This window comes from Dendrobates tinctorius, unplaced genomic scaffold, assembly GCF_039654945.1.
Source record: "Dendrobates tinctorius isolate UK_male_01 unplaced genomic scaffold, ASM3965494v1 ptg000098l, whole genome shotgun sequence".
NCBI lineage: Eukaryota > Metazoa > Chordata > Amphibia > Anura > Dendrobatidae > Dendrobates > Dendrobates tinctorius.
This window is the reverse complement of record NW_027361766.1, coordinates 25,789,070-25,933,248: the sequence shown is the minus strand read 5'-3', so window position 1 is coordinate 25,933,248 and position 144,179 is coordinate 25,789,070. Positions and strand designations below refer to the sequence as shown.

The 144,179-nt window shown below is 43.9% G+C and overlaps 1 protein-coding gene across 1 annotated transcript; it reads right to left on the bottom strand.

Annotated features, from left to right (window-relative positions):
• Positions 1 to 73,629: 73,629 nt before the first annotated feature.
• DYRK3 (dual specificity tyrosine phosphorylation regulated kinase 3) lies at positions 73,630 to 129,787 on the bottom strand. Its single transcript, XM_073587260.1, has 3 exons — positions 129,372 to 129,787; positions 113,819 to 113,934; positions 73,630 to 87,921 (listed from the first exon to the last, which is right to left on the bottom strand). The coding sequence occupies exons 1-3, from the start codon at positions 129,412 to 129,414 to the stop codon at positions 86,374 to 86,376; spliced, it is 1,707 nt and encodes a 568-aa protein (XP_073443361.1). The 5' UTR covers positions 129,415 to 129,787; the 3' UTR covers positions 73,630 to 86,373.
• Positions 129,788 to 144,179: the final 14,392 nt, after the last annotated feature.

Below are 144,179 nucleotides of genomic sequence, written 5' to 3'. Positions count from 1 at the left end.
ATTGTATGCCTAATTCCCCGAAGCCATCGATCTGGTGCAAAAAAAACTGAAAATAATAAACCAATAGTTTACTCCCTGGTCCGACGTAATCCATGTAACGAGTGTCCCACAACGATCTCACGTGGAGAACAGTCACATGGTTAGATGTGACTGCTCTCCATGGCTCTGGTCACACACTGACAGGAGCTAAAGCTCCTGCAGTGTATCACTGCACATACGAGAAAGTTTACCACAGTTCATTAGCTCCGGTACTCTCACTTTACAGCACAGTTGCGTGGAAAAATTCTCACGCAGCTCTAGTGCCGTGACAGCACGGAGCTGCAAAACTCTGGAGAACTCCAGTGGCACAGTGATACACAGACAGGAGCATAGCTCCTGGCAGTGTATCGCCGTCGGACGTGGGAAATCGGCATGGGACATTTGTTATTATTGGATTACGGCAGACCAGGGAGTATACTATTGGTTTATTATTTTTTTATTTTTTTACAGGAGATCGATGGCTTCGGGGAATTAGGTGTATATGGTGAGTATCTACTCTATATTGTATGTTGTATGTACTGTATATGATTACATGTACTATATGTGTATTGTATGTGATTAAGTGTTTTGTTAACAATTGTACTCAGTTGCCGGGCGATGGGACTACTCTCCCATCATCATAGCTGGATGGGAGCAGTAGTCCCATCCGACGACTGAGTACAATCCCTTTCACACTGTCGTCGCATGGGAACAGATAGACACACACAGACAGACACACACACAAATTACCAGATCAGACGCCTGACATCCATCCCCATGCAACGATAGGACTCCATGCTCATTCCAAGATGGTGACTCCTTCCTCCATGACAACAGACATACAAACTCCGCCCACACACTTCCTCCTGACATTCTGTCTGCATCGTTTTTGACACCCAAGTCCGCAGATCTTTTTACATCTGCAGTTTTGCCTGACTCAATGGAAGTCAATGCGTGCGGAAACGCTGCAGATCCACAAAAAGAATTAACATGCTGCGGAAAAAAAAACACTCCGGTTCCGCAGAGATTTTTCCACAGCATATGCACAGCAATTCTCAATTTCACAGTGAATAACATTGGCTGTGCACTACACTGCAGATTTGATGCAATTCCACGTGTCCAAAAACGCTGCGGAAAGGCATCTAAATCCAAAACGTGTGCACACAGCCTAAAGATCTTCAAATTCGACTTGGTCAATAGAAGCAGGAAATGTAACATTAGAGTAAGAGGAGTCCCTGAATCAAATGAACAGGAAAACACTAAACTAATCCTACAGGAAATCTTCACCTCCATACTAGGGGACCCAGTCTCTACGCCCCTTAAGTTTGATCGAGCTCACCGGGCCTTACAACTTAAGGGAACTACACTATTCCCAAGCGACATTATTTGCTGCTTACATGACTTTGAAACCAAAGAAAGAATTATGGTGAAAGCCAGGTCCTTGGAGGAGATCAAATTTCAGGATGCTGCCATTCAGTTATTCCCGGACTTGTCCCGCATAACCTTGCAAAAAAGGAGGCTCCACAGGCCCTTGCTTATCTGTCCTCAAAATCCCTTATAGGTGGGGGTTCCCCTTCGCCCTGATGGCCCGGAGAGATGGTGTTTCGGCGACCCTGCGCTCCCTTGAGGATCTTCCAGCCCTGTGTGAAAAATTGGAGCTCCAGGTCCCTAAGATTACAAATTGGGACATCACTATCCTCGTGGATCCACCATCACTCCTGGTTTGGACCCAGAAATAAAGAAAGGAACATTCGAGTGGCAGGGGCGGACAGAGAGGAGCAACGGGTCTTCGCTGACACCCCAAATTGAACTCGATATAATGTTGACCTTTTTCTCTCTAGTTTATATTGCAAGTCTTAATTTTTGAAAAGTTGTATTAGTATACAGATGAGTATTAGCCGCTGTGGGCTGATCTTTATAATATTTCACAATTGCTTAGAAACCGTTTCTTTTTTCTTTTTATAAAAACGGTAAATTCCACAAAATAATAATGTTATGTGCCTGGGTGAGCCCTGACTTGTCTTGTGACAGGGGATACTTTTTCTTTTTTGCTTTCCCTCTGTGTCGGATGGAGACTGGGCTTCGCCCCCTGAAAATCTTTTCTGTGGCTACGGACGGTAATTTTTTCTTCTTTTTTTTGTGTCTTTTTCCTGTTGGGATTGATATATTCCACAGGTTTTTGACACAGACCAGGCTCTCTATTCCTGGGAATTATGGAGCTTAATTAATTAAAGTTATATATTTAAAGTTATATATTTGTTCACTTTATATTGTTTGTTGTCCTTGTCTCTCCCTATTCTTAATGTTTATTTCCCTTCCATTTACCCGGGTGAATCCACAAGATCAACAAATACAGATTATCCCAGAAGAGATAACTCGTTGCTCTATCCTAGAGGAACTGTGGAGGGAAATAGCTTTTGGGTGTCATATGTGTGTAAGTAAACTACATAATGCAAAATGACGCATATAATATCTTTGAATGTTAAGGGGCTTAATTAATTCCCCTGGAAAACCGAGCCTCACCGTTCTGGAACTGAAATCCCAGAGGGCCGACATTACCTTCCTTCAGGAGACACATTACAATGGGACAGGCATTTTTAAGTTTGCACTCAGTTCCTTTCATGTCTCTTATTCTGCTTTTACCAACCATAAGAGAGGGGGAGTGGCCATTCTGATTGCATCTGGGCCGCCCTCACACCCAGGGCTGTGGGGTACTCGGCCTGATGAGCTTCAATGGGAGATGTCACGGCAGCTGGGACCCGGCCCGTGGCCCTGGGCGCCCATTGTAAAAGGGGTTGATTCAGTGTGCTGATGGTAGTGAACGTTTATAAGCGATTCGTGATGCCACCTGTGGTATTCGGCAATAGAGATGTAAGCCGACGCTGCAGACAGATCCTCTGGGACAGATGGTGTGGTGCAGCAGTGATGTTATGGCCCTCCACAGGCAGGGCTGTAGTCCCAGGACAGTGTAGGTGAAGTGACACTTAGATGGTGTAGTGTCAGGCGCAAGGGATGTAGCGGTACTGGGCAGGTTGGCACCGGAATAATTGGAGGACACCAGGGCATGTAGTTCCAAAGCTTTACTCACAGTCTGTTGTGCAAACAGGTGCCCGCTTCCGTGCCGCATCCTCCGGGTCAGGACTCAGTCAACTTCCAGGCCAGATGGAATATTCCCTTCCAACGCTCCGCCAACATATGTGCCTTTTCTGAACGTCTCCTCTTGTAGTGCCTTTGAGTGAAGTACTCCTAGTACTGAGTTACACTGGAGTTCCTCCTGTCAGATGTTCCTATGAACTCTACAACTCTACTTGTACGGCAGACAGCTGTAGCCTGCTTCAGGGACTCCTTGCTATTAAGTCCCGGCTCATTAATATGTTGCTGTTGTGCCCCCAAGTCTTGTGTGGGAATAAAGTGGTCACTACTTCTATTCCTCCTGTGTCTGCTGCAGGACCATTAGTATCCGTACAACCTCGGGAACCGGACCCCGGCCTTGCGCTGAGAACTTGAAAAGGGTTCTCCTCTAACCCTGGTCCTTGTTCAATTATTCTCTTCACGTTCCGTGCTAATCCTTCTTTCCAATGGAGAATCAAGCTTCCTTCCTCTGTCTCTTTCCTGTGCCAGCAAACTCAGATCACTGTGGCCTGCTGCAGCACTTCCCTCTTCCATCCCTCTCCCGGGGATCTTCTCTGTCTCACACTCTGTCCTTCTACATCTTCCCTCACTGACTGAATGAAAGACTGACTGCTGACTCAACTCTTCCCGCTCTTTTGGTGCGAACTAAACTCCACCCACCTCCCAGCACGTTTCGTGTTCCAAGCAGGGAGCCACCTAGTGGTGCCTTGCTATACTCCAAGCAGGAAGCTGCCGAAGGTGCTTTGATACACTACTTTGTGGTGTGGGGTGCAGGTGTTGGAGTGTGGTCAGGTGTTTCCACCTTACCTGGATAGTGGGGTACCACACCTCAGGAGGAGGTGCAGTACCTCTGTGGCGACTGAGCCTCAGGGGCGCCACGCATCAAGTTGCCCTTTACACGTAAATAATGTTGGCATATGCAACAGATCAGGACTTATTATAAGTGAAAGGAGGACTTTACACTAGCCTGACAGCAGATGGCGATAGTGTGAAGTTAAATGTTTGCTGTATTGTGGGGAGGGAAGCTCTCTTGTTATTGTTAGATTTACTTTCACTTTTGACTGTATTTTACCAACAGCACAGCTGTGTGCTTCTAAATTCTTATCTCATGTTTACCCATAAGAAGTAAATGCTGTTTACCGAAGATAAGTTGATCCGTGAAGGTCTTATGTGTACCAGTGGATTCTCAAAAGATACACTCTGCTACAGGTTATGGGCCCACAACAGGAGATAGTCCCAGACACCCAGAACAGAGACACCCAGGAGATAACCTCAGACACCGGAGAAGCAGATAATCTCTGTTAATAGAAGGAGATAAAACCCAGTGAACCGAGGCCGAAAAGAAAAAAAAATCCAGATACAGAGGGACAAACGAATTTATGACCCAGGAACTGGAGGACCGCACATTGGAGATAATTACAGAGAATCACCACACACAGGTAATACAGGAACTCTAAAGAAGAAAGAAGAATATCTTCATAAATCAAGAAAGATTATATAAAAATGATGTGCAGCACTGAGCTGAAACCCACAGTAGCTAAGCTGAACAGTGAAAATTATCAGTTATGGAAATTCAAAGTAGAGATGTTGTTATCTAAAGATGATTTATGGGAAGTAATCATTACAGATAGACCTGATGGAGATCATCAGACATGGGATAGAAAGAATAGAGAAGCTAGAGCCACCTTTAGCTTATTAGTGGAAGATGCTCAATTAATACACATAAGGAATGAGGATACAGTGTGGGAGACATTGAAAAAGCTATATGAAAGACTCAGTTTAAATCACAAGTTATTTCTATTAAGAAAGCTTTACAGTATGAGATTGAGTGCAAATGACGATATGCAGAAGCACATATTCTCAATGATGGAAGTAATATCACAGCTAAGGTCTATTGGTGAAGACATTAAAGAAAGTCATGTAGCAGCAATATTATTGTGCAGTTTACCAGAATCATATACGACCTTGATAAATGCCCTAGAGACAAGACCAGAAAAAGACATCTCATTAGATTTTGTGAAAACCAGACTAATAGATGAATATCAGTGAAGAAAAGAACAGACAAATGATTCTTCTACTGAAAAAGACAGTGGAAATGCTCTTAAAGCTACAGAATTTTAAAAACCCTATAATAAAGAGACAAGAGAATGTTTCAGATGTAAGAAAAAAGGTCATTTAAAGAAAGACTGTACCATATGGAAAGCAGAACAACAAAAATTACAACATAGAGAGCATACACAGAAAATGAAAAACACAATTTCCGATTCATGTGAGAATAATTGGAATGGCACATTTAAAGTAACAGACAAGAAATCATCACTTGGTTGGTTTATTGATTCAGGAGCAACAAGTCATATGACAAGTGACAAGAATTTCTTCACTGACCTTGATTTAGATAAGAAAGAAGCCATTTATCTTGCAGATAGAAGCAAAATAACAGCAGAAGGTATAGGACAATGTATGCTAAACTGTTCAAACAAGTTCAGACAAGATTCAAAGATACTTGTACAGGATGTGTTGTATGTTCCAAAATTGAAAGGTGGATTGTTATCTGTGAAGCGTTTAACACCTAAAGGACTCACTGTAAAATTCAAAGACAATGAGTGTGCAATTCTAGCAGGAAACAAGGTGATAACCAATGTCAAGGCAGATGAACAATTATATCATCTTGACACACCAAAGGAACAGATGAAGGTATGTACACATGATCACAAGAACTGTATTCATGTGTGGCATAGACGTCTAGGACACAGATGTAGATATATGGTGATGGAGGGGTGCTGATCCAACAGGAATGGGGGGTGACCCACTTCTTGGCACCGACAGACACGAGACAGAGACAAGAGTTATATTCAACAGGTTCTGCTTTTATTGGCCGCCTTTCTGACGACCAGCACAATTCTTGACTGGAATTTTTCACTGTTCTCTTGCTCGCAGGCCCGAGTACCTTCACTTCTTAGTTTGTCACCATCGTGGTGTCCTTCGTGGCTCTTCCCACCGTGACTGCCCTATGCACATCCACCACGGCGTTTCACCCTTCAAAGTACACCGAACACTTGGTACTCACAGACCATCTCTGTCCACGACTACTGTCCTTTTGGGTCACCCCCCGTGACCGTCTCCACTGTCAGTTACTCTTTGTAGGTTTTTTCCACCTTCCTCCCTACAGCAGGTCCTCCTCTCTAGTGAGCTCCCTTGGCTGACTGGACTTTCCAGAACCCTCCCTGACCTCTTATACTCCCAGTCCTAGTAGCCCTGCCCACTATCACCTGACAGTTACCTTTGACCAATGGCAGTTACCTTGACCCAGGGCAGTTACACAATCACCCCCTCCTATGCTCCCCACTGCCCTCTAATGGTCAAACTGCCACATGACACCCTTTTCACTATCTCTCTGTCTCTTACTACAGACAGACCTATCCATCAGCTCAACCTCCCCACATTGACACCCTGACAGTATAAGGGAACTACAAAGAAAAGAATTGACAAAAGATCTAAAGATATCAGATTGCTCAATTACCATAAGATGTGAATGTTGTATAAAATCTAAATCCACAAGAATATCTATTCCAAAAGAAAGTGAGATGAAAAGCAAAAGACACTTGATTTGGTGCATACTAACGTATGTGGACCCATGAAAGTGACTACATCAGGAGGAAATAGATACATGGTGACTTTCATAGATGACTACTCAAGATACACAGTCACATACTTAATTAAAAACAAAAGTGAAGTTTTTGATAAACTTGTAAACTGCGTAACAAGGTCGAGTAACAAATTTCAAAGGAAGCCAATCATCATCAGAAGTGATAATGGAGGTGAATTTACAGGTCACAAAATAGAAAACTACATAAGACAAAATGGTATAGAACATCAAAAGACTGTTCCGTACACACCTGAACAAAATGGAGTAACAGAAAGGAAAAACAGAACTGACAGAAATGATAAGATGTATGCTGACAGATTCCAAACTACCAGAGAAATATTGGGGTGAGGCAGCAATGACAGCTACATATCTACAGAACAAACTTTTTTCCAGAAAACTGAAGAAAACTCCATATGAACTGTGGCAAGGTATGAAACCAAGTGTCAATCATTTAAAAGTTTTTGGATGTAAAGTTTTTATATTCATTCCAACATAAAAATGTTCCAAACTTCAAAACAGATCCATGGAGGGAATATTTGTTGGATATAGTGAAAATTGCAAAGGATACAGAATCCTAGATCCCAAAACAGACAGTCACGGTGAGTAACAGTGTTACATTCATTGAGGATGTAAATGAAGACACTATGATTTCAATTGACTCAAAAAATGAGAAAAACAGCAGTGACATAGCTGAAGAAGTATCTGATGAGAAAGTAGTTGGAATTGATGAAGAAGAGAATACTGAAAATGAAGAAATACAACTACAAATAGACACAGAACCAAGATGTTCAATGAGAGAGAGCAAAGGAAAACCATCAAAACATTTCTCATACAAGACAAGCAAAAGTAAAGTTTATTAACCTACCTGTTGGGAAGACATATCTAAACTCCCTACAGAAGAAGCTAATAAATGGATAGAAGCAACAGAAACAGAAATGAAATCCATGCATGACTCAAATACATGGACACTGACAGATTTACCAGAAGGAAGATAAGCCATAGAATGTAATTGTAAAATAAAATACCAAACAGATGGCACACCTGAAAGATACCGAGCAAGACTCATAGCTAAAGGGTATTCTCAAAAATATGAAGAAGACTATTATGAGACATTTGCTCAAGTTGTCAAACATACTACAATAAGAACTTTAATTACAGTTGCAGCAATGAAACAGATGGAACTGATACATCTGGATGTAAAAACAGCATTTTTGAATGGAGATTTAACAGAAGACATTTACATGGAACAACCTCCAGGATTCAAAGATGAAAGAAGCCCAAACAAAGTTTGCAAACTACAGAAAAGCATGTATGGTTTAAAGCAAGCAGCTAAAGCGTGGAATGACAAAATCACGGAAGTGCTTACAAATGAAAAATTTCAAAGATGCAAAGCTGATCCATGCTTGTACACAAAAAGGCTGATGAATAGATGGATTTATGTACTCCTATATGTAGACGACATTTTGATTTGTTTTGAACAAGAAAGGGATAAAGAAAACATTCTAAAAACCTTGAAACAAAATTTCAAAATCAAAGACTTGGGAAATGTGAAATAGTACCTAGGAATACAGACAGAAAGAGAAGACGGAAGTTTCCTACTGAATCAAAATCACATGATTCAAGACATAACAGAAAAATTTGGATTGAAGGATGCAAAAACAATAAAGTCTCCAATGGAAACTAATTATCTTAAAGAGATGAATAGTGAGAAAAATGTATTACCAAATAATGAAGAGTACAGGACAGTAATAGGAAAACTACTGTATCTAGCGACTAACAAGGCCAGACATCACAGCAGCAGTAGGAATCCTGACTAGAAAGGTGTCAAAACCAAATAAAGCTGACTGGAATGCTGTGAAGAGAGTAATGCGTTATTTGAAAGGAACCAGCAACATTAAGCTCAAACTACCCACAAGTTATAATTGCATTTTAACAGGATACGTTGATGCAGATTGGGCTGGAGATCCAACTGACAGAAGATCTACCAGTGGACATATTTCTTTCCTCTCAGGTGGACCAATAAGTTGGACAAGTAAGAAACAGTCAATTGTGACACTGTCTTAAACAGAAGCAGAGTATGTTGCCGCAGCACATGCAAGTCAAGAAGTTCTGTGGTTAAGACAATTTTTGACAGACTTAGGACAACCACACTTGGAACTGACAAAATTGAAAGACGACAATCAAGGATGTCTTGTTCTTGCTCAGATGGAAAGAGTCAATCCAAGAACCAAGCATATTGATGTGAAGTATCATTTTTTGAGAGATCATCAGGAACAAGGAGTCTTGAAGTTAGAATATTGTCCTACTGAAGAAATGATAGCAGACATGTTCACGAAGGCATTGAATCCTGATAAACACCAGAGACTAATAAAAAAGTTGGGTTTGACTGAATAAGTCCTTACTGTTGAGAAAGGGTGTTGGCATATGCAACAGATCAGGACTTATTATAAGTGAAAGGAGTACTTTACACTAGCCTGACAGCAGATGGCGATAGTGTGAAGTTAAATGTTTGCTGTATTGTGGGGAGGGAAGCTCTCTTGTTATTGTTAGTTTTACTTTCGCTTTTGACTGTATTATGTCAGCAGCAAGGCTGTGTGCTTCTGAAATCTTATCTCACGTTTACCCATAAGAAGTAAATGCTGTTTACTGATGTGTATCAGTGGATTCTCAAAAGATACACTCTGCTACATAATATCTTTGAATGTTAAGGGGCTTAATTAATTCCCCTAGAAATCCGAGGCTCACCCTTCTGGAACTGAAATCCCAGAGGGCCGACATTGCCTTCCTTCAGGAGACACATTACAATGGGACAGGCATTTTTAAGTTTGCACTCAGTTCCTTTCTTGTCTCTTATTCTGCTTTTACTAACCATAAGAGAGGGGGAGTGGCCATTCTGATTGCATCAAGTTGCCCTTTACATGTAAATAAATCATACATTGTTCCTGGGGATCGATACGTCACTTTGGAGGCTTCTCTGAGCCTTCATCTTATGCAATTTATATGCCCCAAATTCTGGTCAGATTAAGTTTTGAGAAAAGTTATTTCCCTGATTCATAAACTTCCTTTGTCGGCTTTACTGGTGGTTGGTGATTTTAACATTCCCTCCTCATAAATAGCTGATAGACACTATTAATAATAAACCCCCATCACAAAATCTGATTAGATTAATGAGGGATTTTAGAAAACTAATTAGGGCTAACTTCCTATTTGATTTGTGGATCATAGATCACCCTGGGGACAGAACCTTCTCGTTCTATTTTCCCCTAATCATACTCATTCTAGGATTGATTACTTTTTTGCAAATATATTGACCCTTAAGATGATGGTGAAGGCTGAGATGGGTCACATCACCTGGTCTGACCACGCTCTGGTGGTGTTGGACCTTAGATCCACCCAGCCGTTTACCTGGGAATGTCAGTGGTGGTGGAATGAGTTCCTAATTTAGGACCCAACTATTCAGAAGACCCTACTGAACCATCTCACCTACTTCTTCCATTTGAATGAGGGCTCAGTTTCCTCCCCTTCAGTTCTGTGGTAGGCCTATAAGGCCCCCATGAGAGGGTACTGTATCAAAGAAGGTTCCAGATTTTAAAAAAAATGCTAAACTTGAATTTAATAAATTAACTTCTCAATTAGCTAAGGAGGAAAATAGATTGATAGCATCGCCATCTGTAAGGACTCTAAAAAAAGTTGTGGCAATTAGGAATAAACTGAAACACCTCTCAATGCGTAAAGTGGAAAAACTTCTACTTTATACTAAACAAAAATATTATGAAAATGGTAACAAAGCTCATACACTCCTAGCTAAATTATTGAGAGATAGAACTATGAGCGCCCACTCCGAGGCTCTGAGAGGGGCCGACTTTACGATCCACTATAATCCAACGGTAATTTCGGAAATATTCTATAATTTCAATAGCAAATTGTATAATTTACAAGGTTCATCCCCTATAAATAAGGCTGACAAGAATGAGACAATGAAGCACTTTTTATCAAAACTGAATTTTCCAGTTCTCCCTTCTGAGGCCTTGCCATTCCTTAATCAACAGGTGACGCAAGAGGAAGTGATGGATATTTTGAAGGACCGTCCCTTGGGTTAATCAGCGGGGGAAGACGGGTTAACGTATTTATATTATAAATCCTATGCAGAGGCGCTTTCTCCCCATATGGTTAAGTTATTTAACTAATTTCTGGAGGGTTCTCCCATACCAGATATGCTAATTGATTCTTACCTAACTCTCATTCCAAAAGCGGGAAAGGACCCATTGGATTGCTCAAACTATCATCCAATTGCGTTATTAAATTCTGATCTAAAAATATTCACTCGTATGTTGGCTAATAAATTAAACTACAGGCTTCCTTAACTTATCAATAAGGAACCACTTGGGATTCGTTCCTTATCGTCAGGGGGGGATAACACTAGAAAGGCAATAGACTTAATAGAGGTTGTCAATAGAAATAATTTGCAGTCTTTCATACTGAGCCTGGACACAGAAAAGGTATTGGACCATCTCAATTGGTTTTTCCTATTTGAGACACTGAAGGTTTTATAGCTTCATGGGCCCCTTTCTGACAGCTATAGGAGCCCTGCATAGTTCCCCTTCAACCTCAATTAAACTTCATTTTTTTACTTCTTCCTCATTTAAAATAATAAATGGTACCCATCAGGGTTGCCCTTTATCCCTCCTATTTTATGTCTTATGTATTGAACCTCTAGCGGCAATGATAAGACAAAATCCAAACATATCGGGAATGGAGGTGCAGAATAAAATGTTTAAGATCTCCCTATTCGCAGACAATGTGCTTCTAACCTTAACCAACCTCCATATTACTCTCCCTAACCTGATGGAAGATATTAAAAAGTATGGGGAACTATCGGGAAATACTTCAGAAACAGAAGACCTCCCATTGAATGTCCCTCCTGATGTAATAGATAACTTAAAACTAAATTTTAAATTCAGATGGAGGTTGGAGGTAATTATATACCGAGGGGTTAACCTGTCTTCCTCTTATGGTAACCTATATACCAATAACTTCCCACCTCTTTAGAGAGACGTAAGGAGATTGGCCATATTGCTTCAGATAAGATGTCCCTCCTTCCTAAGTGGCTTTATTTTTTGAGACCTTACCGGTCAGAGTCCCCATGAGCGATATCAAATCCCTCCAAGTAGCTATGCTGAGTTTTTTTTGGAAAGACAAGCATCATCGGATATCTAAACGTGTCCTCGCTTCCCTTAAAGCACAAGAGGGTTTATCTGTCATTATATTAAGTACATTACATTATATTATTAAGTACTACTGAGCCGTTCACCTATGTAGAATTCCCTCTTAGGTTTCATTATGGGCAAACAACAAGTGGACAGAGATAGAAAAATTGTGGTTGTGTCCAACTCACCCAAATTCACTATTATGGTTAAATAAGTCCATTAGAACCCCGGAGGATTTATTGGGTACAATACGGTGTACGAGGGAGATTTGGCTTTCTTGTATGAGGAGGTTTAATTTGGCCTCCCCTAACTCGCCGATGATCTCATTCATATTTCAACCCTTGTTGCCAAACAGTTTGAAACATGCGATGTCCCACTCCTGGTCTTCTGCAGGCTTGTTTAGGTTTGCGGACATTATAGACAGGGATACACCGGAGCTCTTGTCATTTGATGAAGTCCAAGTATGCTATTACTAATAAAGAATTTTTCCAGTATGTACAGATCAAACATTTTGCCTTCTCGCTTTATGGATCTACTGGGGTTTGAGAGGATCTGTGGAAGAGGGTCGTCAACTAAAGGATTGATATCGGACATATATAAAATATTGAGTTCTCCCCAGAATGGGCAACAATTAAAACATTCTTACATGTGCAAATGGTAGTCTATTTTGGGAAGGGGACTATCACCTCAAAACTGGAATATTATTTGGGTTAAAGCGGCCAAGTCCTCTATCTGCACACTTTACAAGAAAAATCAATATAAAATTCTAATGTTCTGATATCATACTCCTGACCTCCTCCACAGATTGAACCCCTCAATTTCAAATATGTGTTGGCAGTGTGGCTCTGATGTGGGCATACAGTATCATATTTTATTGTCTTGTCCAGGGATTATGGGTTTTGGGGAGAAGTGAAACAGTTGATTTTCAGGGTTCTCTATATGGAGGTGGGACTGGAGCTCATTAAATATCTGTTAAATATTACTCCCAAGGGAATGGGGAAGAACTCAGCCAAGATGCTATTACACATTCTCACAGCAGCTAGGTGCCTGATTGCTCTTAACTGGAAGCAAATCTCCCCTCCCTCATATCAACACCTATTATACAGAATTATTGACATCAGGAGAATGGAATATATGACGGCTCCTTTGAATGCGAGAGTGGATCACTTTAATTCTGTTTGGGCTCCATTGGATTACTTTTGGACTCAGAGTAATGAATAGGTCATCTAAATGCTTGGTTCATTCTCTTCTTGGATTACCTATTCCCCTCTTCTCCTCCCCTCCTGGATGTGTATGTCTTGTCTTTTGTCTGTCATAAGAGACTGCATTCATGACTCTACAGTTTTGGGAATGTTGGGATTTATGTTGTGGTGGCGGATTAAAAATTCTTTTGGCTAGAACAAAAGCTGCTGGTTATGAATGTGCTCTGGTGTTTGATGGAAAATGTTAATATCTGATTGGTGAGGACATGGTGGAGAAGTTGAGTTTTTCCAAGAGCGGGCAGTGGGACTGTGGAAGGTTCGAAGGGTGGAGGCAGAGCTGGGGTGAAGCCTGGGTGGAGTCTTACAGGGGCCTGAAAATTTTGCCAGTATGGGTCCCCAAAATTAATAGTGGCAGCACTGCCTATACTCACCTTGCTCCCGTTCCTCTGGCACTCTGCTCCAGTCCCCAAGGCTTCACTTCTACTGGCCAGTATGTATATACTAGTGCTATGTAACAATCTGCTTTCATTCTACATATTATACATGGAAAAATATATCCTAATATACTGGACCTAGATAAGTGGCACTTCCCACATTACACTGACATCCAATAAGATATCGGAAGCTCATCCGCCATAAAATTACAAAGTCTTTATTTAAATACCACATTGAAAAAATAGATTAAAAATGAGATACCTATCTAATATGCTATTGAAAGGAACATATGTCTCTCATATGAAGTAGTAATCCAAAAGGAATTTAGAAAGTATGATGCACTACGTATGCAAAATTCTTAATATGCACACAAAGGTCCAAAAGAGAGTAAACACTAGGACTGTCCATATAAAAAAATTTTCATGTGGCATAAATTGTAGTGTGGCCACCATATACTGTACATGAATTGCACAGTGCCTATATACTTTAGTTCTAGGAATTTACAAACATGCTGCCCCTATATCTCATATACAGTAATATCAGTGTACAATAGTAAATCCACATATAGAGTGGTCAGCAAAATATATAACATGCAACAATGCAAAAATACCCAGGTCCCAAGACCTATGAGAATTGCTGACCCCTCAAAATGTAGTAAAAGGGCTTATCAAAATAGCTTGGATCCCCATAGCACCGGTTAAAGTGTGGTCAGCATGCAGCAGTGCATGTATACCCAGGTCATAAGACCTACAAGAATTGATGCCCCCACAAAACAAATGTGTCCATATCAAAGTGCAGTAAGAGTTAAAAAGAACATATGACCTTATACAGATAGCTTGAATCCCCGACGCACGTTTCGCGTTAGCTTCGTCCCTGGATGCCTGTGCAACAAACTCTTTCAGTCTGTCTTTGGCTACTGAGTCACCAGGTCCTATCCTGCTATTTATCTTGTTCCGCCTTCCAGGGGGCTGCATATCCTGGCCCGTACCTGTATGCTGTGTCTTGTTTTCCGCCTCCCTGAGGGTTGCATACTTAGGCCTGAATACTCTGTCCTGTACTTGTCCCGTGTCCATCCTCGTCAGTACTTAGTCCTATACCTGTACCCGTACCTGACCCTGTCTGTACTAAGTCCTATACCTGTGTCCATTTGTATTCCTGTCTGTAGCCTTCCCTACTTCACTGTGTTTCCTTGTGTTCACTCCTGCTCTTTGCTCCGCATCCTGCGGTTCTGCTCTTTGCTCCGCATCCTGCGGTTCTGCTCTTTGCTCCGCATCCTGCGGTTCTGCTCTTTGCTCCGCATCCTGCGGTTCTGCTCTTTGCTCCGCATCCTGCGGTTCTGCTCTGCACCTTGCAGTTCTGCTTTGCTCTTGCTCCGCACCTCATGGTTCTGCTTTGCTCCTGCTCCACGCCCTGCGGGGTTGCTCTGCTCTGAACCCTGTGGTTTCTCACTGTTCCGCACCTTGCGGTTCTGCTCTACTCCCGCTCCATACCCTGCCGATTCCTGTCCCTCCATTCTGAACTGGTTCCTACCTGATCCCACACACAACTCATACCTGTCTGTGTACCTGTGTAGGTAAGGTGGGGGGGCAACCGACCGGGGGGGTGGTCTGTTACTGGCCGCAGACAGACTTGAGACAGAGACAGGATCGTGTCCAACAGATCTTCTTTATTAATAAGTCAACAGCTGCGTGACAAACTTCACAGCCTCCCTCAGCGGCTGCTCGACAACTTCCGCAGCCTCACACAGCAGCTGCTCGACAATCCCTACAGCCGCACACAGCAGCTGCTCGTCACTCTCCACAGCCGCACACAGGAGCTGCTCGACGATTCTCTCAGCTACACACAGTAGCAGCTTGACTTCGTACACAGGCCCGGGTACCTTCACTTTCTTTCATTGACAAAAGGACGTCCCTCACGGCTCTGTCACTGTGGCTGCCCTAGGCCTACCACCACAGTGCTTCACCAGTCCGAGTCCATTCGGTTTAGTGGTACCCCAGGCTGTCGGTCTGCGGCCTCTCTTTGCTCTCTGTCTGTGGCCTCTGCTGTCTCTGTCTGCGGCTAATCCTGTCAGGGCCACCCCCCATAACTGGCACAACTGTCAGTCCTCTCAGGAACTTCCTTTTTCCTCAGCCGTGCTTCTTGTTTCCTGTGCTCGCTTCACTGACTGACTCTTCCAGAACCTTCCATCTGCCTTTTATCACCTTCTGCTCTGGTATCTCTGCCCCCCATGACTCAACGGTTTTTCTTAGCCAATGGTTGGTGTTCAGTCCTAACCTACAACCCTACAACTCTCCACTGCCCTCTAATGGTCAAACCCCTACACTACGCTTCGTTCTCTTTATCTACAGCTCTTTTCCATCTCTCACTCCTACACTGCTTTACACCCTTTGCCTTCCTATTACAGACAGGTTCGTCCGTCAGTCCACCTTCCCTACACCTGTCCTTCCTGAATCAATTCCAGCTTTTTCAGTCTGAACAGGTCCCTACCTGCTCCCATACACCACACATACCTGCCCGTGTTCCTGTCCCCTCCGAGTCAGTTCCTGTCCTTTCTGTCCGAGCCATGCCCACCTGCCTGCCAAAGTGCCAGCCGTGCCCACCTGCCTGCCAGAGTGCCAGCCATGCCTGGCTGCCTGCCAGAGTGCCAACCGTGCCCGTCGACACTTGCCCGCACCTATCATAGTGTTCTGTTCCCTCAGTGGGATCAGCTGCCACAGCCAGACACCGCCCTGGAGTGGAACCTGGCATCTACCTGCCGCACAAGCCTGACCTCACCATCAGAAGCTCCAGTGAACACCAAGGTAGCTGCTTAGCTATGCCCCTTCCAGGGTGGTCTGGTTTGTGGCACAGTGGGGTCACAATCCCACGCTCGTGCCCACCAGTCAGGGCTCGAGAGTTACAACAATTTCCAATATTGAAATTGTTTTGGGTTCAGAGTTTCGTTATAATTCTTCTAACTTCAGTTTTTGATGGGGAAGTTGTTATGGGAGATTAGAGCAGTACAAAGAAACCATAAGCATTTAGTACATTGTGAAAAGATATTCCATATTATATTAGGAAAAAGATCTAGAAGGTAAATGATAGCTTTACTTCTTAGCAATCACTCCTGTTTACAGGGCCGTTAAGCATTTCCTGTAAAAAGGAAATAATTATAAAGACTTCTGGGATTCTGTGTCAGTGGGGTCCTATTTTGTATTTAGATGTAACAGGCTATAGCATGGAGTTCTTGTAAGTACTAGACAAGCAGCACTAGTGGTCATGTTTTATGTTGTTTGTTTTATGCTTCTTTCAGCCACAGTCATTACATGAAAAAAACTTTTAAGCATCAAAGACATTATGTAAGAGCAACTGCAGCTTTTTAAAGGGAACCTGTTACTTGAGTCGAGGTGCCCATACCGCAGACAACATAAATCAAAGTCTGGCTACGTGACTGCAAACAGGTATATACTTCTCTGAAACACTTAGTCATATCAGAGAAAATATAGTTAGAATATCCAGCCGGGAACCATAGACTAGTCTGGCATCAACCCCAGCCTTCTTTTTCCCACCACATATCTAGTTGACTGATATGTGGTGGGGGAAAAATGACATTTCAGAAGAGGGGACATATCACCCTTACATTGAACATATGGGATTAGTTATAACTGAGGAAGTGAGAAAGAGCTGACACTTCAACTTCCATTAAAGTAGGACCTCCTGCTGTGAACAGGTAATTACCACAGGGGATTTGATGAGAACCAGCCAACAAGACTAGGATTCGTGTACTCAAAGGCAGAGAAGTACAAAGCCTTCTTCTATTCAAAGGAATTAGCTTCATCTGTTCAGAGGAGTAATCTTAGGCGCTCTGGAGCCAGTGGTCAGTGATGAATATTGGGGTTTGCATCAATCCAATATTCATGGGAGCTATATTTTCATCATCGGAGCAAAGGGACGAACATAACGCATTCACTCACATCACTGTAAGACCGGCCAATGGATCATTAGATGCATGATGCTATCCATGTCGTGTTTCTATATAGAAAGGTAGCATCATGAATTCGTGATAGGAAACATGACAACGATATCTCCAGCCTGGGAACTCAGGGGAGAAGATATACTGATAGTTGGGGATCTTATAAACTTCTAAAAGACCTAGCACATCCCACAGTCAGCCCCCATATGAGCTCAACAAGTGGAAATATGCGAGCATATGTGAGTGCATATTTGTATGATAGGTATTTTTATTTATCCTTATACATTCTCACTTGTTAGTCTGGTTTGTGTATATACATACACTATGGCTCAACACTTACCTGGTTAGGGGAGGGGGACAGATATAAGGCTGATTCAGGAAATCAATAAGGTATGTGGCCCCAGCATTTTCACCAATAGACGTAATCCGGGAGCAAGGATAGAAGGGGCGCCCCTAGCGTTAGGGACAGGGAAGGAACAGAGTTGTAACACAGGTATCCAATCGGCCTGTATTAACAATTGGTGGTGGCAGCTAGTAGTTCCTTTTGTTATTGTTGAGTTAGTAGGTAGTGATCCTATTGGAGTATATATATATTATATATATATACAGTGGCATGTAAAAATTCAGGCATCCTTCCTCAAAATTACTGTTATTGTGAACAAAAAGGAAAAATGGGCAGATGCTAAATTTTGGGCACCCTGCATGGCTAGTATCTAGTAGCACCCCATTTTGAAAGTATCACAGCTTGTAAATTTTTTTTGTAGCCAGACAAGAGTTTTTCAATTCTTGTTTGAGGGATTTTCATCCGTTCTTCCTTGGAAAATGTTTCCAGTTCTCTGAGTTTCCTGAGTCGTCTTGCATGCACTGCTATTTTGAGGGCTAGCCACAGATTTTCAATGATGCTCAAATCAGGGCACTCTGAGGGCCATTGTAAAACCTTCAGTTTGTGCTTTTTGAGATAGTCTGTTGGAAATTTTGACGCATGTATGGATCATTATCCATTTGTAGGAGACATCCACTTTTCAACTTTAGATTTTTTACAGATGGTGTTATGTTTGTATTAAGAATTTGTTGATATTTCATTGAATATATTTTCCCTCTACCCATGAAATATTCCTCATGCCATTAGCTGCAACAGAGCCCCAAAGCACAATTCATCCATCCCCATGCTTAATGGTTAGCGAGATGTTCATCTCTTGAAATTCTGTGACCTTTTTTACTCCACACATACCTTTGGTCATTGTGGCCAAAGAGTTCAATTCTAACCATCATTGGTCCACAGGACTTGTTTTCAAACTGCATCAGGCTTGTTTAGATGTTCTTTTGCATACTTCTAACACTGAGTTTTATGGTGAGGATGCAGGAGAAGTATTCTTATGGTGACTCTTCCGTGAAGGTCATATTTGTGCAGGTGTCTCTGAACAGTTGAACAATGTACCACAACTAATTTTTTCTGAAGGTCTTTTGCAGTCAAGTGTGGGTTCTGAGTTGCCTCTCTAGCAATCCTAGGAGAAACCCTTGGTGAAATTTTGCTCAGTATGACAAACCATATCTTGACCTCCACTGTTCCTGTTAATTGCCATTTCTTGATTACATTTTAAACTGAGGAAAGGGCAACTTGAAAATACTTTGCTATCTTCTTGTAGCCTTCTCCTGATTTGTGGGCCTCTACCATTTTCATTTTCAAGAGTGCTAGTGTGGCGCCCCTGAGGCTCAGTCGCCACAGAGGTACTGCACCTTCTCCTTAGGTGTAGTGCCCCACCATCCGGGTAAGGTGGGAACTCCTTTCCACATTCCAACGCTCGCACCCCACACAACAGGGTAGTTCTGCATAACCACATTGCGGCTCCTTGCTCAGAGGGTAGCAGAGCACCTTTGGTGGTTCCCTGCTTGGAACATTGGACGTGCTGGGAGGTGGGTGGAGTTAAGATACATAAAAGAGTGGGAAAGTGTAGGAGGACAGGTCAGTCTGACAGAAGGTCAGCCGGATAGGAAGTCACTCAGACAGGAGTGAGGATCCCTGGAAGAAGGGATGGAGGAAGGAGTGCTGCAGCTGCCTCAGTGATCTGAGCCAACTGGCACGAGAAAGGAAAAGAAGGAGAAAGACGTAGAACTGAAATCTAAACTTCCATAAGAAAGAAAGACAAGTACGGAATGAAGGAGTAGAGAGAACAGAGAGGAAGTGGGTTAGAAGAGGAACTGTGCCTATAGGTTCACAGCGCAAGGCCGGGGCCCGATCCCCGAGGTTGTATGGACACTTATGGTTCTGCAGCAGACACCGGTGGAGTAGTTGGCTGTAAATGCACTACTCCCATCTAAGACTTGGGGCACAACAGCAACTGGATAGAGAGCCGGGACTCAGGAGAAGGGAGTCCTCGAAGCAGGCTACAGCTGTCTGCCGTACAAGGAGAGTTCTTGGGAACATCTGACAGGAGGAACTCCAGTGTAACCCAGTACTAGGAGATCTTCACACTTTAAGGCGCTATAGAGGAGTCGTTCAGAAAGGTACATGTTGGTGGAGTGTTGGAGGGGAGAATCCTAACTTGCCCGGAGGTTGATTGAGTCTCTGACCCGCAGGACACGGCCCGGAGGCAGGCACCTGTGTGTGTACAACAGTCTGAGTAAAGCTTTGGAACTACAAGCCCCGGTGTCCTACATTCATTTGTGCGCTAACACATTCAGCACCGCTATAGCTGGGTACCATTCTCCACACCGCCTGCACCTCTCCTCTTCCATTGCATTCACGCTGCCCTGGGGCTACAGCTTCACCTGTGGGGAGCTACACCATCTAGGCTGCAACACCCCACCAGCCAGAGGATCTGCATGCAGCGTCGGCCTAACATCCTACTTGCCGAACACCACAGGTGGCGTCACGAACTATTCATTTAATTCACATTTCCGCCATTGCTTGGGCGCCCGGGGCCACGGACCGGGTCATCGCTGCTGTGACACATCCCGCTGACACCAGCCCGGTACCGAGTACCCCACGGCCCCAGGAGGGCGACCCGCTAGGAAGTTGCTTAGTAGAACCCATGACTGCTGTTTTTTGACACAAGGGTTTTTATAAAGGTGGGAAGTTTGCATCACCTGGCCTTTCCTAAAGATGATAGTGAACAAACCATAACACTAACAGGCTAATTAAGGTCTGAAACCTTGGTCAAAGTTATCTGAGCACACAAATCTTCAAGGGCCAAACTTTTGCATTTTTATATACTGTATACAGTGGGGAAAAAAAAGTATTTAGTCAGTCAGCAATAGTGCAAGTTCCACCACTTAAAAAGATGAGAGGCGTCTGTAATTTACATCATAGGTAGACCTCAACTATGGGAGACAAACTGAGGAAAAAAAAATCCAGAAAATCACATTGTCTGGTTTTTTTTTCATTTTATTTGCATATTATGGTGGAAAATAAGTATTTGGTCAGAAACAAAATTTCATCTCAATACTTTGTGATATATCCTTTGTTGGCAATGACAGAGGTCAAACGTTTTCTGTAAGTCTTCACAAGGTTGCCACACACTGTTGTTGGTATGTTGGCCCATTCCTCCATGCAGATCTCCTCTAGAGCAGTGATGTTTTTGGCTTTTCGCTTGGCAACACGGACTTTCAACTCCCTCCAAAGGTTTTCTATAGGGTTGAGATCTGGAGACTGGCTAGGCCACTCCAGGACCTTGAAATGCTTCTTACGAAGCCACTCCTTCGTTGCCCTGGTGGTGTGCTTTGGATCATTGTCATGTTGAAAGACCCAGCCACGTTTCATCTTCAATGCCCTTGCTGATGGAAGGAGGTTTGCACTCAAAATCTCACGATACATGGCCCCATTCATTCTTTCATGTACCCGGATCAGTCGTCCTGGCCCCTTTGCAGAGAAACAGCCCCAAAGCATGATGTTTCCACCACCATGCTTTACAGTAGGTATGGTGTTTGATGGATGCAACTCAGTATTCTTTTTCCTCCAAACACAACAAGTTGTGTTTCTACCAAACAGTTCCAGTTTGGTTTCATCAGACCATAGGACATTCTCCCAAAACTCCTCTGGATCATCCAAATGCTCTCTAGCAAACTTCAGACGGGCCCGGACATGTACAGGCTTAAGCAGTGGGACACGTCTGGCACTGCAGGATCTGAGTCCATGGTGGCGTAGTGTGTTACTTATGGTAGGCCTTGTTACATTGGTCCCAGCTCTCTGCAGTTCATTCACTAGGTCCCCCCGCGTGGTTCTGGGATTTTTGCTCACCGTTCTTGTGATCATTCTGACCCCACGGGGTGGGATTTTGCGTGGAGCACCAGATCGAGGGAGATTATCAGTGGTCTTGTATGTCTTCCATTTTCTAATTATTGCTCCCACAGTTGATTTCTTCACTCCAAGCTGGTTGGCTATTGCAGATTCAGTCTTCCCAGCCTGGTGCAGGGCTACAATTTTGTTTCTGGTGTCCTTTGACAGCTCTTTGGTCTTCACCATAGTGGAGTTTGGAGTCAGACTGTTTGAGAGTGTGCACAGGTGTCTTTTTATACTGATAACAAGTTTAAACAGGTGCCATTACTACAGGTAATGAGTGGAGGAAAGAGGAGACTCTTAAAGAAGAAGTTACAGGTCTGTGAGAGCCAGAAATCTTGATTGCTTGTTTCTGACCAAATACTTATTTTCCACCATAATATGCAAATAGAATGAAAAAAAAAAACAGACAATGTGATTTTCTGGATTTTTTTTTCTCAGTTTGTCTCCCATAGTTGAGGTCTACCTATGATGTAAATTACAGACGCCTCTCATCTTTTTAAGTGGTGGAACTTGCACTATTGCTGACTGACTAAATACTTTTTTTCCCCACTGTATATACTAGAAATACTATCGCATCGGGAGTGCAGTGAAATTACTTGGGCTGGAAAGCCTGCCCCCATCGTGACATTACCGCCCTCCCGCATCAGACCTATTTCTAGTTATAATCATGATAGATGTGGGCCCAATGCTATCGCATTAGGAGGGCAATGACATCACGATGGGGGCAGCTCTGTGGCGCTGTGATGTGTCATGTGGCCACCATCTTTGTATACCTGAATGTCCAAAGATGGCTTCCGTGTGTGTATGCGTATGTGTGCATGTATGCTTGTATGTATGCCGCATGTGTGTATGCACATGTATGTATGTGCATGTGTATGTATGCATGTGTGCATGTATGTGTCTGTATGTTTGTGCATACTTGTGTATGTGCATGTGTGTATGTGTGAATGTATGTGGGTGTGTATGTGCATGTGTGTATGTGCGTGTGTGAATGTGTGTTTGTGTTTGTATGTGTGTGCATACTTCTGCGATTGTTTGCACGTGCGTGTGTTTGTGTGTATGTTTGTGTATGTGAGTATCTGCGTGTGTGGGGACATTATACTGTGTGTGTTTGTGTGTATGCGTGTTTGTGTATGTGCGTGTATGTGTGCGGATATCTGCGTGAATATATGCACGAGTATCTGCGTGAATATATGCGCATTTGTGTGTATGTGCACGTTTGTGTGTATGTTCATGCTTGCGTGTTTGTGTGTGCATGTATCTGCGTGTTTGTGTGTATGTGCACATGTGTTTGTGCGGACATTATACTGTGTGTATGTGTCTGTCTATGCGCATGCTTACGTGTTTATGTGCGTCTGTATCTGCATGTGTGGGGACATTATACTGTGTGTATGTGTTTGTATGTTCGTGCTTGCATGTGTGTATGTGCGTGAATGTGTACATGCAGACACTATACTGTGTGTAAACGCGTGCGTATGCGTGTTTGTGAGTGCGTGTGTATCTGTGTGTGTATGCATGGGCATGTGTGTTTGTGTGTATGGGGATATTTAAGTATACTGTGTGTATGCGTATGCATGTGTATGTGCGTATCTGCGTGTGGGTATGCACAGGCATGTATGCCCTTGCTTGTGTGTATGTGCGTGATTGTGTGTATATGTGCGTGTGTGGACATTATACTGTGTGTATGTGTGCGTGTGTGTATCTACATGTGTGTGGTTTCATTATACTGTGTGTATGTATGTGCGTATGTGTGTTTGTGCGTGCTTGCATGTGTGCACATGAATGTGTGTGTGGGGACATTACACTGTGTGTGCGTATGTGTATATCTGCATGTATATATATGCGTGTGTGTATGCACTTAAATGTATGTGCGTTCTTGTGTGTATGTGGGGACATTGTACTCTGTGTATGTATGTGTCTGGGTATGCATGTGTTTGAGTGTAAGTGTGTGCATGTGTAAGTGCATGTGGGGACATTATACAGTGTGTATATGTATGCATGTATGTGTATATATGTGAGTACATGTATGTATGTGTGTACATTCATGTCTGTAGTGTATGTGTGTGTCCTGCAGCTGCCTGCCCACCCACCTCTGTGCAGTCACAGCCGGCAGGAAAGACTGTGGTTTGCGGCCTGTGCTGGAGATGGGGTCCGGTGCCACCAGAGAGCGCCCGCACCCCATCTCTAGCACAGGCCACAAGCCGCGGTCTTTCCTGCCAGCTGTGACTGCACGGAGGTGGGTGGGCAGGTAGCTGCGGGATGCAGCGGCGTGCGTCCGGCGGCGGCGGGGGTCCTGCTGGTGGTACTGCGCAAGGGCCTGGTACTACCAGCAGGTGCCATATCGGAATACCCATCACTTGGGTATTCCAATATGGCGGTCGGCATATTTCCGGTGCGGCGCGGTGGATTGTGGGAAAGCGACACAATCACCGGAAGCAGTGACAGAGCCGATTGGCAATTATGTAAGTAGATATAATCTTCTTTTTTGCCTAAAATACAAAGGAAATGTGTGATATTCAACATTTGGCCTTTTGGAGATCATTTCATCTTCAACTTGCTTAACTGTTCCCAATAACAGTAATTTTGAGCAGGGCTGTCCAAACTTTACATACCACTGTATTCCATGCGTTGGAATCGGAGGTGCATATACCATACACTCACTGTGAGTTCCCCAATAACCCGCCTAGTAGTGGAAGCAGCTGTGACCTCGTCCATCCCTCATCAGTCAATTGCGTAATTGTTCTGAGGATTGGAGGCGTTGAAGTTGTGATTCCCCTGACAAATTTGACAGCGGTGGGATCTCTGTGACCTCCCCTGGCATTAAAGTATATGCGACAAACAGGTGGCAGTGATGAGCTCTGTCATCTCTCTAGCGTTCTCCCTGACAAAGACCTCTTGGAGTATGTGACGGATCTCACAGGGGAAGGGGTGTGTCGACTTCGCTCAGCTCTGGGGAGGGGAGAGGAGAGAAGGACCCAGCAGGGATCGGCTCTCTGGCGCCACCACTTGCCCCAGATCAGTCAGGGAACTGCACTGAGGGCAAATAGTCACCAGAAAGGTTTCCCTTATGAGTACAAGTTATTGAGGCACTCCCAATGAGGGGGATATATATCACCAGTCCAGGCTGGGTGTATATATATATATATATATATATATATATATATATATATATATATATATATATATATATATATATATAAACCCTCCTGGCCGTTACTGTCAGAGTTCCTCACTAACACAGTGCGGTATGCTGCCACCAGTTCCTCTTTTGATATACAAGTCCCGTTCGACAACATTCTAATATCGGTTCAGAAACCAACCCAAGGGGTAGCGTATAATATAACCAACAGAGAGTGCGGATCTGGGGATTCGTGAATCGAGATAAAAGAGCAGCCCAAGATTCATTTTATATTTAAACGCCGAATAGGTGCACTAGATAAGTATATGTATATATATATATATATATATATATACACACACACACACATACATATACACACACACACACACAGGACAATATATAAGTATACAGTCAAGAGTGTAGTACAAAGGTAGGGTACAGATAGGTTACAATTACCGTGTTATGTAGCATGTGACCACAGGGAGGCGCTGATGGATCACAGGTCCAAATCTTAGTTACGTGATTCCCTCTGGTTGCATCAGGTAACAGTCCTCCTGCCAGTAGAAAAACTAAGTCCAAAATGAGGGGCTGCCTAGTATCTCCTAGGCTGCTCCCTCCAACACTCTGTGCCCACCCCTGGGCTGGGCCGCCTCCCTTCTCCCATATATGAGAGTATGATTTTCCAGGCAAAACTGTGGATGGCCCTTAACTTTCCACCCACCAATGGGTTCTGCTGGATTTCATCTGTGCAGGGAGACGAAACACGACTACTGTACCCCATTCCCAGCAACCATGCTTTATAACTCCATAACGAAGGGTTCTGGAGGTCGCTAAATGGTATGGGGTGTGGGGAAAGGAATGCCAATTCCGATTATGTGCTTGGCTAGGTCAAGAGATATTGCATTCCTTGATTATAGATCATTTTCTAGATTCCATATTTCAGAGCCTTGTACTGGTTAGCCTGGGATCTGTAGTGCCATGATGTAAGCCTGAATGAATAAAGGGAGCCAGTTGGCTGTAGCTGCACAAGAGTTCACACCAATGTGATAGTTGCTGGGGACACATTGTCTATGCCTTTTGGGCCCTCCTGGAGAGAGGCTTCAAAGGCCTTGTTGCTTGACATAATTAAAGAAAAACATTGATCTTGTGGAATCCCAAGGGTGGGGGCTGAGTTTGGGAGCATGCGTTCTGGGTCAAAATGTATCTGACAGGGTCTTCCATCAGATATCAAAATGATGTCAATTAGATATCATTTTCCCATATCTCACAGAGTGGTGCTGGAAAAAGCCAAAGTGTTTCAGAGAAAAATATACTTGGCTTCAATCATGAGGCCATGCTCTCATTCATACTGCTTGTGATTTGGGCAGCATGAATCAAGGGTAAGGGTACCTTTAAAGAGGATTTGGCAAACTGTATAGTTTAGAATTCAGGTGTTGTAAGACCTAAATCCAAAGTGTTTTATTTTTGTTTGCTTTATCTATATAAGAATATTGCAGGCAGAAACTGTCCAGTTTGAAAACGATCTTTCACTTTACGGCCGGGGTTACACGTGCAACTGCAATACGACAAACTCACACGAGTCTCTCACATCAATACCCGTCACTGCTGCCAGTACTCGGAAGCGGAGTGTGCGGCTGCATGTATTTCTATGCAGCTGTGCGCTCTGGTCCCATGTGCCAGCAGTAACGCCAGGTATTGATGCGCGAGTTTCTCGCATTGTAGTTGCAAGTGTGACCCCGGCCTAAGGCTCTAAATTCAAAGATATCCAAGGCAGCATAGAGATTATTGTAAAATACAATTTATTCCAGAACATTTAGAACATCACAGCCGTGAGGAGACAAAAAATGGAGCAACGTTTCGGCCAAACGTTTCTGAAGTCTAAAATGCCGTCACAATGCACAGACAAGCAAACAGCTTTATATCTCACAAGATTAATGGTCACTCCCCACCATTTCCTCAACCTCAGGGCTCATCCCAGTAGCCACCGTAACCATCTACTGTATCAAATAAGCAATAATGTTAAAATCACTTTAAAAAGAAATATATCCATATATATATATATAAACATTTTCACTGTATACATAAAAAAATCCATAGGGGTATAACATACAGGAATCATCATAATTTCAATATGAGAACATGGCTGAGTGTCTAGCGATGTATATAAAAAAAACTAGGTAAATGTGATGTGTATGGAAAACGCTCAGTGGACAGTGATGTACAGTATATGGAAAATGAAAGGATAATGATAGGTATTAGAAAAGCTGGGTGGATAATGATGTATATGGAGAATGATAGGTGGAAAGTGATATACAGTGGCTTGTGAAAGTATTCACCCTCCACCCCTTGGAATTTTTCATAATTTGCTACCTCACAACCTGGAGGTGTTTTTCTGTTTGAGGGTTTGCATCAGTTCATGTAAAGAACATGCGACAACTGTGAACATTTGGAATTCTTTTTATTGTGAAGCAAACCTCAAATAGGACAAAATAACAGAAAACTTCACTGTGCATAACTATTCACCCCCCCCTAAAGTCAGTACTTTGTAGAGCCTCCTTTAGCTGCAATTGCTGGTGCTAATTGCTTTGGCTAAGTCTCTATGAGCTTTCTACATCTTGCCACTGGGATTTTTGCCCATTTCTCAAGGAAAAACTGCTCCAGCACCTTCAAGTTGGATGGTTTCCTCTGGTGAACAGCAATCTTCCAGTCTGGCCACAGATTCTCATTTGGATTAAGGTGTGGGCTTTGACTAGGTCTCTTCAAAACATTTACACGTTTCCCCTTAAGCCATTTGCGTTTGTCACGCCACTGGAGGAACTGCCATTGTAATGTTTCTAATAATCTTTCAATAAATCATGGATTTTTTTAATCATACTTACCTGCTGCTTCTCTGGATTTTCCTCTTTTTCCATTCATACTCATCAATGGTGCATGGGAATTCTATACTCGACGGAGTACCGCATTTTCCGGCGTATAAGACGACCCCCCAACTTTTCCAGTTAAAATAGTAAATCTTCTTAAAAGTCGGGGGATCTTCTTATACGATTGTGTCATCTTATATGCCGGGTGCGGAGCAATCTTCATATGGCGGGGGAATGGTCCCGATGAAGAAGGGAGGGTGTACGTGGAGTTATCATCCCCCTTTTACCTCACTGGTGGCAGCGGTGCTGCGGGTCTCTGTGCTGTGGGGATCGGCGGCTTCCCCATCTGCAGTGTGGCGGCTCTGTGCTGGGTGTCGGCGGCGGCTCCTCTTTGTCCAGTGTGAGGGCGCTGTGCTGGGAGGCGGCTGCGACGGCTCTCTGTCCAGCGCCGGGGCTCCAGTATCTCCTCATAGCCCGGAGGCCCAGTCAGCTCCATTGCTGCGATGCAGTGGCCTCTGGGAAAATGGCCGCCGGAGCCCACGCGAGCTCAGATTCAGATCTCGTCTCCCGAGATCTCGGGACGAGATCTGAATCTGAGCTCGCTCGGGCTCTGGAGGCCATTTTCCCGGAGGCTACCCCATCGCAGCAATGGAGCTGCCTGGGACTCCGGGCTATGGAGAAATGCCGGAAGAGCCCCGACGCTGGACAGAGCCGCCACAGCCGCCCCCCCGGCACAGCGCCCCCACGCTGGACAAAAAGGAGCTGCCGACGACGACCCCCAGCATAGAGCCGCCACACTGCTGAAGGAGGAGCCGCCGCACCACTGCCACCAATGAGGTAAAAGGGGATGATAACACCACCTACACCCTCCCTTCTTCATCGAGACCACTCCCCCGCCATATGCACTCGGCGTATAAGACGACACCCAGCGTATAAGACGACCCCCGACTTTTAAGCAGATTTTCAGGGGTTAAAAAGTCGTCTTATACGCCGGAAAATACAGCAAGTGATTTTCTCACTTTAAGGCTCTGGTCAGATTGTGTTTCATCAGAGCTGTCTGCAGATTTCACAGCATAAACTGCATAGACTTCTAAATAGATCTCTTGGAGCTGATAAGAATCCTGTATTTATTTTTATAATCCACATCAGAATGGTACCACAATTCATTTTTGACAGCCATATTTACAGCTCCTCAGTGTCCCTCTTCCCCGCTGCTACAGAAATCTCAAACTGCTCAGTAAAATCTACAGCTGTAATGTAAGGGGAATCCAGGACTGTAGTCGTGACCAGAGACACTGAAACATCTGTGTCCCAACCTTCCCTCACAGAAAACTGTATTCCTCTTTTCAGTGTACCTGCATCTCCAGGTTCAGGTCCCTCCGGGCACTTCCCAGGCGGCGACGGTCCCTCTTCCAGGCGACCCCCAGTAATGGAGACACAGTCCAGGATAACTTGAACATTCTCTTTACTCAATACTTCACACATTACATCCATAGTTGGCACATCATGAAATTCACTTGTCTCCTCATCTTTCCCTGTTTTGCTGTCGCTTCTGTGTGGCACACGCCCGGACAGGACCGTCTTAGTCTGCTCCCCAGTTCCTTCCTAGCCTAACCTCTCCATGATGACAATTCATTCTGCCTGTTTTGCCCCAGACTCAAAATCATCAGCCACCCAGTTAGGTTGCCTCTGGTAAAACATCCTGCCCGTCTGTAACCATTCTCGTCGAAGCTCCAACTTCCTTCAACTCCTCAGTCCAACCGACTCCTGCCCTAAAGTCGCCACATCTTTCCTTTCCTGTTCTGGCCCACTGCTATGATGCACAGTGGCTGTGGATAAAGTGGGCTGCAGCGATTTAACATTGTGTGGCTGCCGAGCTGTCCAGGCCTATAGCCCATGTGGACACTTTGGGCACCCTGGCCCCATCTGAACTAACTTCCTAAAAACTCCTGCCTTACCACCTGACAGCCCCTCCTACATTTAAGCCTCTATAACCATACTATGAACTATATCTAAAGTGAACACTAGTATGCTCCCATCTAGTGGTTCCCAAAAGTAATACAGTTACCCTTAGTAATAAAGAACTACAAATACTATAATGCCCCCTCTATTGTCCAAAGGGTACACGTCACTTTCCCTAAACTGTACAAGAGCATTATATACAATAAAGAGCATGACAACACATTATTATATTACATTAAAGGAACACAACATAAGATAATATAGTTCTACAAAGAATGGTAACACATGTATGAATGTGGCAGTACCATAAATGTGAGCGGTAATACATATTACTATGTAGCAGTACCACAAATATTAACATAGACATTACCAACATATGTAAACATCAATACACTGAGAACAATTAGAGGAAGGGAAGCAAGGAGGTAATTCTATCTAACCCCCTTACAGTAACAATGGGTGACAGAGTTAATACGCTTGGACTCATGAGCGCTCTCACTATTTAGCTGGAGTAATAAAGTACTAATTTTAACATTAGGATTATAAAGTTATTCTGACATGGATTTTCAAAGTAAGAACACCAGCATCAATAACACAAGGCACTAGCTGCCACCACCAATCATTTATACAGGCCGATTGGACATACGTTACAGGTAGCGTTTGACTTTAGCGCGATTTATAGAACAAAAGGAACAAAGATATTCAATTTTATATAAGTATGCAGTGTTTATAAAAATATACAAAGATGTTACAAAATGGAAAAAAAAAAACAATACAGTATATGCAATTACATAAAATAAAAACGTATAACAAAAGAAAAGTACTAAACCTGCGTCACGGAAATGGTGTAGATCTTTTATAGAGGGACGGACTCCTTTTAGGGAAATGGTACAGCACCACAGCAAACTGTGTCTTCCAGGACTGACAATGACAAAAACTGAAAATCTGCTTTTATTGAATAAATCCACACCCACAAAGCTCTCTTCGGTTGGGGCTGGCTTTAATAGCTTTGGATGCCGCTAGGGTCTCAAAATTTAAGAGATCTCCAACTTTCAAGGATACTTTAATGTCATATTTCTATTGTGATTTTAGCTTTCCATACATAGGAAACATGACATATATAGTGTTGTTCATCTGTCAGATTTAAATTTGGTACTTGATGCACTGACCGCCTACTGATGTAAGTTAATGAGTTACGTTCGTCACTTTGTCACAATGCCAAAAACATGCCTGCCATAACTGTAAGACCTTTCCTGTTCATAAAAAAAAAAAAACACTAATATTCATAATTTGGAAGGGAAACAAATGAGCTCACAGCAATCTGCTTGCAGTTGTGTGACATATAGAGATGGCCTTTGGAGATGCAAGGGCATCTCCACAGGCCATAAATCTGTCGCCTCCCCATATTCTTCTTCAGTCTGTGCCTGAAATTTGTGTCTGCGATCCATCAGATAACTTTAATTACCTGTTTGCAGCAGGAGGGTTCCAGCTGAATAAAGATCATTTAGAGGTTATTAGAGTGCTAGCCTTGCTACAATGTTAACTAGGAGATGGCTTTATAGATTTTTGCAATTACATCTGTAACAATAAAAATATTATGTTTTTATTTTCATTTTGTAGATAATGGGTGCAACAATTGTCCAATATATTGCCTGCTACTGTAAGTTTGCTTCTTTGTTATGCTTGTATGCTATTTAGCAGACATGAGTGCAAGAGCATAAAAACAAAGCCTCCACTTCCTGTAATCTGTCTTGATGTCTCTGCTGCCGGAAATGATTAAACCAGACAACAGGCATTAGATACCAATTTAGACTGAAGGGAAACACTAACTGGCTGTCACATTGGAATTATTTTTTCGGGGGGAGGGGTTAAGACAAGTTATGTGAAATTAGCTATTTAATGGACTATGTCTTACTTGAATGATTATCTACATATGACAGTACATCACAGCAATCTGCAAGTACAGCATGTGATCCTATCTTGCTTTTTTTCCCAGACAGCAGTCAGTAAAACCAATTAGATAAAATGCAATGTTCCTAAATAAAGTCTGGAGATAACTTCATGAAAGTAATTACATTGACCAACACGATGCAGTAATTTTATTGAAATGGGGCAATGGTTCATTTTAGAAACCATGTTTTTTCCATGGAAACACTGCTAAAAATAAGTGTATCGGATGGACTATAAGCCACTTATGTTGCCTCTTTCAGCACTAGATACTCGGTTCAGCTAAGTGGATTAGACAGAATATGGTGGAGTTAAATATAAAGCGTTGGCAGGAGGTGACCGAATCCTGCCCACATCTTAACCTCTCCCCTGCAACTCACATATTCTTAGATCTTTCTTTATTGGTCACTTGTTGAGTTTCTAATTTGGATCTTTCCCCCCTGGTGTTTACTTTCCCACAGCAAGGCTGGGATACTTGTAATAGTGACAGAGTAAGCTGGCAGAGGAGAAAAACATTCTCATGTGTCTGTGTCCCGAAATATCACAATGCTGATCTGTAACTGGCACTGAATTAGCTTTGCTCACAGCTGGCAGGGAAAAGTGCTGCACATGGAATCAGTTGGTCTTGAGATATAGATTGACTCTTAATTGACTACACATAAATTGTATAAGGCAGCATAAATAAATATTTTTGCCGCATTCCTGCAATGTTTCTATGTCATATAAAGCCAGGTTGTGTGCCTACTTTGGCGCCCATGATGGAGACACCAATTGGCTAAAGCTACACATACAGTATTTAGTCAGCCACCAATTGTGCAAGTTCTCCCACTTAAAAAGATGAGAGAGGCCTTTAATTGACATCATAGGTAGAACACAACTATGAGAGTCAAAATGAGAAAACAAATCCAGAAAATCACCTTGTCTGATTTGGCAAGATTTATTTTGCAAATTATGGTGGAAAATAAGTATTTGGTCACCTAAAAACATGCAAGATTTTTGGCTCTCACAGGCCTGTAGCTTCTTCTTTAAGAGGCTCCTCTGTCCTCCACGCATTAACTGTAGTAATGGCACCTATTTGAACTTGTTATCAGTATAATAGACACCTGTCCACAACCTCAAACAGTCACACTCCAAACTCCACTATGGTAAAGACCAAAGAGCTGTCGAAGGACACCAGAAACAAAATTGTAGCTCTACACCAGGCTGGAAAGACTGAATCTGCAACAGGCAAGCAGCTTGGTCTGATTAAATCAACTGTGGGAGCAATAATAAGAAAATGGAAGACATACAAGACCACTGATAATCTCCCCAGATCTGGGGCTCCATGCAAGATCTCACCCCGTGGGGTCAAAATGATCACAAGAACGGTGAGCACAAATCGCAGAACCACACGGGGGGACCTAGTGAATGACCTGCATAGAGCTGGGACCACCGTAACAAAGGCTGCCATCAGTAACACACTGCGACGCCAGGGACTCAGATCCTGCAGTGCCAGACGTGTCCCCCTGCTTAAGCCAGCACATGTCCAGGCCTGTTTGAAGTTTGCTAGAGAGGATTTGGATTATCCAGAAGAGTACTGGGAGAATGTCATATGGTCTGATGGAACCAAAGAAGAACTGTTTGGTAGAAACAAAACTCGTAATGTTTGGAGGAGACAGAATGCTAATTTGCATCCAAAGAACACCATACCTACTATGAGGCATGGGGGTGGCAACATCATGCTTTGGGACTTTTTCTCTGCAAAGGCAACAGGACATCTGATCCGTGTACATGAAAGAAAGAATGGGGCCATGTATCATGAGATTTTGAATGCAAACCTCCTTCCATCAGCAAGGGCTTTGAAGATGAAATGGGGATAGGTCTTTCAGCATGATAATGATCCCAAGCACACCGCCAGGGCAATGAAGGAGTGGCTTTGTAAGAAGCATATGGAGGTCCTGGAGTGGCCTAGCCAGTCTCCAGATCTCAACCCCATAGAAAACCTTTGCAGGGATTTGAAAGTTCGTGTTGCCCAGCGTCAGGCCCAAAACATCCCTGCTCTAGAGGAGATCTGCATGGAGAAATGGGCCAACATGCCATCAACTGTGTGTGCCAACCTTGTGTAGACTTACAGAAAACATTTGACCTCTGTCATTACCAGCAAAGAATATATAACAAAATATTGAGATAAACTTTTGTTAATGACCAAATACTTATTTTCCACCATAATTTGCAAAACAAATCTTGCCAAATCAGACAAGGTGATTTTCTAGATTTGTTTTCTTATTTAGACTCTCATAGTTGTGTTCTACCTATGATGTCAATTACAGGCCTCTCTCATCTTTTTAAGTGGGAGAAGTTGCACAGTTGGTGGCTGACTAAATATTTTTTCCCCACTGTATATTATTTTTAACAGCACTACAGACTGACTATTAGTGTATCAATTTATAAGAAATTGATGCATTCCTGTGAACTGCAACTATAGCTAAAATTCAGGCAGTCATGATGAAAAAGTCTCCATTTAGCCCTAACCTTATAGTTTGCTAAAAGCACAAGTGCAGGAAATAATATGCAAGAGTTTGCCTGTGATAGTTCAAGGTTCACATACTTATGGACTCATTTTACCTTCCCCCATGCATTGTCAAACTGGGGTGCCAAAGGAACACCAATAACACTGACTCTGAGGATGTACTGAACAGTTAAATGCAGATGTTGCATCACCCTAATTCAGAAATTTGTCTGTTCTTCTGTATAATAATAAACTGAGTATTTTCTAAAATCAATGATGAGATGTCTTTTCAGTACATAGTGAAACAAGTGTCTTTTGCTAATTATTGCTCATGCAGGAGGATAGGGGGCCGACTCCTGCACAGGGACTAAGTCCCAGCCTGCCCCAATGTATGCACGGTTTTAGGTCACATATAGCTGCTACATGTCACGGTCCCCGATCCCCCTGTCACGCTCCCAGCCCTGCGCCCCCGTGCGCGCAGCGATACTCACCTCGTCCGGCAGCCGCGCTCCCTCCAGCAGCCTCGCTTCCTCCAGCCCCGGCGTAGGCCTCTCCCTTCCTCCGGCCCACGGCTGGTGACGTCACCGCGGGTCCCGCGCATGCGCAGAAGGTCGCGGCCGGTCCTCCGCCGCTAAGCTGGGTTCCGGCGGTGCCCTGCCCCAATTGCACCGCCGGACCAATGGGGGCTCAGCAGCAGCCATATCAGGCCGTCCTCCCTTAGTGGAGGCACCTGACCGTGGTTGTTTCCTTCTGCGCCTCAGGCCCTGTGTACTCCGCTGGAATCCGGCTCGCTGCCTAACCTCTGTGCTTGCTTCCAGCCCTGCACCAGTCCTGTCTCCGCGCCCGCTCCAGTCCTGTCTCCGCGCCCGCTCCAGTCCTGTCTCCGCGCCCGCTCCAGTCCTGTCTCCGCGCCCGCTCCAGTCCTGTCTCCGCGCCCGCTCCAGTCCTGTCTCCGCGCCCGCTCCAGTCCTGTCTCCGCGCCCGCTCCAGTCCTGTAACCGTGCCTGCTCACGCCCTGTGCACCATTCCGAGCCGCCCCTCTTGGTTCCGGCTGCCGTGGCATTCGAGTCTCTGGTCTTGCGCCTAACGATCCCTGTATAGGGGTCGGTCACACCAGGTTGCTCGTCCGGGGTCCCTCGGTGCCACGGTCCAGAGGGTCCACTCCAGGGTATTCCTCCTCACAGTCTGTGGCGTTAACACTACACAGTAATAGAGAATGATGAGCGTGCACTAAAATGCTCGGGTGCTCATTACTCAAACTGAGCAATTCCTAATGCTCTGATGCTCATTTCGAGTAACAAATATAATGGGAGTCAATGGGAAATTCAAGCATTTTTCTGGCAGATCCTACAAGGTGGTCTGGGGGACAGTGAAAAAGGTTGATATGGATGTAAAAAGTGCTGAATGAAAAGAGAATAGCATAGGGAAGACCCCTGGAAGCATCTCTGACTCACAGATCTCTGATAAGGACAATGGTGTCACACTTTTACTCCACTTTAAGGATTCACAATAAAACATTCAAAATCGACAAGAAATTGGAGAGGACAGGAAAAAATGTTAAGAAACATTATTTCCTGCTTAATGGCTTTAATATAAGGCAACATTTAAAAATGATTTAAGAAATAATAATTTAAGAAAACCAAAATTGATTTTATTATTAAAAAATTTGAAATTTCAGTGTAATTTATGAAGGAAGCATGAATTGCCAAAATTAAGGGATTAAGATTCACCCTGTATTAGACATAAAGGAGGGCCTCATAGACATTCTATTCAAATTGTCATGTACTGGCATTCCTAGACTATTCATTAAATGCAAGGCCTACCAAAAATTAGAAGCATTGTCATCCATACACCCATGAAGGACCAACATTCATAAAAGCTCTATACACAGTTTAAAGCCAGGGAAAAAAAAGAAGCAGGCTCATTCATAGACCCTTGCAGGGCCTCATTAAAATATTAAGAAAGTGTAGTTGATGTGCTCCTACACTCATAAAGGCTCTGAACAAAGTGCAAAGTAATGAAAAGTGATAAGGAGGTTAATACAGTCATCCATAGACTCTTGAAAGCAACAACTGGAGAGCCTCATTAAAATATTTTGAAAGTTTAGTTGATGTACTCCTATACGCATAAAATGCAAAGCCAGGAAAAACCTATAAATAGGGTCATCCAATCATCCATAGACCCTTGAAGTCAACAACTGGGGGCCTCATTCAAATATTGAAAATTAAAAACAATTTATGTGCTGCTGACATCTGGTGCTGTGGAATGGTTGGGGCTAATCTAAGCTTTGTTCAGTTTTATCAGTGAGCCTGTCAGCACTTTCTCTTGACAGGCGAACATGCTTGTTTTTTCTCACCACCACGCCTTACCCCACGGCACTAAAAGTTTGCTTAGATTTGCTCAAACAAGACATTAGTGGCAAGGCAGTACAACACCTCCAAGGCATAGAGGGACAGTTCATGCCAGATTTCCAGTTTTGAAACCCAATAGCTGAAAGTTGCAGAGGAATTAGGAAGTACACTTGTTTTGTTGGCAGCCAGGTATTGCTTGACCATATTTAAATACTTTTCCCTCCTTGTCAAAAATACCCAGTCATGAGGCCAAAACACTGGGAAAATGTCATCAAATTGGCCCAGGCCTTTCACAGTGTACCCCTGACTGCTGTACCTGGTGCGTGTCTCCCTTGCCTCTCATCCTTGGTTGGACAAGGAAGCTTTCCCCCTTTCACTAGTGTTGTCTGATGGGAATTTTCCAACACATTTTCCACAATGGCCTTTTGCTATACCACAATTTTAGTAGACCTATCTGCCTCAAGAAGGAGAGATGCAAGGTTCTCCTTGTGACGGGGTTTAGCAGGTGTTCCCCTGACTACTGTTTTATTTAAAGTCCGCTATATGGTTCTAGAAATATTTTATGGTCTTTTCCAAGGGGACGGTGCTCACAGGATAATAATGCAAAGCAGCCCAAAGATAAGCCCCCAGAGAATTATGTGATGAACCCCCAGCCCTAGCCACCAATCTTGGTAAAAAATTTAAAAATTAGCTCCAAATAAGAACCACATACTTTTTTAACCATTTGACAGATTATAAACAAACCCTGAATACTCAGAAAATAAGAGCAATAATTGTCCACTTTTTTACTAGTGACAGGTAGCTCTGCAATACAGAATCATAGCTTGAATCTCTTGGGCTTCAGTTCAAAAACTATTTCCGTGACCACGGCCTAACAGATGCCAGCTGGTAGTCTGACACGGAAGATTTTTTTTGTGCTGCATGTTTTCATATATGCCTTTAAAAAACAGTATATAACATGTTATGTATGTTTATCATGAACTGTTGATACAATGACTGTACTCATAGATAGCACAACCATTTAGCATATTGTCATATAAAGATATCCCATAGTAATCTTCTCTAGGTCACATGAAGGTCCTACGACAAAGGTAGAATTACCGCCATGTAATCCTATGTCCCGGGCTGATCACTGTATTCCGTGAAAATAAAACAAAACAGCTCATCGCAATATTGGCTTCAATATAAAAGAGGTTAACTGTCATTAGATAACACTTCTAGAATTTGCTTAGTCGACGGTTATTCTTCATGACTTCCTCCATACACATGCACACTTGACTAAGTATGAATGTGTTATCAATGGGCAATGGAGAATAACCTGCTGTTAGAGCGGAAGAGTCAGAACACCCCAATACACATGAGATAGTCAGCCAAACATATCAGAATTTTTTGGTTTGAGCTGATGGTGTTGAGGAGCATAGTGAATTAAAGTCACCAATGCTCGACTACATCAATAACTACAGAGATCCAAACTGCCTCTGGTATTAAGATCAGCACAAAAACTGTGTGCTAGGAACTTCAAGGCTGACCAGCTACATGCAATCCTTACATCACCAAGCACAATGTCAAGTGTCGGATGAAGTGATGTAAAGCATGCCAGGGCTGGACTCTGGAGCAGTGAAAATGTGTTATGCGGGGTATCTGGAAGTCTGGTGGATGATGTATAATATGCTCACTGTGTACAATTACTGTAGTAAATGAGTGAGTATTTTGACCATATGATCATTTTTATGCAGAATTTCCAACTCCAACCAGTGTAAACTTGAATGCTTATTGGATGAAGCAGATCAGGTGATGTGTGCTTCCGTAATGAGGGAAGGTGTGGCCTAAGGATACAACACCCTTTATCAAGGTGTGCTGAATTATTAGTAAAGCTTGATTTCAGGCAAAATGGGCCAAAGCAGAGTTTTATCTCACTCTGAAAAGTCAAAAATTGTTACAAGTCTTACAGAGGCATGCAGTAGAAATAAACGGCTAAGATATTGGGTCATTATCACAGAACCATCAAAAGATGCTAAGGATGTGAGAATAATCCAACGCGAAACGACAGGGAACCCATTATCCTCCAGTGCTGTCATATTCCAGAACTGGAAACTTCCTTGACGGCCCAGAAGTACAAGGTGTTCAGTTCTCAGAGACATGGCCAAGGTAAAGAGGTGCTGAAACCCGACCACCACTGAACAAGACTGATGAGAATAGCCCTTGACAAACCAGATGGATGGGCCTGTGGCTGGATCATTAACAAGCACAGTACTGCTATGGGCTGATAATATTAAAGATTAGCTAGTTGGAACTTTTGGGGTGATGATGGACTCAAAATCAACTCCTAAACCTATTGCCTTTTTAAAAGACACTTTGGCTAGGTGAGATGCTCTGGACTGAGGTCTAAGGGGTAAGTGTTATGATTGGCTCACCGAGGAGGAGAGCAAGACCAAGCTAAGCCACAGAAAACCAGAGAGGTTGGTAACTAAGCGGATTGCAGACCCCTGATCCTATCCACACAATTAGCAGTAGCCGTGGAGCGTACCTATGATGATCCTAGACGCCTCGACACAGCTGGAGAGCTAAATAAGCCTAAAGCAAGAAAGGGGAAATCTAAAGTGCCCCAGAGCAGATCCCAAAGGAATAGATAGCCCCCAAACATATATTGTCGGTGAGACAAGATGAAAACACAAACGCAGGTAGGAAAATAGACTGAGAAAACAATGGGGCCCACACTAACTAGACAGGACAGGAAAGGAAAGACGCTGTCTGCAATAGCGCAAAAAACCCTGCAAAAAATGTCCAACACGTCTGATAGAAAAATACAGAAGTCGCACGACTTCGCCCACTGTATCAGCACTCTGGTATACTCTGAATGCAGAGCAAAAGGGGCCAATCCAATAAGGGGCAAAAACAAACTGGCACAAGCAGTAACATATGGATGGAAATTCAGCACAGTCCCAGCTGGAGCTGGCTGACCACACAAAACTGAAATAGAAAAAACCAGATCAAATGTTAACAATAGCAAAAGAACACTTAGCTGAGCATGCAGGGACTGAGCTAGAAACTAAGACCTCAGGAGGCAGGAAAAAAATCACCAGCAGGGATAGAGGGAGTGTCTTAAATCCAGTCAGAAACTCCAGATCTCCAATCGTCCTCCTCACTATCAGGTGGCAGGCCTCTGTTAATCAGATCAGCTCCATTACCTCCAGTAACCACCAGAGGAAGCTCGGAAAGAGAACTCGCGACCCCTCTGTCAATATAACCAGCTCCACTACCTTCACTAGTAACCAGAGGTAGGCCAGAAAGCGAATTCACAACAGGTAAGGTTTCTCCTTGTGGAGAGTGACATACCAGCTCTGGCTTGTCAAGGTAAGGAGGCTTATTAGCCGTGCAATGTTCCTCTGGGAAATTTAATATGCAAATTGCCTCTTCAGAGAGAAAGAGGACTTGAACTCCACCTATTGGTAGTAGCGATCCTACAAATCACAATCAACCCTTTAACGAGTCTTGCAATATGACTTAGGATAAAAACTAAATCAGAATCTCAATTTGCAGACACGGCGAATAAGCCTCCTTACCTTGACAAGCTAGAGCTGGCATGTCACTCCACAAGGAGAAACCAAACCTTACCCCTTAGACCTCAGTCCAGAGCCTCTCACCTAGCCAAATCAGTTCTCATACTTTGCACTGACGAGGGCCAATAGCCCGAAACACTGTCTGCAAATTGAGATTCTGATTTGGCTTTTATCCTAAGTCATATTGCAAGACTAATTAAAGGGTTGATTGTGACTTGTAGGATCGCTACTACCAACAGGTGGCGCTATAGAGTTCAAGTCCTCTTTCTCTCTGAAGAGGCAATTTGCATTGTAATGGTTTCAACACTCCAGTTAATTATAATACTAATTATTGATCAATCAATTATACATATATATAAATAATTACTTCCATGGAGTTCGCAGAAGGTAATTGAATTTTAATTGTCCAAACAGATGACCCACCTAACAAAGAAATGTAACTGACCAGTGATTTGTTATTAGTAAAGGTCATTTGTTGTTAATATCTTATCAGTGATTTGTTGTTAGTAACTGACTGGTTTAATCCCTTAACCTCTATGGACATGCACAGTCCGTCATTTCAGGGTGTAATTTACAGCACCAGGACGGACTGTGCACGTCATGCCTTTGAACTATCACTGCGTGTAAACACGCAGTGACAGTTCAGTGCCGACAGCTGTCTATGACAGCTGACAGGCACGACAAGGGGTGCAGGGACCCTTGCAGTCAGTCCCTGCACCCAGAGCACTGTGATTGGTCAGTCAATCTGACTGACCAAACACAGCAGCGATCGGGCAGGAGATGCTGAAATTTCAGCATCTCCTGCCCGATCAGTGCAGGAGCTCAGCGCTGCAGTGGCTGAGCTTCCTGCACTTAGAGCCAGGAGCGACATCCGTGCCACCCCTGGCTGTTAACCCCCTAACTGCTGCGATTGCAGCGTTCAGGGGGAGGCAGAGGGTCGGGGGCTCCTTCTGTCTCAGATTGGCGTCCCCGTGATGTAATCGCGGGGCCCGATCTCAGCCATGATTACCCGATGGTTGTCATGGCAACCTCTGGGTCATCCAACAACGGAACGCCGCTGAGACCATGCTCAGAGCATGGTCTCAGCAGCTTTCTCCATTGGTATAATGCATTGCATTGCTTGAGCATTGCAATGTATTATACCTTCAGTCAAAAGTGAAAAAGTGAAAGTCCCATAAAGGGACTAGGTAAAAAAAAAAAAAAAAAAATTTAAAAATTTGTAAAAAATAAAAAAAAATCCCCTAATAAATACACATTAAGTAAAAAAAATAAAATAAACAAAAAATACATGTTTGGTATCGTCACATCCATAAAAATCCCATCTATAAAATTGTCATCCGAGTTAACCCCTTCAGTGAATGCCGTAAAAAAAACACAAAAAAGTAGCAAATTATACTTTTTCCAAGCGGTATCATTATAACGCTTGGAAAAAGAGCAATAACATGCGATGAAAAAGATGGATAGAGATAAACATGGTACCACTGAAAAAGCCATTTTGTCCCGCAAAAAACAAGCTGCCATACAGCATCATCAGCGAAAAAATAAAAAAAAAAAGTTATAGCTCTCAGAATAAAGTGATGCAAAAATAATTATTTTTTTCTATAAAAGTTTTTGTGTAAAAAAAGCCAAAACATAAACAAAACAAATAAATGAGGTATCGCTGTAATCGTAGTGACCCGAATAATAAAACTGCCTTACCAATTTCACCACACGCGGAATGGAGGGAAAAAAACAATTCCAGAATTGCTGGTTTTTGTTCACTCTGCCTCCTCAAAAATCGGAATAGAAAGCGATCAAAAAATTTTATGTGCCCAAAAATAGTACCAATAAAAGCGTCAGCTCGTCCCACAAAAAACAAGCCCACACATGACTCTGTCAGCCGAAATATGGAAAAATCATAGCTCTCAAAATGTGGCGTTGCAAAAATTTATTGCAAAAAAAAGTGTCTTTTAGTGTGTGACAAAAGCTAAACATGAAAAAAAGTATAAATCTGGTATCGCTGTAATCGCACCGACCCAAGGAATAAAGTCACCTAATCACTAATACTGCATGAGGAACGGCGTAAAAAATAACACCAATTCTTCACCTTTTGTGGATTTCTTCATTTGTTCATCCTGCCTCCCAAAGATCGCATATGGGGTATCAGCGTACTCAGGACAAATTGCATAACAACTTTGGGGGTCCCATTTCTCCTGTTACCCTTGTGAAAATAAAAAAAAAATTGGGGGGCAAAAATATCATTTTTGTGGAAAAAATTATGATTTTTTTTATTTTCACGGCTCTACCTTATAAACTTCTGTGAATCACTGGTGGGTTCAAAGTGCTCACCACACATCTAGATAAGTTCCTTGGGGGGTCTAGTTTCCAAAATGGGGTCACTTGCAGGGGGTTTCTACTGTTTAGGCACATCAGGGGCTCTGCAAACGCAACATGACGCCCGCAGACCATTCCATCAAAGTCTGCATTCCAAAACGGTGCCCTTTCTCTTCTGAGCTTTGCCATGCACCCAAACAGTGGTTCCACCTCAGCGTACTCAGGACACATTTCACAACAGCTTTTGGGGTCCTATTTTTCCTGTTACCCTTGTGAAAATAAACATTTTGGGACAAAGATCATTTTTGTGGAAAAAAATATGATTTTTTTTTTTATTTTCAAGGCTCTGCGTTATAAACTTATGTGAAGCGCTTGGGGGTGCCATCCGAAGCAAAGCCATGTTCATTCATGACAATGACAATCTCTGAGTTTTTGGTTGCGGGCATAAATGAAGAGAAACTCATGGTGTGACCACATCCTACTGAGAACCTTTGGTGTATCCTCAAGAAAAATATCTATGAGGCAGAGAGGCAGGCCACAGCAAAATAGCAGCCCTGGGAAGGTATTCTGACATTCTGCAAAGAAATTCAAGCAGAAACTATCCAAACACGCACAGGTTCACTGGATGCAAGAATAGTGAAGGTGACATCAAACGTGTCCTTTGTCAACATTTAACTTTGCCTGATAAGATGTTTTTGATCTCAGTAAACATGATCTCTTAATGCTGAAAATTCAACAAATGACCATTTTCAGTTCTTTGCAACCTATAAAATGTTTGGAAACTCTGTTGTGCATAAAAATTTGGAACAGTACATTTTGAGTTCTTTCAGTTTTGAAAAAAATAATCTTATCAGAGGTTAGTCCAACAAAGTGTGGTTTATACTCCAGCAGTTGAGGAGTTGAACATTATACTTAATCATTTACATCCATTTAGGAAAATCAGAGGAAAAATAACTTTTACACAACAATTTGGAATGTGGTGTAAGGCCCTAATTCATCATTGCCTTTGCGCCTTTTTTGACTACTTTTATGCCGTTTTTTGTTTGCACCCAATTCATTTTTCTATACGTGCCTTTTTTAAGTTTTTTTCCCCACTTTGTGGGCAGAGTGTAGTGATTTCAGATAGTTTTGCCTAATTAATAAATTGTGTCTTTTTAAAAAATTTACAAAATTTGGCACAACTTCATTCTGATTTGCCCCTGTGCATTTTTGTGTATACCACTATTTCGTATCTGGGCCCATCATATACTGGAGCATCATATATGGGGACTATTATAAGGGAACCATCATACACTGGAGCATCATATATAGAGCCCATATTATATGGGGCCCATCATACACTGGAGTATCATATATGGGGCCCATTATATATGGAGCATTATATGGATCCCATCATACACTGGAGCATCATATATGGGTGCCATTATATATGGAGCATTATATTGGTCTCATCGTACACTGGAGCATCTTATATGGGGCACATTATATACTATATGGAGCATTATATGGGGCTTTTTCTGTATGGAGCATCATTATATGGCCTATTATATATGGAGCCTCTTATGGGGCCATTATACATCTCCGGCAAAAATTAAGAGACCACTGCAAAATTTTCTGTTTGTCTGATTTTTCTCTTTATAGGTTTCTTTTTGAGTAAAATGTAAATTGCTCTTTTATTCTATAAACTACTGACAACATGTCTTCGAATTTCCAAGCACTAAATTTTGTATTTATTTTCAGAAAATGAGAAATGGTCAAAAGAACAAAAAATGCAGTGCTTGCAGACATCAAATAATGCCTAGAAAACAAGTTCATAATCATTTAGAAACAACAATACTAATGTTTTAACTCAGGAAGAGTTCAGAAATCAATATTTTGTGGAATAACCATGATTTCTAATTACAGCTTTCATGCGTCATGACATGCTTTCCACCAGTCTTTCACACTGCTTTTGGGTGACCTTATGCCTCTCCTGGTACAAAAATTTAAGCACTTCTTCTTTGGTGGCTTGTGATGGTCCATCTTCCTATTGATTACATTCCAGAGGTTTTCAATGGGGTACAGATCTGGAGATTGGGCTGGCCATGACAGAGATTTGATGTGGTGGTCCTTCATCCACACATTGACTAACCTAGCTGTGTGGCATGGTGCATTGTCCTGCTGGAAAAAACAGTACTCAGAGTTGGGGAACATTGCCTGAGCAGAAGGAATCAGCTGTTTTTCCAGGATAACCTTGTATGCGTCTTGATTCATATGTCCTTGGCAAAGATTAACCTGCCCAATTCTAGCCCTGCTGAAGCATCCCCAGATCATCACCAATCCTCCACCAAATTTCACAGTGGGTGCAAGACATTGTGGCTTGTACGCCTCTTCAGGTCTCCGTCTAACCATTAGATGACCAGATATTGGGCAAATCTGAAAATTTGTCTCAGAGATTACCTTACTCCAGTCCTCCATTGTCCAATCCTTATGGTCTTTGGCAAACTTCAGCCTGGCTCTCCTTTACTTCTCATTGATGAAAGGCTTTTTTTCTACCTTTACATGGCTTGAGCCCTACCTCTAGGAGCCTGTTACAAACTGTTCTTAGTGTGCACTTCACCCCAGCTGCCATTTGCCATGCCTTTTGTAGGTCACTTGATGTCTTCCTGCAGTTGCTGAGTGACATTTGAATAAGATGATGGTCTTCCCAGTCAGTGGAGAGTCATTTTCACCCTCTGCCGGCCTTTGTTGTCCCACTGCTGCTTGACCTTGTTGTAATGGACTGCCGTCTTAGAAATTTTAAGGATGGAGGCAATATGACGCTCACTGTATCCCTCTGCTAGTAAAGCCAGAATTGAGCCCATCCTTTCCTCATTCAAGACTTTTCTTTTCAACTCCTTTGGCATGGTTAAAAGTTATTTTTTCATTCCTATTACTTTTGGGATATTACGAGCCCTTGTTTTGCCATCCAGCTTGTCCTATTGCAAGAGGATTGTGAGCACCACAGCAGGGTTTTTTTATACTTTCCTTCATTAAATAAGATTTGGTTCAGGTGATCACCTAATCAGAAGCACATTAAGTAGAATGAGGTGTACTCTGGTTGAAATTCAACTGACACTTGAATGGAATGGCTGTCAGACATGTAGAGAAGCTGATTTTTATAAAACTGTGCAGTGGTCTCTTAATTTTTGCCAGAGCTGTATATGGAGCATCATATGGGGCCCATTATATAGGGAGCATCTTATGGGGTCCATTATATGTGGAGCATTATATGAGGCCCATTATATATGGAGCATTGTAATGGAGCCCAATATATATGGAGCTTTACATGGGGCTCATTATATATGGAGCATCTTTTGAGGCCCATTATATATGGAGCACCATATGGGGGCCATTATATATGGAGACATTTATGGGGCCCATTATATATGTAGTCCATGATATATGGAGCATTATTTGGGATGCATTATATATGAAGCATTATATGGGGCCCATTATATATGGAGCAATATATGGGGTCAATTTTATATAGAGCATTATATGGGGCCCATTCTTTTTGGAGAAATATATGAGGACCATAATATATTGTATGGGGCATTACATGAGGCCTATTCTGTATGGAGCATTATATGAGGCCCATTCTGTATGGTGCAATATATGGGGTCCATCATATACTGTATGTAGCAATATATGGGGCTCATTATTCTGTATGGAGCAATATATGAGGTTATTATACTGTATGAATCTTTATATGTTGGTCATTATTCTGTATGGAACAATATATGGGGTCTATTATATAGTGTATGGAGCAATATATGGGGCTCATTATTCTGTGTAGAGCAATATATGGGCCTATTATATACTGTATGGAGCAATATGTGGTGCCTATAATATTGTATGGAGCAATATATGGGGTTCATTATTCTGTATGGAGCATTATGTAGTGCCCATAATACTGTATGGAGGACTATGTGGTGACAATAATACAGTATGAAGGACAATACTGTCTGGTTCCTGAGCTATTGTAGACTTTACAATGGATATCACTCATGTAATTTAACCCCTTCCTGACATCTGACGTACTATCCCGTCCATCGGACCCAGGCCCCTATGCCCATGGACGGGATAGTACGTCATAGCGATCAGCGGCGCTCACATGGTGAGTGACGCTGATCGCGGCCGGGTGTCAGCTGATTATCACAGCTGACACCCGGCACTATGTGTCAGGGGCGGTCACGGACCGCCCCCGACATGTTAACCCCTGGCACACTGCGATCAAACATGATCGCAGTGTACGGCCGGGGTCACACTAGAGAGGAATACGGGCGAGTGAGAGGCGTTGAAAGCACGCATTACACACAGACAAATGATTCTCTATGGGGCAGCTGCAAACAGCCGTATATTTCTCGTCCATATTCTACGGTCCGTGCCAATCGCAGCATGCTGCAATTGTCAGCTTACTACCCCCATAGTAAGCCAATGCAAGTCTATGGGTGCGCAAAAAATACAGATTACACACAGACCACACATGTGACTTGCGAGAAATATGCAGGTCTTTTGGCAGGTGACAGGAAATGGGCCAATCCATCATCAGGAAGCTTAGACATGCTAATTAGCTCAAAAAACGCTATACAGGAGGAGCAGGGCAACATCAGCAGCAGCCCAACTGCCCAGATCCAGGGCTCCCCACAGCCTACTGGACCATCCCGGCGAGGAAGAAGGCGCCAGATCCCTGCCCAAGATACCCGTACCAATGTTGACACAGGGGTACTGAACTATCTGGCTAGAGTCAATAACGATGATGGTGAGGAGGTGTAGTCACGCAGCCTGGCCCGTTATCTTCGGGCTCTTTCCCGTGAGGTGAGGCTACGTATTCGAGAATGTTTTCAGATCCTGCTTGATGCAAGCACACACCCCAATACCCCATATGAGTTATTTGAATATCTGGAGAGGTGGCAGCTTTCCCCCAGGAATCTGATGCGCCTTAGACACCCAATTTATACTGCACGATTATAATAAATGAACGTTCCTAGGAAATCTCGTTTCCCGATAATTGTGCAGTCTGAGCAGGGTGGAGATTACTTGTAGGATGAGCAAAACTCTGGTTCATTGGGTGAAATGATTTTTAGGCCAGCACAAAACTTAATTGATCTCAGCTGCACATTGTTCTCTATGAACAGGACTCGCGCTGCAAAACAGCAGCCTATGCACACCGAGCGATATATTACTTATTGGTCAGTGCACATCTGAACCGGGTCAGTCTGTGTAAACAGGTCACCAACTAACCGCCAATAGTAAGTATTTACTGAAGTCGATTGTTTAGTGCCACTAAATTAGCTGCAGTAAATGCACCTTGAATGTAGACGTCCATGCAGATCGGTTCAATCTCAGAATGAATTGCACAAACTGGCCATGAGTCTACCCACCAGAGCATGACAGCATCATATACAGGTGCTTCTCACAAAATTAGAATATCATCAAAAAGTTTTTTGTTTTTTTTTCAGTTCTTCAATACAAAAAGTGAAAGTCATATTATATAGAGTCATTACAATCAGAGTGATCGATTTCAGGTGTTTATTTCTGTTAACTCCTTAATGACCATCAATATGTTTTTTTTACTGACCTGCAATTTAAGAGACTAGCATCCCCCCAAGGCTAACAATCCAGCAGCTGTCAGCTGTACACCATAGCTAACAACTTGCTGCATTAGCCACAATCAGTGTGGGTACCTACTATAGTTGTTTAACCCCTTAAATGCTGCTGTCAATAATAACTACAGCATCTAGATGGTTAACAGAGTGTGAGTGGCTCCCTCTTTAACCCCATCGGCAGCCTGAGATCTTGAATGTGTGGTCTTGATTGCTATACCAGATCATGGCCAAATAACGGCCTTAAAGTCTTCCAGCTATAGCGGCCTGTTCAGAAGTTAGAAACATTTAAGTGATAAAAATAAATTTCTTCATTTCTGTTATGCCACTTTGCATTAATTCTCGAAAAGCACCTGAAGGATTAATAAACTAGCTGAAAGCAATTTTGAATATATTGAGAGGTGCGGATTTTAAAATGGTATAACTTTTGGGGGTTTCCAATATATAGGACCACCAAAGTCATTTCAAAACTTAACAGCTCCCTAAAAAAATAATTTTTGTAAATTTTCTTGGAGAAATGAAAAATTACTATTACATTTTAAACCTTCTAAAATTCTAACAAAATAAAACAACATTTTACAAATAATACAAATGGAGATTCAGTGGCGCTTGTGTATGAGTAATTCCAGCAGCAAACACTAAGACACCTGTCACAAGGGTGTCAAAGAAATAAGCTAAAATAACTAATATTAGTGTGCGCTTGGAACACTCAAAGAAGAGGGAAATCTAAATTGGGTGGTTATAGAAAAAAAAAAAAAAAAAACCTCTTATAAGTGCTCTTTATGTAGCTGGATAATAGCGAGAAAATAGCAATTAGTAATAGTCAATTGTAAGACCTCAGAAGAAGTGCTTAAGGGAAAAAGAATATATATAGATGCTGGGGGCAATCTTAGTTCCAACCTGAACAATCACAAACTAAAAAGGCATGAGTGAGGGTAAAAACCTGAAATCACTGAACAGGTTATGTACTGCAGGGTAATTCTCCCTGATAGTAGCTTTAAAAAAAAAAAAAAAAGTCAAAGTCAAATTGCAGCCTGTGAACGGCTGTGCAGAGTAGCCGCAATAGTAAATGCACAAGTCAGAGAGCGGTACCTGTAAAGATAATGCGATGCAAAGTCCTCACTCCAGTAAGCGGTGCAAGTTAAAATAGCGCTTTTTGCTCCAGCGCTTGGAAAAGGAGGGGGGGTTTGTACACTGGGGTATAGACGAGTTACAGGGGCTGCCCCGACCGGTGGCAGCCTCCTGTCAGTGTACCTCCAGCTGTGGAGCAGACGTGAGCGGCCTCTCGTGCTCCCGGCGTCTGTGAGCTGCTCCAGGTATACAGGACCTTCGTGATGTGAGTCAACACATGACCACGTCAATTTCACTTGCTGCTGGTTGCGACGGGGACCAATGGACTTTCCAACATGTTTCAAAGACTAACTGTCTTCTTCCTCAGGGATGGTCCCCCCCACCCCAGGAGGATTATTTAAGCAGTCCCGCCGCTTAGGCAAGTTTAACCCAATTAAGTTAATTGGTCCTGTATACCTGGTCCTGAAGGTCCTGTATACCTGGAGCAGCTCACAGACGCCGGGAGCATGAGAGGCCGCTCACGTCTGCTCCACAGCTGGAGGTACACTGACAGGAGGCTGCCACCGGCCGGGGCAGCCCCTGTAACTCGTCTATACCCCAGTGTACAAACCCCCCTCCTTTTCCAAGCGCTGGAGCAAAAAGTGCTATTTTAACTTGCACCGCTTACTGGAGTGAGGACTTCGCATCGCATTATCTTTACAGGTACTGCTCTCTGACTTGTGCATTTACTATTGCGGCTACTCTGCACAGCCGTTCACAGGCTGCAATTTGACTTTTTTTTTTTTTTTTTAAAGCTACTATCAGGGAGAAATACCCTGCAGTATATAACCTGTTCAGTGATTTCAGGTTTTTACCCTCACTCATGCCTTTTTAGTTTGTGATTGTTCAGGTTGGAACTAAGATTGCCACCAGCATCTATATATATTCTTTTTCCCTTAAGCACTTCTTCTGAGGTCTTACAATTGACTATTACTAATTGCTATTTTCTCGCTATTATTCAGCTACATAAAGAGCACTTATAAGAGGTTTTTTTTTTCTATAACCACCCAATTTAGATTTCCCTCTTCTTTGAGTGTTCCAAGCGCACACTAATATTATTAGTTATTTTAACATTTTACAAATGGTGCTGATGTAAAGCAGACATGAGTGAAATGTTATTTATTAATGTTTTTGTGTGGTATGAATAGCTGTATTAAAGGGTAATCGATCAAATTTCAAAATTGCAATTTGTTTTTACAATTTTTGTAAATTTTTTGATATTTTTAGTACATGCAGAAAATATCAACATAAATTTACCATTATCATAAAGTACAATATGTCACAAAAAAACAATCTCAAAATCAATGGGATATGTTGAAGCATTCCAGAGTTATTAACACATAAATTGACACTAGTCAGATTTTAAAAAATTGGCTCTGTTGAGGATTATGGCTTGCAGCCAATGAAAACCCAAAAGTCCTTATCAAAATAAATTAGAATAATTAACAAAAAACACCTGGAAAGCTGGTTTCACACTTCCGTTTATTTTCGGTACCGGAAAAACCAGTACCGGAGATATCCGTGTCTGTGTGTAATACATGCGACACATGTGTGCTGCATCAGTACCACACGGACGGCCGCCAGGGAAGAAGTGCTACAGTAAGTGCTGTTCCCCGGCAGCGGGTGCTGAAGACAGCTCTCATCCCCTGCTCTGCCGGTGATTGGCCTGAGCAGGGAAGAATGATGAGAGTTATATTAAAGTCAGAACAATGACAGCAGGTGGGAGGCTTTTGGGACTATTACTCCCATCAACCTACACCTGCTGCTGCTGCTGTATTCCTCACCCGCCACCCGCACTATAACTAAATAAATGAATGAAAAACCTGACATGGGTACCCCTGTATTTTTGATAACAAGCCTGGCAAAACTCATAGCTGGGGGCTGCAACCCTCAGCTTTCAGCTTCAGCAAGATTGGTTATGAAGAATAGAGGGGTCCCCACATTGTTTTTTTAATTATTTAAATAAATAATTTTAAAACAATGGCGTGGGGTCCCTCCATTTTGACAACCAGCCTTGCTAAAGCTCACAGCTGGGGGCTGGTATTCTCAGGCTGATAAGGGGCCATTGATATAGGCCCTCCATCCTAAAAATAGCAGCTGCAGCTGTCCGGAAAAGGCACATCTACTAGATGCGCCAATTCTGGCGCTTTGTCCGGCTTTTCCCACTTACCCTGTAGTGGTGAAAGGTGGGGTTCATATTTGTGGGGTTAATGTCACCTTTGTATTGTCAGGTGACATCAAGCTCCGAGGTTAGTAATGGAGAGGCGTCAATAAGACGCCCCCATTATTAACCCCATAGTCACATTGTAAGAAAACATAGACACCCAAAATAAAGTCCATTAATTGAAAAAATGACAGACTTCTTTAATAATCTCAATTAAACCATACTTACGACCTTGCCTAATTCCACCGAAGCCCTCGATCTCCTGTAATAAAACTAAAAAAAAAAAACAACAATATATCATACCTGTTGGTCGTTCTGCCCCACGTCGTAATCCATGTCTAGGGAGAAATAGTTTTCAACCTGGACGGTGCCAAGATGCGACCGTCCAGACTGAGAATTACTGGTGAATGAGATGCTTTGAACACAGCGCCAGTGACTAGCGGTGACGTCACTAAGGCTGCGTTCCCAGCCGGGCTGAACTGCGGTGACCTTATTACTGCCTTTTTCCCACGATCCTGAGGTCACAAAAGTTCAGCCCGGCTGGGAACCACCACTGGTCAAAGATGATGCGCAATCCAAGCTGCCTGAGGTCTAGTGTGAAGGTTCCACAATCAGTGATTGTTGGGGAGCCATGTAATCTGCTGGTGTAGGTACACTGTGTTTTATCAAGACCAAAGTCACAGAGCAGCCATCTACCAGGAAATTTTAGAACACTTCATGCTTCCCTCTGCCGACAAGTTTTTGGTGATGGAAATTTCATTCTCGAGCAGGACTTGTCACCTGTGCACACTGCCAAAATTACCAATAACTGGTTTAAAAACAACTGTATCACTGTGCTTGATTGGCCAGCAAACTTACCTGACCTTAACCCCATAGAGAATCTATGGGGTATTGTCAAGAGAAAGATGCGAGACAACAGGGTTAACAATGTAGATGAGCTGAATGCTGCTATCAAAGCAATCTGGGCTTCCATAACACCTCAGCAGTGCCATAGGCTGATAGCCTCCATGCCACGCCACATTGATGCAGTAATTGAGGGAAAAGGAGCCCCGACCAAGTATTGAGTGCATTTACTGTACACACATTTCAGTAGGCCAACATTTCAGATTTTAAAATCATTTTTCAAGCTGATGTTATCAAGTATTCTAAGTTACTGAGATAATGACTTTTGGGTTTTCATTGTCTGTAAGCCATAATCATCCACATTAAGGCATCTTTCACACGTCCAGATATTTCCGGTACCGGAGAAAAACCGTACCGGAGATATCCGTGTCCGTGTGTACACGTGAGCTGCCCGTGTGCCACATTAGTACCACACGGATGGCCACAAGGGAAGTAACGCTACAGTAAGCCTTGTTTCCCTGCATGTGGTGCTGAACTCGGCTGTCATTCTTCCCTGCTCTGCCGGCAACAGCTTGAGCAGGGAAGAATGAATGAAAACAAACCGACTTGGGGTCCCCCTTATTTTTTTAACCACCTCAGCAAAACTATACAGGTGCAGGCTGCTATTCTCAGGCTGGTAAGGGGCCATTAATATGGCCCCCCCCGCCTAAAAACAGCAGTTCGCAGCTGCCCAGAAAAGGCACATCTATTAAATGCGCCTATTCTGGAGCTTTGTGAAAAATGAGGATGAATGAACTCATGGAGATCATAATCCAACATTGCGGAGACACCATCACATGTTTCTCAACGCAAGCAATGACTAGCCAGGTCTTTCCCTGGGAAGGAACAACCACGGGAAAGGCAGTCTCCAATAAAGGAAACCACCTATGCCAAAACATGGTATCCATCCACAGACAGCTGTTTCGGGGTATTGCCCCTCATCAGTGTGGAGTAGGAAACTGGCCAGTAGGAGCAATGCCTAGTAGAAGACTGTGAAAAATGAGGATGAATGAACTCATGGAGATCAACATCCAGCACTGCAGAGACACCATCACATGCTTCTCAACGTAGTGATTCCAGAGCAATGCCCCCATCCCTTATGGGAAATATGTAAAAACATGCAAAACACAAGCCACGGAGACACCATCACATGTTTCTCAACGCAAGCAATGACTAGCCAGGTCTTTCCCCGGGAAGGAACAACCACGGGAAAGGCAGTCTCCAATGAAGGAAACCACCTATGCCAAAACATGGTATCCATCCAAAGACAGCTGTTTCGGGGTATTGCCCCTCATCAGTGTGGAGTAGGAAACTGGCCAGTAGGAGCAATGCCTAGTAGAAGATGGTGAAAAATGAGGATGAATGAACTCATGGAGATCAACATCCAACACTGCGAAGACACCATCACATGTTTCTCAACGCAGTGATTCCAGAGCAATGCCCCCATCCCTTATGGGAAATATGTAAAAACATACAAAACACAAGCCACGGAGACACCATCATGTTTCTCAATGCAAGCAATGACTAGCCAGGTCTTTCCCCGAGAAGGAACAACCACGGGAAGGGCTGTCTCCAATGACGGAAACCACCTATGCCAAAACATGGTATCCATCCACAGACAGCTGTTTCGGGGTATTGCCCCTCATCAGTGTGGAGTAGGAAACTGGCCAGTAGGAGCAATGCCTAGTAGAAGACTGTGAAAAATGAGGATGAATGAACTCATGGAGATCAACATCCAACACTGCGGAGACACCATCACATGCTTCTCAACGCAGTGATTCCAGAGCAATGCCGCCATCCCTTATGGGAAATATGTAAAAACATGCAAAACACAAGCCGCGGAGACACCATCACATGTTTCTCAACGCAAGCAATGACTAGCCAGGTCTTTCCCCGGGAAGGAACAACCACGGGAAGGGCAGTCTCCAATGAAGGAAACCACCTATGCCAAAACATGGTATCCATCCAAAGACAGCTGTTTCGGGGTATTGCCCCTCATCAGTGTGGAGTAGGAAACTGGCCAGTAGGTGCAATGCCTAGTAGAAGACTGTGAAAAAGTTTTGGCATAGGTGGTTTCCTTCATTAGAGACTGCCCATCCCGTGGTTGTTCCTTCCCAAGGAAAGACCTGGCTAGTCATTGCTTGCATTGAGAAACATGTGATGGTGTCTCCGTGGCAATTTTCCAACTTTTAATTTTTATGCCCTTAAATCACAGAGATACGGCACACAAAAAACTTGATAAGTAACATTTCCCACATGTTTACTTTACATCAGCACAATTTTGGAACCAAAATTTCTTTTTTTAGGAAGTTATAAGGGTTAAAAATTGACCAGCGATTTCTCATTTTGGCAACACCATTTTATTTTTACGGACCACATCACATTTAAAGCCACTTTTAGGGGTCTATATGATAGAAAATACCCAAAAGTGAAACCATTCTAAAAACTGCACCCCTTAAGGTGCTCAAAACCACATTCAAGAAATTTATTAACCCTTTAGGTGCGTCACAGGAATTTTTTCAATATTTAAAAAAAAAAATGAACATCAAACTTTTTTTCACAAACAAAATACTTCAGGTTCAATTTTTTTATTTTAACAAGGGTAACAGGAGAAATTGGACTGCAAAGGTTATTGTGCAATTTGTCCTGAGTACGCTGATACCTGATATGTGGGGGGAAACCACTGTTTCGGCGCATGGCAGAGCTCAGAAGGGAAGGAGCGCTGTTTGACTTTTTCAATGCAAAATTGGCTGGAATTCAGATCGGACGCCATGTCACGTTTGGAGAGCCCCTGATGTACCTAAACAGTGAAAAACCCCCACAAGTGACCCCATTTTGGAAACTAGACCCCCCCAAGGAATTTATCTAGATATGTGGTGAGAACTTTGAACCCACAAGGGCTTCACAGAAGTTTATAACATACAGCGGTACAATTAAAAAATCATATTTTTTCCACAAAAATGATCTTTTCACCCCCAATTTTTATTTTCCCAAGGGTAACAGGACCCTAAAAGTTATTGTGCAATTTGTCCTGAGTACGCTGATACCCCACATGTGGGGGTAAACCACTATTTGGGTGCATGGCAGAGCTCGGAAGGGAAGCAGTGCCATTTGACGTTTTTGGCTGGAATTGAGATCGGACACCATGTCGCGATTGGAAAACCCCTGATGTACCAAAACAGTGGAAAACCCCCACAAATGACCCCATTTTGGAAACTAGACCCCCAAGGAACTTATCTAGATGTGTGGTGAGCACTTTGAACCCCCAAGGGCTTCACAGAAGTTTATAATGCCCGGGCATGAAAATAAAAAAAAATCGTATTTTTTCCACAAACATGATCAATTAGTCCCCAATTTTTTTATTTTCTCAAGGGTAACAGGATAAATTGAACCCCAAAAGTTGTTGTCCAATTTGTCCTGAGTACGCTGACACTCAATATGTGGGAGAAAACTATTGTATGGGCACACGTCGGGGCTCGGAAGGGAAGTAATGACGTTTTGGAATGCAGACTTTGATGGAATGGTGTGCGGGTGTCATGCGCGTTTGGAGAGCCCCTGATGTACCTAAACTATTGAAACTCCCCACAAGTGACCCCATTTTGGACACTAGACCCCCCACGGAACTTATCTAGATGTGTGGTGAGCACTTTGAACCCCCAAGTGCTTCACAGAAGTTTATAACGCCCGGGCGTGAAAATAAAAAAATCATTTTTTTCCACAAAAATGATATTTTTGCCCCCAATTTTTTATTTTCCTAACGGTAACAGGAGAAATTGGACCCCAAAAGTTGTTTTGCAATTTGTCCTGAGTGGACTGATACCCTATATGTGGGGGTAAAACACTGTTTGGGCGCATGGCAGAGCTTGGAAGAGAAGGAGCACCATTTGACTTTTTCAAACTCAGAATTGGTTGGAATTGAGATCAGACGCCATGTTGCATTTGGAGAGCACCTGATGTGCCCAAACAGTGGAAACCCTCAATTCTAACTTGAACCCTAATGCCAACACACCCCTAACCCTAGCCCTAACCTTAGCCCTAACCCTAACCCTAGCCCTGGCCCTAACCCTAGCCCTAACCCTAATGAGAAAATGGAAATAAATACATTTTCTTTTAATTTTATTATTTTTCCCTTACTAAGGGGGTGATAATGGGGGGTTTGATTTACTATTTATGGTGGTTTTTTTTATCGCTTTTTATTCCGATTTTTGGGACACAGAATGAACAAAAACCAGCGTTTCATGAATTTCTTTTGGGGGGTGCGTATAAACCGTTCCACGTGCAGTAAAATTGATAAAGCGGTTTTATTCTTCGGGTCAGTACGGTTACAGCGATACCTCATTTAGGTCTTTTTTTTATGTTTTGTCGGTTTTATGCAATGAAAACTATTTTATATAAAAAATAATTATTTTTGCATCGCTTTATTCTGCGAGCTATAACTTTTTTATTTTTTCGCTGATGATGCTGTGTGGTGGCTCGTTTTTTGCGGGACAAGATGACGTTTTCAGCGGTACCATGGATATTTATATGCGTCTTTTTGATCGCACGTTATTGCACTTTTTGTTTGGCGGTATGATAATAAATCATTATTTTTTGCTTCGTTTTTTATTTTTTAAAGGGTTCGCTAAAGGGGTTAACTAATGGGACAGTTTTATAGTGCAGGTCGTTACTGACGTGGCGATACCTAATATGTGTCCTTTTATTGTTTTGTTTTGTTTTTATTTCCAAAAAATGGATTTATTGGGGGAATTTTTTTTTTTTCTAATTTATTTGACGATTTTTTAAAAATTATTTTAACACTTTTTTTTATTTGTTTTTACTTTATTACATAGTCCCAGGTGGGACATCACTGTCCTGTGACAGATCGCTGATCTGTCACATCACAGATCACTGTGACAGATCAGCGATCTGTCACAGGCACTGCTGCAGACTTCCTCATACCTGCAGGCCCCCGTCGCCATCTTGGATTCGGGGGTCTGCAGGGAAGGAGCCCCCAGCAGCAGCGCTGCACATTGCTCTGCCTTGGGGGGCTCAGGGAAGCACGGAGGGAGCCCCCTCCTTGCCAATGCTTCCCTTTAACCCCCGGTACACCGCGATCATGTTTGATCGCAGTGTGCAAGGGGTTAACGTGTCGGGGGCGGTCCGTGACCGCCCCTGACACATTGTGCCGGGTGTCAGCTGTGATAATTAGCTGACACCCGGCCGCGATCAGCGGCGCTCACCACATGGGCGCCGCTTATCGCTGAGACGTACTATCCCGTCCATGGGCACAGGGGCCCGGGTCCCATGGACGGGATAGTACGTCTGATGTCAGGAAGGGGTTAATGTCACCTTACTATTGTAAGGTGACATTAAGCCCGGCTTAGTAATGGAAGCAGCACGCACAGGCTCAGTGACTGAACCTGTGCACGCTGCTTCCCATTCATTCCCCAGTAGTTTACAGCCTGAGCGGTCTCATTAGCACCACTCCGCCTGTAAACTTATTAACCCCCAGAGATGGGTTTACGCTGTGGGACTTGACTGAGCACTTGACAGGTATGCTATATTTTTGGTTGGTTTTCTAATTTTTTTTAAAGGTGATCAATGGTTTCAAGATGGAATTAGCAGTCTAATAAAGATGGGAAAAATGTGTGTTGTATTCTTTCATTAAAATACTTTATTCTTAATGTGTGTGTTTAATTAACTCTTTATTTACTATAGGATTAGTAATGGATAGGTGTCCTATTGACATCTCTCCATTACTAAGCCAGGTTTAATGTCACCTTACAATAGCAAGATGACATTAACCCCTTATTAACCCCACTTGCCACAGCTACAGGGCAAGTGGGAAGAACCCGACAAAGCTCCAGAATAGGTGCATTTAATAGATGCGTCTTTTCTGGGCAGCTGCAGGCTGCTGTTTTTAGGCTGGGGAGCCCATATTAATGGCCACTTACCAGCCTGAGAATAGCAGCCCGCACCTGTATAGTTTTGCCGGTTTGGATGCAAAAATAAGGGGGACCCCACGTCGGTTTGTTTTCATTCATTCTTCCCTGCTCAAGCTGTTGCCGGCAGAGCAGGGAAGAATGACTGCCAAGTTCAGCACCATATGCAGGGGAACAGCGGCTTACAGTAGCCGCTTCTTCCCCGGCGGCCGTCCATGCTCACGGAGGACAATGTGCAGCACGTGTTGCGGGCCGTGTGTCCATGTTAAAACGGACATGTCTGCGTGTTTTGCACACGGACACACGGTCCGTGAAAACACGCTGACATCTGCAAAGACACATTCAGTTGAATGGGTCTACCTGTTTCAGTGTCTTCGGTACGTGTGAAAACTGTCACCACACTTACCCGAGACATGAACATGTGAAAGAGGCCTAACAGAAATAAACAAGTGAAATAGATCACTCTGTTTGTAATAACTCTATATATGAGTTCACTTTTTGTATTGAAGAACTGAAATAAAAATGTTTTTGATATTTTAATTTTGTGAGAAGCAGCTGTATTTCCATGAGGCTGTCACGTTCAGGTGGAAGACCTGCGACCAGTCTGCACAATGAGGTCCAAGATTGGGCCGACATCCTAGGAGGTCTGAATAAGCCCTAACTCTTTGTGGAGCAAATTAAGGAAATTATACATTCTCAGCAGGATAATTTTCAATAACATTATTATTTGTGAGGAGGGTGTTTTGGATCCCTGGCCTTACTGGTTACAAAACATACAGGATATAATATATCCTTGAGATAATGTGGATTGTATATACAGTGCCTCGCGAAAGTATTCGGCTCCCTGGAACTTTTCAACTTTTTCCCACATATCATGCTTCGAACATAAAGATACCAAATGTAAATTTTTGGTGAAAAATCAACAACAAGTGGGACACAATTGTGAAGTTTAACGAAATTTATTGGTTATTTTAAATTTTTGTAGAAATTCAAAAACTGAAAAGTGGGGCGTGCAATATTATTCGGCCCCTTTAACTTAATACTTTGTTGCGCCACCTTTTACTGCGATTACAGCTGCAAGTCGCTTGGGGTTATGTCTTCATCAGTTTTGTACATCGAGAGACTGAAATTCTTGCCTATTCTTCCTTGGCAAACAGCTCGAGATCAGTGAGGTTTTGTTGGAGATCGTTTGTGAACAGCAGTTTTCAGCTCTATCCACAGATTCTCGATTGGATTCAGGTCTGGACTTTGACTTGGCCATTCTAACACCTGGATAGGTTTAATTGTGAACCATTCCATTGTAGATTTTGCTTTATGTTTGGGATCATTGTCTTGCTGGAAGACAAATCTCCGTCCCAGTCTCAGGTCTTTTGCAGACTCCAACAGGTTTTCTTCAAGAATGGTCCTGTATTTGGCTCCATCCATCTTCCCATCAATTTTAACCATCTGAAGAAAAGCAGGCCCAAACCATGATGCTGCCACCACCATGTTTGACAGTGGGGATGGTGTGTTCAGGGTGATGAGCTGTGTTGCCTTTACGCCAAACATATCATTTGGCATTGTTGCCAAATAGTTCGATTTTGGTTTCATCTGACCAGAGCACCTTCCTCCAAATGTTTGGTGTGTCTCCCAGGTTGCTTGTTGCAAACTTTAAATCTAAAATAACCAATAAATTTTGTTCAACTTCACAATTGTGTCCCACTTGTTGATTCTTCACCAAAAATTTACATTTGGTATCTTTGTTTGAAGCATGATATGTGAGAAAAGGTTGAAAAGTTCCAGGGAGCCGAATACTTTCGCAAGGCACTGTATACATACTGTATATAACACATTACCAGATTTCCCACTTATAGGGAACCTATCAAGCAACATTTTACTAAGTATAGTACAGACAGGGCCATATTGGTGCTGTCATACTGATTAAAATGATACCTCAGGTGAAGAAATCTGTTTAGTAGGTTTTTCTAACCTTTGTTTGAAGTTTCCTTGTGTTCATATCTTTGTGCATCAGGGTGGGCCTGTGGGTGGGACTGTGGGTAAGGTCTCCATTTTTGTTCCGCCCCCTCCGCTGTGTTTGAGTGTTTCTCCTTCTTTATTTAAAATTTTGCGCCTGCACCTTTCAAGCCATGAGTGGCACTTGCGCAGATTGAGCTCTTGGAAGTCTTCAGGAAATTGTCAGTGCCATTTTACTGAAGTCCACCATTAAATAAATCTATGCAAACACTGCCCAGGCTATGACTAATGGTGGGCTTCAGTAAAATGGCACCGGATGAACTCCTCAATCTACATATTCATAGCCGCTCGCTCTATTTTCATGAAGACTTCCAAGAGCTAAATCTGCGCAAGCGCCACTCGTGCCTTGGATGGCGCAGGCGCGAAATTTTAAATAAAGAAGAAGAAGAGAAACCCAGACACAACAGAGTGGACGGAACAAAGCTGAAGACCCTACCCACAGGCGCACCCAGATCCAAGAAGATATGAATACTAGAAAACTTCAAACAAAGATTTAAAAAAATCTACAGAACAGATTTCTTCATCTGAGGAATCATTTTAATCAATATGACAGCACCAATATGGCCCTGTCTGTACTCAGTAAAATGCTGCTGACACGTTGCCTTTAAGAGTGAAAGTAACATAGTATCCAGCCTCTCAAAGTGTGTATCATGTAAGGTCACCTTGGCTGTTGACCTCTTTTATCTCATAATACTTCACAAACACACCTGTCCCCACTATTGCCTCTTATAGAATCTGGAAAATGTAACAAGATTCTTTCGTAGTACAGAATGGGGGTAAAACAGGTACAAACTGGACCCACAAGAGTATTAAGAAAACATGAATTACAGAATTCATTGTATTGTTTCTATTTCTGTAGAAGAATGAAAAATATTCAATTTTAGTAATCGAATTAGAAAGTGATGACTGTATATGGGGAATTGTTTTAGTACAATATGTGCAATATTGGAGTGCAAGAAACCATAGCTTCAGTCGTTATAGGATAGTGTAGATCAAATCTTACTATACATTTTAAGGCTCTGTTCACTTCTGGACCATGACTTCAGTTGACGTAAACCACGATGCTCTGATCTACTATCTGACAGATACGAACAGCCTCTGATGGGTTCCATTGATCCAGAACAGGGCCCATCGGGGTTTTGTCATGGTATATGCATGGAGCATTAAACCTATATAGTTGCAGATGAAGCCCCATACGGTTACGTATTAGGTAGCTGTAGGTACCACACGAGCTTCAACTTGATTCTCCACGTTGACCAAATCATTAGCTCAAGAAACTAATTTAATTTGCTTCTGGTTTTCCTACTATGTAATAATTGTCAACTAAGAATGGAGATGTTCTGAAAATAAGATTATACTGAGGATCACAGTTTGTGCATTTCCCTAAAAGACTGATCAGCCATACTGTTAAAAAACACTTACCTAATATTGTGTAGAGCCCACTTATGCCACCAAAAGTGCTGTTGCCCGTCAAGCGCCCAATTATGCCACCAAAAGTGCTGTTGCCCGTCAAGCTATGAATTCCACAAGACCTAGGAAGGCGCCCTGTGGTATCTGTCTTTAAGACATTGGCAGCAGACACTATCACTTGTACAGAAGAGAGGTGACATGTCTCTGATCTCTGGTAGTGTGACTGCTGGGAATCTAATAATCCCAGCAATGTTTGCTCTGGAGCTCAATCAGTTCCATAGACAGTAAGTGCAACAGTCATGGCCTGCATAACCATTATTCCATTTAGCTTTGGGACTACAGGGATTGAACTCTTAATATCATCTATCTAATGGACAGGGGATAAGTTGTTATTGTGGACCAAACACTTTGAAGGAGTCCACTCCTGAAGATTGAGAGTACTGGCCATGTGGTTGCTCCACTGGGCTGGACTGTCTTTTCTCTGATGCTGCTTGTACAGGCAGCTTTGCCTTAGCGTCCTCTGAGGAGTGCAGGCGCACTGAAGCTGGGGGGATCCACTGATTCAGCTAACTTCAGAGCTGTGATGGCAACCTGTATAACAGCATTTAAGTGCGCAAAACCAAACACCTACAATAAATTGCAGAGGTGGGTTGTAGCCAAGGTGCAAAAATTTTGCTAATTTTCAAAGCAATTTACACCAGATTTTTTATTACATTGCTTTGATGAATCGGGGCCAATATACCTGAATGTTTATATGATACTTACATTTTTTAATGTACTGTATATATAATTTTATTGTTCCCTGTGAGTGGTGCTTTCTCTGTAAGGGAATTTGCACACAGCACCTGTAAGATGCCGACATAATTTCCCAGGCGAAGCTCCTTCTGGCGATTTTGCAGTCATTCTTGTGGTGGCTTCTTAAGCAGCAGCTTCCACGCTATACTCTTAAAGGGAACCTGTCAGCAGTTTTGGCTGCTATAAGATGCGGCCACTGCCTTTCAGGGTTTATCTACAGCATTCTATCTAAGCAGGCGTGCTTACCTGCCCTATTGAGGGCAGAGCAAAGTACTGCAGTGCGCACTGTAGTACTTTACTCTGCCCTCAACAGTGCAGATAACTATGTCTGCACAGGAACACGATGCTGGGGAGTGATGAAGAAGCAGGAGGGGGGCATCGCAAGAAGATGGGAGGCACTGGACCAGGACCTGCGACACCCATCGGACCAGACCGCACCCCCCCCCGGGTGAGTATATTAAAACTTCTTATCTTGCAGGTCGGACAGGGGGCTTATCTAGAGCATTATAGAATACTTTAAAAACACATGTGACATGCACAAATATGAACAAGTCGGTCGGACAGTGTTCACACCACCCACTGACAGAAACATAAAAAGAAAGCACAGAATAACAAATGTGCAAAAATACCCTGCAGTAAAAAATATGACAATAATCAGCAAGTGCTGGTAAAAAGATGACAACAAATACGTTTTTTTGCAAAAAAGTGTATACCAAGCCACTCCACCTCGTCAAGGTAACCCTTAATGGACCAGTCCCTATCTAATGTATTTAAAACCTGAACATATGAACAGTGTCTAAATGAGCAGGATTAATACATTTTTTTCCTTGTTTTTGCATAGTTTGAGAGACCCCACCGCTGTCTTGTGTGACATGCACATAAACAGCCGTCTTACACCATGTGCCCATACTAGGAAGCGCCTGTCTAAATCCTGTTCATTTAGACACTGTTCATATGTTCAGGTTTTAAATACATTAGATAGGGACTGCTCCATTAAGGGTTACCTTGACGAAGTGGAGTGGCTTGGTATACACTTTTTTGCAAAAAAACGTATTGACTAAATACCTTGTATTTGTTATCATCTTTTTACCAGCACTTGCTGATTGCCATATTTTTTACTGCAGGGTATTTTTGCACATTTGCTATTCTGTGCTTTCTTTTTGTGTTTTAGCATTATAGAATACTGTAGATAAGCCCTGAAAGGCGGTCGCCGTATCTTATAGCGGCCAAAACTGCTGACAGGTGCACTGTAAGTATAGAGAGCAGGCGGCTTCTACTAGGAAGAGTGAGTATATCACTTCTTTAAAGGGAACCTGGCAAGTGAAAAATGCTATTAACCAGCAGATATGAAGTTATTCTACAGTTACAGTTTAATAGCGTTCTGAATCTGCCAGTAGCGGCACTTAGACCCCCACTGCCAGAGGGAAGTAACTTTATTTTGGATTTCATCACAAGGATAGTGCTGGCGCGTTTTCAGTCACAACTCTTTGTTGGGAGAGTGATGGCTGTAGCAGTGTCCCCAGCACTGACTGACAGCAGCTCTGCATTATAGAAGCGCTGGAGCCAACCCCGTGACTGGAACACGAACGCTTCTGAGACAAATTTGTGTGTACCCAGTCATTCATTTCAGGCCACAGTGATGACTAAATGGTTAAAAGAGGAGCAGAAAGAGATCAGTAAGGTAATTATACTTTGTGTTTAGAGTGTTCTACAAGTTTTATTGATTTGTCCAGAATAGACAAGGTCATTAAAGTTTTGCCTGATTAGTGTATATTTAATATTATGTTTTATAAGCCTAAGATATGTAAAACTTGCTCTGTTTAGGTTTACATGTATTTTTGTTATTTAGAAAGATACCAAACAACAAATTTGTCTTTGTTACTATTCTTGTCCTACTCACATGCATGGAATTTCCATCAGCACATGGACAATGTCAAGCTTGCTCTGCTAGGAGACTGGTTTAGAAGAGCTTTATTCTGCACTGTTACTACTTTTAACCAATTGAAAACCAACTTGTTATTTTGGAGCAGGAGATTTATTATTTTTGCAGCAGACGTGCAATGTGTTACATATTTAATGAATGAGATGTCGCAAAGATGGAATTACCATTTCAGAAAACTCAATAGCAAGATTATATTTCGACGTTTCAAATCATATACCTTATCTTCACGCCATCGTCCAGACGAGCGTCATTAAATATTTTCTAGCATCATGTTTTAAAAATAATTCAGTCTAACAGCTTGTAAAAAGTTTGAGCTTGGGGATCAAGTCATGACCTTAGCTGCGCTTTCGATGGTGTATAGACCTGCTGTTTAGTGTTCCCCGGCCGGTGTCTCCAGTGCAGCATCAGCTGTTCCCTTGTAAGGCAGGATTAAAGTACATTTGCTGTGCTCAACAGAATTCTCAGAGAGCCAGCCTAGTGAGCAGCGCGGTAGTATACCTTCTATAGGAGATCAAATGTATGAGGCTTTTTAGGTTTCCCTCAACACATGGGCATGGGTCTGGAGACAAATAGTCGCCCTCTATATTTGGAACAATATGGAAGAAAAAAATAAAATAGTAAAAATAAAAGTCTATTACAACCCAGAATAGTATTGTTACATTGAAAAAAACAATTAAAGCATATACACACGTGGTCAAAATTGTTGGTACCCCTCGTGTAATCTGACAAAAGTAATAAATAAAATATCTATAAAAATGAACAAATGAAAGTCAGACATTGCTTTTCAACCATGCTTCCACAGAATTTAAAAAAAAAAATGAAACTCATGAAATAGGCCTGGACAGAAATAATGGTACCCCTGAAAATAATGTGACAAAAGGGACATGTTAAATCAAGGTGTGTCCACTAATTATCATCACTGGTGTCTACAATCTTGGAATCAGTGAGTGGGCCTATATAGAGGGCTATCTGTATCACACTCAACATGGACCAGAGGAAGTGAAGGAAAGTGTTGGCTCAGGAGATTAGAAAGAAAATTATAGACAAACATGTTAAAGGTAAAAGTTATCAGACCATCTCCAAGCAGCTTGATGTTCCTGTGACTACCATTGTACATATTATTCAGAAATTTTAGCTCCATGGGACTGTAGTCAACCTCCATGGATGTGGCTGCAGGAGGAAAAATGATGACAAATGAAAGAGGCGGATAATACGAACTGTAAAAAAAGAGTCCAGAAAAACTTCTAAACAGATTAAAGGTGAACTTCAAGCTCAAGGGACATCAGTGTCAGATCGCACCATCTGTCGTTGTATGAGCCAAAGTGGACTTCATGAGAGATGACCAAGGAGGACACCATTGTTGAAAAAAAAATCATAAAAAAGCCAGACTGGAATTTTCCAAATTACATGTTGACAACCCACAAAGCTTCTGGGAGAATGTACTATGGACAGATGAGACAAAGATGGAACATTTTTGGCAAGGCACATCAGCTCTATGTTCACAGACAGAAAAATGAAGCATATCAAGAAAAGAACACTGTTCCTACTGTGAAACATGGAGGAGGCTCTGTTATGTTCTGTGGCTACTTTGCTGCATCTGGCACAGGGTGTCTAAAATCTGTGCAGGGTACAATGAAATCTCAAGACTATCAAAGGATTCTAGAGGGGGGGGCGTGGGTATGTAGCGACGGTGTGAGGATGCGTCCAGGGAGAGCTCCCGTTATCCTGACACAAATCCTGGCAGCGGACCCATGGGACCGTGGGGCACCTTTAGAGCCCCGTAGGGGGCCGAATCTTGGAGCGCTGATGGCGGTACAGGCTGGGGTGGCCGGCAGGGCCTGCAGGAGGCGGCGGCCATCTTCAGAAGCGCGTGCTCTGGCAGTGAGAGACGCGGCGCTGGTCCCCTCCTCACAGCGCAGACGGGACGGTGAGCACCTGCCCTGTGGATCTGACAGGGAGAAGTGGTGAGTGCCCTGAAAGATTGAGCCCCGCACTCCCCTCTGCTAAGTCACCTGACCGGTCAGTACCATTATAACGTTAGGTCCTCTGGACTCATCTCTGGCTGCTACTTCTGTGGGTGCTGTGGTCCCTCCCCAGCCATAGGGCCTCTCGGCTGCTACGCAGGGCCATATCTTATACTTCTGGGTGACCCTTCTGCTCTGTACTGCCCTGGGACACTTATCAGCATCATATTACAGCGCTGCTGTGCTTATAACTAGGACTTGGGAATCTCCCGGACGCACCATTTCAGTTGCCGGGCTGTCACATATTGCCATTGAAAATGAACCGTTCTAAGGGGGCAGGAGCGGCCGAAAAATTGAAAGAGTATGCTAGACCTGACCATTCTGATACCGCACGGTCCCTCAGAAATAACCTGCCACAGGTTCAGCGTAAAAACCGTCCCTCTGAGGGTGGAGAGGAGAGTGAGCAGGAGGAACTAACCCTCAAACAAGCATCTGAACAACTGATGCAGGCCATCTCTTTAACCAGAACATCGGTGACGGGGAAAATAGAAGACGTATACACCGAGGTGGGGCGTCTCCGGCAGGATATGCAGGCCATGAGAGGGCGTATTGCGGAGGTGGAGACAAGGGTGTCCAAGGTAGAGGACACCATCGCACCCATGGAAGCCAAACTTACAAAAGTGGTGGAGACCTGGAGAATAGAATGCTTCGGAACAACATCCGAATTATTGGCCTGCCGGAGCGCTCGGAGGGTCAACATCCGGAACAGTTTCTAGAAAATTGGCTCAAAACATCTCTGGGAGATGAATTCTCCACAACATTTGCTGTGGAAAGGGCCCATAGGGTCCCTGCAAGACCTCTTCCTCCTGGGGCCCCACCTAGACCTTTTTTGGCGCGTCTCCTCAACTGCAGAGACAGGGATGCGATTCTACGTCTAGCTCGACAAAAGAGCCCCATTAAGTTCAACAATGCCATGATTTCAATTTTTCCAGACTTTTCCATGGAACTTCAAAAACAACGGGCACAATTCATGGAAGTCAAGAGGCGGCTCCCGGAGAGGAATGTCGTGTACTCAATGATCTATCCGGACAGGCTCCGGGTGGTCCACGAGGGTTCTTCTCTATTTTTTACAGATCCGGCGGAGGCGGCTGAGTGGTTGCGGTCCCACAAAGCGTCTGCTGCGAAGGAATCCTAATGTTTCTACTGGTAGTCCATTGATGGTTTGATTGGAGCCTTTTCCACGGACGCCTGGATTATCAACAATACCGGACACTGAGCTCAGTGATGGTGTCCCCGTGTCTGTTTCATGATGGGAGAGCAGGACTTTGCTCCTGTCTTTGCTTTTTCACTTTGATGTTCTTTTATAGTGGTTTAGGTTTTATTTGTTTTTTAGGTATACTTTGCAGCCAGCAGCACTTTAAGTGTTAAGGGGGTTTTACACATAGCGATATCGCTAGCGATATCGCTATAGCGTCACCGTTTTTGTGACGTTATAGCGATATCGCTAGCGATATCGCTATGTGTGATACTTACCTCCGAACGGCTCCCCCGCTGTCCATCGCTGATCGCGCGAGATTGTCCAGCTCCATTTCTCGTTGTCAGCTTCCTGCTGTGATGACGAGTGACGCGTGGAGGTGGGCGGGAGGACGCCAGGATCGCTATGTGTGAAAGGTGAGTATCGTGCGCTGCGTCGCTGCTGCATCGCTGTGAGGTCTGCCTGTGTGACAGCTCACTAGCGATCATTTAGTGATGCACCAGTGATCCTGACCGGGTCGGATCGCTGGTCGGATCGCTGGTGCATCGCTAAATTTAAAAGGGCCTTTACTTAGGTAGAAGTTGCAGCCGATGGAAGTCTTGCTATTTATGTGGTATCTCTAGGTTCTACTTAGGCGCCAATGTGCAACATATCCAGATAAGTGGAGATGGGTTCTGATTTAATATGCGTGACATGGAATGTGAGGGGTATCAAGACCCCCCCGAAAAAAGGATAAAGTATTTTCACAAATCAGGCACTATCACCCTCACATTGTGGCTCTGGTCGAGACTCACTTGACCAGAGATACAGCTCGGACTGTACAAAACCGTGGGTTCAGTGGTCTATACACACATTTCACACCAGCTATTCCAGGGGGGTCTCATTACTAATACACAAGGACGTTAGATGAGAGGTCCGAGAGGCCCGGAGAGACTCTAAAGGGCTCTTCATATTCGTATATGCACTGATCAACTCTAGGAAATATGTTATTCTGTGTGTTTATAATCCCCCTCCAGCTGGTACGTCGATTCTCCAAAAAGCATTGAGTTTTGCTTTAAACTTCCCAGACGCAGATGTTATTTGTATGGGGGATTTTAATTTGGTTATAAATAATTGCCTCGATAGATTGAGACTGGATGATGGGACACAGGGTGGGACCCCGGCAGTAGCTACATCCCAATTATCAGAGTTTATAGAAGGTAGTGGATGGTTGGACCTATGGAGAACACGTCACCCAAAAACAAGAGAGTATACTTGCCATTCTTCCATTAGGCGTTCCTTATCTCGCATAGATTACATTTTTGGATCTAGTGGTCTGGCGATGTGGGTGGATAGTATTGAACATGGAAGTAGAGGGATTTAAGACCATAGCCCGATCATTCTTAAACTCAGGTTTGGCCCGCCGGATGGTAGGATAACATGGAAGTTAAACCCTTTCTGGCTGAAATTGATTAAGTCGCCTGACAGAACAATTGACCAACTACATGTTTTCGTGTCCTTCCACCCCGAACCCCGGAATGTTAATTTATTTTGGGACACCCTTAAGGCGTACTTGAGGGGCTGCCTGTCTTCTACAATCTCCTACATCAAGCGGGTGACGTCGGGGGAGGATGACGAAATAGAGCAACGATTGAGGGATTCAGAGGCTGCTTACATATCTAATCAAACTAGTGGTAATAGAGTGGAGTGGTTAACTGCCCAAAGATTATATACTCAACATATAGACTCCAAGTCCAAGCGTAAATTATTTTTTACTCGCCAGTCCTACTTTGAGCTAGGGAACCAGTCTAGCAAATTTCTGGCCTATTTGGTGCGGCAGCACAATACAACTAACACAATATTACAGATCCGCAGCTCAGATGGTACAGTGGTGTCCTCGATGGAAGAAATAATGGGATGTTTCCATTCTTATTATAGCTCACTGTACAGTTCAAAAAATGACATTGGTAACCAGGGGTGTCTAGACTATCTATCAGATATAACGTTTCCCACACTAAGTGCCTCTCAGCGAGCCTTTATGGACAGAAGATGCCATGAGAGATATGGCCTCTGGGAAAGCCCCTGGGCCGGATGGGTTCCCTATTGAGCTGTACAGGAAATACCGGGAGATTTTAGCGCCACTTTTGTTGTCCGTGTTCCGGGAAATTTGGGGGGGCGGGGTCATGCCGGAGACCTTCTATGAAGCTAATATTATAGTACTAAGGAAGGAAGGGAAGGACCCTCTGGACTGTGGATCTTATCGCCCCATATCTTTAGTAAATGTGGATTACAAAATTTTTACGAAGATCTTGGCAACTAGGCTAAATTCAATTATTTTGGAACTTATACATCCTGACCAGTCTGGCTTTATGCCTGGGAAGAGCACCTCCATTAATATTAGACGGGTTCAATCGGTGGTTCAATATAGCTCCCTGATGCCAGATAATAGATGGGCATTGGCGTCGTTGAATGCGGCCAAGGCCTTTGACTCCCTTGAGTGGCCTTTCCTCCATGCATGCTTGCAGAAATACGGTTTTGGGAATAGATTTTTAAAATGGGTCAATACATTATATATGAAACCTAAAGCCTGTGTCATTGTCAATGGTTCCGCTTCCGAGCCCTTTTCTTTGCACAGGGGAACTCGTCAGGGGTGTCCCCTTTCCCCGACCCTCTTTGCTCTTGCAATAGAGGCTTTGGCAATTCGCATGAGAACCTCTCCTAATATTATGGGTATAAAGATAGCAGATCGGGTAGACACCATAGGCCTATATGCGGACGATATGATAATATTTATGGATAGAGCGGAGGAGACGTTGACAGAGGTGATTGCCACTATAAATGAATTCAGTAGATATTCCGGCCTGTATATAAATTGGGAGAAATCTGCTCTGATGCCCCTTTCTCATGCCCCGATGCCGCGACTTGGGACTCTCTCCTTGTTGCCTAATGTACCAAATTTTAAATATTTGGGGGTTCATATTTCTCAATCTAGCACACTTGATCTACAACTTAATATATATCCATTATTAGAGATGGTTAAAGTCAAATTTCCGATTTGGAGTAAGTTCCCGCTTTCTGTAGCTGGACGCATTAATCTAATTAATGATACTACTCCCTAAGATCAGCTATTTTCTCCAACATAGTGCAGTGGTGGTGCCTAAGTCTTTTTTCACTAACTTAAATTCCCAAATTACATCTTTCATATGGGGGAAAACTAGGCCAAAACTTAAGCTGTCCACCCTGCAAAGGCCAAAAAAAGGGGGGGTGGCGCTACCGGATTTTTTTTTTTATTATCTGGCGGGACTGGCAAGGGCCATAAATAAGTGGATGCCTGGTAATCATCTTCCTAATTCTGAGAGCCATTTGCTTCATGCTGCACATGCTGATTGCCCGCTAGGGTTCTTGGAGATGGTAAAAGTCCCACGTCTGCTACCCATGCTTCGTCTGGCAAGATTAGTGTGGCAACAGATTAAGGGGGTGGCTGGATTTAATGATATCATAGCTGAAATGCCCTTATGGAATAACAGTTATTTTCCGACACTGCTTGCCCACCCATCTGCTGAATTCTGGCCTCAGTGCAATGTCTTTACGATAGGGGATATATATGAATGTGGTACACTATTATCTTTTGAACAATTCCAAGCTAAGTGCAGTGTCCTGAGGTCACAATTCTTCCGATATTTGCAGTTAAGATCAGCCTTTCAGTCGCACATGAGACATGTCGGTATGAATAATGCTATTTCATCTCTACCCCTGAAAGGCATTCTTAAATCATAGGGTCCCCAGGGTCTCATCTCGTCTCTGTACACACACATGCTATCGGTGGGGACAGAATCTGCAATATGCTCTGTTAGGGGGAAATGGGAAAGGCTCATCCCTGATACACAGGGAGAGGAGTGGGAGGAAATTCTGGAGTCACCAACAAAGGTGTCTCCGTCAATTAACAATAGAATGATACAACTTTATATCATAAACCAATTATATTTGACTCCGACGCAACTTTTTAAGATGGGCCGTTTCCAATCTTCGGAGTGTCTGAGATGCCATGCATCCGATGCAGATTTTGTTCACATGATTTGGCAATGTCCGATTATAGCACACTACTGGAAAGAGGTGATGTCATTATTAACCTCCCTGGCACAGATTCCTGTTCCCTTTGAGCCATTGGTTTGTCTGTTTGGGGTGTGGGATGATGAGACATGGGGACATTATACGGGGATTTTCTTATGGGAGACGTTGTTCATGGCACGGAAGGTGCTAGCACTGCGGTGGATGGGGGGGGTTCGGATCCCTCCCTTAGTGCCTGGATAGAAAAGGTGAACTTGATTATCCCATATGAGCATACGTTTACCAAAACATTGGGTGCCCGGGTAAATTTGAGAAAATATGGGAGAGGCGGAACTCCTCTCACCTCACGTTATAGGACGGAGATATCGCATGATAAAGAGCTAAATATATAGACATAGGCTGCAAATAGTTGTTTTGTAGTAGTAGTAGTAATGTTTTAGAAGTAGGCAGGCTTTATTATTTGAATAATACACAGACTAATGTAAGGCAATTGACAGTAGGTTTTATTCAATGCACAGTTGATATACACAAGCTGTTTGACATTGATGCTCTGTGATATGTATATGTGTTGCATGATATTTTCGTTGCTGTCAGTTTGCATACTGTATACCCTGCCTTTGGTTCAATAAACGAATTTAAAAAAAAAAATGGATTCTAGAGAGAAATGTGCACCCAGTGTTAGAAAGCTTGGTCTCAGTCATGGATCTTGCGACAGGATAATGACCCAAAACACACAGCTAAAAACACCAAAGAATGGCTAAGAGAAAAATATTGGACTTTTCTGAAGTGGCCTTCTATGAGCCCTGACCTAAATCCTATTGAGCATCTTTGGAAAGACCTGAAACATGCCGTCTGGAAAAGGCAACCTTCAAACACGAGGCAACTGGAGCAGTTTGCTCGAGGAGTGAGCCAAAGGGAAGCAAAGGGAAGCATAAAGTGCTCTAAAATTTCCTGGTAGACGGCTGCACTGACTTTGGTCTTGATAAAACACAGTGTACCTATACCAGAAGATGACATAGCTCCCCAATCACTGATTGTGGAAACTTCACATTAGACCTCAAGCAGCTTGGATTGTGTGCCTCTCCACTCTTCCTCCAGGCTCTGGGACCTTGATTTCCAAGGTCTAGTGTGAAGTATCCACAATCAATGATGGTTTTGGGAGCCATGTCATCTGCTGGTGTAGGTCCACTGTGTTTTATCAAGACCAAAGTCAGTGCAGCCAACTACCAGGAAATTTTAGAGCACTTCATGCTTCCCTCTACCTACAAGCTTTTTGGAGATGGACATTTCATTCTACAGCATGATTTGGCACCTGTCCACAGTGCCAAAAGCACCAATTCCTGGTTTAACAACAGTATCACTGTACTTTATTGGCCAGCGAACTCCTCTGACCTTAACCCCATAGAGAATCTATGGGGTATTGTCAAGAGGAAGATGAGAGACACTAGATCCAACAATGCAGACAAGCTGAAGACTGCTATTAAAGCAACCTGGGCTTCCATAACACCTCAGCAGTGCCACAGGCTGATTGCCTCCATGCCATGCTGCATTGATGCAATAATTGATGCAAAAGGGGCCCCGACCAAGTATTGAGTGCATTTACTGAACATACATTTCAGTAGGACAACATTTTGGATTTTAAAATAATTTTTTTCAAGCTGGTGTTATAAAGTATTCTAATTTACTGTGATAATGACTTCTGGGTTTTCATTGGCTGTAAACCATAATCATCATCATTAACAGAAATAAACTCTTGAAATAGATCACTCTGTTTGTAATGACTATTTACAGTAATATGAGTTTCACTTTTTGTAATTAAGAACTGAAATAAATTAACTTTTCGATAATATTCTAATTTTCTGAGATGCACCTGTACCTGTCGAGAGGTGCAGAAGTCTCATTGACAGTTACAGGAGTCGTTTGATTGCAGTGATTGCCTCAAAAGGTTGTGCAACAAAATATTAAGTTAAGGGTACCATCATTTCTGTCCAGGCCTATTTCATGAGTTTTACTTTTTTTTTTAAATTCTGTGGAAGCATGGTTGAAAAGCAATGTCTGACTTTAATTTGTTTATTTTCATAGATTTTTTTATTTATTATTACTTTTGTCAGATTCAAGTTATTTCTGTCACCATTGTGGGTTTTTCTGCCATTAAACGAGGGGTAAAAACAATTTTGACCACGTGTGTATCAGGGTATTATGGCTGCCTAGGAAATGTTCCCTCATTGTAGTGAACTAGTTGCATCTGGGATGTTAGAACATCACTAGTACTTTTGTCTCTAGCCAAAACCAGATAACAAGGAAATAAAAGGTTTTCCAAAGCCAACATGAATGGACATATCATTAACTTATTTGTACACATCAATGGCAGCAAAACCTATCCAACTATTTAATAGATATATATGGGGCCTCCAGACTCCACCAACTGCAAGTGTTGAGACAGAGAAGGTTTGGGCTTTTGATTTCAGCTAACTCAATTCTTTTGTTCTCAAGGATGATAAGCATTCACATGTGTTGTCTCAATGTGTAAAGGTACTGTAACACTTAGCAATGCACCAGCGATATGACGCGGTCAGGATCGCTGGTGCATCGCTAAGTGGTCGCTAGTGAGCTGCCACACAGGCAGATCTCACCAGCGACATCGCAGGGGTCGGGGGTCGCTACTTACCTGTCAGACGAGGCGATCCTGACGTCCTCCCGCCCGCGTCCATGCGTCGCTCGTCTCCACAGCAGGAAGCGCCGCAGGAAGCTGACGACGAGAAACGGTCCAGGACGTTCTCGCGCGATCAGCGATAACCAGCGGGGGAGCGGTCGGAGGTACGTATCACATGTAGCGATATCACTAGCAATATCGCTGCTGCGTCACAAAAATCAGTGACGCTATAGCGATATTGCTAGCGATATCGCTTAGTGTGACAGGCCCTTAAGTGACAGTCATCATAGATTATTTATTTTTTTAGAACAGAAGAACATCAACACTTAAAGGATATCTGTCAGTAGGATTAACCCTTCTAAGCTGTTTATATGGGCATGTAGGTAGTAGGAAAATTAATAAAATATCTTGATATCTGCAATCCAATGTCTTCCATAGATGATTTTCTTATACAATAAGTAGATGAGCTGTTCATAAATATGGGCCGGACACTGATCTGCATGAGAATCTACCACCAGAGATTATTTTATATAGAAGGTAGAGTTACCAGTGTGATGTGTAATGGCTGCTCTCTGCTTTCCTGATCTCACTGCAGAGCTGTGTGTGATTATACCTGACATATCTGCAGGTTCCTCCCAGATTCAGTTTCCATCTCTAAAGCAGACAGGGTTGTAATACAGCAGAGCTGCAGCTGCTAACATGTTTATTATGAGACAAAGTTCAGCTGTACCGTCCTGTTAGTTACTTTCCTCACACTGGTAACACCTCCTTTCATTTCCAGAGGTGGATTTTCATGCAGATCCGTGTTCGGCCCATAGCCCTGAACTGCAGTTGTACATCTACTATAATAAATGCGCTAAGCAGCTTCCGGGTTGTAACAACTTCCATCCAGTTGTAACTGGTGACGTCACAGCACACCTCTTGCCATGTTAACCCTCAACACACCACTCCTCAACATACACTCCTCTCACCTTTCACTATCTCCACTAATGTCCACTCGCAGGATTTCAGAATACTCAAGATGGCATGGCCGCAAGAACATGTCGCCGGCGTGGACAACGTCGGGATCCAGGATGGCGCCGGCGGAAGATGTCGGGGATCATGGAGCAGCGACGATGACAGTGTATGAGAGATGGAGTGAGAGAAAGGGGCGTATGTGGAGTGAAAGAGTGAGTGGATGTGAGTGGAGATGGTGAAAGGTGAGAGGAGTGTGTGTTGAGGAGGTGTGTGTGTATTGAGGGTTAACATGGCAAGAGGTGTGTCACTATCCTCTCGATGCGATAGCATCGGGCCTTAATCTAGTATAAGAATATGGAACAAAACATCTGATCACAGATATCATGGTATCATTTTGTTTAGCTTCCTATGACCTACATGCCCATATAGACAGCTTAGGAGGGTTGATCCTACTGACAGATTCCCTTTAAGTAGATGTAAAAGAATTCTTGTAATGAATGGTAGTCTTGTCTCAAACACTCAGGAGGGAAAATTTGCCTTTTTCAGGCATTTTACTTTCTTCAGTATTTATTTTTTTTAACTTGTAATTTCTAAGATGTCTACCTATACCCCGTCCCTTCTTTCATATGCTCTCCCATCACCCCAGTTTAACTTGGACAAATATATTTTTTCAACTGTACCAACTATCTGATATGTATATGGTCAGCTGTATGTTTGCTTTGTTGGGGTAATATACCTGTAATCCTTACTAAGAAACACATCACCGCTTCTGTATTTATCACCCACTCCGGATTTTGGCTTACTGAGGTAAAATACTGACCAAATACTGAACCCATGAATGTGGCCTAATCCGTAGACTCAAGGGGCCATGTCGTGTTGATCCATCACACATTTTTGCCTTGCCCATATGGAATGCCTTGTGATATCTCATCTCATGGCAACATAGGACCCAACAAACTTAAATACTCTATAATAAATAAATGAGACATCCAGACATATGTGGAGAAAAGTGGCCATGTAAACTTTATTAAGGGTTACTGAAATCCATGGGAAAAACCAAAATCCACCAAATAATTAATTCTTTAATAAATAATTCCATAAATAATTCCTATATTAATCCGATAACCAAAATTCGCTCATTGAAAAGAGCAATCGTACCCAACTCTAATAAAGTTTTCATGACGGAAAAAGAGAGAATTACATAAAATTGGGGAGGGCATCTTCTTAACTTCAAAGTTGAAAAGTGATGAAATCACCTCAGGTTCCAGTATATATAGTCATTTACTCCCGCCGAAAAGGCAGACCAATCAAAGCCCGTTACCGGGTCAATTCACACAACTCGATTTCTTATTGGTTAATAACCAGCCAATTAATAAAACAATTCCTCAGAACCTGAAAGAAGAAACTTAGAGTTAGCATTAACCCTTAAACTACCCAACCCAAATAAAAACAGGTCCATGTTGCCATGTAACCATCGGACAAGGGTCCACTGCTTTGACATTCCCATTAACAGCAGCTAAGCCCCATAAGGGAGTGGAATGGAGATGCAGTGTATATACTGTGGTTTTTGTTTCTATTTTGACCTTTGGCATAGAGCCATACTATTTATTTTTTTCTGCTGAAAAAACAAGTTGTTTTACCTAAAAAAACGTGATCTCTGTACAGACTGATTTCTAGACAGGCTGTTGGTCTCCTGACCAGAACAAAGCAGTCTCATATTGGCTGTTAAGACTTTTGAGTTTGAGTCAGGAGACATTTAGCCAGTCTGGACATCACGGTCCATAGCTGGACCATGAATGACAGAATTGTAAAACTGGTCAAAGGCCATGTTCACACGTTCAGTATTTTACCTCAGTATGTGTAAGCCAAATCCAGGAGTGGGTGATAAATACAAAAGTGGTGACGTGTTTCTATTATACTTTTCCTCTGATTGTTCCTCTCCTGGTTTTGGCTTACACATACTGAGGTAAAATACTGACCATATACTGAACACGTGCATATGGCCTATCAGTAATAATCAATCAGTCCTTTCTTTAATGGGCTTTTACTTTTGCATTGCTCATTTTGGCTCAACATTTGGGAACTACAATAGATTTGGGACTTTGGCCTTTGTCATTTTGAAATATATCTATTCTTTGTACATCTGTCTGAGCTCTAAAGGGAATGTGTTATCGGAAAGTGATGTATTATTTTAGTCAGGTTTTTGTAATATATGTATTTTTCATGACCTTTATTTAAACACTTTGTTAAAAAATTAGCGATCTTGCAAATTTCATACTGGCCACTGGTGCGTTATTAGACCAATCCTTTCAGGAAGGGTTTTTAGAGTGCTCCTTATCATTAGGCCACGTTTAGTATTTGGTCAGTATTTTACCTCAGTATTTGTAAGCCAAAACCAGGAGAGGAACAGTCAGAGGAAAAGGATAATAGAAAGAAGTCACCACTTCTGTAGTTATCACCCACTCCTGGTTTTGGCTTACAGATACTGAGGTAAAATACTGACCAAATACTGAACGTGTGAACATGCCTTTAGAGGAAGGATTGCAATAACTGATAACACATGATTAGCGAATAGGCAGTGTCACAGATGACCTTGCACACTCATTACTGCCTCAACACAAAGATAGGTTCTGAGTCAGTCTATCATGGCTAATGTACATTTGTATTTCGTGAAACTACAGGAAGTTAGAATGTTAAAAAAAAAACAAACCCCTGTGGCCATTGTGAGAATTGCAAGATTCCTAATTTTATTTATTTTAAATAAAAGTAATTATATGGGAAAAAAAAAATTGCCAAAAATGTTTAAAAAAAATCCCATTAACACAAAAACCTGATTTAACGAGAGGTCATTTTCTGGTGACACGTCCCCTTTAAGGCGATTTACAACTCAATACTAAGACCATCATTACAGGTCATCATTGTGTGAGCAAACCGGACCTATAAAGGTCGGGATTCGTACCTGACAGGTGTCCAATGCTGAACTCCAAACACTGACTTCTCCTGTAAGTCCGCTTTACAGTTCAGGAGTTCGGGAAGGAGAGAGAAGAGAGAGGTAGAGGGAGAGACATTTTCCAGCTCCAAAAGTAGGGTCCCCATTGATTTATATGGGGTTTGGGTTCAGCTTCAAGTTCAGGTACAGTTCAGTTTATACTGAAGCTCAGTCCAACCTGATAAACCGAACATCCATGAATCCGCTCATCCCTAGTGCTAAATACTAGGATAATAGCCATTAAACTCAATTGACAAGAATAAACAAATGCTTTTTGAAAAAAAAATCATTTTTATTTTAGTATGGACATTTAATACAACTGGACCCTACTTTACAAATGTTGTAACAAATATTTGCATATTTCTTTTTTCTGTACACTTTTTGGTAGAAATATGATGCTGGATCCGATGGATTGCATATCCCACACGTCACGTTTATATAAAAAAAAAAAAAAAAAAACCAAAAAACAACAAAACATTCCATGTCTACAAACCACACGTATTTCAAAGTGCCACATATATACAAAACATCTCACAGTAGGTACAAGAATTTAAAATAGATCAGTGGAAACTGAACAAGTGCACGGCCGGAGCTGAATATCTGATGGGATTTTGCTTCTTTGAGACGTAAACATTTTGCATTTTTGGAGTCTGTAAAATCATTGACGTAAGAAGCGGCTATCAAATGGGGATATGGAGTGAGACCTTACAGTGGAGGAGCAGTCTGCAAAACATCATATAATGTTAACAAACCTTAAAAATGTGTGCAGTACATAAAAAACATGTACCCCCAAATGGAAATATTAGCTTATTACACTAGCAGATACAAAATTGCATAGAATGTAGTCACTTATCCCAGATAACTGAAATACAAGGCAAGACCAGAGAAGAGCCGTCAGTCCTACATGTTGGGACGGCATGTAAGAACTAGCAAATGGATTTAAGATCAACCATGAGCACAAATATTGAAGGGCCTCAAGTAAAAACACCTGTAATGATGACAAATTTGAGGTGTTGCCCATAGCAAGCACATCTCACACGTTACAGCTGATTATTTTGACTTTTTGCTACGGTTAAGAACTCACTTTTTGGTACTGCCATGATATGGTTTGAAGGTATGCTTTTTTATGGGACTTAAGGGAAAGTATTTTGTCGAGTAGGTACTGAAAAAGTCCTTTAAAGATTTCCCCAAACATTGCAGTTTCTAACAGAAAATGTTTAGTGAAATTAAGCATTGTAATCGTTAAAGGAGTTGTCACATGCATGTTGCAGTTGAGAACTGCCGATAGCGTTAGCACCCTACATACCTGCCCAGATGGGTGCAGGATCGGTAGGCAACATGTGCAAGTCCTATTCTGATCTTGTATGCATCTTGTTAGGAGGGTATGGAAGCAAGTCAGCACCACTGACCTCCAAAGTGAAAAATCATGGCGTCCAACAACCGCCTTAATATTCAAAAAATGCTTCTTATAGTCTTATCCATCAGTCTGAATTATTTATACGACTCTCCGTTTTTAACACCACTTATAAGAATCAAGAATAAAATAGGATACAACAATCAGTTTCTTAGGGGCATTCTCCAAGATTGCAGTGTACAGCTAGGAACACCCAAAGTTTCACAACACGTAGGGCAAAAATACCATTACTCTTCTATATGGAGCAACTTCCTAATAAAACATTCTTACTCATTAATTCTACCAATCTGAAATCAAGAAAACTTTCATAAATACCAGTCCTAGTTTTCCATCTCTAAAATTCCTGACAATCATAACATGCTTTTCACTTTTCTGCCATTTTCAAAAATAACACTCTAAGCAAAATTCAAGGTCCATTTTCCTCTAGGACCATACTCTGCAGGACATTTGGAGGCAAGAATGGCACAACTTCAAGTAGCTTCCTACACCCCATTGTGAATAAAGTGACAAGTTGTGTCCCTCTGCCACAAAAGAGATCACGGTACATTCCCCCATCGGCAACATGTTTTAACTCAGGAAGAGTTCAGAAATCAATATTTTGTGGAATAACAAATGATTTTCAATCACAGCTCTCATGCGCCTTGGCATGCTTTCCACCAGTCTTTCACACTGCTTCTGACGCAAAAATTTAAGCAGTTCTTCTTTGTTTGATGGCTTGTGACTATCCATCATCCTCTTGAATACATTATAGAGGTTTTCAGTGGGGTTCAGTTCTGTAGAATGGGCTGCCCATGACAGGGTTTTGATGTGGTGGTCAATTAATTCTTGCCAGAGCTGTATATATATTACATTATACACACACACACACACACACACAAAGGCAGGCTTGAGAAAGGAAGAGAAATCTTTAGCTGTACACGGAGGCAGACACAGGAACACTGTCTCTTTAAGAATGTGCTTGGTTTATCAGGTGCAGCATAAACCAAGCTGACGGAAACCTAAACATGGCCCTCTGGGCAACAACAGCAAAACAAAATGGTAGCACAGTGCTTTAGGCAGGACCCGCAGTTCAACTATAAGCCAAACACTTCTATGGAGTGTTCCTCTCTAGACACTAAACCCCTATTGCCTCTGGAGGCCAGCTACTTAAGCCCCAGACCACACCCTGAGGTGGAGAGGAGATGGACAACCTCCGACCCACTCTATGGTTGTCCACAAAAAAAAACCAGCCCTTTAAATAAATAGGCTGTTAACTCCTCGCAACACTTTGTGTGCTGAAGGAAAAACTTCTAGAACTTCTAGATTTTTTAGATCAGTGAAGCCATGAGCCTCAGCGAAACAGTTCCAGCACCTTGCCAGTGAGTTTGTCACTAAATATATATATCTATATATAAAATCGTAACACTGGTAAAAGTAGGGCATAGGTGACATAGTTTTCTTTCAAGCAGGCTTTCTTTGTTATTCGGAGGACCATCTTTACTCATGGATGTCAGAGCACGATCACTTCTTCAGCGACCAGCGGTGGTATGACTGTGTGCAGGATTTCCTGTACGCATTCTATTTACAGGAAATCAGCGCAGAATGACCTAAGAGAATGGATGCGGTGAGCACCAGAAAAACATCCCGACACACAAAGCGCTGAGGTTCATGTCTCTTAATGCAGAAATTAGATCTATTCTCCTCTTGGGGATTAACAGCAGCTCTGAGTTTTCCAGTTAAAGGACACGGGGAGGTGACTGGGCTTTGTCTATCTGTGCACGATCATTAAGCTTTTCAGATACATTCTGCAGTATGTCTTTTTTTTTTTTCTTCTTACACAAACCCTCCACTATCTGTTCAGAAGACGATGGAAAATATAACCAGGGTGTGTCACGTCTTTGCCGTTTGTCCTGTGCTTTGTCATTGCTGCCTCTGATCTACATTGTCATCCGCCCTCATTTCTCCTGTGATCTCTGCGCAATTGTCCCTAGAGACACCTGGGATGTGCACATGTGACGGCTTCAGAGGCTCATCCTGCACTTTCATGGACATGAAAAAAAAAAAAAACATCACAAAGAATAAAACCACATCCCAGATAAATACACATATTTTATCATAAGATCTAAACCTTCATTTGTCCCGGCTATTCCTGGAGTGAATGTTGCCAACAGATCTACGTCACAGAAGCCTTTCTCATATAAAAATATATAAACTTAACGTTACATTCAATTGACTTTCTTTGTGGCCTTTCACAACACAATGCTTTCCCATCTTCTTTTTACTTCATTCATAGACTGTACAGAATCTCCGAGAATGTTTAAAGGTACCAAGCAGGAAAGCGGCCTGTCATATTCCGATTCATTGCAATGAACAGAACTACAGAGGCTTATCAGTGGGCAAAGAACGGGAACATGAGTACCAATGGGGGTCTCGGTCCACCAGTTACACTTCTATTCCATGTGTACATTTGTAAAATCCATTGATCTACATTTTGACCCTCAAACAATAATCTATGAACACTAATATGTCCATGCAATATAGACCGCGCCAGCATAGAGATCAACATGGTTTTCAAGTTGATTAAAGCTAAAGGCAGTTGAATCGTGAATGGTAGCGTAGTTTGGCTGCATAGATGGGTGGTCATTAATAAGACATTTTACAACAATTTAAATTGAGCTGTTCTGCAGCCACAACGGGTAAACCCAGCCATATCTACATGTGTGGTTCTAGTCTTAAAGGGAGTCCATCACCAGGTTTTTGGCACTGATCTGAGAGCAGCAAGATGTAGGGGCAGAGACCCTAATTCCAGCAATGCGTCAAGTTACTGGGTTCCTTGCGATAGCTTTGATAACATTACAGTTTTATTAGCTGGAGATTATCACTTGTCTGGTTGACCTGCTAGTCCTCTATACACATGAACTATGTATAACTCCGCCTTCACCTCAGATTGGCACAGTGTGCACTAGAAAAGAGCCAATCAGAGGTGGGGGCGGTGTTATACAGAGCTCAGCATTCTGAGAACTTGTAGATCTACAGCAGATAAAATTGCAGTAAGCAGACCAGTAAGTGATACATCGCTGGAATCAGGGTCTATGCACCTACATGATGCTGTGCTATATAGTTTGTGTTTGAAAAAGAGCTCGGTGTGAGCACAAAACACGTACAAATGAAAACTACAGAATTGCAATTCCACTCTGGAACTGCTTCCTTTATACAGCAGTACGGTCAACTCTGAAACATCCATCTCATTTTTCTACTAATCTACATCACGCTGCTCTCTACCTGATGACAGTTCCCCTTAGACTTTCATTAAAATCCAACCGAGGGCAACATCTACAAGGAGTTTGGTGGAAACACGGAGAACATACAGTTTCTGCCATACTGATATTTATTGACAACCTAAGAAACTGTGTGACATCGGATATTTATATTGCAACCTGCAAACTGCAGCCCAATAGGTGACATATCGCTGGAATCAGGGTCTCTGTCCCTACATTATGCTGCTCTCAGATGGAGGCAGAGTCTGCATTAGTCTGAGAAATTATTTAGCAGTTCGGAGATTTTCCAACACAATTAAAGGAGGAAAGTTTGAGCGTCACTGCACAGGAGTCCAAAGAATAGGAAATTCTACATCCACCCCACATGGCCACCTGTAAAACTGGATTGTGACCAAGAAAAATATATATACCGTATATTTTTTTTTAAAAGATTTTAAAAACTGAAGCCAAAGCAGAAAATATCAGGGAGACATACAATAAGATATTCTGATACCAACTGCAATGTTTTGTCATCCTCCAAATATGTTCAAATCCTTAAAAACACAAATTTCACACCACATCCAAGCATGCCAATAAAAAAGTAGGGCAGACTTCTTCCTCGTATACAAAATGCACAGCAAAATTACTTTAGTACAAAGCAAGTAATATTACATATGTCGAAATCAGTCCATTCTGCCCATAGGACTATCACTTATCATCAGGAATGACTTTATACATTTAGGTTATTTAGCAGTAAAAATACAGAATAGTTCTTCAGGCGACACATTAGTATTTCACCATTCTGGTCAGTATCTCAAAAGGTAACGAAGATTAAACACACTGTAGGAATACACTAGATTGCTCATTCGATCCACAAATGGAGCACTGCACCTCAACGACCATTCCATTCTTGACATAGCACCAAGTAGAACAAACCCTGAAGACCCCAGGATTGCCATAAGCAGGTTTTTTTTTGCTTCTCTATAGAGTTCTAACAGCCATAAAAAAAGGTGACACATTGACGTTGGAATGGATATCATTAGTTACAGGTCACTTTAGCATCTACATTAAATGGGGACATAAGTGCGTGTTGGAGAGGGACTCTGAAAGGGAACCTGCCACATGGAACACAGCGTCTGATCTGCTGGCAGCAGAAGAAAAGGAGCACATGGATATATCGTTTAGTGGGAAAAGTTGTCGATCTTTTAATTTCTCTTATTGCTATACTCCAGAGTCCAGTGGGAGGTTCTATTCAGTAACTGACAGTCGTTCCTCTAACAGAGCTTACCGTCAATCACTGATTAGAACCGCCCACTCGACCCCAACAAAGAGCAGAGAATGAAATTAATACATTTTATACTGATTTTTGCCACAAAACTAGACTATTCTACTCCGAGTCTTCTGCTCTATGAGCCGCTGACAGATAAAACGGTCTATTCAAAATGGCAGGGTCCCATTAAAGGTCAACCAGTCACGATAAAGGTACCAGCTCACCGGTATAATCCACTAACAAGGCCCGAGGTTGGATTCACACAAGCAGTTAAAAGGAAAAGATAAAAAACGAAAGCCAAGTTGATGTAGGCCAAACGCACCAGCCATCTAATGTATATGGAGGCCCCGACTCTGCCCTAACAGATCAAAGGTTTAAGAATGTTGAATTTGGACACCTGATCCTTTTGTTCCCAGGGGGAGATAAGCGGCCATCGGTTATCTGGGGGCGCCTTACTGCCTTACCCATGCAAAATACATAAACGCTCAGCCGCGTTGGGCATGCATGTATATGGGGGAACGGTATAGAAACAAGAGCTATAGCCATTGGCTAAAAATGCCTTCATCTGTTATGTACAGCCAGGATAGATCATTCATTTAGAATCGCCCCCATGTGTGACTCAAAGACTGCACAAAGAAATTCAGACTTAAAGGGAACCCGTCAGATCAAAAAATGCTATTAACCTGCAGGGATGTGGTTAAACTGAAGTTTAATATAGTTCTAAAGACATTCAGCCGCGGCATTGAAAGCCCGTGCTGCCGAGAGAAAATTAACTTTAATCCTCCAGCTTTCAGTCACAGAGGCGTGGCTTCAGTACATAGCGAGCAGCGACTGTAAACACTGACAGCCGGCTCAGCAGTGCATCAGTACAGATTAACCCCCTATCTGCAGGTTATTAGCATTTTTTGTCAAGACAGGCTCCCTTTAAGCTCCTGACCTTCAAAATAATACCAGAACTAGTGGCACTGGATCTGAAGTTAGAGGGGCACAGGCTTAAAATGAAAGCGTACAGATAAACAATGTCTTGGCAAGGGGAGAGGTAACAGAGAAATGCCAGCTGCACATTATAATGTTAGTTGTGGTGTACAGGCATCTCTAAGGGTGCTGACAGTGTTAAAGAGCAGCTGGAGATATTCCAAAATACATATAGATGAAACGGTTGCCACTGTTCACAAATATAAGTACTGAAATCTGATTGTTTGCTATGGGCAAAAAAATTGGAAATGCAACGCAAAAGTCAAAATATTAACGTTCTTCTGCATCCTACTGTAAAGGTTCAAACACATTTGAGAGCAAAGTTGTTATATTCACCATTTTTGGCTACACTTTCATGTTGAATTTTATTGCCTGATCCTTGTCTCTAAAGAGAAGACAAGGTGCCACCATGTACGACTGGTAGCAGCTTACTTCTCGTAGCCTGCTGGGAACACATACACGCCCAGCCAAATGAGCATACATATGTATGAGGGAAAAAGAGGGGAATAACTATGAGTATATGGACTCCTTCAGAGAAAGGAACATGACAAAGTTTATATATATATATATATATATATATATATATATATATCTCAATATCTGATCAGTTCTCAGATACCTCTCCATAGCTCCCCATTATGAAGCGTAGAATAAAGAGAAAATACAAAATGGCTCCCACTTATTAAGTAAGCAACTCAATATCTAAGAGGTGTACTGCACCCAGTGATGCAACTGAGGCCATGGAAGCTTAAGAAAATGTATAGCATTAAAACGACTGAATGGTTTTTATGTGGCCTTAACCAGTCCTTGGTACATGAAAGTGGCACGTTGATACTCTAGCTCATGGTCAAAAGTCTATCAACTTAAGTTTGTCAATTTTGGCAAACCGCACAGATGGCCAAGCCAAAGCAGGCAAATGTGAGCCGGAATATTGAGTAATGGCTGAAGTGACAGCTTGACAAGTAAACAGGAACAGTCTACATGTATGCCTTCATCCTTCTATTATTGCTCTACGTGTTCAGGACAACATCATACTGACCTATAAAAAAAAAATCAAGTTTGTACCAGACGGTGATTGAAATGCTTAGCCCTTTAAAACAGAATTATTGAATAAATTCTGATTTCACAAAGCCAAATGTTTTCATTTTGTTTTTGTCTTTTTTTTTTTTTTTTAATTAAGATAATTAAAACGCTAAAAACCCTTCACTTATGGTAGCTCCGTTATTAGTAGTAGCAAAATGTTCTCATCATAGCTGTGCTTAACATTGGTGAGTATTAGCTGACTAGCTTGGGTAAAACAGTTCGAAGGGGTATGCTTCCATTAGAGTCGTTCATTAAATTTACTCTTAATTTATTGGCCACACCCACTACAGGGGGTAATTTAGAGCTAATCCCTGGGAAAGAGCTGGTATGGCTGGTAATCCTTTTTCCTGAGGACTTGTCTGTTACAGGGGGTTTAGGCATCCTCTTACAAATCCACTGATGTCGTAATGCCTGACTCGGAGTTATTCGGGCTGTTGGATCCCAATTCAAACAACCTTTTAAGAAGTCGATAAAGAGAGTATCTTCACAACCCTTTAATGCTGCCACCCAGTCCTTGCTCCCAGGAGCACCACGCATTTTTCCCCTTCGTGACCTGCTTCCATTTAAGACCACAGATCCATTGGGAAGCGTGGTTACTGTGCAGTAACGAGGATAGCCCTTCGAGTTGACAAAGTTCTTTGCTCTCTTGGCTTGTTCTAGAAGCTTCGGAGGTGGTGCCCCAAGGAGCTCTATCATGCATGCCAACTGATCTCCTTCATCTTCTCCTGGAAACAATGGGTAGCCAGTCAAAAGCTCCACCAAAATGCATCCAAAGCTCCACATATCAATGGGCATGCCATAACGACTTCCTAGTATGACCTCAGGAGCCCGATAGAACCGAGACTGTATGTAGGTGTATACTCTTTGATGCTCAAAACAACTCGAACCAAAGTCAATCACTTTAATCCCACTGCGCCCTTGCTGCTTAAGCAAAATGTTTTCTGGTTTGAGGTCACAGTGGATGATTTTATTCCTGTGCAGAGCCTCGAGGCATTGTAGGATTGAATGAGCAAATTTACGAACTAACTGTAGACTAAAACCTTGGAATTTGTTTCGTTTGATCAGCTCATACAAGTTCATGCTCAGCAACTCAAAAGTCATACAAATGTGATTGCGGAAGGTGAAACTTTCCAACATGTGTATTACATTCATACTCCCGGTTTTATCCTGTTTCTTTAGATGTTCCAGGATACGGATCTCCTCTGCGGCCTGTCGATGGAATCTCTTCTCATTGCGGACAATTTTGAGGGCTAAATGCTGGTGAAGTTTGTGATCATAAACTTTTGCCACCTGTCCAAAGCTACCCTTTCCGATTATTTTCAACACCTCATAGCGATAAGCTATTTGGTCATGCGGCACAAGCGTATACCCTCCTTGGTCATCATCATACCCTCCGTTATTAGGACCTCCTACAACACCTTGTCTCTTCTTAGCATTTGGGCCAATAAAAACTATTTCAGTAAAGTTACCAATTTCCTGCAGTTCAAAAGACGTTAGTTGATGTTTGTATTGCTTCAGTGCTTGATCTGGGCTCAAATGCGTGGCTTTGGAGGACTTGGTGGAGCTATCACTTGATTTTGAGGTGCCTGAACTGTCAGAACTTTTTTCTTTACTCAACACTGGCAAAGCATTATCCGTTCCTGGCACAGCAGCACTGACTCTGCGGTTGCCAGAGTCCTCAAACAATTGTTGAACCTTGACTTGCTGGTGGTCTTTCATGGCAAACTTATTTCCACTTATCTAAAAAATAACAAAGACAATTACGTGAGTTTAGTAAGATCATGCAAATTTCAAACAACAACAAAAAAGACGAACACCATATTTAAAAAGAGTTCTGTAAATGATTTAAGGTTAAACATCCTTAATAATTTTACCCTCCCACTCCTGTCTTCAAGATTGTTCTCATGCTGCACCAGTTCACTAGAATGCGCTACCCCAGAAAATTAGATCAAGGATATGTGCACACAGTATATGTTGATTTTTGAAACAGAAGACAGAAAATGGTGGCGGTGTTTTTGCTAAAATGTTTTGTCGCCTTTACTGTAGTTTTAGCAGCGGCTTTGCCACCGGCATCTTTATTTTATATATAAGATACTGGCGTCGTCCAAGAAGAAGCCACCTGAAGAATGGTGAGGTTACTTTTTTTAGCCGATTCATGGCTAGCAAAGCCTGACGTGGATAAAAAGTGAAAAAAGATGGAACATATGCACAGAAAGTCGTTTTGAGATTGCTGTGCATAGGTCCATTCTTTTTTGGCGCTTTTTAAGGTGGAATTCATGGGGAATCTATCTTAAAGAGACGCCATGTGCTCATACTCTGATAACAATTACAGTTTTATGCATAACGTAAAAACGTATCTTTTCAGGCACTCCTTTCATCAGGTAGAATTTTGTATCTTTGAATATTTAGTCAACTATAATTAGCATTTACCGTACTAATTTCACATGACATATGCATTGATCAAGGCGTAACTATAAATGGGTAGTCACCTAGACTTGCCTAGATCTGAGCTGGGGTCACTTGGCAAGTCAAATTTTTGCGCCTGTGAACCAATTTCCCAGTGATCGCTCTCAAGCATGATAACATTACGTAGTGCGAAATTGGCATGTTAGGTTGTAAAAAAGGGAAACACCCTATTTAGGACAATAGGAATGAGATTCACATTAATAGCCTGACGAATTGTCCTTTTTCATGTCCTTCAGAAGTCTTTAAGGCGTTTTTTTTCATGTGAATACTGACTGTACTTGTTTAGACGAAGTGAATTAAGACAGATCATAAAACCTTTCTATTTATACCCACAAGACCGAGTCTGCACGTTTTAAGCTCAAGAGACTATTCTTTGAAGCGCGAATCCCTTCAGTCGAATGTTGGATGTAAACACTTGTTAGATGGTCACTGAGACTCCTCAAGTAATGACATCTGCGTCCCATTATAGTCACTGGTAGCACACTCAAAAATGCTGACTATGTAAGAAGTATCAACAGGAACTCGAAATAGCAGAGGGCCACAGGAGACAACTTATAAATAGCCCGTCTTGGGCGGAATATGGCAGGACACTGATAATTTATATGGCTTTCCTGCCCCGATCCAGCTCTGCTGTGCAGAAGGCATATGATTCATGAATGGATGCTCCTGCCAGATTTTACTTTGCGTAAGCTAGCTGCATCATCCCTTTTAAGTCCATGTGAGACTTATATCAGCAAGTATCGTGAACGCAAGATATGTATGTCAAGCAACGTGAGCTACCAAAGCTGCCTGGAGTTTATTTTTAATCATATTATCTCATTATAATGAAGCAACTGCTCTGTCTGTGCGTAGAAGGGCACAATCGGGGATGAGATTTCATGAAAGATTGTAAAACAGTTAAAGAGACAACATAGAAGAAGAATGCTACAGAGCCAAAGACACAAGATGTATGGTGTAGTTACAGGAGTGTTTTGCATTTTTTTTTTATTGCTCATTTTCATAAAGAAAGTTTTTTTTAAAATGGTGCAATTTTTCCACCATTGGTAAAACTGTAATAAAAAAATAAAATGTAAATATAATGGTATTTTGAGCAGGTGACAGAGTAAAATCTCTGGCACTCTGATTTCCATGTACGACAAGAAAAAACCATTACATTTACTAAAAGCAGCCAAAAATCGTATTTTGGTAAACCATCTTCTAGTCTTAAAAACCCACAACTGGGTTTTAACCCTACCTTTACTACAGTTTTTTCAATGCATCATGTTGGCAATCTTGCCATAATGTGTGCTGATAATGATCCTAGACCAGATTCTATACAAAGTTTTTTCTACACATTGCTCTTGGAACCTAGATAAATTTTGGTTGAGTGAATAATAATTAAGGCACCACTCCAGCAGGTTTTTTAAAAAAATTTTTTTAACTGCAGCACTGAAGTGGTGCTCCTAGTTTCATACTTATCATCGCCGCTCCGGTTGGTCACCAGAAGTTTGTAACCAGCCAGATCACTCTAGAGTTTGCAGGTTGATCTGGAAGTCACAAGTCAATGCAAGTCTGAGAGCCAGAACAAGGCAAGGACTAGGCTCTCATAGACATACACAGAGAGCTTATGACAGTTACCTCTGACTTCCGGACAGTAAGAAGTGGTATCTAAAAGATGGCAGCGTGGGACTGGAGTGGCGCCAGTTAGAGCAGAAGACTGTGGCAGGTAAGTTTAAAACTAAGGTCAGGGAACTTAGATTAGTAGCACAACTTCAGCGTGGAAATTAAAAAATAAAAGAAGAAAAAAAAGAAAAGAAAAAAGAAAAAAAATACGATGAACAATGCATTCAACATGTGGAGTGCCAACTAAGGCCTCATCCAGACATCAGTAATTTTTCACAGAAAAGGGTCCAAGTTTCATCAGTACTTGGTCAGTCTGTCAGTTTTTACTAGGGCTGTGGAGTCGGAGTCGGAGTCGTGGAGTCGGAGTCGGTGCTCATTTTGGTGGAGTTGGAGTCGGTATAAAATGGACCGACTCCGACTCCTAAAATATATAATAAATTGGGTACAGTAATTCAATGCAGGATGTGCTGAATATTTTTTCATAGGAGTTTGGGAAAGTTATGAAATGTCCTATAAATGGCTGTTATATTCCTGATCTAAGGCTACATTCACACACAGCGTTTTTCCTGTGTTTTTTGAGGATACGTTTTTCAGCTGCAAAAGCTGATCATCTTTTTAAAAAACTGCATCACCTGAAAGGTTTTTGAACTCATAGATAATGTTTTCAATAGCAAAAGCAGATTAGAAATCTGCTCTATCCATTTATCCATATCGTATCTGTACCAAAAAGAATGAAAACCGGGTAGTACACCAATATATATTCTGTTCTATCTAAATATCTTGATTATTGGATCATAAAAATGATTAAATGTCTGAGGTTCAAATTGTACTACAATAAATTTTTCACTTAAATATAAGCAATATGTGTGGGAGTCGGAGTCGTGGAGTCGGTGTATGGGAAATTGAGGAGTCGGAGTCGCAGGTTTGGCTTACCGACTCCACAGCCCTGGTTTTTACCATCAGTCATTTCCACGTATACACAAATAAATAAAATTATAACTACTATGCATTGTAGTGTTAATCACGGACAGTGCACAGATGTTGAAAAAACTGATGCTATCTGTAAAGTTTAATGGACCCATAGACTTGTACTGGTACTTTTGATTTGTGACTACGGTCCAAAAGGAGTATGTCTCTGTGATTTTGACTTCAGGACACATGATCCAGAAAAAAACCTCCGACAGGTGAATAGCACCGTGGGCTTTAAGCAGTACATACGTGACTCAAAAGACATCTGAATCAGGCTTTAAAGCATCTAAAGCAACTCAAATGGCTTATACCGACATGTTCGGATCCATCACAAGCAGGCTTGAAATTCTGCCATAATGCAATGGTTAAATTAGCAAATATAAAGATCAGATAACCTGTTAATGGGTACTATGGAAAATACTCTTACAGTAACCAGAACACATTGAATTCTACCAAAGTCTATTTCTGGCCACCAATAAAAGGAACCAAAATTCTACAGTCTTTTTTGTATCCTCAGCAAAAGCTACATCTATGGATCAGACCGATTGCCTCAATGTTATGACTCACAAAAAAAATTGCTAAATGTACAAACAAGCCTCAAGCTTCGGTGAACCTCACATATCAAGATCTAAAGAATCAAGAAAGTCTGAAAAAATATATATAATACCGTCAAGCTAAAAGGATATTCCTACCCCAAGCTATGTAGGAAATGATTCATCCATGGACCAACATCCATTCTCCTGGCTCAGCAGCTTTCTCCTTCTGCAACAGTAATGGAGCATGTGTTTTTAATGTGCAATTTATTGGTCTCGAAGGATCAACGCTCATTGCATCACTGTTCTGGGAAACAGGGACTCTTCCAGTTATGGCAACCAGGTTACAACTAGAGAGTTCTTCAGGGTCAAGCAAGACTCTGCCTTACTGAAAGCTGTACTCGTAAAATACACCCGAAGAGTATCTTTGCCTCGAAGATGCTGTTTGCAAGCCAAGAATTCTGATTGACAGCCCAAAAGAAGTGTTGAAATCAGCTTCCTGGAAGGCAAGTACAGTTGTAGACTACTGTCAAGACAATGAACCATCAAATCGTGAGAACGTGAATCTTCGTAACATTGTATTCAGCAACATGCAGAGAATGTGATCATGAACAGCCAAGAAAAATGCTGTAAAGATTCAGTCCTAAAGGTTCAGATACAAGAATGCAGCTGAAAATACAGGAAATACAAACGTCTCTTAGAACCATATACCCGGTCCATAAGTAGAGAAGAACACAGCAATAGTAGAATTAATAGTAGCCAACCTGTCATCGCCACCACCATAGCCCTATACATTTTCTACATTTGTAACTGGAAATGTTCATTGTAGCAAAAAGGAAAAAATAAAGTTGTAAAATAGGGAAAGGTGAAGAAATATGTGTGGATTCCCAGTCTCACAAGAAGTCCTGCAGGCCTACACACTTCCTGGCCTGACTTACATTTCACAGGTTGGGATAGTTTATAACAATGCTCCATGGGATCCAGCATATGAGCAGAAAAGCAAGGTGTCCTTACTTCAGCTTCACCTGTGCCCTGAGCTTTGCAGGAAGCCACTGGAGGTGGCTTGAAATAATTTGTCATCCTTGTCTTGGAAATGTAAATCGAACCATGAAATCATGACTCCTAGGAAGACCAAGATCACCTTCCAGATTTCAGAGAGTCACATCTTTAGAACACCATAAAAGAACATGGAGGCTTCAAGGGTGGAACAAGTGATGACAGGTTTCGCTTAGACCTGAACTGGGCAAATTGTGTCTCGTGAGCCACATATGGTCTCCTGGCTGTTCCAGTTTGACCCGCAATCCAGGCAACTGAAGGGGTTAAAACACTGGCGGCCCATGGGCTGCATTATATGGATGCCCTCCTCCATCCCAATATCACCACTATCTGCATCCTCCAAATGCAAACAAGGTGAATAAAGGAGGGATCCGCTTACTCCTTCTTTCACCATTTAGCGTGTGCGACTAAGACAGCAGATGCGATGACATCATTACATCACGGCTGCTGTGTGTAGTATCAGTGCACATGTAGGGACAGTGACCTGACGGACAGACGTACTTGTCAGTTATAACAGATGGATAACAGCTGGGTAGTAAAAGTGATAGGCAGTACCCTGGGTGACCACAAGGTGGCAGGGGGGAGTGTGAGGAAAAGGACTTGACAGCAGCTTAGGGCTAGGAAACCGTTGGTCATGGGGGGCGGAGTTACAGGGAACCGGGAATGATATAAATACTGAGGGAGGGTTCCAGAAGATTCCAGTCCCCAGGGGGAGCTCAGGTGACAGGAGGACTACGACAGTTTGTGCACTCTGAGAACTGAACCAGGGGGACTGAGGAGAGAGAACGTCAGGGGGGTGGTCCTGACAGGAAAGTACCGCAGAAGAGACGAGACACCGGGTGTGGGACACCGTATTTGACACGACACCTGACCAGTAAAACTGCTGCTGGTTTACGGCCCTAATGCGGCCACAGTGACGGACCTGTCAGGAGAGTCAAACAGTGAAGAAGGGACGGTACGTGCATGTACGTCTCTAGTGTGAAGGTACGGTGTGTAAACGGGCCCTAGAAACGGAGGGCCGTGAGGTGAAGAGAAGTGCGGTGTACTGCAGAGGCCGTCAGGCGGACGGCGAGTGGAATAAACTTGGACCTGTTGCACCCAGAACCTGCCTCCATCTTGTCTCTGCTTTGTCTCTGCGCGGTAAGAGAGGGACCACCCCCCAGCTCGGCCCACCGACCCTACACTTGGCGTAGTCGGCAGGATTCGCCACCGCTAATACGCTATCTTCTGCGGCAGGCCTGCGTCTGAAGGACTGAGAAAAACTTGGACTGCTCTATTTTGGATTATAAACACATGTGGACTACCAATTACTGACCTGTGGATTACAAATTGGGACGCGGTGGCGGATCTGCGTTGCTTGCAGAGGATCCAAGGCAGCAGCTGATTCTGCCCAAGATGGCGGTATTACTCCAACGCAGGAGAGAGGTCCGGGTGTTTGCTATTGTTCCGGATGGACTGGGGCCCCCTCCAACGTACCCCTGGGGGAAACGATATGTGCCAGGAGGCCTCGGGCGCCTGGAGTGGCGATGGCGTCGGGAGATCGAGTCCCGCTGGGAGTCATGGACAGTCTTCCAGATCTCAGGCGGAGAAGAAAAGCGGTTGCGGACTCTACAGGAGCGGCTGCCAAAGACATCACCGGGAAGCCTCCCCGCGGAGCCCCTGAGCCTGGAGGCCAGCCCCACCGGACGGCGGGGTGAAGAACAGAGACTGCGGGAGAAGCCGCGGGAAGATGTGACGGAGGCCGCGACGTCGGGGAAGGTGAGAGTTCCCCTGCCTCTGCCAGCGGCTCCGCAAGAAGTCCCCGCTACTCAGCAGCAGCACGCGGCCCCCTGTGTATCCGAAAGCCAGGCCGAGGAGGCCCTTACTGTTTACGCTGAGCTGAGCAGGGCCTCCGTTCCCGTTCCTGATTCATCATGCCCGGTGGCGCCACGCCTGGAGTCGCCAGTGCGGCGCCTGTCTACAAAAGGCGCTGCTGCGTGCCCCCTGCCGATAGTGACCTCATTCCCGGAATCGCCAGCTACTCCGGCTCCGTCTGGAACTCCGGGTGCGGCCTACCCCGCGGCCGCGGCTATGCCGGCTGCAGCCTATGTGTCAGGCCCTGTGGCCCAATCTGCGAGAAATACGGCTGTCCCTGCCCGCCACCAGGCCCGAGCGGCTGCTGGGCCACTGACATCATCAGGGGCCACTGACATCATCAGCCGCCTCTGCCCCGCCATCACCCTCGGTTAAGTCCCGGCCACCGGACTCCAGGGCTCGTACCGGACCCTCTGTTTGGGTCGCAGAAGTTATAAAGAAGAAGGCGGTCAGGGAGCAGGAAGTCTGTAACCTGCTCTATGAGAGGGGAAAGGCTGGCATGGCGGCTGCACGATCCCCGGGACGGCTCGTATATACTAACTTGCAGAAAGGATTTTTGAGACACTTCTTGCATCCTGGGAGCTCCACGGCTGTGGTGTCCCTTGCTACCAGCCACCAGGAGATGGCTTGGACTGTTGGGAATTCGCTACACCGTTATGCAGATAATTGGGACAGTTTGCGTCCAGGTTAAAGGAAAATGTTTTTCTTGTTATAAGTGTTGAAATTGGTTTGCCTGACATAGCAGGGATGCAAAAAGAAAAGTGTCAATGTTAAAGGAAGGGGGAGAAAGCCTGTTATATTTTTTTTTGCTTGTTTTGTTGGTTAAAAAGAAATGGAAAATGAAAAAAAAAAAATAGAAAAAGGGGTACTTATGCTATTATAAAGTTGTTTTGTTGTATAATATGCAAAAGTAAATGCAACAGGTCCAGGTAAGGGAAGGTCTGTGGGACCAAAGGAAAGTGTGAGATCCGAAAGGGGTCTAGATGTGGAGGAGGTCTGGGAGACCGGGACACCGACCATGACCTGTTACAGAGAGAAAGATAAAGAAATGGAAGACGACAGGCATCCAGTAGTCGCAGGTCAGTACCCTGACACCACGGACAACCCCAGGAGAAAGCAGGCGGGCGCTGACAATGATCTGGTAGGTGTGAGGCCTCGATCATGGCGTACCGAGTAGTTGAAGGTGACAGAAGGGGAGAGTAGGGGAAGGTACACGCCATAGAGAAAATATGGGTGAACCTAGCCCAACTTGAAAGACGTTGTCATGTGGCGTGCGCGCTGGCGAGTAGCAGTAGGCTGCTCGGAGCATGGTGCTCCCAGTATGGTTCGGCCCCAGCGGATAGTGGGTTTGGCCCAACAACTGGTCCGACAACAGAGCGTAGGTGAAGTTTTAGAATGACACAGGTAGGGACGACAATTGTTGGGGACGACAACAGAGAAAGGAAGGGGGAGTGTAGGGACAGTGACCTGACGGACAGATGTACTTGTCAGTTATAACAGATGGATAACAGCTGGGCAGTAAAAGTGATAGGCAGTACCCTGAGTGACCACAAGGTGGCAGGGGGGAGTGTGAGGAAAAGGACTTGACAGCAGCTTAGGGCTAGGAATCCGTTGGTCATAGGGGGCGGAATTATAGGGAAACGGGAATTATATAAATACTGAGGGAGGGTTCCAGAAGATTCCAGTCCCCAGGGGGAGCTCAGGTGACAGGAGGACTACGACAGTTTGTGCACTCTGAGAACGTAACCAGGGGGACTGAGGAGAGAGAACGTCAGGGGGGTGGTCCTGACAGGAAAGTACCGCAGAAGAGACGAGACACCGGGTGTGGGACACCGTTTTTGACACGACGCCTGACCAGTAAAATTGCTGTTGGTTTACGGGCCTAAGGCGGCCACAGTGACGGACCTGTCAGGAGCGCCAAACAGTGAAGAAGGGATGGTACGTCCCTAGTGTGAAGGTACGGTGTGTAAACGGGCCCTAGAAACGGAGGGCCGTGAGGTGAAGAGAAGGGGGGTGTACTGCAGAGGCCATCATGCAGACGGCGAGTGGAATAAACTTGGACCTGTTGCACCCAGAACCTGCCTCCATCTTGTCTCTGTTTTGTCTCTGCGCGGTAAGAGAGGGACCACCCCCCAGCTCGGCCCACCGACCCTACACACACATGAAAAACACTAGCAGACAGCCGGGGGAATGGGAACGAGGTATTTGTTTGCTTTCTTTTTAAATGTGTGTGAGATGTGTCTGTATATAGTGGGGCTATTTGGGGGCACATACTGTATATAGTGGGGCTATGTGGGGGTTCATACTGTATATAGGGAGTGTCTGCTTAATATTAAGTGGGACATTTAAAACAAAATAACTATAATCAATGTTAACCCCTTAGTGACTGAGCCAAATTTTTGAAATCTGACTAATGTCACTTTATGTGGTAGTAACTCTGGGACGCTTCAACAAATCACAGTGATTTTGAGAATGTTTTTTCGTCACATATTATACTTTATGATAATGGTAAATTTAGGATGATATGTTTTGTGTTTATTTATAACAAAATATCAGAAATTTGAGAAAAACGTTAAAAAATTAGCAATTTTCAAACTTTGAATGATTATCCTTTTAATCTAGATAGTCAAACCACACAAAAACGTTCATAAATAACATTTCCCATATGCCCGCTTTACATCAGCACCATTTGTAAAATGTTATTTTATTTTGTTAGCATTTTAGGAGGTTTAAAAATGTAGCAGTAATTTTTCAAGGAAATTTACAACATTTATTTTTTTAGGAACCTATCCAGGTTTGAAGTGACTGAGGGTCATATATATTGGGAAACTTAACCCTTCAGGTGCTTTTCAGGAATTGATGCAAAGTGGCATGACAGAAATGAAAATGTGCATTTTTACCACCTAAATGCCACTAACTTCTGAACAGGTTACAACAGCCGTCAGACTCTAAGGCCGCTATTTGGTCGTGAACTGCCACAGCAAACATCAGGATCGCACAATCATGATCTCATGGTGCCGAAGGGCTTAAAGTGGGAGCCCCCACACTCTGTTAACTATTTCTATGATGTAGTCAATATTGACAGCAGCATCTAAGGGGTGAAACAGATTTGGGAGGTGCAAACAGTGATCGTGGCTGATGCCTCAAGTTGTCAGCTATAGTGTACAGCTGACAGCTGCTGGATTGTCACCTGTATGGGGATGATATTCTCTTATGTCCTCGGGTCAGTTAAAAGACGTATTGGCTGTCATTAAGGGATTAATATTGGGCAGAATTAATTTCAGGCTATTGGTTCGGCCCTCCACAACAGTAACGTTCTCTCATGTGGCCTCTTGGGAAAATTAATTGCCCACCCTTGCCTTAGCTTAGACTATAACATGAAGTTAACCTATCCTACCAGTATTTCCTTTTTTGCAGTGCGCTCTCCTTGATGACCCTATTCTTTCCTAAGCAGACAATGAGAATCGGAGGTTCCCTTTTTCCTTGACACAATGTACCCTTAGACAATATTTGCTAATGTTATTGTGGGAGGCAATTTACGTAGATTCGAAAACCACTAGCAAAGTTAAGTATGTGCTGTCGCATGGAAGAATTCTATCTAAAATGTAACCTTTCAACATGGACATCAAAATCTGTCAACACGTTACAACAAAAGCCATAATAGGGTATTCACAGAGAATACAAATTCAAAGAAGCCTTATTGGCAGGACTAAATACGCATTAGTTTGGCCAAAGCAAGTGTACAGAAGGGAATAGGGCTATAGGGAATGTAGGGATGTTGGGTAGGGGCTGTAGGAAAGGTGGATGGGGGCTGATCCAGGATGGTGCTATAGAAGTCCATGGCATAGGGAAGGTGGATGGAGGGATGGGGGCAGATCCAGGATGTGCTGCACTTTATGCAGCACTATGCCCTCATAACAATGCCGCTATTACTACAGTAATCAGAATATTCAACTCCTGCTCCTTTTCTCAGTAGCTTCAGTAGGAAAACGTCCAGCACATGGCGGCACACCAAGTAGAAGAAATATCTCCGTTAGCCAAATCTGTCATCTGGATCTGAACGTCAGACAGTAAAATGGAAAGTTTATTCGCAGGATACACCACTATGAGGACACATTCTGGATTTGTAGCAAAAAAAAAAAAAAAAAAAAAAAAAACACAACAAAAAACCTCTGCTTCAAATCCTGATGTATTGGCTGGAAAAAAAATGCTACGTAAACTAAGCAACTGTTAGGCTGAGTGCAGACGGACTTTTTAGCCCTGCGGATTTTTCCGCGCAGAATGGAAGAAATCCGCAGGTCAAGTGACCTGCATTTTTCCTGCGGATTTCTTCCATTTTTCCTGCGGTTTTATTGCGGTTTTTGTGTGGTTTTCCACTGCGGATTTGGTGACAGGGGAGATAGAAAACCGCACAAAAGAGTAACATGCTGCGGATTTTGTACCGCAGGAAAACCGAGCGGAAAAATCCGCAGCGTCTGCACAGCGGTTTTTTTTTTCCCATTGACTAATATGCTACTGTTCATCACAATGCGGATATGCAACGTTTCTGCGCGGTAAAATCCGCTGCGGATCCGCTGCAAATCTGCATCGTGTGCACACAGCTTTAGGAGTCAGATTTCTGCGGTTAATATGCAGGAATCCAGACCCTCACATTCTGCAGTCTCCTGCTAATTATCTACTGCAGAGGAGATTGCAGAAGAGATTGCCTTGCAGCAGATCTCTCCAGAGGCTAAGTTCTTCCATCTGCCTTCTGAGCATGCTCATGACACGGTCTCCCACTGGAGATCGGGAGTCATATGCTCAGGTCCCGCTCCAGATCTCATTGGTCCATCTCAGAGGTCTGGAAGCTTCCGGAAGGTCCTGGCAGCTATAAAAAGCGCACATGGCCGTTCCGCCATGCGCTAGTATAGTCATACTTGCTGCTGTGTGTTTGTTGATGGATGCATGATCTGGTGAATGACTCATTTGAAACCCATACCCTTTGATATTACGACTGTGTGAGGGATTGAGTTACTACCAGTACCAGCGCGCTATTGTTCCATTACCACAGCTGCTAGCGTCTGACATCACGCTTGCGCCATAGCGGTGTCATCCAGCGGCAGTATCCATGCTGCGCTGCTTTAGCAGCCCTTTGAGCGTTCGCGGCTGCGACGCTATATTCTCTGATAACAACGGTAGGTCTAGAAGGATTTAGTACCGCCATCTTGAACTACTCCTGTGACCTTTTACCGTCCTGTGTGTATTCTACCTGAAGCCTGTGTCACAAACAGGTTCAGTGTTTTGTGTTTTTTGTTACGGTACCTCTGGGTGTGAACAGAGCCCGTCCTGCACACTCCGGGTGAAGTTTAACCCGTGTGCATAATCGCCATATTGTCTCTGCCACCATCTAGCAGCGGTTATATCACCTACTGCACGGTGGACCCCGAGCGGCGAACGCACTTTATTTATATTTTTATTTAGTGCGTTCCGCCGTTCCTAACATTATACTAGCACCAGGGTCTGGCTAGTGAAGGCAGAACAGCAGCAACTCCTGCAGTGTATTCGGCAGCTCGAGGGCCGGTTGGCCACTCTTGAGCGGGCTCTCTCTGCTGCACAATCCACTGAAGCTGCTGTAAAGGCACTTACTGACGCGGTTTCTCGTATGTCCATGTCCTCCCTCGCGCCGACAGTTACCCGCCTCCCGTTGCCCGATAAATTTTCTGGTGATGGTGCCTCCTGTAGGGGTTTCATCAGCCAGTGCTCTATTCAGCTGGACCTGCTGGCTGAGCAATTCCCTACGGAATGGGCCAAGGTGGCATTTATTGTTTTCCTTCTGTCGGGCAAGGTGTTGGAGTGGGCTATGCCATTATGGGAGAGTGGTGACCCAGAGATTTGGACCGCTGCTCACTAGCTAACAGCTATTAAGCAGGCCTTCCTCGGTCCACGGGTCACGCACGATACCTCTCTTCAGCTTCTTGCTCTAGCTCAGGGTTCCCTCTCGGTTAGTCAGTATGCCGTCCGTTTTCGGACACTGGCTTCCGAGCTGGAGTGGTGCGATAAGGCTCTCATCCCTGTGTTTTGGAGACGCGCCCGGCACAAGATTCCATTTGCGGTTGTCACCGTCTACACGTTGACAGCGCCCCGCAATGGTCAGATTCTGTGTCGCCCGGCGAGACCTTTGTTCCTCCTCGCCTTCGGCCTAAGCTTCTCGCGTGGGCACACGCGTCCAATGCGGATGGTCACTGTGGCCACATGCAGACCACAAAACTCCTGGCTGGGTTGTATTGGTGGCCGAACAGGGCTCGGGACATTAAAAAGTATATTCGGGCATGTGCCACATGTGCTCGGGATAGCCTCTTTAAAAGGAGAGTGGTGATGCCTGCCAACTCACGGCGGCGTTCCACTTTAACTCCTGCTCCCATCGTCGCCCGTGTGTCCCTTCTTAAACCTGGCGATCTTGCCACCCCTGATGCCTTCCGCGTGTCCCGGTATTCTGTGTCACCTACCGGGACACCAGACTTGCCTACGGACAGGTCTGAGGCCCATGCCACTGATGGGCGTAGGTTGGTGGGTCGGAAGGCTCGGGGGGGGCCCTAGGAGGGGGGGGTAATGTTAGGAGTCAGATTTCTGCGGTTAATATGCAGGAATCTAGACCATCACCATTCTGCAGTCTCCTGCTCATTATTTACTGCAGAGGAGATTGCAGAAGAGATTGCCTTGCTCAGTAGAGAGGCAGTGATGGGGAGTCACAGCTGAGATGAATCTGTGCTGCACTTTATGTACATGCTCAGTAGTGACCAATGCTGGGGAGTCATAGCTGAGATGAATCTGTGCTGCACTTTATGTACATGCTCAGTAGAGAGGCAGTGCTGAGGAGTCGTAGCTGAGATGAATCTGTGCTGCACTTTATGTACATGCTCAGTAGAGAGGCAGTGCTGGGGAGTCGTAGCTGAGTTGAATCTGTGCTGCACTTTATGTACATGCTCAGTAGTGACCTGTGCTGTGGAGTCGTAGCTGAGATGAATCTGTGCTGCACTTTATGTACATGCTCAGTAGAGAGGCAGTGCTGGGGAGTCGTAGCTGAGATGAATCTGTGCTGCACTTTATGTGGTGAGATGAATCTGTGCTGCACTTTATGTACATGCTCAGTAGTGACCATTGCTGGGGAGTCATAGCTGAGATGAATCTGTGCTGCACTTTATGTACATGCTCAGTAGTGACCAGTGCTGGGGAGTCGTAGCTGAGATGAATCTGTGCTGCACTTTATGTGGTGAGATGAATCTGTGCTGCACTTTATGTACATGCTCAGTAGTGACCAGTGGTGGGGAGTCAGAGTCATGAAGTTGGAGTTATGGCTTACTTAATCATTTATGGGACTGCCAGGGAAAGTCGGCTTCTAACAAGTTCCTAAGTATATTGTCTCTCAAATACAGTTCCTTATCTCTATTCTCTTCAATGAAAAATGACTGCAACGCCACCGCTCTAAAAATGCAAACCTGGACCTATAGTATGGTCTTACGGTAGAAGGTGGGTGCAGCCAAAATACAGTACTGATCACCATTATTGTACAGTAATTCTAAATGCCATAAAATGGAGTAGGTAAATTACGGTATATAATCAAACACAATACCTTCCGAAGCGGCCAGTAAAATTCTGCTGATTGACGGACATGCATGGTATTTTCCACTGACTATATGACAGCTGTATAAAAATATTCAATGCAGAGGTTCTTAGTAGATGTGTACCTCCAGCAACACTGATTGTGATCAGATAGTGAGTGTCTCATAAGGACAAAGAGGGGAGATCTGAGGCAAAAATGCAACCTATGAACAAGCCCTAAGACTATTCCTTTTTAATGTGTCTGCTCCATGCACCTGTGTCTCTTGAGAGGTCATTTAAGGACATTCATCTCAGATGTGTAGATGTGTGAATCGTATATAGGACAGTTTTATGATGATTAATGTATACAAAAGTGGGCTAAGCAGGAAGAACAAGCAGGCAACGATCTGCTGATCTGTGCTATCTGGGGATTTATTACAGACTATTACACTCATGCACGGCATAATAACCCACATGATCACACACCAAACATCACTAAAAGCAAACACTCAAACAACATACAGAAAAAATGTGCTGAAAACTATTAACAAAAGCGCAGGCTGTTAATGTACAGCACAATGCACAACATGCTAAAACACCCACTCATGACGGCCTTCACCCCTCTCTTCTGAATCATAGCAGAAAGCAACACCCGTGGGTGACCGGGTTTATCCTGTAAGACAACAAAGGAACTTTAGCAAACAACTAATATCCGTTACAGAATAGTAAAAGAAAAAAAATCAGCTGTCACAAAGTATTTGTGTTTTAGGGCTTCATCTTCGTTGTAAAAGCTCCGTTCCATGCGTTTGCGCTTACCCTCCAGTTTCCACATATAGCACTTGTGCCTTGGGAAAATATGACCATTATATGGTACTTACATGAAGTATTGCGCAATCACACAACCGCAAAAGTATGCTCCATGCCAAGCACGAAAGCTGAGAAATGTAAATTGTTGAGTGTATACCATGACCCAATCCATGTAGACATACGGTGTATAAATAGGGCTTTGTCAATGTAACATTATCTAATGAGTGAAGTGTATAATGAAAAAGCCAGAAAAAAAACACCAAAAAGCAAAGCAACAACATGATCTACCAATATCACACAATGCAATGTAAGCCATCTTTTATCATGCCTTGCTGGAGAACTCATGAAAGCAAATTTGGAATGGGATCAGCAGCACTGAGCCCGGGCGGCCTCTGGCAGCAGTGGAATTAAAAACACTTCTTACGGATGGATTTGCACCCGTGCAGATCACAGAGCCAAGGGATGCCAGTCTGAAGGAGAGTGCCGAGAACGTAATTGATTGAAATAGCTAAAAGATACAGAACCGGCCTTAACCCCTTCACTACCAAGGGTGGTTTGCACGTTAACTACCGGGCCAATTTTTACAATTCTGACCACTGTACCTTTATGAGGTCATAACTCTGGAACGCTTTCATGGATCCTGGTGATTCTGACATTGTTTTCTCGTGACATATTGTACTTCATGTTAGTGGTAAAATTGCATTCAAATAACTTGCGTTTATTTGTGAAAAAAACGGAAATTTGGCGAAAATTTTGAAAATTTCGCAATTTTCCAACTTTGAATTTTTATGCCCTTAAATCACAGCGATACGGCACACAAAAAACTTAATACATAACATTTCCCACATGTTTACTTTACATCAGCACAATTTTGCAACCAAAATTTTTTTTTGCTAGGAAGTTATAAGGGTTAAAAATTGACCAGCGTTTTCTCATTTTTGCAACACCATTTTATTTTTAGGGACCACTTCACATTTGAAGCCACTTTGAGGGGTCTATATGATAGAAAATACCCAAAAGTGACACCATTCTAAAAACTGCACCCCTCAAGGTGCTTAAAACCACATTCAAGAAGTTTATTAACCCTTTAGGTGCGTCACAGGAATTTTTTGAATATTAAAAAAAAAATGAACATTTAACTTTTTTTCACAAAAAAAATACTTCAGGTTCAATTTTCTTTATTTTACCAAGGGTAACAGGAGAAATTGGACTGCAAAAGTTATTGTGCAATTTGTCCTGACTACGCTGATACCTGATATGTGGGGGGGAACCACTGTTTCGGCGCATGGCAGAGCTCAGAATGGAAGGAGCGCCGTTTGACTTTTTCAATGCAAAATTGGCTGGAATTCAGATCGGACGCCATGTCACGTTTGGCGAGCCCCTGATGTACCTAAACAGTGGAAACCCCCCCAAGTGACCCCATTTTGGAAACTAGACCCCCCAAGGAACTTATCTAGATATGTGGTGAGAACTTTGAACCCACAAGGGATTCACAGAAGTTTATAACGTACAGCGGTACAATTAAAAAATCATATTTTTTCCACAAAAATGATCTTTTCACCCTCAATTCTTATTTTTCCAAAAGTAACAGGACCCTAAAAGATATTGTGCAATTTATCCTGAGTACGCTGATACCCCACATGTGGGTGTAAACCACTATTTGGGCGTATGGCAGAGCTCGGAAGGGAAGCAGCGCCATTTGACGTTTTTGGCTGGAATTGAGATCGGACACCATGTCGCATTAGGAAAGCCCCTGATGTACCAAAACAGTAGAAACCCCCCACAAATGACACCATTTTGGAAACTAGACCCCCCAAGGAACTTATCTAGATGTGTGGTGAGCACTTTGAACCCCCCAGTGCTTCACTGAAGTTTATAACGTCCGGGCGTGAAAATAAAAAAATCGTATTTTTTCCACAAACATGATCTTTTAGTCCCCATTTTTTTATTTTCCCAAGGGTAACAGGAGAAATTGGACCCCAAAAGTTGTTGTCCAATTTGTCCTGAGTACGCTGATACCTCATATGTGGGAGAAAACTACTGTATGGGCACACGTCGGGGCTCGGAAGGGAAGTAGTGACGTTTTGGAATGCAGACTTTGATGGAATGGTCTGCGGGTGTCATGTTGCGTTTGGAGAGCCCTTGATGTACCTAAACAGTGGAAACCCCCCACAAGTGACACCATTTTGGAAACTAGACCCCCTAATGAACTTATCTAGATGTGTGGTGAGCACTTTGAACCCCCCAGTGCTTCACAGAAGTTTATAACGACCAGGCGTGAAAATAAAAATATCGTATTTTTTCAACAAACATCATCTTTTAGTCCCCATTTTTTTTATTTTCCCAAGGGTAACAGGAGAAATTGGACCCCAAAAGTTGTTGTCCAATTTGTCCTGAGTACGCTGATATCTCATATGTGGGAGAAAACTACTGTATGGGCACACGTCGGGGCTCGGAAGGGAAGTAGTGACGTTTTGGAATGCAGACTTTGATGGATTGGTATGCGGGTGTCATGTGTGTTTGGAGAGCCCCTGATGTACCTAAACTATTGAAACTCCCCACAAGTGACCCCATTTTGGAAACTAGACCCCCCACGGAGCTTATCTAGATGTGTGGAGAGCACTTTGAACCCCCAAGTGCTTCACAGAAGTTTATAACGCCTGGGCGTGAAAATAAAAAAAACATTTTTTTCCGCAAAATTATATTTTTGCCCCCAATTTTTTATTTTCCTAAGGGTAACAGGAGAAATTGGACCCCAAAAGTTGTTTTGTAATTTGTCCTGAGTAGGCTGATACCCTACATGTGGGGGTAAAACACTGTTTGGGCACATGGCAGAGCTTGGAAGGGAAGGAGCACCATTTGACTTTTTCAACGCAGAATTGGCTGGAATTGAGATCAGACGCCATGTTGCCTTTGGAGAGCACCTGATGTGCCCAAACAGTGGAAACCCCCAATTATAACTCCAACCCTAACCTCAACACACCCCTAACCCTAATCTGAGCCCTAGCCCTAACCCTAGCCCTAACCCTAACCCTAGCCCTAACCCTAACCCTAGCCCTAACCCTAACCCTAGCCCTAACCCTACCCTAACCCTAGCGGGAAAATGGAAATAAATACATTTTCTTTTAGTTTTATTATTTTTCTCTAACTAAGGGGGTGATAACGGGGGGTTTGATTTACGATTTATGGCGGTTTTTATGTTTGGCGGCTGTCGCACGCTAAAAGACGCTTTTTATTGTAAAAATAGTTTTTGCATCACCACATATTGTGAGCTATAATTTTTCCATATTTTGACCCACCGAGTCATGTGAGGTCTTATTTTTTGCGGGACGAGTTGACGTTTTTATTGGTACCATTTTCGGGCACGTGACATTTTTTGATCGCTTTTTATTCCGATTTTTGGGATGCAGAATGAACAAAAACCAGCTTTTCATGAATTTCTTTTGGGGGGTGCGTTTACACCGTTCCGCGTGCGGTAAAATTGATAACACGTTTTTATTCTTCGGGTCAGTACGGTTACAGCGATACCTCATTTAGGTCGTTTTTTTATGTTTTGTCGGTTTTTTGCAATGAAAACAATTTTATATAAAAAATAATTATTTTTGTATCGCTTTATTCTGCGAGCTATAACTTTTTTATTTTTTTGCGGATGATGCTGTATGGTGGCTCGTTTTTTGCGGGACAAGATGACGTTTTCAGCGGTACCATGCATATTTATATGCGTCTTTTTGATCGCGCGTTATTGCACTTTTTGTTCGGTGGTATGATAATAAATCATTATTTTTTGCTTCGTTTTTTATTTTTATTTTTTAAGGGGTTCGCTAAAGGGGTTAACTAATGGGACAGTTTTATAGGGCAGGTCATTACGGACGCGGCGATACCAAATATGTGTACTTTTATTGTTTTGGTTTTTTTTTATTTTCAAAAAATGGATTTATTGGGGAATATTTTTTTTTTTTTTTAACTAATTTATTTAGCGATTTTTTTTAAATTATTTTTAACACTTTTTTTTTTTTTTTTTTTTTACTTTATTACCTTGTCCTAGGTGGGACATCACTGTCCTGTGACAGATCGCTGATCTGTCACATCACAGATCACTGTGACAGATCAGCGATCTGTCACAGGCACTGCTGCAGACTTCCTCATGCCTGCGCTTTGCAGGCACTGAGGAAGCCAGCTTCCTCAGGCCCCCGAAGGCCCCCGTCGCCATCTTGGATTCGGGGGCCTGGAGGAAGGGAGTCCCCCGCAGCAGCGCTGCACATTGCGCTGCCGTGGGGGGCTCAGGGAAGCACGGAGGGAGCCCCCTCCCTGCCGATGCTTCCCCTTAACCCCCGGTACACCGCGATCGCGTTTGATCGCGGTGTGCAAGGGGTTAACGTGTCGGGGGCGGTCCGTGACCGCCCCTGACACATTGTGCCGGGTGTCAGCTATGATAATTAGCTGACACTCGGCCGCGATCAGCGGCGCTCACCACGTGGGCGCCGCTAATCGCGATGACGTAATATTCCGTCCATGGTAATTAGGTCCATGGTCACATGGACGGAATATTACGTCAATTGTAGGTAAGGGGTTAAAGGGAACCTGTCAGCAGGATTGTGCTCAGTAACCTACAGACACTGTCAGGTTGGTGCCGTTATATTGATTAAAATGATATCTTGGTTGATGAAATCCGTTTTGTGGCTGTTGTTTAATCTGTGTTTGCAGTTTTGAGTGCACACGTAGATTTTCCTCCTGCGGATTTTCCGCGCAGATTTGAAGAAATCCGCAGGTCAAATGACCTGCATTTTTCCTGCGGAATTCTTCCTGGTTATTTTTGCGGTTTTTGTGTGGTTTTCCACTGCGGTTTTCGAGAATGGAGCAGGTGGAAAACCGCACAAAAGAAGTGACATGCTGCATTTTTTGTACCGCACAAAAACCGGGCGGAAAAAAACCCAGCGTCTGCACAGCGTTTTTTTTTTTTCCATTGATTTACATTGTACTGTAAATCACTTTGCGGATCTGCAGCGTTTCTGCGCAGTAAAATCCGCTGCGGATACGCAGGAAAAAAGCATCGTGTGCACATGGCCTTAATGAGATTCTCTTGCTCAGGGGCGGCCTGTGGGGGGGGGGGGGGTCTTCATGTGGTGCTCTGGCCTAACCATCATCATTCTGGGCTTCAGTCAGTCAGTCATTTAATATTGTGGTGTTAAAAAAAAATTGCTACAACAAAATGGCACCGGCACATGCGAAGTAGCATCTATCGGCAAGCGATACTCTCAATCTGCGCATACGTCGAGCACAAGAAAAGGAAATGGTCGCCGATGAACATAGCAACGCTCCCACAATGGTCCCCAGAACACAGTGCCTTCTGAGACCCAGGTAATGGTTTTTATTACCTGTCTCCGCATCACTTCTGCGTTCCACCTTGGAACGCACGCCAACCTTGTAACACGATGCCTTTCTGACATCACCGGAAGTGCAACGGGCCTGCACACCGCGCGTCTTCCGGAAGATGCAGCATCCTGCCAGCCGGCGTTGGAGCCCAGAGCCCACCATCAGGAGAAGGCGGCTCAACCCAGGAGCTCCGCTCGACTGGTCCCTGTGGCTAAGAGACTCCCCACCGGAGAGTGTCAGCCTTGGGTCTCTTGACAGGGGGGAGGATTAGCACGATCCCAGCACGATGCCGCACAATCCCCCTGAGCCCTTCGGTAAGCTCCTGCTTGCTCTTTCGTGCATCCCTCCATGCAGGGACAGGAAAAAACAAAGGGAGGTGGGTGGGGAGGGGACTTTTAACCTCTTGTGTTTTTCCTGTCCCTGTAAGGAGCAGGAGGACAATCTCCATGGTGCTGTCAGGAGGGATGTCCTGGAAAAGGAAATTGTCGATGAACATAGCAACGCTCCCACAATGGTCCCCGGAACACAGTGGGTGGCATATGCACAGATTGAGAGCATGTGCCACTAATTTGTTGAAGCAATTTTTTTCTTATTCGAAGACAACAATATTAAATTTGCAGGTGCAGTATTTAAAATAGGAGGCAGGTCACTGAAGGTTCAGTCACTTGTCATTTAATCCCAGAATGATGATGGAGAGACCACAGGACCAGGTAAAAGACCCCACCACCACCACAGGCCTCCCTGAAACACGAGAATCTCTAACTCAAACCTACAAACACAGATTAAACAACAACCACAAGACAGACTTCATCAACCGAGGTATCATTTTAATCAGTATAATGGTGACGACCTGACACTGTCTGTAGTTTACTGAGCAAAAAAAAAAAAAAAAAACACACACACAAATTCAGAAGCTTTCTCCTAGATCATACTATTATACTATACATGTATATATACATGCACACACATATACAGCTCTGGAAAAAAAAATAAGAGACCACTGCACAGTTTTACAAAAATCAGCTTCTCTACATGTCTGACAGCCATTCCATTCCAGTGTCAGTTGAATTCCAACCAGAGTACACCTCATTCTGCTTAGTGTGCTTCTGATTAGGTGATCATCTGAACCAAATCTTATTTAACAAAAGAAAGTATAAAAAAAAAAAACCTGCTTTGGTGTTCACAATCCTCTTGCAATAGGACAAGCTGGATGGCAAAACAAGCGCTAGTATTATCCCAAAAGTAAATGGAATGAAAAAATAACTTTTAACCATGCCAAAGGAGTTGAAAAGTCTTGAGTGAGGAAGAGGGCTCAATTCTAGAAGAAGGATACAGTGAACGTCATGTTGCCTTCATCCTTAACATTTCTAAGACGGCAGTCCATTACAACAAGGTCAAGCAGCAGATATTGGGAACAACAAAGCTACAGACCGGCACAGGGCGAAAACGACTTTCCAGTGATCGGAATGACCGTCATCTTATTCTAATGTCACTCAGCAACCGCAGGATGACATCAAGTGACCGACAAAAGGAATGGCAAATGGCAGCTGGGGTGAAGTGCATGGCAAGAACAGTTCGTTACAGGCTCCTAGAGGCAGGGCTCAAGTCATGTAAAGCTAGAAAAAATCCTTTCATTAACGAGAAGCAAAGGAGAGCCAGGCTGAAGTTTGTCAAAGACCATACGGATTGGACCATAGAGGACTGGAGTAAGGTAATCTTCTCTGATGAGTCTAATTTTCAGCTTTGCCCAACACTTGGTCGTCTTATGGGTAGACGGAGATCTGGAGAGGCGTACAAGCCACAGTGTCTTGCACCCACTGTGAAATTTGGTGGAGGATCGGTGATGATCTGGGGATGCTTCAGCAAGCCTGGAATTGGGCAAGTTAACCTTTGTGAAGGGCTTATGAATCAAGCCGCATACAAGGTTATCCTAGAAAAACAATTGATTCCTTCTGCTCAGACAATGTTCCCCAACTCTGAGGACTGGTTTTTCCAGCAGGACAATGCGCCATGCCACACAGCTAGGTCAATCAATGTGTGGATGAAGGACCACAACATCAAATCCCTGTCATGGCCAGACCAATCTCCATACCTGAACCCCATTACAAACCTCTGGAATGTAATCAAGAGGAAGATGGATAGTCACAAGCCATCAAACAAAGACAAACTGCTTACATTTTTGTACCAGGAGTGGCATAAGGTCACCCAAAAGCAGTGTGAAAGACTGGTGGAAAGCATGCCAAGACGCATGAAAGCTGTGATTAAAAATCATGGTTATTCCACCAAATATTGATTTCTGAACTCTTCCCGAGTTAAAACAATAGTACTTTTGTTTCTAAATGATTATGAACTTGTTTTCTTAGCAATATTTGAGGTCTGCAAGCACTGCATTTTTTATTTTGACCATTTCTAATTTTCGGAAAATAAATACACAATTTAGCGTTTGGAAATTCAGAGACATGTTGTCAGTCGTTTAGAATATAAGAGCAATTTACATTTTACTCAAAAATATACCTATTTAGAGAAAAATCAGACAAACTGAAAATATTGCAGTGGTCTCTTAATTTTTGCCAGAGCTGTATATCTGTGTATATTAATGTAATTATATATAAAGTATAAGGAAGAATGCTTTGGGTGGAATTCCCCTTTCAGGACTTCCTTGTGCCTGGTGAAAGAAAGGGGAAATTACATTTTTATCACTCTTTCCAAAGTCTTTCTTTAGGTAGACTTTGATCTACCATGCCTAATCCCCCACCTCCAGACATTTCTTAAGTAAGAGTCTGACGTTCTGGGCAGGGTTCCTCCCGCAGTCGTGCATTTCAGAATTACCCAGCAGACATCCAGCAGGAGCACATAGGCTGGTTCTCACTACCATATGATATCACTGCTCTCAAATTGCAGGGCAGTGACGTGACGGCAGGGCCAAATACACAAAATGCTGCCATGGCGCACACGCCAAGCAGAGGTTCTCAAGACAATGTGGCTTCTGGCACAGACTAAAAAGCTAGAGACAATCTCTCCATGGAAACACATGTACACTGTGGTGTCGGTTACTGCTCCAGAGCTGTCCTCCTACTAAAGAGCTGTGAAATGGCCAACACTGCTCTAGACTAAATCATGCACATCGGGAACATGCTATATGGGAATATTTTCTTTTTAAAAAAGTATAAAAATGTTAAATTGCAGGAAGCCCCTCCGATCCCTACGCAGGGGTCTCCAACAGGAAAATCTGCGGGTCCCAAACATGAAGACAAACTTCAGAATTTCTACTCTAAATTATCCTGTATAGGAACGCACCGAACACTCCCATTCCTCTCCGAAAAACTTGTTTATGTTGGATGCAAGCGGAGCCTATGGGACGATGACCAGGTTCCTGGCATTTTTTGTAAAGTAATCTAAACCAGATGTTCTCTTAGTTATGTAACTAAAGCAAAGGCAAACAATGAAAGAAAAGAAAATCTATAGTAAAAAGGCAAAAAACAGATACAGAATAATTCTGCGCGGCAAGATCATCTAGTAGGCAAGCCCCGCTACCACGCACCATATCACTACATTGCACAGCTCAGTGCTGGAGTGTTATAAAGCTCTTTAAAAGGAGTTTTCCACTTTAAGAAAAGTGATCCTCAAATGTTTCCTACAACATAACATACTGGACTTCCTAGGGTCAAGTGGCAGCTTTCTGCCGCTATTCCAGTCTCAATCTTTTCACTGTCACGTTGACAACTCAAATCAACGCTGCAGCCAATCACTGACCTCAGCGGTTCAACTCATGTAGACAGCAAGATTTTTACATTTGACTTTGGAAGACTTAACCTGTTCGCCCAATGGAGATCCCGGCTTGCCCCAGAACACTATTTAAATTACTTTTACACATATTTGCATGTGAGGCATTATTTGAAAGAATCACAGTAGCAATTTTTTTTTCCTTAAACAATAGTACACATGAAAATGAAAAACTTAGTAACTTATTACGTATAACTTATTAGGGAAATCTGCTTCTTTCCCTTTCTGAACTGGTCATTCATTCCCAAAATTCTCAATTCACGGGTAAAATCTACAGTGAAGAAAAGTTTTCCCATTACTGAGATTAGGTGATGACAGTTGGTGCTCATAAAATTCCATGGAGAACCGTAAATGTCGTTTCAAAAGAACTTGCAGTAGAATGTCTGTCCTTAGCTCCTCCCTCTCAATCCTCCCCCTTCCACTGAATCTTATAAGAACCAACTGTCATCTCGGGGTCTCACTAAGGGGAAAATTTGTCTACAAAATCTGTCTTCACTGAACACAGATTTTACCCATAAATTAAAAATGAAAGAGCAATAAAGGAGGAGAGAGAAGATTTCTCTGATACGGTATATTACAAAGTTTCTTATTTTCACGTGTAATATTGATGTATGACATAAAAATTAACATGACGGTTCTGCTTTAGTGAAAGGCAGATAAAAGTTATGAACTTCTTCCCTTCTTGAACTAGTCACTTTTGAAGTTGGACCTGTCGGACTAACCCTTTCAGATTGTAATTAAGGTAACTGGAAGATATTGAGCAAAGTAGTTGCCAGCCAAAAATGGAGTATTCCATGGAAGCCAGTCAGATGAGTGGCTGCCCATATAATTCATTGATGGAATGGAAGCTAGATGGTAAGCCTGAGCGCCCTTGTGACATCTAATAGGGCACACAGCCTAAGGAGATCCAATAATCCATCATTTCAATTCTGAAACATCTCAATGCACCTTCATCCTTTAACAACGCCTGTGTCTACAAATGGTCACCTTGATGAGGTCTCATTTAAAAAAAAATCTACAGCAGGTTTATCCGTTGCAACCAATCAGGTCCCATCTTTCACGTGTCAACTGGCTTTACAAAAACAATAGTTGCAATCTAATTGGCTGTACTGGTTTCTATACATGAGGCCTAATCTTCTGGTACTAGGTCTGAATGAGAAGAACCATGTATGTCCATGACGCACATATGATACCGATACCTTGCAAACAGTGGCCTGGGAAGCTTGAAATGATACAACAAGCCAGAGCGACAGGTGCCTGACACTTGTTGATAAAGCTGCGAATGCCAACTTCACCTCAATACCATAGCATGGAAAGCTAGGGTTACAGAGGCGTGATCCGATCCAACTTGAGCATTCAGGTCCCTCACAAAACAACATAGCTTTCCACTTGAAATCATATCATATGGGCCTGGTCTTCATAGCGTCAACATGCCATGCTTAATTAATTTTACATTTAATTTGTCACCTTACTCCCCTCGGTAGGTCACTGTGAAGTCAGATGCCAGCTTGGAACGCAAAAACCTTACCCGTGCCAAACAAGTTGAAGTGACACCATAAATAAATAAGTGGCGATGAAAGGACAGCAAGGGTAAAGCAAAGTGACACGTTACTTACAGCAAGTCTTCCGATCGAAGGGAGGGTGGAGGGGCTTTCTTTTTCCCCTGCAGCATCCTGCGCTGCCGCTTGGTCGAGCCTCATATAGGAGTCATACAATCCATCTCCGTACCTCACTGCAAAGAGCAAACAGAGGTGATCAGAAGAGCCGCGTCCATTCTACTCCACACATCATCCCTATACCATACTGCATTGGCGCTATGATCATGCGTAAACAAGTCTTCCTTCACCTGTTTGGTATATTAAAAAAAACAAGCACACCGCCCTATTCTCACCATCCTCTAGGCCACCAATGAGTCTCTGTCGCTGCTCGCGCCGACGTCACACCGACAGCCAATCAGTTAGCTCAGCCAATGTAGATGGAGCACCCCGCTGACCTCACGCTGTTGACACGATGTCAGCGCCGCAGTCAATGCCAGACACTGGGAGCATCGGCGGAGGCTCATTGGTGGACAGTGAGTAGAGTACAACAAAAGGACGAAGATTTCTTGAAAGAAGACAACCCCTTTAAGATATTTATGTATTTATGACTTGTGCTTAAGTTATCAATATCAGATTAGAGAGAGTCCGAAACCTGTCACCACTGTCAATCAGATGGTTTCAGCGCTGGAGGCAGTCATGGTCTAAACAGCACAGCTTCGTACACTTTGTAGAGGCCGTTCCTGAGTACAGCAGCTCAGCTTCTATTCATATCATTAGGAACTGAGATACAGAACCTGAACATGGCCACTACACCGTGTACTGAGGTCTGCAGATTAGCTACATTTACCAATTACTTCTGTCCCCTACCGCTGTAATGGACACGGAAAATAGTAGGGGAGCAGAGTGTTGGAACGCCACTCTCCAATGAAATAGGTCAATATCTTTCAGCACCATGGTCTGCTCCAGACGTAGTCGGCTCCATCAATGTCAAAATCCTTATTTCAAAGTACTGATTTCTAAGTACTCTGAATTAGACTAGAATTCTAGAATGCATTTGGCCACTCATGACTCCTACAGTATTGTCATCATCACCATCTCACCGAGATGTTCTTCTGTTCCCACAGGTATGCATTGCTGAGTATCCACCACTTTCTCATGCTCCTGAATGCCCCATGTGAACTGCATTGTATTTTATATGATATGCATAGCTTACCCATCTTCTTGTATCCATAATTGTACTCCATCTTGTTATCTTTGCCACAAGTGGTCTGTATAACCCCTTCCCCCTTGTATGACCTCTGCTTAACTCTGTGCATTTGGCCTGGGCAGTCACACCCCACTTTCACTCACACCTGATTGTCTTTAGCTGCACATATATTCAGCACCATGGGTCTGCTCCAGACGTAGTCGGCTCCATCAATGTCAAAATCCTTATTTCAAAGTACTGATTTCTAAGTACTCTGAATTAGACTGGAATTTGACTGCAAGGTAACAGCCTATAACACCACAACAATGTTTCGCCTTCTTTTTACTATCACCCCCATACTACTCTATTTCTCCCTAACTCCTGCAATCCCCCCTGCTAGTAAGGAACTATTCATCTCCCCCTCCATTCTCCCCAGCCACCTAACCTTCTCCTCACAACTGTTCCTCCACATACAATCCTTTTACTGCAGACACGCATGGCCAGATCATGTCCTATCCTGCTCCCACCTTCTAATGCTCTGTCTACTACTCCTTATTGCTGGCGACGTATCCCTAAATCCTGGCCCTCCTCAACACATCCCTTCACTCACTTCTACCACCCTGCCACGATCCTCTACACGTCCTCGCAACCATGATAACCTCATACCCATTCATCCAGCCCCCACTCCCTCAACCCCCTTACCTGGAGCCCTATGGAACGCACGCTCTGTCTGCAACAAGCTATCATTTACCCATGACCTCTTTATCACCAACAAACTCTCCTTCCTCGCCATCACTGAAACCTGGCTCACTCCCTCTGACACAGCCTCCAGCTGCGCTTTCCTATGGCGGATTCCATCTCTCTCACACCCCTCGCCCCAGCAACAAACGTGGTGGAGGAGTTGGTTTGCTCCTGTCTGATACCTGCTCCTTTACCCCAATTCCTCTGCCACCCTCCGCTACTCTTCCCTCGTTCGAGGTGCCCTCCGTCTGCATCTATTCCCCCTCCAACTGGCTGTCATCTACCGCCCCCCAGAACTAGCCATCTCCACCTTTATCGACCACTTCAGCACCTGGCTACTCCATTTCCTTTCTGCTGACATCCCCACCATCATCATGGGCGACTTCAACATCCCCATTGACACTTCCACCCCGGCTGCCTCTAAACTTCTATCGATCACGGCTTCCCTCGGCCTCACTCAATGGTCCTCTGCGGCCACTCACAAAGATGGTCACACGCTGGACCTTATCTTCACTCGTCTCTGTTCCCTCACTAATCTCAATAACTCACCCCTCCCCCTGTCTGACCACAACCTACTGGCATTCTCTTCCCTCTCTTCTCCTACTGCGCAACCCCCGCTCCATAAACTCGCTCACCCTCGCAGAATCTCAAACAACTCAATTTACAATCACTCTCTGAGTCCCTTCTCCCTCTTACAGACATAGCTTCCCTTCCTGACACAGATGCTGCTGCCACTTTTTATAACACTACAATAACAGCAACACTCGATTCGGCTGCCCCCCTCACGCAGAGCAAAACTCGAACAATCAACAGGCAGCCCTGGCTGACCAGCCTGACCAAAGAACTGAGACGGTTTCCAGGGCCGCTGAGCGGAGATGGAAGAGAAGCCTGTTGCGAGTTCATTCTCTGGTCCACCAGTAGTGAGTTCTCCTTCCAGACTCCCTCTGGTGGTAACAGGAGGTAGTGAGGCTAATTTAATACCACCTGAGGATGACGATTGGACCTCCGGAATCTTAGACTGGATTTAAGACAGCCGATGCCCTAAGTCAGTGCTGGTGATTGCTTCTGAGGTCTTGGTTTTCAGCTCTGTTCCAGCCTTCTCAAAGCTAAGTGTTTTTGTTAATGTTCACACTTGATTTTGTTGGTCTATTCAGTTTTTTGTGTGTTCAGCCAGTCCCGGCTTGGGCTGTGCTGAATTTCCACTCTTATTTATCTGTATTTGCCAATTTGCTTTTTAGTCCCTTATTAGATTGGCCTCTTTTTTGCTCTGTCTCAGAATATTTCAGAGTGCTGATATAGTGGGAGAAGTCTAGTGACTTCAGGGTTAATTTTGTTATCAGAAGTGTTGGACATTATTTTTGTAGGGTTTTTGGCAGATTGCAGACAGTGTCTTTCCTTTCCTATCCTTTATAGTTAGTTTGGGCCATATCGTTTGCTCAGCCTATTTTCCTGCCTGTGTTTGTGTTTTCATCTTGTTTCACCGTCAATACATGTGTGGGGGCTGTCTATTTCTTTGGGGTCTGCTCTGGGGCAGTTAGTTTTCCCCTTTTCTTGCTTTAGGCTTATGTAGTCCTCCGGCGGTGACGAGGCGTCTAGGTCATCGTAGGAACGCTCCACTGCTACTGCTAGTTGTGTGGATAGGATCAGGGATCTGAAATCTGCATAGTTACCAACCTCTCTGGTTTTCTGGGACTTGGCTTTTTGTTGTCCTCCTCGGTGACCCATTCATAACAGAAGCAATTCTACTGAGCACTTCAACGCATACAAGCAGTCCCTTGTCAGCTTTAAGTCCACGCTCTCTGCCGCAAAACAAACTTACTTTGCATCTCTCATATCCTCCCTGTCTCACAACCCTAAACAGCTCTTCAACACTTTCAATACTCTACTTCGTCCCACAACACCTCCTCCCATTTCTGCTGAAGACTTTGCCTTTTTCTTTAAGCAGAAGATCGACACAATCAGACAAAACTTTGGCCCGCAGCCCCCAATGCCCCTCTTAGCCGCTCAGCCCTGTTCTGCAAAAGCCAGCTTCTCCACCATGACAGAAGATCAGCTCTCCACCCTTCTGTCAAGATCACACCTCACCACTTGTGCCCTCGACCCACTCCCGTCTCACCTCATCCCTAACTTGGCCACAGTCCTCATCCCATCTCTAACATACCTTTTCAACCTGTCACTTACAAATGGTGTCTTTCCCTCATCTTTCAAAACATGCCTCAATCACACCCATCCTCAAAAAGCCCTCCCTTGACCAATCCTCTGTGTCTAACTATCACCCAATATCTCTTCTCCCTTACGTCTCAAATCTACTAGAACAGCATGTATATCTTGAACTGGCCTCCCACCTCTCCTCCTGTTCCCTCTTTGACCGGTTATAATCTGGCTTCCGACCGCATCACTTAACTGAAACTGCCCTAACTAAAGTCACTAATGACCTACTAACCGCCAAAAGCAAGCGACACTACTCTGTTCTCCTTCTCCTGGACCTGTCCTCTGCCTTCGACACCGTAGACCATTCCCTCCTGCTACAGACTCTCTCATCCCTTGGCATCACAGACCTGGCCCTATCCTGGATCTCATCATACCAACAGACCGAACATTTAGTGTCTCCCTCTCACACACCACCTCCTCACCTCGCCCCCTCTCTGTCGGTGTTCTCCAAGGCTCTGTCCTAGGAACCCTACTATTCTCCATCTATACCCTCCATCTATGGGACAGCTCATAGAGGTGATGCTGCAAACCGTGGGATTCTATGCCGATGACACACAGATCTACTTATCTGGACCCGACCTCGCCTCCTTACTGATTGAAATCCCACAATGTCTGTCTGCTATCTCAGCCTTCTTCTCTGCTCGCTTTCTCAAACTGAACATGGACAAAACAGAATTCATCATCTTTCCCCCATCTCACTCTACCCCTCCACCAGACCTATCACATCAATGTCAACGGCTGCTCTCTTTCCCCAGTCCGGCACGCTCGGTGCCTTGGGGTGATCCTCGACTCTGCGCTCTCTTTCAAACCACATATCCAAGCCGTCGCCTCCTCCTGCCGCCTCAAACTCAAAAATATTTCCCGGATCCGCTCATTCCTCAACCATGAAACTACAAAAACACTAGTGCATGCTCTTATCTCCCACCTCGACTACTGCAACCTCCTATTCTCTGGCCTCCCCTCTAGCACTCTGGCTCCGCTCCAGTCCATCCTACACTCTGCTGCCTGACTAATCCACCTGTCTCCCCGCTATTCCCCAGCCTCCCCCCTATGCCAGGCCCTTCACTGGCTTCCTATTGCCCAGAGCCTACAATTCAAAACCCTAACCATGACATACAAAGCCATCCACAACCTGTCTCCTCCATACATCTGTGACATGGTCTCTAGGTACCTACCCGCACGCAACCTTCGATCATGTCAAGATCTCCTTCTCTACTCCCCCCCTTATCACTTCTTCCCACAACCGCATACAAGACTTCTCCCGTGCATCCCCCATACTCTGGAACTCCCTGGCGCAACACATCAGACTCTCACCATCAACGGAAACCTTCAAGAAGAACCTGAAGACCCACCTGTTCCGACAAGCCTACAGCCTGCAATGATCCTCGGTCTACTGAACCACAGCAAGACCTGCTCTACCTCTCCTACTGTATCCTCACCCATCCCTGTAGACAGTGAGCCCTCGCGGGCAGGGTCTCCTCTCCTTATGTACTTGTGTGTCCCTGGTCTTACACATGTTTATTATACTTGTCTATATTTCCCCTTTTCACATGTAAAGCGCCATGGAATAAATGGCGCTATATAAATGCATAATAATAATAATATCTGGAAACCATCTTACACTATATCAGAACATATACACCCCTTCACAGAAAGTGTCCCCTTACGATGGTGGCCTCTTTCAGAAAGCCTTGCAACACTGCAAAAAATGTTCAGCAATACTTTGAGGAACATGTCATACTTCAACGTGTTGACTCGACCTCCAAATGCCCATGATCTTACTGCTATCCATCATTTCTGGAATCTTCTGAGAAAGCAAGAACAACCAATGGAGGTCTCACCCCACAACTCACAAAACTTAAAGGGGAGACTGTAGATATTTTTTCCTATGGGGCTATGACCTTACAGGAAGGTTGTTCCCAACTTCCTGCCAGTTGTGTTCAGCAATGATCTCTGGGGCCTCAGGAGGAAACTCTCCTGCTTCTTTTCACCTCTGGTCAGCAGAGCAGTGTCTTCTCTTCCAGTCTGCTCTGTCGACAGGGTGTCACTGCTGATGTCATGCTGATTCGCAATTATGCAGAAGGGAAGTGGCCGTCTGTCAATCAGCATGACATCGCCAGAGAACCCCCCACTGAGAGAAAAGAGCAAAAGAGAAGGTTCTGCTCTGTCGAAGTGACATCACCGAAAGCAGGAGTATTGCAGGAATGGTCAGTGACTGCTCTAAGCTGGCAAGTGATCGATCGCAGGTACAACAGGCAGGTATTTAACAGCTACCTGCATGTACATTTTTTAGCCCCAAAGGAGAAAATAAGCAAATTCCTAGATAACCGCTTTATAGGTGTGGTCTCCTGGATACAACCCCTCACCAAATGTCTTAGTAGTGCATATGGACATCAAAAGGACGTCCCCGGTACAGGCACTTCTTTTGCAAATCAAATCAGAGAGCTGCTTTGTTCAAATGGCAAATCGTACTTGTGAACCTGAGCCACCGCTGGAATGGCGCCAGCACGGGAGGTGAGTACTGGCTTTATTACTTTATCGGCGCCAAACATTTTGATCAAGAAGGGGTAGTCCTAGTAGTGGACAACCCCTTTAAGTGCAGAGACTGATGAAAGTGATAATTATAAAGCAGATTTCTGTGCCTTCAAATAATGTGTTCAACAGCATATATAATAAAATAAAAATATGCAAAGCTAAGGAATATATTAAGGCCCACGTGAAGAAATATATATTGGGTGCTCAGAAGTGTGTGAAAAAGGACACAAAATATCTCTCACTAGTGGTATAATGTTAAGCAAAATAGGTAATCAACAACATTTAGGCTATGTGCACACATATGCAAAAAATTTCTGCATAAAAACCGGACTCCTTCCCAGAAAACGTGCGGTTTTTGCCGCGATTTTTTCCGTGCGTCCCCAGCCACATAGAAAATAGCTAGAAATGCGGAATTTTCCGCGAAGTTAATGAGCATGCTGCGTTTTTTTCGCGGAAAAAAAAACGCATCAATATGCACAAAAAGTGCAAAATGCATTAAAATGAATGGGAAGCTTCTTTTAAGCGTTTTTTGAACGGATTTTTTGGTAAATCCGCGGGAAAAAAAACACGAAAAAAAACGGTGTGTGTGAACACAGCCTAAATGTGAAGATGCTAGACTACAGCAGATAGTGTCACATAGTATAGAATGAATAAAGTGCTAGTGCAATAAACATAACGTGGCAAACTGGGGCACGCCTGCCATTTGTGGGCCTTTGCTTGGACTGCCCCAGTAGTTTGCCATTATTATGGTACTGATACAATGGTCATTAAAAATTAGACCTTTACCTGCTGGGTGATCCCATTATATCCGGCATTGTATTTAAAAAATACAAATAAAACTGACAGCGCTTCATAGTGCAAAATGTTAGAAAAAAATACCCCCACAAAAATAAGTGAGGGCTCATCTCTCACAGTTGTCTTATAGATTATATCCTGTATGGAGTTACAGATTATTAGATTGTTGGAGAAGTTTTATTTATAATGGAGGGGACTTACTATTAAATATATACTTTAGAGGGGCTACAAACGTTTATTTCAGGAATTAAGTAATTACCAAAAACAATAGGTTACAAGAATGGCACAAGACCAAGGTGTAATCCACAGCTGTCAGTGACAGCATAATAACAGAATAAACCAGCAATTATCGGATCTGGAAGTTTCAAAAGCCTAAGTTTCCAAATAAAAAGAGTCAAACACTTAAAAAGCGGCAATGAGCAATGTTGTTTTTGCCTGGTTGATGTTCCTGCAAATGTGTGGAAGCACAAACGATGAATTCCCACATTCAGGCCCCGGGGCGGCTGCGTAATGTGATCCAGTTCTTAGAACTTCTTTATCCGTCTTCCAGGATTTCAAGCCTTTTCGTATTAAAAAAAAATGCTTGTGTCAGACAACAAAGAGTGAGGTCATAAATAATCCAGCGCCGACATCCAAATCCAGACTGATCGAGAGCGCTCACCGACTGTCAAGACAACCCAAAGCCGGGATCAGCAAAACAGAAGGAAGAAAAGACAGCGACTCAATCCACTTGTGATTCTACGAAAATGAACCTGGAAAACCGTCACGGTTACAACATTTTTTTTTTTTTTTTACATAAAATGCATTTTGTTTTGTTTTTTTTAGGCCAAGTCCCCACATATCTCAAATATGAGGGATTTTAAAGGCAATCTGAAACAGTCTAAAGTACCAGGTATAGCGATAAACTCATCTCATCCACTAACTGTCTATGGGGTAAAGGTTCTCCTCGTGAAGAGCACAAAGGTGGGGTATGGAAACATAGGTGATGTAATGCTCCCCTGGGAAATTAAATATGCAAATAGCCTCTTCACAAAGAAAGTTAGCAAGGTGTCTGGGGCCATCTAATAGAGTTGGCAAGCCTAAAAGCCAATATTGACCGTTTACATGGACTCCTTCAGCACAAAGCAGGTGGGAAGGTGCTCTTAAAGGTTTAGCCACACCATGGTGCACCGAGCGTTTGTACTTGGTTTACATAGTCATTCTGTGCTGACAGAGTCCCTTTAAAAGGCCTTGCAACATGACTTTAGATATACAGCCAAATCTCCTATTTACAGCCACATGTTTCAAGGCTTTGCTCCTCATCAGTGCAAAGCAAGAGAACTGGTTTAGCAGGGATAGAGGCCATTGACAATGGAGCTAAAGAGTAAAGTTTCTTCCTGCGGAGAGCACCAATTTATTTAACCTCTGTTCAAAAAAACTAACAAAATAATTAAAATATAAAAAATAATTAGTGTGGCATTGCAGTAATCGCACTGACCTAAAGAATCACATTGCCATAAAAAAAACAAATCCCCCCAAACAAGCGATGGAGGAATTGCATTTTTCACGCCACTTAAGCCTCTTTCACACGTCCGCTGACGGCGGTCAGCTGAAATCCGCCAAAGTAGAAGAAAACTGATCCGCCGACGTAGAGAGAAGAACGGATGACAGCGGACCACGGATCCGTGCAAGGTGGAACGCGTCTTCATTTAAAGGGACCGCGGCCACATAGCGATCTATGGGGTTACCAAGCATCGCCGCGATATCGCATGATTCTGCGATCTCCCGCGATCTCGGGGGAATTCAACAGCGCGAGAGTCGGCGATCTCCCGCGATCTCGTGGGAATCCAACAGCGTGAGAGTCAGCCATCTCCCACGATATCAGCGATCTCGGGTGATGTCAGCAGCGGGAGAATTCGAACATGGGAGTGCAACAGCGCGATAATGTGCGAGCCAGTGATCTCGGGGGTTTCAAAGGAGAGAGAGAGAGAGAGAGAGAGAGAGAGAGAGAGAGAGACAGAGAGAGAGAGAGAGAGAGAACGAAAGAATGAATTTAGGGTTAAAGCTCCAGCAAATGTGAAGAATATGGATCCGGCCAGGGAAAAAACGTTGCATCGTCCGTCCAGGCATGTCAGCGGACGCCAAAATTTTGGCGGATACGCAAAAAACTGATACAACGGATGACCATCCATCAAGGTCCACCTATAATGCAAGTCAATGGGGAAAAAAACGGATCCGCCAAGAAAAATGGCGGATCCGTTGTTTTTTTGCAAAACGGCGGATTTTGACTGATGGTGACAAACGGATGTGTGAAACAGGCCTTAGTAAGGCCACATCCTTACAGGAATCAGTCAAAGAAACTCAAGTATTTGTAATCCCCAGTTAAACAGAAGGAAAACTATAGGATATCCTCCAGAAATAGAAGACAAAAATCTCATGTCTCGCTAAATTATATGAAGTCCCATACATTTCCAAACCTATCGGCGTTGACAAGTTGTCACTCACAGTTCTCTTCTAAGGCTATGTGCACACGCTGCGGTTTTTGCTGCGGTTCCGCTGCGGTTTTGACTGCAGCAGTTCTGCAGACAGTGTACAGTAGCATGTTATCTTATGGGATTTACATTCTGCTGTGCACATGCTGCGGATTTTTAACTGCGGAAAAGCTGCAGTTTTGAATCCGCAGAAAGAATTGACATGTCAATTCTTTTCTGCGGATTCTGCTGCGGTTTACCATCTCCTCCATTGTAGAGATGATAAACCGCAGGGAAAACCGCAGACCAATCCGCAGCGTGTGCACTTAGCCTAACACTAGAAATTGGAAATAGGTTGATGGGTTTTCATATAAAAGTTTATTGATGAAACCAGGTTCTCAGCCCCCTCCGAATCCATCCCAAAGGGGCAAGGGTTCTCTGCAGTTAATTCAAGGTCTTCAACAGAACACGGCAATGGAATTTGATGTTCAGGGGTTATACGGTTACACTGAAGTGTGAACTAGCCCGGCACACATCATAAAAGGCACCTGAAGAGCATTACTGCTCTGCCACTAACCATTATGGCTGGCACTCTACCATCCGCCAGACCAATTTTTGTCCAGTCAACTACCAAATTAGGTTCCACCAGTCTCCTCCAATTACAATGCCAGCAACCCCCAAAGTTTAACAGGACACATGGTGGGTCTTGGGGATGTGTGTGGTTGCCTGACCAAGGAAACCAAATTCCAGAAGCTTATGTTGAGTTGCTTTATTTTAAGGAAGTCTGGAAAGCAGTAGCGAGTACTGTACCAGGACACAGATTAGATTTACTTGCCATGGGCTCCAGCAATTGGCAGTCACATTGTGTGCTTTGTGGTGCACCACTTTGCAGCCAAGCTGCAGGACAGGAGAACTTACAGATGACTGGAGCTGCTCCGAAACATGAAGAAGTGACTTATCCTACGGCAGAAAGTCCCTGAGCTCTTCTAGTGCTAAGTGTTTCCTCTAGGGTATGTGCACACCCGCCAGAAAAAGCAATAAAGAGAGGAGCAAAAATTACTGCAATGTCAAAACGACATGGTACGTAGATATGTTTAGTCTTTTTGAGCTTCCTTTAACCTCTTCAGGCTTCAAAGGGTGCAAAATGGTTAAAAGTGACCTGACCACTCATCAGGCAGCTTCTACTGATAGAAATGTCTTAATCATAGACCTAGACAATACACAATAGGCTCCCACACACATTAGACAAATGTAGGCTGAACCCAACAATATCGACAGGTTCGTTGGACAGCTTAATGTGTATGGGGGCGCAGGCCGACTGACTGACAAGTGAAATGTTGATTAGGCATGTCCAATTTCAGATTGCCGATCTCATTGTTCTCCTGGACATAATCTGCCGGCAGACATGTCTGGCAGTGGCTTTCCCCTAGAGATTACAGGAGAAACTCGGTTGAACGTGCGATCCTGTGTATGGTAGAGCCCTCCGCGATGGCGGTCATCTGAACGAAAAGCCATGGGAGCCTAGTGTTTCTGAGAATCGAAGGGCATAGAAATTCATGGGAGACTTTTCCACCTAAAGGGGGCCAAGAACTAATGACAGAAAACAAAATTCCAATGAAAATTCACAACAAATTGGCTACAGACATTACAAAAACCTTACTGAATTTCTCTGCTAAATGTCAAAGGCCAAATCGAGAGGCCCAATAACTAGCTCTCTAAGAAAGTACACATGGCAGCAACATTCTCCCCAAGCTACCTGTCTACTGGTGCTCACCAGCCCTCATGTGGCCTCGCTCACCCTCTATTCACATCTAAATTACCCCGGAGGCGCACAGATATCCTCTGAGAGCCTGTGACCGAGACTGCAATAATCCCGGAAATGAAGGCTGCTTCTCTCTACATTCCTATTGTAGCAACCACTGTCCGATGACCTCATTGCCATCAACACAATAGACACAAATGTCAGACGCATCATCCAAACGTCCTACATGCGGAAGGAAGAAAAGTTACCGGCTATAATCTAAACTAATGAAGGTTAGACAACATTCCCGTCAGAAGTGTCATACGAGCCGAAACCAACAGCCTCACAACTCGGAGAAAAACAATCAGGCACCGTTAGCACCCGCTTCTAGGTCCTGATAGAGGAGCAAAGCTTCTAAAATGCACTGTGACACGAAGTGCCCTGACTGGGGTGAAGAGACGTCCAGCATGCTCTACTTTAATAAATGGAGGAACAAAAAGTTGTGTGTGTATATATATATATATATATATATATATATATACACACACACACACACACACACACACACACAATCACAAATATAGATATACACACACACACATGCACACACATATATATACACACACACACAATCACAAATGTAGATATATACAGACACAAGTTGCAAATATAGACACATACATATATACACAGACATATATAAACACGCACACATGCATATTTATATGCACATTATATACCATATATATATATATTATATACACACATATACGGTATGTATGCACATACATACATACACTAACCTATCTAATTATGCAAGACTTTTTTTTTTAAAAATGCATGTTCTTGGCTAGAAATTCATTTTGTAATTGGGATTCCTTAAACATCTTACACCATTTGTGTTCTACTTCCTCTGCGATGCACTGTCTATTGCTCGCTGCAGAATGAGTTATCTGAATAGCAGTCAGTGAGCTCATTCGGATGGTGGGATGAGAGAGAGTTTGTATTACTTCTTTAAGATGATTTTTTTTTTACCACCACAGGCTTCATCAAAGTTGAATGTGCTGGAAACAAAAAGCCTCAAAAATACATGTGTAAAAACAAGTGTCCGAAAAAGAAGATAACCCCTTGTTTAACACCTTCCTAGCCTTGAAAATACTGTATTCCACTAAAAGTAGCCAGAATCCAAAACTTTGGGGAAATTTGTAATGGAATTGATTAATAACCGATCACTTTGGTCGTCCTGAAAAACCACATGTAGTATAGAAGCGGGCAAAGACTGCGGCAGAACCCGACGGGCCCCAATCTAAGACAAGTGTCAGTCATGAAACAGCTCCATCCCTGCATGGCAGCCTCCGGCAATGAGAGGCACTGTGACCCAAAGGTGAGAGGAGCTTTCCCTGAAACACGAATGGCTGAACAAAATTAACCCCTAACAGAGGAGGATAAAACAAGGATTCCAATTTGCTGAAGATCTTCTTTACTTCTGTAAGAAATGCTCTTGAGGTGTAATGAAACTAAATCTTGTTACTTCAAGGAAGAGATGTCAGCGCAGAGGAAAGAAGAAGTGGCCAAGTGCTCGTTCCTCTGCACGTTGCATTCTCACGCGGGCGAGACACCGGTGTGACAAGAGCTGATGGGAGACAGACAATGCTGTTTTTCAAGTACCTACACATTATGCACTAGAGTGCAGAGCATTGTCCCCGCCATCTGTGCGTCCTCTATGCATGCAAAGAATGGAGAGTGTATACAGGTTAACAAGGAGAAGCGGATACCCCTACATAAAAGCACACGGCACACACAAAACCCGTGGGCACGCTCTGAACGGTACTTGGAGACACGACAAACTACTAGGTGACGGAAACAGAGCATCTAAGGGAAGAGGATAAAGGCAGATTAGTATAAGTCCTTGTTGACCTGGCACTATAAACTGGTAAATGGCAACCAGCGGGAAAACCTCTCTGGAAGTACAGGTCAGGGTACATTTGGATGCCAAGTATGAAGACGGCTGATGCGTCAAAATCCAAACCTCAAGGTTCGCAAGTTGGAAAATCCATCCACTTATTGCAAACCTACCTGTTAGCCTAAAGCCCAAGTCACCGATACATTATTCTACAGGAGGGGCAGGACTGCCATGCACAAGACAAGGGACCGTTCATTATTACATTTACAGCTTTTCTTTATTTACTTTTTAGCATTTTTTGCCTTTTTTATCATTTGCGCCTTTCTTAACGTCTATTTTATAGGCGTTTGCCTTATTTTACGTTTATGTTCATCACTGTGGGGAGAGTTCAGGGTTTCCAGCCGATTCATCAATTGTGACTTTTTAAAAAAGTGTCACAAAATTTTGGAGGAGATATTCTCTAGGTTCTCTCAACCCACAACCACCTGGAGTGATTTGATGTACTCGTATTTTGGCCAAAATTTGGCAACGTATTAGTAAAACCTGAGATAAAAAGTCTCCAGACAGGAAGGCTAAATCCAAAAGAGCGTTTTTCGATTCTGCGCAGAGTTCATGAACCACTTTGGGGAACGTATCACACAAAAAGGGCAACGAATACCACAAAACAAGAAAAAGACGTAACCACACAGAAATGATGCATCGTGCCCGACGTGCCGTGTTCTCGGAGGATGCTTATATTAGGAAAAAATCCTAAGAATTCCTACACGCAATCCTAAGGTAACATTGGGGTTAATTAAACATCCGCACATGACTCCACATATAAAAATGCAGAATGGTTACAGTCCGTTCTCCTGACTCTCGTGGTTGGAGGATGGCACTGGTACCTCTTGGACGGGACTTTTTCTGGAAGCCGACATTGGCATCTGTGTGCCAGCTGCTCACCGGCAGACACATGGCAAGCCATTCCGGCACTCGGCTTACATCGGCCCTTTAAATATCTTCTGCTTAGACCCATTTTCATATTATTAATTCTCACCCGTTCTACACATCATGGGCTAGTAATTCCGTTCTGCCACCATATACGGGAATATTAAACATGCTATTATGGATAATGCGAAGTATTGGCTGTTATGGACATAACAGGATTATCCTAATCCTCCATAAAACAAAGGATTAGCAGCATCACTGCATTGTAGGCATCAAGCGACTCCATCCGGCAAGCGTTATTAGGACAAGCCCATGTGCTATCACTGAGTACAGTCAGCCGAGCGATACGCTGGTACCCACAGATAAGGCTATGGCTGCTTGTATCAGAGACCGTGTGTACAGCGAAAGGCCTCATGTACCCGCTGCGGTCACCCAATAATGGCGATTATACCAGACCAATGGGAAGAATTCACAGTAATGACCAAACGGAAACGTATCGCGTATGTTAAACAGAATGATAGATGGTGGTGAACACACAGGATGTCCAACCAGAGTCAGTATGGGGCATTAGTGGGCTTAACGCTTGGTAAATCGGGAACGATTGTGAGCAGATCTACGCGATACCCCATGGAACTGAGCAGATCTACGCGATATCTGACGGTTCTGGGCAGATCTACGCGATATCTGACAGATCTGAGCAGATCTACGCGATATCTGACAGATCTGAGCAGATCTACGCGATATCTGACAGATCTGAGCAGATCTACGCGATATCTGACAGATCTGAGCAGATCTACGCGATATCTGACAGATCTGAGCAGATCTACGCGATATCTGACAGATCTGAGCAGATCTACGCGATATCTGACAGCTCTGAGCAGATCTACGCGATATCTGACAGATCTGAGCAGATCTACGCGATATCTGACAGATCTGAGCAGATCTATGAGATACCCCATGGATCCGAGCAGATCTATGTGATATCTGACGGATCTGAGCAGATCTATGAGATATCTGACGGATCTGAGCATTGATCAGATTCCTTTGATGGACTGATGAGAGGAAGTGCTTCTTCCACAAGCTTCTACAATGCCCGAGCTGGCTCTGCAGAGCACGTACCCCACCATGAGACCCCACTCTACCTGCTGTGATGGGCCCCTCGGGCTTCCTTGTCAGGATCATCATGGCTGCCAGCTGGAGGGGAGAGCTGAGGGCTCTGTGCAATCCATCCCCGGGCGCGGCTCCGGCTCATGTGCGGGACACAGGACAGGCGCTCCGCAGCTCTGGATCTGTACACACAAGGAGACTGGCGATCGATTCACAGCCCTAGACTGAGGCCGGGGGCGGAGTCATGGCAGTGGGCGTTTCCAGCTAGTAAAATTGCTGGTGTCTAGGATTGGAGCTTGTTGTAAAGGGGCGGGGCGAGCGGTGTACAGAGTTTCGCCTGCTGTGGTAGCGGAGGGGAAGTTACAGGAAGCGGTGACGTCCGTGGAGGAGCGGATATGGGGCTGCAGCTCCGGGACAGAGGAAGCCGCTCTGCTGCAAAACACGTTCATGGGGGCGGCCGAAACCCCTATGGGAATGCCAGCATTAGGTGGTCGGAAGAGTCACGTGCTGATCCCGCCCACTGACCGCACTGTCAATCTGCCCGGTTTAGTTGCTAGGCAGACTGACGCGACTCACAGAGCTGCAGAGAGGCACGTGATGGGGAGGGAGGGCATAGGTGGCAGGATGGAGGGTAGAGGTGATGGGGAGGGAGGGCAGAGGTGGCAGGATGGAGGGTAGAGGTGATGGGGAGGGAGGCCAGAGGTGGCAGGATGGAGGGTAGAGGTGATGGGGAGGGAGGGCAGAGGTGGCAGGATGGAGGGTAGAGGTGATGGGGAGGGAGGGCATAGGTGGCAGGATGGAGGGTAGAGGTGATGGGGAGGGAGGGCAGAGGTGGCAGGATGGAGGGTAGAGGTGATGGGGAGGGAGGGCAGAGGTGGCAGGATGGAGGGTAGAGGTGATGGGGAGGGAGGGCAGAGGTGGCAGGAGAGGGGGCAGAGGTGATGGGGGGCAGTGGTGATGGGGAGGGGGTGCAGAGGGGAGGGGGAGCAGAGTGTTATAACTTGGTCACGGAGGAGGATAGCAGGCCCAGGCTAAGCCACAGAAATCCAGAGAGGTTGGTAACTAAGCGGATTGCAGACCTCTGATCCTATCCACACAACTGGCAGTAGCCGTGGAGCGTTCCTACGATGATCCTAGACGCCTCGACACAGCCGGAGAGCTAACTAAGCCTAAAGCAAGAAAGGGGAAATCTAAAGTGCCCCAGAGCAGACCCCAAAGGAATAGATAGCCCCCAAACATATATTGTCGATGAGACAAGATGAAAACACAAACGCAGGTAGGAAAATAGACTGAGCAAACGATGGGGCCCACACTGACTAGACAGGAAAGGAAAGACACTGTCTGCAATCACGCAAAAAACCCTGCAAAAAAGTCCAACACATCTGATGCACAAAAAACACTGAAGTCGCACGACTTCTCCCCCACTATATCAGCACTCTGGTAATTTCTGTAAGCAAAGCAAAAAGAGACCAATATAACGGGACAAAACAAACTGGCACAAGCAGTAACATATGGGCGGTGATCCAGCACAGCCCTAGTCGGAGCTGGCTGACCCGCACAAAGCAGAGATAGCCAAAACCAGATCAAATGCAAACAGAAAAGCAAATGAATCACTTAGCCGAATCATGCAGGGACAGAGCAGGAGACATCAGACCTCTGAAGGCACAGGAAGAAAATCACCAGCAGGGATAGAGGGAGTCGGCTGTCTTAAATCCCAATCTGAAACCCCAGATCTCCAATCGTCTTCCTCTTTATCAGGTGGCAAGCCTCTGTCAATCAGATCAGCTCCACTACCTCCAGTAACCACCAGAGGGAGCCTAGAAAGAGAACTCGCAACCCCTCTGTCAATCTGACCAGCTCCACTACCTTCAGTAATAACCAGAGGGAGGCCAGAAAGAGAATTCACAACAGCAGAGGTGGCCGGAGGGATGGCAGAGGTGATGGGGATGGAGGGCAGAGGTGAAGGGGATGGAGGGCAGAGGTGGCAGGAGGGAGAGTAGCGGTGGCAGGAGTGGGGCAGAGGTGGCAGGAAGGAGAGTAGTGGTGGCAGGAGGGAGGGCAGAGGTGGCAGGAGGGAGAGTAGCGGTGGCAGGAATGGGGCAGGCATGATGGGGGGGCAGAGGTGGCAGGAAGGAGAGTAGAGGTGGAAGGAGTGGGGGCAGAGGTGGCAGGAAGGAGAGTAGCGGTGGCAGGAGTGGGGTAGAGGTGATGGGGAGGCCCTGCCTGTCACCTGCGGTCCGCACTGCCATCGGCGGTACTAGATCGCATCCCAATACCTCATGTATGTCAACATCACAAAAATAAAAAGACTTTCTATAAATCCTCTTTATTAACACTCTGCCGTTTTATGCCCTGCAGCTCGTATGCTGAATGTGTCTCCATGGTTGCAGACTATAACTGAAGTCCTTGTGACCTGCTAACGGATATTTGCTGTGTCTTCCTTTTTATTTCATGGCTCAATAATTCACATGAAAATAAGTCACTTTGTCATATATCTTCTCACGTTAAGAAGACGTTTTCACAGGCTCTATGGCAAGGGGAGCCAGACAGGACACAGACATTCTGCTGGAAGGTCTCCTGAAATGACAGTCACAGTTCTCCATAGAACTTTATGAGCACCAACTGTCATCTCAGTAATGGAGAAGTCTGCAGTTTCCGAAGATCGATTTTACCCATGAAGTGAGACTGACTGATCGGTCCTGGTGGAGAAAGAAGCAGACTGATGTGCTAAGATATATCCCAGTTTCTTACTTTCATACTGACTCATTGCCACTGACTTCTCAGTTCTACAGAGGAAAGGCAAATGCAGGTGTGGAGCCCCCAGATCAGCACTGTGGTTGATGGTTCCTGGCAGAAAACCTCCACAGATAGAAGCTGTGGCAGAAGGGCTCGGCTGCTCTAAGAGAGGTGATCCACAGACCTTTCAATAAACCCATACACCACTGTGTGTATGTAGGAGTATATGCTGAGCACTCAGGCCCCTCAATTTGAGGAAAGGTCTCAGTGCGGAACAGGGGCTACAGCATATAACAAATTATGAACACATTTAATTATGAATTAACAAGGAAGGGGCATATCGGGGGAGGGTGGGTTATTTACGGGGTTAGGGTGACAGAAGCAGTGACATGATCATGTTGCTAACATCATTCCTGCGCCACAGAGAAGGAGGACGATCGGTCAGCGATGAGGTAAGCGCTCCAATGGAGCCAGGTTTGCATAGGAGTTTTATTGGGGGGGGCCAGTATGGTGGGAATTTTATTAGTGTGTATAGGGACAGTATCATGGGAGAAAAGTGTGAGGGTACAGTATGGGGGAAGAAATATGTGGGGACAGTATGGGGGAAGAAATGTGTGAGTAAACATTGGGGTTGGAGTGGAGTGTGAGGGGTCACCATATATTGACTAGTGGGGGAGAGTATAGAGAGCATGGGAAAACTGAGGGGACGACAAGTAGATTAAAGTGTGTAGAAAGGGGGAATGTGCGGAGGGACAACATTATAGACTGGGCAGTATAGTGGGGTCACAGTGTGAAGACGTAAATGAAGCCTACAAGATCCTAACAGCGTGTAATATACCCACCATCAGGATTCAGCTCAGCTTGCTGGTTCCAGTAATCATCATCACATGGCCACTCGTGCCATCTTCGAACTTGTTCACAAGCCAACCAGCTTTTTTTACGGCTTCTCCCAATGACGGAGGGTCTGGAGTATTTCACTGAACATTGAGAGAATAAGGAAGAGCAGCTGGTCAGCAAATCACACGCAAGTGGTCTCATGGCAACTCACATTGTTTATGTCAGCTGGCGGCTTTCCCATAGGCGTTCAGCCGATTGGGCACTCTTGTGTATGATACACATGGCATCATTCTGCTGACAGCCATCTAATGTGTATGACCGGCTTAAAGGGAATCTGCCACCCTATTTTTCGCCTATCAGCTGCCTGCACCGCCATCAGGGGCTTATCTACAGCATTCTGTAATGCTGTAGATAAGCCCCAGATGTAACCTGAAAGAAGAAAAACGAGTTATATTATACTCACTGTCATGCTGCGCTCACCAGGAGGCGGGGCTTCGGTCCCGACGTCACTCCTTCCGGTACGGCGGTCCCTCCGGGGCCTCCGTCGGTGCACACGCGCAGCTCCCGTCCTAGGGTCTCCTCCTCCCTGTCAGTTTGCGCTTGCATGCTCCTGTCAGTGCTGTCTCCGGGTCAGTCTCCTCTATGGTAATGGAGGAACTGACCCGGGAGCTGTAGTGGTCATGTGCTATATCAGGCCATCCTCCCCTATGGGAGGTGCCTGTTTATTGTTGTGCTTTCTGGCTGGGTCTGCTTAATCCCAGTCAGGCCGTGCGCTGTTCTCAGGTCCTCTGCTCTGTCTGGTATTCTATTGTGCTCCTAGCACTTGCTCTGAACTTTTACGTTGCTTCATGCTCTGTAGTGCCTCTTGGCACACTCTAGTATCCTGTCTCAGTCCCTTGCTCTGTCATACCTCCTGGTACTCTCTGTCCCTGTGCTCTGTAACACCTCCTGGCACGACTGCTGCTCCATTTAGTACTCTGTCGTGCTCCTGGCACGCGTCCTGCTTTGTTTACCTCCGGACGTATTACTCGCTATACGCCATACGTGCTCACAGCTACCTGTCTCGCACTATCTGTAGTTTGCGCACTTCCGTGTACACTCCTTGTGCTCCTGGTACCCAATTCCCATACACCCATCCGTGCCTCCTGTGAGCCGCCCCGCTTGGTACCGGCTGTCGCGGTTCTGACCTCTGCGGTTCTGCCCCTAACAATCCCTGTATAGGGGTCGGTCATCACCTGGCGTGCTCGGCCCAGGGGCTCCAGTTCCACGACCCAGAGGGTCCACTCTTAGACGTTGTCTGCTCCTGAAACGTCACACTCACCCAGGGGCGGTCTGGGCCCGGATTTGGTCCGATGGGTGTCGCGGTCTGGCGCCTCCCATCTTCTAACGGTGATGTCCTCTTCTATGCTGCCTGTCGTGGCTCAGGCGCACTGCTCTGCCATGTTGAGGGCAGAGCAGAGTCCTACAGTGCGCAGGCGCCGGACCAGGTCAGAGAGGTCCGGCGCCTGCGCACTGCAGTATTCTGCTCTGCCCTCATCAGGGCAGAGCAGTGCGCCTGCGCCGGAGTCACAACAGGCAGCAAAGAAGAGGACGTCACCATTAGAAGATGCGAGGTGCCGGACCGCAACACCCATCGGACCAAGACCGTACAGCCCCTGGGTGCTTGTAATATAACTCCTTTTTCTTATCTTTCAGGTTAAATCGGGGGCTTATCTACAGCATTACAGAATGGTCATGTGTTCATATGCAATTACATTTTGCATGCACATTAATTTACTTTTTCTGCTCAAACCCAGTTTCTCATTTGTTTCTTTGTGCATTCTGTGCATATAAGGGTGTGACCGCCCTGTTTCTGAGTTGGAAAATCCATCCTGTCTGGCCTATACTATTACTGGTGGTTCAGTCCCTCTGTCCTTGTTCACATTTACGTCACTTGACAAGTGGAAAGGTTTTAAATACAAGAGTTAGGACTGTCCCACAAGGGTTGCCGTGACGTGGCGGGATGGCTTCTACATTATTTTGATCAAAATTATGTTAACTAAATACCCTTATTATTACTATTATTACTACCTTCATGCAATTTTTGCAATATATTTTTTTAACTTTTTTATTCCAGGATATTTGTTTTGTGTTTTGCTTTTGGTTTTCTCTGTGTAAAGGTCATGTGTTCATATGCAATTACATTTTGCATGCACATTAATTTACTTTTTCTGCTCAAACCCAGTTTCTCATTTGTTTCATTGTGCATTCTGTGCATATAAGAGTGTGACCGCCCTGTTTCTGAGTTGGAAAATCCATCCTGTCTGGCCTATACTATTACTGGTGGTTCAGTCCCTCTGTCCTTGTTCACATTTACGTCACTTGACAAGTGGAAAGGTTTTAAATACAAGAGTTAGGACTGTCCCACAAGGGTTGCCGTGACGTGGCGGGATGGCTTCTGCATTATTTTGATCAAAATTATGTTAACTAAATACCCTTATTATTACTATTATTACTACCTTCATGCAATTTTTGCAATATATTTTTTTACTTTTTTATTCCAGGATATTTGTTTTGTGTTTTGCTTTTGGTTTTCTCTGTGTAAAGGTCATGTGTTCATATGCAATTACATTTTGCATGCACATTAATTTACTTTTTCTGCTCAAACCCAGTTTCTCATTTGTTTCATTGTGCATTCTGTGCATATAAGAGTGTGACCGCCCTGTTTCTGAGTTGGAAAATCCATCCTGTCTGGCCTATACTATTACTGGTGGTTCAGTCCCTCTGTCCTTGTTCACATTTACGTCACTTGACAAGTGGAAAGGTTTTAAATACAAGAGTTAGGACTGTCCCACAAGGGTTGCCGTGACATGGCGGGATGGCTTCTACATTATTTTGATCAAAATTATGTTAACTAAATACCCTTATTATTACTATTATTACTACCTTCATGCAATTTTTGCAATATATTTTTTTAACTTTTTTATTCCAGGATATTTGTTTTGTGTTTTGCTTTTGGTTTTCTCTGTGTAAAGGTCATGTGTTCATATGCAATTACATTTTGCATGCACATTAATTTACTTTTTCTGCTCAAACCCAGGTTCAGCATTACAGAATGCTGTAGATAAGCCCCTGATGGCGGTACCGGCAGCTGATACTCAAGAAAATGGGGTGACAGACTCCCTTTAAGTCATGTGGTAAGGTCCTCTAAAGGGCAATGTTAGCTTTCACGATGGCTTCCTCACATAGGCCACACTAGAGTTCATGTCCTCTTTCTCTCTTGAGGCTGTTTGCAGACTGAAATACTCCAGTGATCAGTGATTGTGCCTCTCTCTTCACTTTGCTTTATTCCCCTATAAGTTCGCCCCTTTTGTAACATTTTTTACAGAAGATAATTTTTGCTTTGTAGCTGGAATTTCTGTCACACACAACTGTCTTCTGGAACAGGATTCCTCAGGACTGCCAAAGACGTCATGGCCAAGTTTCTTCTGTACAGATTGTTCTCGTCTGTTTCTTCGAGAATGGTATTATTGTAGCTCCTGACTTATGCACTTACCGGTTTATGGCCTCCACATTCATCACTTGTCAGGCTTTGCTCAAATTCGATATATTTATTCACGTCATATCTTTACGTAAAAAGAAGACATCTTTAAAATATACAGTTATGGAAGTTATAAGTTATATGAAGTGTATATACTTTTATACTGGTTTTCTGGTTGGAGGACAGTATAATGTCATTTATTCCATGGTTTATTGAATAACATAGAATAATGGAGCGTATGACTACTTGGAAATTGCAAGTGATTTCAAGATTTTATAAAGTTAAAGGAACACACACTATCATGCCCAGTTCAAAGTCCAAGGGGTAGTTATTGTCATTTAAAGAACACCAAAGATAAAAGCCACCCTCGAAGGGCATAACACAATGCGTCAGTTTTTCCTATAATGTCCCAGAATAATGTTAAAATCTCAGAATAATACTTTACTGATCTTCCTTCCACCAGCTCCAAAACCTACAGGTGTCCCATCTACCTAGAGGGGGCTTGTATGAAAATTTAAGCTGCGTGCCCCAGGGTGGTTTCTCCAGGTGTGGAGTGAAACTAGGGCTTGAGACACCTATGGTTAGAGGATGGCATACCTTTGAAATAAATGTTTTCCATGATATTCCCCACCAGTTCAGTTGATGAATGGGCCACACCTAGACAGAAGAATAGTGTAGCTGACAAGGACAGTTATTTGGTAGCCCTTTGTGTGGACTCTACCCTTGGGGCAAAAGAAAACTCAAATAGTATCCTACTGCTTCCTAACATTTGGAGGTTAGATCCACACAAGTGCGAGAGGTTAGCAATGCAGCTAATTGATGGGTGTCATCTGTAAGCTAACTCAGGATAGATGGCAACAGTCTCCTGATCCCATAGTGAGAGAAACTTACATCATCAAACTGATAATCTGCCATTAAACTGTCCATAAGCTGTGTGTAATTTCATGTCAAAGTGGTGATCCAACTAAGAAGCGAGACTGTATAGGTCATGAGTCAACGGGATCTTGTGACAATTAATAGTCTCTGATTTTTTGATTATGGGACTAATTACCTTTTCCATAGAAAAGAAAATAGTCAGCCCCTTAGACCAATATTCTGTTGTCTCTCTGATTTTTACACACTATTTTTCTATGTTACTGTTTACATACATCCACCTCCATGTTACACTTCATACAACATGAAGGCACAGGTTTGGCTGATAATGTGTGATTTTGCAGTTTAGGCAGATGTCCACTTTTGTTGTCCAATGATCCATGAACACTGGGACAACCTTAGTCAACGATCACATGCACAAAAATTTGAGAACTTGGAGGAGTAAGTAACTCGCAGCCAAGAATGCCTAAATTCCTTCCCCCAACTCTGTCATTGTCTGATTAGAGCAAATACTTCTTTACATAGGGCAGTTATGTTTTCCCACATGCCCTCATAGTCATTGGTGACTAACCACTAAGTCACCTTTCTCCTATACATTGGTTTGTGAATATTACCCGTATGTATGTGTAAGGGGTGGCCAGGACTATAGTCGTGACCAGAGACACTGAAGCATCTGTGTCCCGGCCTTCCCTCACAGAAAACTGCAATCCTCTATTCAGCGTACCTACGTCTCCAGGTTCGGGTCCCCTTGGGCTCTTCCCAAGCGACGATGGCCCTTCTCCGAGGTGGTTCCCAGTGATTGAGACACAGTCCAGAGTAACTCGAACGGTTTCTTTACTGTTAACTTCACACAATGTAGCCACAGTTGGCACATCATAGGTTACACATCCATCTTTACTTGTTTCCTCAGCTCTCCCTACTTAGCTGAGGCTTCCATACGGCACACATCTGGACCGGACTGCATTAGACTGCTTTCCAACTTTTTCCTGGCCTAACATCGCCATGATGACAATTCCTCCTTCCTGTTTCGCCCCAGACCTCAAATCATCCGCCACCCGGTTTGGCTGCCTCTGGAAAAGCATCCGACCTGTCTGTACCGCTTCCTGCAAAGCTCCAGCATCTTTCTGTCCCTCAATCCATCCGACTTCCGCCATAAAGGCGTTCGCCCAAGCTATGAGTCACCACATCTCTCTCCTGTACTGGCCCACTGTAATGATGTCCAGTGGCCGTGGATAATTTGGGCTGTCACTGCTTAACATTGCATAGCTGCCGAGCCGTCCTGGGGCTATACCCCATGTGGACACTTCGGGCACACTTGCCCCGTCTTAACTAACTTCCTTTCTACTCTAATCTTAACTCCCGGCAGCCCCTCCTACACTTAACCCTATCCCCTAACTGTTCTGTATACTAGAGTGCCCCCCTCTAGTGTCCAACCAAGAGAACTACGCTTTCCCTGTACTATCAATGACAAACATGAAATGCAGTAAACATCACACCGTTGTGCAAGCAAAAGCAATAATACAATAAATCATGAAGACAAAACAATGGTAATACTCAGAAGGGGTATCAGTACCATATCATACATGAGGTAGTACATGTGAACATGTGGCAATATCAGTTAGCAAAGAGTAATAAATACAACAATGAACATTTCTTACTTAACCCATTTACATATGCAATAGTGAAATTGAGTACAACCAGTTCGGTACAGGCCTGTTTACCACAGCAGTGTATCGGACCATGTGCCCAGTCACCGAGAGCATCATCATTTGAAATTTGCTGAATTTGGGTTGTTATTTCAGAAAAAGGTTAAATTAACAAAAATTTTGTCAAGCAGTTGATATCTCAAGTCTAAAGCCCCCATACACATTAGATTGCTGTCGGCCAAAACGATGCTTCGACGGATCGTTCAGCCGACAGCAGTCCCAGCCGATTCTCCCATGCACAGGATAGGTCATAGGTTCACTGAGAAAGCCACCAAGGGACACGTCAGCCAGAGGGTTGTCTCTAGGAGAAGAATTACATCTCCAGGCTGAAATCAGACACGTTTGATCACCATCTCTCCTGACCATCAGTTGGCCAGCTCATCCTACACATTTCAGTGTCACCGAACCCATCGATATTCAGCAGATCCAGCCCACATTTGTCTAATGTGTACAGGAGCTTTAAGTTTAGGATCCCATTTCCACTGTAAAAATTTGACATCACATCAAATGAATGTGATGAAAGACATGACCAGGTTGTGTCCACCAGAGCGACAGATGATCATTGTTAGCTGCTTTAGGCTTCTACTGAACAAAATATGATATTTGGGCTCATTTTTACTTAGAATTCACCAACTAAGCCTAAGTTTTTAAGACCCTAAAAGCCACAGATGCAATGGGTAGTACCCATTATGGGACCTAGTGGGGTGTACAAGATTCAAAATCCATCAAAAATGGTAGGCATGCACCAGTTTTTTCTAGTTCCTTCTTGTCATTGAGAAAATAAGATTTATAGTTTCTCACTGAATTAAAAGCCACAGGAGTGAAACTTATCAAGAGGGTTTACTAAAAAATTCTAGTAGTATATTTAGCAAATACTGTACCACTCCAATTGTAACAAGACTTGTGTGTGACCCTATGCCACTATAGAGCCTTAGCCTCAATCTAATTATTAAAAGGAAATCCATTGCCAGGTTTATGCTTCCCAATCTAAGAGCAGCATAGTGTAGTGCCCGAGACCTGATTCCTATAGTGGGTTACATACAAGAGCTTCTTACATTGCATCTGTAGTCTGATTACTCAATCTATGGCTATCATGGAGTCTAAAACATACTGTAAGTGGGTCTCTTCGCCAAAGAAGATAGACTTATGTGGCGCCCCAAGGAGTATGGTCGCCACAGTGGCTTTGCCTTCCTCCAGGGGAGGGTAATGCCAGGCTTGGAGGCAATGATGGGTCTCTCTCGCAGTCAATCTATGCATGCAACACAGTTCCACTCCAGGCCAGCAGAGGGAACTCTGAACCGGGATTAAGGGGAGGAGTGCTCTCTGAGGGCCAAGAGGAAGGGGTGGTTAGTTAGTCTGCGGAGGGTGAAATGTGCAGACGTGTGGAAGGAGCGCTGAGATAGAGCTGAGAGGAAGAGCTCATCTCTGGAGAGAGCGCATGAACTGGAGCCTGGTCTCCGCGGTTGTACAGATACTAACGGTCCTGCAACAGACACCAGAGGAGTAGGAGGCTGTAAATGCCCTACTCCCATCTAAGACTTGAGGGCACAACAGCAGCTTGGATAGAGAGCCGGGACTCAGGAGAGAGGAGTCCCCGAGATAGGCTACAGCTGTCTGCCGTGCAAGTGAGGTTCTTGGGAACATCTGACAGGAAGAACTTCAGTGTAACTCGGTACTGGAGATCCCGCAAACAAGCGCTAGTAAGGAGACTGCACAGCCCGTCTGCAGAGAGAGAATCCCTGAATTGCTTCCAGGCAAGCCTGCTCCAATACCATCTGTAATCAGGACCCTGGACTGCAGTTATCAAGTAAAGGTACAGAAATTGGACCCCGCTGTGTCTTGTCTGCTTCCTACCTTTCCGGCACTGCTTCATCTCCATGCCAACCACATCTACACTGCCCTGGGACTATAGCTTCACCTGTGGGGAGCTTTTACATCTTTGCTACACCAAACCATCAGTCCCAGCGGCTCTGCATGCAGCGTTGGCTTAACACCTCCCTTGCCGAACACCACAGGTGGCGTCACAAACTATTCATCTAACTACATTCCATCATTCACATCTTTCAAGTACTTGGGTGCCCAGGGCCACGGTCCGGGTCACTGCTGCTGTGACACATCCCACTGATACTGGCCCAGTACCAAGTATCCCACAGCCCTGGGAGGGCGACCCAATTTTGCGTCACAAACAGGATTTCGGAGCCCAGTACCCCCCAGGTCCTGTGTGCCATAGACTGTGTTTGTGTAAAAGACTGTGTGAAATTGGCGCCAATTGCCGCCATTGCCGCGCTGTTTGGCGCGCGGGAAGAAGAGGCAGGCATTCATGGGCGGAGCCTGCCACAGAGCGCGAAGAAGTGAAGTGCCGCGCAGGAAGAGAGGACAGTGCACGAGAAGAGGAGCTGAGGACTACAGCCCGGAGCATCGGGCCTGCGAAGCGGCCGCCGGTGAGCTCACACAACCCCCGGCCATGGCTAACGTTAACTAGGGGGGAGGAGGAGAATGTCCACGCCAACCCGGCCGTGCCGCAAGGAGGAGCGCCCGCCGCAGCGGTCCCCATAATGCGGCTGTCTATGCCCTACATACCGGGAGCGGCCTGGCTACCGCAGTACTCGGGTGAGTCACATACCCTGTGTGAATTTAAAGAGAGACTGTGCAGTTTGTTTAAAGTATACCCTCTGACTGAGAGCCAGAAAGTGAATATTCTGATTGGACAGCTAACGGGTGCAGCGCAGAGAGAAGTGAAAGCCTGGCAAGACACTGATAAAGAGACTGTTGCATAGATCCTGGTCAAGCTGAGAAGCACCTTTGACACTCGCACTGCAGCTGAAATCAAGATGAGGTTCTTTGGCTGTAAACAGAGGGCGCAGGACAGTATAAGGGACTATGCTCTCAACCTGCAGGAGGTACTGTGAGCAGTTAAGCTAGTTGATCCTGATAGTGTGAAGAACGAGGATAAGCTGTTAAAGGAGCAGTTCATTGAAGGACTCCTATCCAGTACCCACCGAGGACAGTTGCGTATCATAACCCTGCAAAACCCTGATCTGGACTTTGTTGATTTTAAGGACAGGGCTATTCGGGTACTGCAGGAATCCACTGACAGCCGGCCAGCGCCCCATAGGCGCCCAGCGATCACCTACCATCAGGAAGCAACATCTTTTCCTTTCATCCCGGTAGAGGCTGATGCACAAACTCTGGATAAAGATCCAACTGAGGAGCTACGTCTTCAGGTCCAGGAGTTGACCAAAGGGATAGCTGCACTTACCAAAACAGTGCAGTCCCTGCAGATGTCCTCCAAGGAAAAGATCCAGCTTGCTTCTAGTCCAGAGGATGTCCCGTGGCTCCGGAGGAGGAGAGCCCCGCCACTTCGAGGGAGGAACAACGATCGCTATGACCAGGACGGACGTCCCATCTGTCGTTGCTGCTACAAGGCCGGTCATCTTGTAAGATATTGCCCTTTAAACGAGCAACCCCTGGGGCAGAGGGCCAACCCCCAGGAGTAGGACCGCAAGGCCCAAGGAACTGGCGAGCCAAGTATGTGGGAGGGAGACCAATCCTTCCTGTGGTGATTGACGGCATCCTCATGAACGCTTTGCTGGACACTGGCTCCCAGGTGTCCACTATGCCGTACATTCTTTATAAGAGATATTGGGCTGATTAAGAACTTACCCGTGGCCCAACTGATGAACTGACAGTAGTTGCCAGTAATGGTCAGTCTTTTCCGCAGATAGGATGTAAAGAAATTACTGTTAAAGTGGGTCGGGTAGAGCTAAAATCTCAAGGTCTGATAGTTGTTGATATTGATCGACGCGAATGTAATCCCATGAAGACTCTTGGAACAAATGTAATTGAAAACTGTCTGTCCGAGGTTATTGTCTTGTTGCAACAGGTGGATGAGACTGCTGGTTCCAGTGACAACGAGTCCTGCAGAAGGAGATCAGAGCCCTGATGCAAAGACAACAGGTAGAACTCTCTGGCGGAGAAATTGGCAGTGTCAGAGTGAGTGACCCCTTCTCCATTGCAATACCCCCCAGATGTGAAATGTTGGTTTGGTGTCAGGCAGCTATAGGTCTTAGAGGGAGAGATTACCAGGCATTGGTTGAACCAGTATAATCCGATAGCAGGCCCACTGTCCTGACAGCCAGAGGGGTGGTTGACGTACGAAAGGGGAGAGTACCTGTAAGCCTTTTGAATTGTGGAGAGGAGGAGGCCATGATACCTCGGTACGCCACAGTTGCTAAGCTGCTCACTGTCAATAACAACTCTTTGCAGGCAGCAGAGCCCATGGTCTCATCTGATCAGGTGGGGGACAATGGCCCTGTGGAGCAGATGGAGGAGTGGTGCCAGCAACTGCAGGTGGGAACTGACTCTACGCCATCCTACCAGAAAAATGGGGTTTACAGAGTGACACAAGAGTATGAGTGGGTATTCAGCAAACACCCACTAGATTTTGGGCAGGCAAAAGGGGTTCAATATCATATCCCCACTGGAGACCATCCACCCATAAAGGAGAGGTACAGACCTATACCCCCAACACAATACCAATGTGCTAAGAGTATGAGTCGCCCTCCCAGGGCTGTGGGGTACTCGGTACCTGGCCGGTGTCAGTGGGATGTGTCACAGCAGCGGTGACCCGGTCCGTGGCCCTGGGCACCCAAGTAATGGGGGAATGTAGTTAATGAAATGGAATAGTTCGTGATGCCACCTGTGGTGCTAGGCAAGGGAGGTGTTAAGCCAAAGCTGCATGCAGATCCGCTGGGACTGATGGTAGGGTGCAGCAAGGGGGTAAAAGCTCCCCACAGGTGAAGCTATAGTCCCAGGGCAGTGTAGAGGTGGATGGCACAGTGATGTAGCAGTGCCGTAAGGGTAGGAAGCAGACAAGACACAGCGGGGTGCAATTTCTGTACCTTTACTTGATAACTGCAGTCCAGGGTCCTGATTACAGATGGTAACGGAGCAGGCTAGCCTGGAAGCAACTCAGGGGTTCTCTATCAGCAGACGGGCTGTGCAGTCTCCTTCCCTAGCGTTTGTTTGAATGAAGTACTCCAGTACTAAGTTACTCTGAAGTTCCTCCTGTCAGATGTTCCCAAGAACCTTACTTGCACGGCCGACAGCTGTAGCCTCTCTCGGGGACTCCTCACTTGAGTCCTGGCTCTCTATCCAAGCTGCTGTTGTGC

What these genes read in the sequence shown, in the direction of transcription:
- DYRK3 (XM_073587260.1), bottom strand. Translation starts at nt 129,414, where the DNA reads ATGATGATCCTGACAAGGAAGCCCGAGGGGCCCATCACAGCAG. An exon ending in CGAGGGGCCCATCACAGCAG is followed by an intron (nt 113,935 to 129,371) that starts GTAGAGTGGGGT and finishes TGCTCTTTGCAG; the next exon opens with TGAGGTACGGAGATGGATTG. An exon ending in CTTCGATCGGAAGACTTGCT is followed by an intron (nt 87,922 to 113,818) that starts GTAAGTAACGTG and finishes GTTATTTTTTAG; the next exon opens with ATAAGTGGAAATAAGTTTGC.